The sequence below is a fragment of the Gavia stellata genome, chromosome 10, assembly GCF_030936135.1.
Source record: "Gavia stellata isolate bGavSte3 chromosome 10, bGavSte3.hap2, whole genome shotgun sequence".
Classification (NCBI taxonomy): domain Eukaryota; kingdom Metazoa; phylum Chordata; class Aves; order Gaviiformes; family Gaviidae; genus Gavia; species Gavia stellata.
Genome location: NC_082603.1, coordinates 35369050 through 35496092, shown reverse-complemented (window position 1 = coordinate 35496092; position 127043 = coordinate 35369050). Strand labels below are relative to the sequence as shown.

General features: G+C 39.5%; 1 protein-coding gene across 1 annotated transcript; it reads right to left on the bottom strand.

The window, feature by feature from the left end:
* Positions 1-8485: 8485 nt before the first annotated feature.
* On the bottom strand, positions 8486-112121 carry LRRC7 (leucine rich repeat containing 7). The gene is made up of 25 exons (XM_059821792.1): positions 111924-112121; positions 105956-106073; positions 104970-105048; positions 104136-104225; positions 101042-101098; positions 74847-74910; positions 70688-70762; positions 67782-67926; positions 65660-65732; positions 59781-59910; positions 59252-59367; positions 49769-49838; positions 47684-47783; positions 46819-46943; positions 41536-41736; positions 35182-35304; positions 33135-33246; positions 32725-32905; positions 30075-31752; positions 28136-28285; positions 23378-23497; positions 18109-18327; positions 16723-16815; positions 14032-14106; positions 8486-8593 (listed from the first exon to the last, which is right to left on the bottom strand). The coding sequence occupies exons 1-25, from the start codon at positions 112110-112112 to the stop codon at positions 8486-8488; spliced, it is 4491 nt and encodes a 1496-aa protein (XP_059677775.1). The 5' UTR covers positions 112113-112121.
* Positions 112122-127043: the final 14922 nt, after the last annotated feature.

Below are 127043 nucleotides of genomic sequence, written 5' to 3'. Positions count from 1 at the left end.
AGAGCCCGCAGCAGTGCCGTCGGCAGCACAGTATGCGTGGCCGGGCACGAGGCCAGGTCGCGGTAGCTGTGTTGCTGCTGGTGCTTGCGCAGTGTCATCTATTTCTTCCCAGTGCTGCCCTGTCCTCTCTTCCCAGCAAACACAACTTAATGCTGTCCCTGCATATGACTACTGCTTCTAACTGCAAACAAAAAATAACTAAAAATAACAAAAATAAAGGAAGAGCTTTCAAGTAAAAGACATCCTTGCTAAGCTTTAGGAACAGAAACATGCTTTATTCTTCCACGCGCCTCTTCGGTTCAGCCTCCGTATGAAGGCTGCTGGGCTGACATTAAATGGGTGACCTTCCTGGGGGTCTGTGCTCAGAAGGAAAAATAGGTGTTACAAGAGCCTGTGCCTTTCTCCACCTGTCCCTTCTGTAACACAGCAAAATTCAGTATGGTTCAAAGTTAAACTTCACAGGTTTCAAATGCATCCAGAATTAACGTAAACCACACTTACTCATCCTCAGGGCCTTCAGATGGAGCGAGAGCACCTTTCAGCAGGAGCAAGGATGTGTACCGCACCTTACGCACAGCTGCACTTGACCGTGAGCCCTGTTAGCGAAGGACCAGACCTGGCCAGCACGGCTGGAGACACCGGAGACCTGATGCCCGGTATTAACCTGCTCTGGAGAGAGAGAGGGACTGGGGGGGCGGTGGCAGAGAGGGAAGGGGAAGGGGCAAGGCATTCCCTCTTAGAAACACGCCGTAGCATCTTTGCGCAGAAGGAACGATGGCTTGTTTGAGCTTGAACCGGTCACGAGCTGTTCTGCAGTTACTCGGATGGTGGAACTGCTGCTGCTCTCAGCCCCTTGACCCCCTCTTTTGTTTTCCCGTTTTCCACACGGCGTTTGTACCCAAAAGGCAGCAAATGCTGAGCTTTTCTTCGCAAGCTTGCGGTTGCTCCAGCTCCGTATTTGGTGTCTCACCAGGAGCTACGGCTGAGCAAGGGGAGCTGCTCAATTTTCAGGCCTCTTTCTGACAGATCTGGTAATGAAAAGAAGTCTTTCCCTCCAGCACTGCTTCGTTTGCTGGTCGGTGCCGTGAACGTTTCTGGAGCTGTACGCTACGTGACTGATGAGAACAGTGTAGTTACAGATACCGGCACCGGTTCCAAAGGGGTGGGTCGGTAACAACTGTCGCGCTTCCTGTAACGCGCAGAACACCGTTTTTGGAAACCTCAGATCCTTCCCAATAGTAAAAGATGACAAAAATGAATTACAATAAGGTGACGTTTTTATTATTTATACAATAAAGAGACTTTTTAATGTTATTCAAAACACTTTTTTAAATACTGAAAAAGTTGGGTACACCAAAGCCGAAAAATGGCTCTGCTATACACTGCACAGCATTGTTTTAGTCCCTGTATTTGTTTTATGTACAGAAGCATCTGCAAAATGCATTCTAAACACAATATGCACCTTACGGGTAAGTGTCATACATGAAATAAAACTGGAAGGATACAACCGGCATGTGCAAAATATATAACAATATAATTGATTGCACTGAATCAATAGATTTAAAATGTAATTTTGAAGTACCTTTTTGCACATAAAATGAAGCAGCTTTCAAGTTCAGTAAGTCTTTATACTGCAAAAACCATTAAGTACATTCACAATCTATGTTAATAAAGTAGTAAATATTTCTTCATTCAGCTTTATTTACATTAATACTGTAATTAAACTGAAAAGTACAGTTAGTCATTTGTAATATAGCAATCTTTTAACACATACAAAAATGACCATTTTCTGTATATAATTTAAGCTCAAAATCACAATTATCTCAAAATATTAATTACAATACAGCCATCTCCATCATAATTAAACATGTCTTTTATAAAATGGTAAAATTTTTAATAAAGTAAGCTGTTGGTTCTGAACTGGATACAGTACTGACAAGTAGAAAACCGAACTGATGAGAGCGTCTGTTCTGCCCGGGGCTTCGGGGCAAAGCCACGCGTGCTGGCACAGAGACAGGGGAGGCCCCACTGACAGAGACGAAGCCTCTTGTGCTGCAGGGCTGTGGCTGAGTCGGTGGTGCTGCAGAAAACGCCTTACGAGGGCCGTGGAAATTCTTACGCAATGCAATGATGTCATTCACCTCCAGAATGTTTGCTGGAATTGTCCAGGAAGAGGATTGGCAAAAGGCTTTTTTTTTTTCTTTTCCTTTTTTTTTTAAGAGAAACTATTTAAACGCTATGATTCGCAAACACCGTCTTTTGAAATTTGCTTTTCCATGAACGCGGACGTTGGCCGCCCCGCACGCCCTCGGCGGGGCAGAGCGCGGGCCTCCCCGCCTGCCCTCTGGGTGCCACTGCTGTGCCGCACACGTGGCTTGGCGCCCTCCATCACACATACCCAAACCAAAGGTGTCCGAAACAAAACCGAACCACCAATTAATTCATATCCTATCCAAACTACTGGCCTGAAAGTTGTATCGGTACGTTGTATTCCACTCACGCTGGCAAGCCTGACAAGTGAAATAAACCCTTACAGCTGATTGCCTGAAAATGAAATGGTACGTCTTTGTGTTCTTACTTAAAACTAAATTTTTGAAGGCAGACGACTGGGGGAAGAGCGCCGAGGCAGGATGGGGCGTTGGCACACACTAGCTCATGGGTGGGGAGCTCAAACTTTGGATAAAATTTTCTTCTCATTTGGAAATTCTACATGTAAAATCCCACCAGTTAAAAATACCGCTAAGGTAGGTGGTGACTCCGTAGCCCACGACTGAGGCTCAGCACCTCCTGCGCCTGTTTACAAATGTTGGGAAATAGATGCTTGTGTCAGATCTTACTTCTGTTTTACAGGGCTGGCCTGGCTGCATGGGAGGGGGCAGCGCTACGGCAAAACACGGACCCCTGCCTGCTCATGAGCTTCCGCTGACGAGGCTGGGCAGCGCAGGCCCCAAGCGCCAACCCTCCTCCTGTTCGCGGTTAGTTCCCGGGGGTAAATACCCCGGTGGTACCCGGTCATCCTGGGATCGGCCCCTGGGTCTTCTCTTGAGACCAGAGCCTGCGCGTGAGCAGACTGAAATGTATGGTTTGTCACTTCATACTGTCTTTGCATTTACTGTTGCATATATCTCTATCGGATATATACATATATACACACATAGCTATAAATAAGCGTTTTTTTTCACTTGCATAAGGTAATTAAATGCTATATTACAAGCCAGAGAGGTTTAACCAAGGAACGGCTTTACATTCAAAGTGCTTACTAGCAACAGCAAACCAATCTCCTGAACGTTCCATACTGTAGTTTTTAGTCGGATTTCTGGCTCATGAAGATTAGTGGTGTTCTGCAACATAGTGAGTTCACTTTTCAGGTGTTCCTATATAAGCTAAAAATGTGGCTGTTACAGCAACATTTCCAAGGTCTTTTCATTCCTGGTCAGAAAAAAGGCCGCCCCATAAGAGCCTCAGCAGCCTTTCAGGCCAAGGGTTCCCAACGGAGCCCTGGAAACGGCTGCGTCCCGCAGAGGCACTGCACCCAGCATCGGGAATGACCCGGGCTCGGCACTCAGCTCTCACTCCCACACCCGGCTTCGCCCTGCCCAGGCGCCCGTGCTGGGACACTGCCCAGGCACGGCCGGCCCTGCCTGGCACGGCCAGTCCCCCCCCCAGGAGCTGGCCCAGTGCCATGAATGCAGACATGGACATGTTAAAAAATACCTTGGAAAACATGAAAACAGATTTGCAGATGTTCAACGACTGCTATTATGAACAACTGGCTTCTAACTATCGTAGTTTATCAACGCCCAGATAAAAACTGCGAGCTGTGAATGGGAACATGGGAAATTATTAAGACTGGAGAGTCCTGCAGGCTCCTGGGGTCAGGGCTGAACTTTGTTCTCAAATTAGAAAAGCATTTTGGAAGCAGGGTTTTTGCCCTGCCCCCCCCCCCCCCTTAAGAGCTGCCTTGTAACAAGACTGCAGAAAAGCAAACGAGTTCCTACCAGGCTGGCTGCTGGGTTTTCGGCACACTGTGGACTCGGCGGAGGAGGCCCCGCAGCCGGTCACCGGGTCACCACCAGGAATGGGAGCTCTGGCACCAACCCCTGAGCTCCTGAAAACTTGTTGCAAAACGAGGATAAGGGAATTACATCGCAGGCTTCCTTTTTTAATCTAGCCCCTCCCTGAGGATCGTTAGTTAAGTGATTATTGCATGGAAAATTCTAAAATTGCCGAACTGCGCGCTCCCAGCTAAGGGACCCATCGCCATGGGAAGGCGCGCTGCAGCACGCCAGCGAGGCCCTGGCGAGGGAGTGCTGCCGGCCTCCCGCTGGACTTCCCCGCGGCGTTTCTAACGCAGCCTGTTTCAGTCAGCGTGAGCCTTTCCGTTAGTAGCTTTAGGAAGCTTCTGAGCCTGAGTGCCTGTATAGTCAGGGCGGGAGCACGTACAGCGTATCTGGGCGTGCTGAATAGCCTACAGAACGGAAACCAGCTGCTCTTTGAGACTGTGCTTGCCTGGATCAAAATTCATTCACAGACAGGGAAGTGAACCCACACGTGGAATTCACCTTAGGGTGAACCATCACCTGCCTTCAGCACTTGCCATATAACCATATTTAGTAAAAAAAATAAAATAAAATATCATAATTATGTGCAAAGCTTATGCACATAACCCAGTACCCGACCTGCAAACCGGGTTGTAGGTGATTGTGTCTGTGAGGTTACAGGAGGCCTTCCAGGAAAGACAGACAGAAGGTGCCTGTTATTTTGAAGGACTAATGTAAAAATCCTAAGTAGTCCCATTAAAGTAAGTTTAATTGCTCATAATACTAGTGCTAGCTAAACACCCTTTCAGCCAATTTGAATAAAAGTAATGCCCAAAAGAAAGTATTAGGTATTTTTTGGGCAGTGAGGGGGGGGTGATGCTAAAGCTTTGCTGTTCTATGTTTCAGCTGGGAGTCCAAACTCTCCCCCCCAAGCCCCTTTCTAGGGTCGGTGGGAGTTTTGGCTAACTTAGGGACTTAAATGTGACATTCCCCTGCACTAACTTCATTTTATTGTAATACCTCCTTTTCATTATAAGCCATTAATGAAAGCACTCAGCAATCTTGAAATACACTTCTGCACGCAGCCCCGACTGATCATGCCACTGTGCTTTAGAGCTGGTAAACTCCACATGCAGAAAGCCAAATGAGCGCAAAATCTGGTATTAACAAGCACTAAAGCCCACTTGCTTTTTTCAGTTTACCAGTTTTCACCTGTAGGCTGCGATCTTGGTTCTAGGTCCTAAGGCAGAGCCCTCGTCATCCTTCCTGTACCTGCAGCTCCCCACCACGTTTTTGGTGCTACGTACGTAATATGTGTATTTAATGCTGCCACACCGTCTCGGGAGTCTGTCATGTCGTTTTGCTTGCGGGGGGGCGGGAGGGTGCATGGTGTTCTGTACGATGACATCAGACAGCATTACAGCAGGATTCCAAGCTGCCGTCGTCATTTACTCCATTTTCCTGCCCGAAGCAGAGTCCCAGGGAGGATTTCTGAGCTGGGGAGCTGTGCTGTTGTGAAATGCCTACGGGGTGTGTAACGGCAGAGCTGCTGGCATATGCTGCGTCGCCGTGTGGGTGCACGTGTGGTCACATTCGGAAGAGGGACTTTCTGCATGAAAAGGCAAAGGCAGCTCCACAGAGGAATTTAGGTGCGCAAGTGCCTATTAAGGGACCTAATTCCCATTCCCGTTTAACTAAAAGCTACATAGGTGTCTACAATTTTCTGAACATGATGTTGAATAAACCCTTATTTCTTTTTTTTAAAGGGCAATGAGGACTTAGGAATGGAAATTTTGGCCTCTGAAATGCCATGAATGTCAGAAAAGTTTTAGACGGTCTCTGCCAGAGCCTGTGTGATTTGATGGCACATTATGAAATTACATCCATGTGATAGAAAACTGAAAGCTGAAAAAATTGAGCAAATAATGATCCAAAACCAAATCGCATGAATTCAGCAAGCTTTTTCAGCTTGTGGTATCAAGAAGATTTTCATTTACTGACAAGTTTTAATTATTTAAATTTATGTTCTGAGTATCATAAAATCATTTCTTCAAACTGTAGATTTTTAGGATTAGCATCAGCTATGGCTCACTGTGGTATCTGGTGGTGTGTTGCCACTCCGGTGGTACAGAAGCTCTTCCAGTAGGAATGCTTGCATGGGCAACGTAAAATTCTTGTGCTGTGGGAACCTGCTCAGTCAGCTTGGAATTCGTGTTTCATTACTATTTATACTAATAAACCTAATTGTTCTTGTTGATTGAGAAGAAGAGGGATGCCAACAGTCAGAAAGTAGGGCACTTCCATGCAAATGCAGAGGTGTCACTTTCCAAATGATTGCTAAAGAAATCCCCTGGCGCAGCCGAGCCCGGGGCTGCAGCTCAGCACTGCCCCACACGCTGGCTTCAGTGCCGCGGCCCGGCCCGACTCTGCTGCTCAACAGTTGCCATGCATTTAAAAAAAAAAAGAAAACGGAAAAAAAATCCAAGCCATTAAGAAGCTGGTGCTTCCTAATAACATTAGGGGATAGTTCCTACTACTCTACTAGCTAATTTGTAGTTTGATATTTATGTATGGGGTACTTCACTCTCCTTTCCTACGTGCACAGGTGGTCTTCATAATGCCACCCTCTCCCAGCACCCCAACCCAAAGCGATCACTAGGCATTTCATAACCTCAGCAGATTTCTCTTCCGTGAATTTGCCCTGGTTTGCCTTGAGCCTGACATAAGCCCCTCGCACCAAACCGCCTGTGCAGGGACTCCGAGTACTGGTGTGTTTCAGCGATGTCGGGGGCACATCAGCTAAGAGGAATGCTGACAGCACCTTTTGTAGCTCAGGCCTTCCGCTTACGGTATACAGGACTGCAGCAGAACTCCACCGAGTGTATTTACACCTCTGTGGGAGCAATACGCGGTCCACATAGCAGACAGGGCTTTGTACGTAACGGCAGTATCGTCTTTTGAAGTTCAGTTTAATTTGAAGTATAATTACCTCGGTCTTGGCTCTTGCAGGCAGAAAAGGAAAACGTTCCTGGCCGTGCCCATGTGCTACAGCTACACTCCTCTGACGGGTTTTTCAGGGTGTTGCTAATCCAGCTGGAGAAGGTGCGAGCGAGCCTGGCCCTGCTGGAGCAGGTTCCGCCTCTCCCTGTGGTCCATTAGCATCGGTGTCACTCAGGTCAATGGAAACTGGATCCCCTGAAAAAATCTCGGGGGAGGTTTTCTTGGGATTTTCTGTCTTGCTGCCAGCTATAAACACGATGGACACCTGAACTGCTGAAGCAACAGCGGTTTTGCAAAGTCCTGTGCTGTCAGTATTCCCCATTGAGGACAGCACCAGGACTTTTACCTTAAGGGTTTTTGAACTGCATACTTCTGTGGGAAAGCTTTTCCCAGGCTCGCCCAGCGTCGTTCGCTGCTCCCCCTGTGATGGATCATACCTTAGATCAAATCTGCTTCCGTTCATTTTAAAGAGACTATTGCTCAAATAAAGGATTGTGTAAAGGTTAAAGACAGTGAATATAGCGAGCAGGGGCGAGCACAGCCTGGACCAGAGTCAAAATACAGAACAACGTCAGACTGGGGGAACAGGGAATGTAAGTAAAGGGCCTCTAGTTTTAAATTAAAAAGTTAAATAACAAAATCAGCAGCAACCAAAGAAGTTTTACTGCCACCCATCACAGCCTCCTTCCATTTATGAACCATACCTGTCTAAACTCACTGTTCGTCCATTTAGTGTGTTCAGATGGAATCAACTAAAAGTGTCAAACAAAAGGCAGTTAACCAATTTTCATGTAGGTTATTTATATCTAGGTCCCAGAGTTGACAGTATAATTTATTAAGTATCTCACCCTGTATAGTGACATTTTTACTAATTAATATGGAGCCAGCTATACACACTGCATATGTACAGGTATTTTCATAAGGCATATAATATCTTTGCATTGAAAATAAATGAACATTATTAAATTTAATTTAATATATACTTTCTTTGAGGTGTTTATGAAAATATTTTTTCTCTATATTTTCGTATGTGACATGATAGAAATATTTCATGGGAAGTACAGGTTAATATATTTTATCTTTATAAAGGCATATACAACTTTGAGGCAGTGTTTCTGATGGACAGCAGAATTCCTAAAGAATTTGTATGTGCTTCTGTGTTTTGAAATCATATGAAATTGACTTTAAGAAGTAACTTGATTAAAAAAACGCACCAATGCACAGCCAGAGGCTGACAATTAAAACTAATACATAGCCACATGAACAATATATTTATATCGTTAATATATTTTTTCCAAGATGATTGGTACTAACATATAGTATTATACATTTGGCACTACTGTTTGCCATTGGTCCAGCAATTGGCAAAAAAATTTGTTTCCTATGTATAAATCTGTTTGAACATTAGGTCTGGCTAGACATATTTACTATTTATAAAAAAATATTTAGACAGTAAGCTCACGCTGAATAACTAGGTCTACTGTATTCTGGAAACTCTTCAGTAGTAATACAGCTTTCTCATGTTCCATATGTACAAAGCTGTGTCCGTTTGCCTGTAACACAAAAACAAGAGAAGAGAAATCAAATGAGATTCTATTTAGTGTCTTCAGTTGAGGGGGCAAAGGGATATACGAGAATTAAAATCAAGGCTAAAACAAATAATAATCATATAATGATTTCCCGCAAACAGGAGTTTGCCTGTGCCACTGAGGGAACACATTAGGACAGATACCGCACGCCCTGCCTTCGAGCAGGGGCTGGACTGGATGACCTGGGGGGTCCTTTCCAACTTAAATTATTCTGGGACTCTGTGATACTCTGCATATTGGGTGAAGAAACAATAACCCTGGGATGTAAGAGTTTCAAATGCTGTGAAGCCCCAAGAAAGTTAATGCTGCCAGAATGCGTTGCCGACTACAACAGAGGCTCCGGCTCAGATCAGATGCAGACATGCTGCATATACAAAAAGGGAAAAATTTACTGAATAAACTGTTCCGCTTTGGTGGTAGCGAAATCCTTCTGTAACTTGTCTGTTACCACACTATTTAAAATAGTCAAATTTTAAACATAATTGCCAACAGTTTACTGACTGTGATCAATAAGTCAAAGTAGAAGCTCTGCCATTCTACAGAATAAAGGCAGCCCCTGAAGGTGATCAGGTACGGAACAAAGACAACGCTCGCTGCAGACGCCTGCCATTTAGCCATCCGTGAAAGCCTTGAGACGACTCCCGCGGTGCCAGGTAAGTCCTCAGACTCCCGTGGCCCTACTGCAGGGCTGGCACACAGCTGGGGAAATGCTCAGCTGGTTCAAAGCTCCCCCTTCCCTCCCCAAAGACACCAGCAGGAACCTCTGCCGTCCTTCATGCGTGGAGCCCACTGCTAAAGGCACAGCGAGAGCATGTCCGGGAATGCGCGGGTGTAGGGCTGGGGCTGGCGCTACGCAGTGGTTATGGAGGCTGCCGGGGCTGCGAAGGTGATCGAGAGACAGGCTATAGGGCTGTCCGTGGCAGAATCTGGTCTCTCTAGCCTATAGCAATTCTATAAACACACTGCAATTTAACTATATATATATTTTTGTTTGATTAACATTTAGAAATAGGTTAGTGAAGCCTTCATGCTCTGGTTAATAAACTACCGCTGCTGTGAAATTACAGCCCTTTAGAAGAACTACCAGACATCTGTTGCACATATCCAGACCATTCTACATCGCTATCGTCTTGGCCACAACAAAACCACGCTACGCCATATTATATATGGAAGGCAGACCTCAAGAGCCCCCCCCTTACCAGCAGTCAGCACAGCTGAGGTATTGGACGAGCAGCACAAAGGGGCTGCCAGAGCCCCCCAGGGTGCTCACATCTCCGCAGGGTGCCCACGTCCCCCCAGCTCACCCGTGCCCACTGCTGCCGTCTCCTCGCAGAAGTTAAGATCCTCTCCCTGGACCAGGGGCTTGCAGAAAGGATGCCCCATGCTCTCTCGCTGCACTAAAGGATGGCCAGCCCAGAATGCTAATTAACAGAAGTGCTGCGCGCACATCTCCAGAGGAACAGGAAGCCCATGAGCGTGGCGCTGTGCCCCTGGCACTTGAAGGTTTCTGTTCAAAGGTGGCAGCTGCTGCGAGCTCCAGCACTGACAACTGCACAGGAATGGCAACGGGCAGGCACAGAGCACCCGGAAAAGGCAGCATCCAAGCAATAGTGAGAAGTCGAGCACTTTTATTCAGCTTAATACAACAAAATGTATTTGCTCTGAGAAACAGGAATACAAATTTCAGGCAGGAAAAGTTTCAAAGACATTTCCTTATGTGCCAGAATTAGGCAGCCATCTGGCATTCGGTTTAGGTCAGCTCGGACTCTGATGTAATTCAGAGGGAAATGAAAGAAGTTTCAGTTTATTCACCAGGCAGCTCACTGGGATCTGTATTGCTCATTTGGGAAAAAAAAAAATAAAAGAACCTGCAAACAAACCTGAGAGCTGGGCAGCTCTGCCTACGCCCCTTCTCATTTTCAAGGTGCGCAGTGAGGGGTACAGGAAAAGGCTCAGCTCTAGCGAGCGCAGAAACCTCTTTTCTACATGAAAAGTTTCTCAGTGGAAGAGGGCTAAAGGAGATACACATCCAAAAATACCTAAGCAGGCCACACCCAGAGGGATTTGTTATTTAACATATAAATAAATGATAATCGGAATCTACTTCTTTCTTTCCTGCTGTGGTCTCACATTCCTCACAAAATATGCTATGAAATCTGCATATATATTTACACATTGAGTTATTATTTAGTTCAAATTATTAGACAGACAGAACGGTTTCTAGCTGAACCGTGGAGCCACCAAAACAAGATTTCTTAGAACTGAGGGGCAGCCTTTAACATAGGGTGGCAAAATTGTACGGCACGGCTGACAGAGCTGCTCCCTCCTTGCTGACAGACTTAGCAGCCGTACAACTGTGTTCCTCCCTAAAAGTCACCTACTAGAACTGCTGCTGGTTTTATAACAGAAAAATCATTCTTACTATCAAATAAATAACTTAAGAGCTTATGACACAGAAAGGAAAGATACAATTTTGCTCTCCCCAGGATCTCAGCAGGACCGTGGGCTCCCGGACTTGTAAGGACCAGAATTTGTTCACTGCAGAAGACACAGACACACTCTTCTATCAAAAACAGGCATCGTGCAAAACCGCGTTTAAGAATGACAGTCTCTCCGTGAGCTGGGTAAGTCCACCCAGGGAATGTCAAGCCTTTCAATTTTCAAAGCTTCCCTCCCTCTTTTACCAAAACTGCTTGGGGAGACACATAAATGCATGACAGGGACATTACTGCTTCTCCTGAAAACATCCTGCTAAGCAAATTCTTCCACGTAGATGTTTAAAAAAAGTCACCTTGGTCTGATAATACCTTCCTGTGCATCATCTCGAGTAAACTGAATTCACTGCATGGAGTGCAAAAGGTACCCAGACATGGAGGTTCTCCAGTAACGGTGACACTGGGATTCCCCGCCACGACAATACATAAAGGTGACAGCCAGTAACGCTGGGGGGAAAGGTGTCAGACAGACGTGACAGGAGGGAGAGTCTGCAGCACGAAGAATGGGATGATACTAAAAGCAGATCATGGGGCAGACAGCGTGAGGACAGAATGCGCTAGGACTGAGGACACAGGAAGATGGTTCCTCCCTCGGAGTCCCAGCAGAAACTGGTGTCACAACCAGCGCATCTGTGGAAGACAACAAGTGGCGCAGACAGCTACAGATGCTGAAGAAGAGAGATTATGGGTGAAGAGAAACCTCCTTCTACATGGTAACTGGTATTGCACAGCCCTAGTCTCTGGCAGGGGATTGTCTCATGAGATAAAAGCAAACAGAGGTGATGCTAAAAGTGGAAAATGGGGCTGGAGGTGAAGCGATGCCAGTGAGTATTAATAATTTCAAGTTCTTACTGCCTAGGGAACTGGACACTTTTAGCAAAAGGCATTGCTTATATTTGAGAAGTAAAATATCCTTCATCACAGTTACGTTTTTTTCTCGGTTAATTCCTTCATGAGATTAATGACCGCCCTTTTACTTGCCACAATATAAATCAACACCTGGTAATAGGTATTATGCATGGGTAGAAGTAATTGCAAATAAAAGGAAAATGTTCTTGCCAGAGGATTTGAAATGATGTACTGACAGTGACAAATGAGAAACTCTGCTGAGACTGATCCACAATCCTCCGAGAGTGACTGAGAGTGCAAAGTCAGACAAACTTCATCAACATAAGTGATGAATAAATAAGGAGACTGGACTTTGCTACCTAAAAGAAAAGCAGCAGTACCTTAAATGTATTATATAAATATACGTAAATGCCCCTATTTTAGGAACACATGCTGAAATGCGAGAAATTCCTGCTCCTGATAGCTTGTGCCCATCAGGAGACATCATTTGCCATAACAATAGCTATACAATAAATGCAGGTCAGAAGCGTACATCTTTGATGAAGACATGCTAGGCACACACACGCAGCAGACCTGTCCCTGCACAGAACAATACAGCCCTCGCACGACTCCGTGAAGACTACTCCCACGGCGTACAGCCCCCGCAGGCAACCTTCTCACCTTACTTTGCTGTTACTCTTTAACGTATTTTACTCTTACCTATTTTTGTTTCTGTTACTAAGCTCTAGCTAATTTTGTACTTCATTTAGCTTGGCTATTTTCTTTATTTCAGTGGTTTTTGAACATACTAGCAATTAAACATGAGTCGCCTATTGTAGACTTCAGAGCTGGTAACTACTGCAGTGCCCGTGCCAGGTAGGAGGGGCAGCGGGGAGTGAAGGAGAGAGGGAGGCAGGAGGAGGGAGGCTGCCCAAGACGTTTGAAACATCCTTAGTTTGCTGACTTCCTTCACAAAACCGATTAAAACACAGTTAACCTCTAACCCTTGAATGGCTTTAAAAACTCTTATAAGCCTTTCAGTCAACTATAATGACTCTCTTCCTTTTGTCAAAATTAATAATACTATTTGCTGCCAGTGGTAACACATTTTCCAGGCTTAACAAAAAAAAGAAACAACCTTGCAGGACATGGTAGAAAACCCTTTTCTACATGGACAGCTGTTATTTTCTGTGAATGAGGAATTTTTGAAAGGTATGTTCGGGAACAGCCTGTCTTTCTATTTAAAAAATTCATTGGAATACAGAAACAAAAAAGAAAACAAAAAGCTGAGATTTCTCTATGAACTATGCAGATGCTTCCATGATCCAGTAGTGGATCCAGTAGTGGCTGTTTTTCATGCGAGTGCATTCAAAAATGCCGAGGCAGTAGAAGAGAGGCAAAAATATTGCCAGTTACAATTCGGTCAACAAATGTGACTACATAGCTCCTTGCACCAGTGTCACATCAGCTGCCAAGGTGAAAATTATAAACAGGTCTTGCTGTATCACATACCTATGCTTGTGAAACTGCCTGTAAAGCTCCTTTCTTCCTGCACCTTCTTGCACTGTTAGTGCAGAAAAGCTGGATATGATGTAAGGATTATTTTTGAGTTTAAATTGTGTCACCCGGATCATTCCTGTGTCAGACTGTAAGCATTAACCCTTTCCTGCAGTGCCATGCCTTCCCGGAAGGCTGGTGCTTGCAGCCGTGTGCCTTATTCAGTATCCCTGGGGAGCAGAAACTGCCAGGCAAAATGAAGGCCAGTCCGGCCCCTGGCTGTGCCATGCTCCCTCTGCTCTCAGCATGCTCCCTGGGTTTAATTCAGCTCCCTGCTAGCGGCAGGGGGGCTGTTGGACAGCCCACCCCAGTGCCTCTTTTCCATGTCCACGCTTTGTTTTCAAATGGCTTTATTCCTTCTGAGACCAGCTTTCAAAAGTACTGCGAGTAACACTGTTCTAAATCAATACTGAAGTACCACAATAACAAAACTAGCAGTTAACTTCTACTGAAAACAATATCATTGTACTTGTGAGATGCAAAGACTGAGTTCCGTTACAAAGCAGTTTAATCCATCCATACCTGGAGGATCTTGTCGCCAGGCTGGAGCAGGCTGGATGCTGGTCCGTCAGGCTGAACCCTAGTAACAAAGATACCCTATAAGTCAGAAGTAACAGAGGTTAGGATGCTATCACCAAGAACTAGTTCCCAAAATACAGGTGTCTCCCTAACTGGTGTCTGGGGGCTTTATATACTCTGGCAATGGTCTAAACACTAAACTCTTTTTTTAACCTGTTTGTAATCAGCTCTCCATGACCTTCAGCTAGTTATCGCCTGGCACAAATATAATTGTGGCTCATTTGAAACTAAGATTCCACATCACAAAATAAGGTCCAATTTGAATAGGGCAAGAGGGTTATCAGGAGGATAATTAAAATGCAGCAAGCATTAATTTATTAGAATAAGGCGTACCATAATCTATAGAGTAATCTTTGTTTACTTCCTCTAGGGAAAAAAAAAGTTTAAAAAAATTTCTAAAAAGCAGTCTTGATATTCAGCCCTTGAGATATTCAGTACAATGGTCTGTAGGACTGTCACTTAATCCACTGTCTGAGGGGTGAATGACTTTGAAAGGGGAAAAATTCTTAAGTAATAAAGGACATTTTTAGATTTGTTTTCAGAATTCAGTAAAATCTCTTAATAAAACCCAAAATCAAAGATTGACTTCCTAGATGATGAACACATTTGAAACATTACCTATACAGCTCATGTACTTCTGCACTCTCCGCCTCACTTTCTCTGCTGTCCTTACCCTGCTGCCAAGGGCGAACACCTTTAAGCAGACTCTAAAACTGATCACAGGCTAAATTTTAGCCATTTACATTGCTCCCAGAGACACCAGAGAAATTCCCTGCTTGGTATCATCATGCAAATCATGTGCGTCCTTGAGGGATTTTATAGCCTTCTGGAGCAAGGTACTGTCCAGTATTTCTGTTAACCTTATAAAAACGTGAGCTCCTTGGGAGCAGAGCGATGGGCTGCTTGTATTTCATCCACGTGCCATTAACTTGTGACACGAGTCTGCCATTCCAAATGACTGATTGCTTCTGTGCTTTCTGCTGCTTTTCCTGTCCTTTCCTCTCACCACGGCACTGTCAGCGTGTCAGGACAAGGGTCTATCACTATGCAGAAGAGTGCTCACTGCCATCCCCACTGATTTCATCTTACAGACAGAATGGTACCATATGCATGACTTAAAACCATCACAAACGACTGGTATGTGTGATGAGAGACAGTATCACCCTCTTATCGCTTCTGTGACATTTAAAACACGATAAATCTGATTTAACGGTGTGGGAAGCAATGTTTCAGAGTAACTACACATAAAAAGACTTTCAACTATTAATTCCTTCAATATAACCACCCTATCACTCCCTTAGTACACAATTTTGCATTTCTGTTATTGGTAAAATTAAGTCTATCTACAGCTGTTACTGCTCTGTGAGCATTACTGGTACAGACACATTCATAGTGGGATACAGACTCCTCTCTAATAATTTCAGGCAAGTGTTAGACAGTGGAAGTACAGCTTAACTCTAACATCATACATTAAACTGGAAAAAAAAGACCATGATGTTATAAATTGTGTGTATAAATGTGTTATAAAAAGTGTAATTCCAGTGTGCAGTCTCAAAGAAGGACACCACAAATTAGTATGCCTTAAAGGATAGTCGTTAAAATGCCTGATGGTTTTGTACATTAAATGGAACTATTCTTGAAGCTCAAAACAGGGATTATCAATGCAAAAATTGAAAGGAATTAAGATGGTGTTAGATCGATATTTCCAAGTGTATTTTACATGTCCAATTAGCTTTCTGTTGTAATTCAGAGTGGTGGGGAAATTATTTTTTTAATTTGCACGCAGATCTCAAATTTTTGAGAAGAGATTAAAAGATGGGTTTAATTTCATCATTTGCCAGGTATTCTCAGTATTTGTGGAAGTTACGGCTGCCTCTTAGAACCGAAGCCAGTATTATCAAAGAATATCAATGTTAAGAATATGTTTAACTGAGAGGTACCCACAGTTGTTGTTTTTCAACAAGTTCCAGTCAGTTTTACTGCACAGAACAGATGAATTCACAGGTCTAAAGGTCCATTTCCTAACCCTAAAGCCTTGTGTAGCTGATAATCACTGGATGTTGTATTTTTACTAGGCTTCCTTTTACTGTAAAGATATTTATCAACCTCTTAACTGTGTAATTCCCAGAATGAATACTGAGCCTCCCTGACCATCATGTACCATAATGGTGTATTTTTTAATTAGCATTACAGAACAGAAGACTGCTTGCCATGGTGTGGCCAGGCTGATTTTATTCGATACAGCTGCTATAAACCCTGGTATTTCAGCTACCTAGTGATGCCATTACTGGTTTAGTATTCCCTCTAGTGACTGTAGTGAAAGTTTAAACAGGGCCTATATTTACTCTTAAAAGAAAAAGGTGAGAGAGGCGAATCTCCAGAAAACAGTCTTAAAAATTATCTTATACATGGAATATAAGGCAGATACCCACGTGATTTCTGTTTTGAGTCTCTCATCTTCATTAACCAGAAAAAAAAAGCAAGCAACACTTCCCTAACCAAACAAAGCCAAGTATGGCAAAAATTCTTTCAGTTATCACAACAGAAGCGCATAAAAATTTCACTCATGTTATCTATGTCTCCACTATACGGCACTCTAAATAAGGACCATTTAGAGAGAAATTTATAACTTACCTTATCAGAAGGTTTGAATGGGTTTCCTTGTCCACTTATTCCACCACTGATACTAAAACCAAGGCCAGGGTTCTTCTCTATTCTCACACAAAACTAGGTTAAAAAGACATGGCAAGATAAGTCAATGCCAACATTAAAGCCTATCTAAACAATGGCATCTTCTTCTCATATATCCCATTTCACCATTAACAAGATGAGTTGACCCTCTCAAAAGCTGTATTGCACAACACAGTAAGAGTCAGTAGAATACTGTTACAAACTGAAAGTATTTTCATGATGTTAGCATGCTGCAATGATACTGTAATATTCACAGTGCTGCATGTATTTCTGCATATATTTAAAAATGTTATCTTCAAGGAGAAAAAAAACCCTTCAGACTTGTGAAAGAGCAGTTCACATTGGCCAAATTTTTCTCTTAAACATTGGGATAAACCTGGCAGTGAGGCTTCATCTTGTGCACTTTTACTTTTCCAGCAGGTGTCACACGTGCAGCACCCCTGGGTGCTATGCTTGGGACAAACCCCAGGAATAAGCACTCCGAAGCTCAGAGATCTTCAGACCATTGCCAGTATCAGGGCTGCGGCCCCGACAGCCTGCACTGAGCCCCAACCACTCTTACAAGTGCCTTACTCCAGGAAGTAGTGCTGAATCTTATCTTTTAGTCAGGATGACTCTAAATGGCATGAGGTAATTGAATATAAAATAAAAATTACTTCAGTGTAGCTTAATGCCTACCTACTGAGCCAGCCTGAGCATGTACTCAAGCCACACAAGCAATTGCTTCTGAATCTCAATGCTATACTCAGAAACTTAACGCAGGCAGTTACTTGCATGGATTGTCCAATGCTTTACACAAGAGAAAGGTTTACTAATGATTCTGAACCTTATTCTGCAAGTCAGGTGCCTCAAACAGTTACTGCAACCATTAAGGCCAAATATACAGGGGATAGGACCACTTAATGAAGAAACTCATCAGCACCCATTTTGTTAGCCTGGGGACACTGGGGCTACAGCTGGCCTTCTGTAGGGCTAAACTGGAGCAGCCGATACAAATCTGAGAAGATCAGTGTCTTGCCAAACATGCTGCATTGTTAGCACTGAACTAGGTTACTGGGAATTGGCAGAAATTGCAAATTAATTCCGTATGACCCAGGGATGTCAGCTCTGTTCAGGAACTTCAACGCCAACTTGTGTTGCGTGGTCAATCCAAGATAAAAATGGTATCAGTCCCTGGTGCTGGGGAAGAGGACAGAGCTGCTCGCCTGCCTCCAGCTCAGCTGTGCTCCCCCATGCTCCCTGGCTCAGCTGCCCTCTATTATTGCCCTGGGGTCAAGGCAGAAAAAAACAGAAAGTTTTTGTCCAAGTGTTATAGACACACTTTCTCACCTGCTCCTGATACGCGTCCGTACTTCTCTGACCCTTGGTTTGGATTAAACATCGCCCTGTCTGAGGTGCTCGAGAGCTCTGCGAAGAGGGAATCTGAATAGGCAGTGGTGGCTGAAACTGCTGGATGGTGACTTTGTTCATGTTTCCTTCATACTGCTGCTCGCGGCTCCGATGCTGTAGGCTTTGTGATCCCATTAAAGTCTGGATATGGCTACCTGCCTGTGGGTAACGTAACCCGTTAGGCCAGAAATTCAGGAAGCTGAAAAGAAGCAATTATTACAACTTACAGAGTCAAGTAAAAGCAAACCTCTTAAATCATATCAGAGGTTTGCCTTTTGACCACAGTTGGAAACAACCGTGATTAAAAGCAGCAAGGATATGCCCATTGCATTTAGCGGCCCTAGGAGGTTTAAGGGAAATTAGCCCTACACAGAATATTTTATAAACAGAAAATATTTTCTTCCCTCATGTCATGATATATGCTTCTGCTCAGAATGTTTTGTGAACTGGAAACATTTAATAAATTGAAGTAGGGTGGATGGATTATTCATCACAGCACACTCTAAAGATACTGGAATGCATTTTTTTCTACGGATAGTTCGGAATAAGCTTTACACCACAAATACAGATATTGGCCAATATTGTGCATTGTGTATGGAAAGCATATATCAATGAAATTCTATGCCTTGTCCTAGTAACAAATGTGGCTTTTACAATATGTAAGTAATCAAATGATCAAATTTCTATGGTAACGTCTACTGATTTGAAGGTCTAATATTTTGTAAATATAAGTGAAATACTCCATTTACATTGACTTGGCCTTTTGGTATTTTCAGAAAAAAATGGATGACTGCTATCATGCTTCTATCCCATCCATCCCTGTGAAACGGCCTTTCACATTTGCAGCTGTGATCTGGCAGGTGAGGTTTGCTTTCTGTATTCTGTTCTTGACATGGTAAAGTTGCATACTTGCTTACTCTTCAATACACAGTCTCTATTTAGGCACATGAATTGCATAAACATTTGAGGCAAATCTTTGCAAAATGAATTAAGTTGAGACAATTTTATACTTTTCATATTTACAGGATTCAGATGTTATTGCTTATAAATAATCACATGCAACTTAGCCATAAGGGAAGGAGCCAAATTCATGCTCCGTTGTGTGATCAAATATTATCACCTCCATGAAATACCACACCGTTGCCACTGAGAGTTTTCAGATTATATGTACCCATCAACCAGTGCTATTATTTGAACAGCCTGAATGTGAAAGAGCATTACGACTGCACGTCTCAATATCTGCAAGTCTCTATGGATAAAACAGACCTACTTAAACTATGTTTCACATTAAATTTACACCAGCCAACACCACAACCACGTCTCATCATGAAGGTCTAATCCTCAGTACTACTGAAGATTTATGATCCTGCTGGAAGAGTCAACAATTGTGAGACTATATTTTAGACAAGATTAAATTTAATACAGCAAAAGATCAAAACATTTCTTACCCGTTGGCCAATCATCTGGCCTCGGAAGTTACAGCAGCCAGGGCATTAGAATTAATTGCTTGTTGCCGTAGCAAACATACATCTTAATGGATTTCCAAGATTTGTCTGCAGAACACATCATTAATACAGATGCAGTTGGAGCTACTGGTGTCACTGAGCACAGAATCCCAGGAACACACCAGTGACTGTGAGCAAAACTGATCTGCTCTGTCTTATTTTTTTGCTGACTACATTTGAAGAAAGGGACTAGGTAGAGTACATGTCTGACGGCTCTTCTTTTTAGTACAAGAGGGATAGTCTCAAAGTGAGCAATGACAGAGAAATATCTTACTCCTTCTGCCCAAATCTTCAATCCTCAAACTCTTCTTAAAAACCAGCTCACCTGTGGACAGGGAAGTGCTTAATAGACATTGACAAACTTACTCCAAGAATAGCCTGGTGAAGTCAGTCTGTACTGTGAACATCCCACTTTACAGGTCAGAGGGATCTTCAATTCATCCAAGATCAGAAGGGAAGGAAAATGCTCAAGACAGACTTTTTAGCTATTCATTAACTCCCTAGCGGCAGCAAGCTGTGCCCGCAATGAATTGCTGAATCCGTGTCACCCTGCACCGCAGAGATGCAAGGTGAGCCGGTGACTGTGTGCAGCACGGTTCTGTACTTCATATTCTGTCAGATACTCATCACAAGAGGATCCAAAAAAAGCAGAATCTCATAAATTCTGCTATTTGCCCCAGATATAATCCCATATCCACCACAGCAGTCCACAGCAGGTCCATTGTCTGCCTCGGAGGAAGATGTCTATTTCAAACACAAAAAAAATGTGCTTCTTCACTGAAAAACCTCAAATTTTCTTTATGAGGTTAAAAGACCTCTGGATTGAACGGCAGATGCTGGAAATGAAACAGAGCGAGCCTCCAGCCTCTCAGTCGCAGCTAACAGAAATACTCCCAAGTCAGAAAGGGAGAGAAATGGTGACTCAGACACTTTCATATATTCCAGTTTTGAGGCAGCTGCCTTGCTCCAGTTCCACAGCATATGCTCCTTCCATGTCCACCGAGACCATTACAGCCCACGCAGGCATCTCCAAGAGTTTGCATGGCTTCAGCCTTTGTGCGGGCTGCTGCGATCCTGCAGCAGAAGAGGCCAACTCAGAGAGTCCTGCACATCCCCAAATCTTTGTAGCTCATCCTCTTAGAGGGTCGTTACCCTGCACCCAGGTCGGCCGGCCTGATGTCTGTTCATTATCCACCTTCATTCTCACTCTTCAACCTCTCTTTTTCATAAGGAGTGATTTCCAGGTTCCCTTTTGGCGATGCCCTGCCACACTTCTACCCCTTCCCTTTTTATGGAAGAGCAGCTAACTCAGAATACAACTGATTCAATCAGGCATGTAGCTGACTTGTTGACATGACAGAAAAAGTCGTCTTCCAGGAAGAATAAATACTGTAGTCTTTGAATGAATCGGTGGATTATTCAATTTGAAGATTAAAATATCCAACTTTTCCATAAGAGAAATAGCCCGTAAATTATGGAATGATCACATAAATGATCATACTTAAAATGAAATTAGCATTTAATCTGTATTCTGAACAGCAAAAAGGACAGGAAAAAACACTCACACACATAATTATGCAGTGATTGCTGTGTAGTATTCCTGCCCTACCTAACACACATAAATAGCCATCACTACACGTATAGTAGCCCTCTATGTGTGGATAATTTAGGAACACCTATTACTGTGTCTATACACATATTACATTGGCCTGTGTATGCCGTCCATCCGTCTATAGTACACGCTCTTCCCCTTGGAAGAACAAGTCCCAACTCTTCTTCCAGTGGTTTCCCAAGTACAGCTCTACCATGTAGTGACTCTGCTTTGCAGGAGCCCATTCACTCTATTGTGTTAGTGGAAAAACAAAACATATACTACAGTTTATATTTACATGATTTAATTTTTTGCTATGTTGAAGTTTAATTCTGTAGAAGATTTTCTGAGTCTGACTTCAAGTAATTGCTGTATTTTAATCCCCAGATGCTGGGAAACCAAGACACTTGAGGTCACTTTCAGTGGAGAAGAGATTAGCATTGTCGTAACAGCACATTGCAAACCACCTCCTGAGGATGGTGGGTGAACAATTTTCAGAATTCATTTTCTCACTCCTGTTAATAGAATTTGAAGAGATTATATCACTACTTCTTGTGTATTCACACTGTGGCTCTTGCTGGAGGTGGATAAGCTGCCTTTCTTGGAAACGGGAATTATTTATTCTGCAGAAAAAATCGCTATTATGCAGACTGCTTCCCCAATTTCATTTGTACTCTTCACTTTATTTAACATCCACCACAAAAGTTAATTATTTTCAGCTCAGTGTCCAATATTTACAGTATAATTAAAGTAGCTGACAACAGATGTAACAATGGATTGCTCCACTGAGTTAAGCAGATTTCAGTATGGTTATGCAATGTTTGTACTTACCACATCTGAGCAGCGAGATACTGAAATATTCAGAACAAAACAGAATCTGCAGTTTCTTATTATAGTAACACTGATGATGCACAAATGCAAGACATAGACTGAGTTAGATTGTGTGAATGGATAAACGCAGGTTTTATCCCAATATGTCAGTGAAGATAAGCAGTGACTCCTCTTAAGTTTATCCTAGTTTCTTGCATATCAGAGGATAAAGAAACCCTTCGAATAACCTGGCTGTCAGAGCCAACTCCATCAAACAATGCCAGGGCACTCTCCTCCTGGCCCTCCGATGCCTGGGAAGGAGTCTCTGGGCTGCTCTAGGTACCACGGCTTTCGTCTCCCATCTTCAAGCAATTCTCTTGTACACGTGTATCTCTTGTCGCTACTTTTGTATGAAGGCAAGGGCTACTCCTTCTGAAACTGTCTTGGATAAAAAGACGTGAAGCCAGTAGGAGACATTTGCCTCATCAGTGCTGACAGTTAATTATGCTACAGAAGTTATTAGTGTGTGCGTTATGACTTTCACAGCAGTCTTATTCACTCATAAGACTTTACTTCAGGAATGAGCAGGACCGATCTCCATACAGATAACAATCGATGTAATTATCACTGCTCACATGTTCAGCTCCACCTTCTAAAGCTGACTGCAAACACAGTTTAGTTCGTCAGGATTCTCTATTCTCCAGCTTTATGATTAGAGCATGTAAAAATTGCAGTTTCTCAGTTGATGAGCAGAGCCAAGTCGGGGCTGGGAGAGAGCAGCAGAAACAGGCCAGATCCAAGCACTGTAATTTAATATCTACCGTGACAAGGTGCTAGAAATTAGAGCCCTTTCTCATGAGTTTATCAGCAAATGATGTGTGCCTAGGACGTCTCTGCCAAAATGTCTGTGATTGAGACACTGGGCTGGCCTTCATCTCAACACATTTATTTTTTTGTCGTGAACTGAAGAGTGCAATTGAAATGAAACATTTGAATGAAGACTTTTCAGGACAAGAGGGAGCTGACGGCTGTCTGCTATGTGCAGGAATACACCTGCCAAGCCCACTGTGCCCATTTCACACACTAGAGCTGTAACTACTAGCATCTGCATAAACAAATACAAAAATAGGTAGCAGGCATGAAAACATCATCCTTAATTCATAATGACCAGTGCTTTAAACTTCGAAACAAAAATATGCGTTCCCCAAACCTGTCCTCATTAACCTGTTCTCCTCCTTCCAGTGATTTGCTGGGAAAAGAAGACAACTGCAGCTACGTCAGCAGCTTTGCTCGTGCTGCTTACCTTCTTCGTGACGGTGTCCGGTGGCACGTCCCGCCGCCCCAGCGGGTAGGGGTTCCACTGGCTGCTCACAGACACCTCCTCCTGCCCGTTGTCCAGAATGCTGCTCTGCTGCGACGGGGTCTGTTGCAGAAACGGTAGGGCAGCCTTTAGTCACTGGACACACCACGACAGAAAATTCTCTCTTCATATTTATTTCAGTAATCAACCCAGATAAACTGCAACACGCTATTGCTAAAATGGAAATCCTCTTAAATTTTTACAATATTTTGTTAACGTGCAATCATATTGCTGTGGGACTCCCTGCAAGCAGGAGATCTTGAAAGATAGATAAGAGAAATAATGAGAATAATGAATGATGAGAGAAAAGAGAAAATTAACTTAACAAAACTCATTATTTTCAGAGAAATACATTTTGGCCAAGTTCCATATTTAAATGTGCAGTCTGCCATCAATCATTTGAGTTAAAACTTTCTTACTGGTTGTTAAAGCATCAAAAACTTTTTTATTAAGTATTTGCCACCATGAAAAATTATACGCTTATATTTTCTTCAGAAAATACTCCTTAATGGCAATATTGAACTTGTGACTATTCTTACCTCGCGCTATGCTCTGTGTATCACTCTGTGTGGTGTGCTTCTCGCAGACCTCTCTCTAGGCTGTGCCTGGTTTTGTTCTAAGTTAACAGGTTATCATATGTACAGTATTAACCAGTAATTAAATGCTCTCCTGAATATGAATGAACATAACACACATTTAAAGTTTCCTAAATGAGCCTGATTGATACCTTTGCTGTTATTTTCCATTTTTCTCTCCTTTTATACATGTTTCTCCTTTGTCACTTTTTCCCTGGTTATTTTACAGATCTTTTCAGTACTTTTGACGACATGTGTACTTTTTCTGTCCCATCCTGATTTTCTGTTATCTGTCTCTGTATTTCTTTACCCTAGCTGGAAATTTTGCTAACATGGGCATGGTTTTTCGTGTCAGACTTTCCAAAATGCCAACACTGTACTACCACTGACAGCACTTAGCATTATGTAGTGCTTATTCAGTTAAATGCTTATTCAGTTCTGATTCATGGTAATTTGCAAAGAAAAAAAAAAAGCCTAGTCTTCCCCTCTGTCATTCAAGTAATTTCTTCTTCAGCTTAGAATAAAAAAAAAATCATGAAACACTTCTTTAGATGACTGAAGAACAAATGAAACTGTTGCTTTGAAATATTAAAGCTGGTAACTGGTCAGTTAAGAACTTTTTTTATGCAAGCTTAAAAATCCTTTAGAAGTAAATAAAAGTAAATTGCGATTTAAATCATAGTCCTCAGAGGTTAAGTAAAAAAATTCAACACTAATTATTTAAAATCAAAGAAAACTTTCATTATAATTCTCTCACCATTCAAGAAGTCTGCCGGAAAAATCAGGAAAGATGTGATTGTATTAAAATTATTATTAAAATTATATTATCCTTGTATTAAAAACCACTAGAAAAACATCTCCCCTATTGAAAGTACAAGACCTCCCTGTAGAGCTTTCTTTATACACATTAAAAATGGAAAAATGAGACCAACCTCAGCACTTTTTCCATAGGTTATCCCTTACGGCTCAACAGACACTGGCCCCAGTGCCTGATGCAGCAGTGCTGCTGCTCCCTCAGCTAGCACAAGGCTCTCGAATGCTGGCAAATTTGGGCCCAGAGCTGTACACTGGCATACGGACATGCAGGAAACCTGATGATATGGCTCTGTGTCCCTCACACGCAGCTAAACCTTTATGTCTGGACAGGCGTCCAGGACTGTGAGCAGCGAGTCTGAACACGCTGCCAGGGGTCAGCCCCTGCCCAAGGCTTCCCAGCCCAGGACACACTGAGCCCTGGTTGTCCATAGAGCGGAATTTGGGTCCCTGTTTGGGCCCAGGTAGGGCTCTTTGTGCCTACGTAAACTCATGAATCAGCCATTCTGCCCTGTTTGCTGCACTTCCCCATCTAACCCTCATCCAAACGGGGGGTACATCATCCAAGACCAGGGCAGCAAACAACTTGTAAAACGAAAAAGTACAACTGCAAAAATTTCTGCTCTGAGTCATAGTAAAGAACAACAAAAAAGAAAGGCCATCATCTCTGTGACGTGAGTCGCCCCTTCCAGAGTCACCCACAGACCGAGGTGCCCCAGGCTGTGCTGGAAATCTGCTCACCTCCCTGTGAGATGAATTTATAAAAATACGCTATGTGCCCTCACCATGCAGAGACAGAGGGGATTAGTGAGGCAGCTTCCTAAGGGAACTTCTGTTTTTCCTCCTGTGACACACGTGAATATGCTGATTATTCCTAAAGCGAGGTGGTACTGTACACTTCTGCGAATGAAGTGCACCGAACCATAAACTTCTAAAGAATTGTCAGATGGATGCCAAAAATTGAAAGCATTCTTCTGAAAAGTGTTTCTTTTGTCACTGCAGACAATGCTGTACGATTTTTATAAGCGACTGCAGAGTTGAGTTCGCACTCAAAATGGAAGAAGAAAAAATACAGAGGGTGCTTTCTGCTTTCTCAATAAATAGGAAAATTCTGTGATAACAGGGTTTTCATTTTCTGCAGTAAAATGAATTTGCCTACTTGCAATATTGTTCATTTACAGAGCTTGGACAGACTGCAAACAAATTACGTATCTATTAAGTCTAGGCAAAAAATGAAAAGCAGCAGTTCAAACATTTTATGCATGGGGTAGAATCGATGTAATAAACCTTCTCAAAATAAGTAATTGCTATACTTGACTTCCTGATCTTCCACTGGACAATTAGAACTCACTCATTACTCTCTTGAATCTAGGCCACAAGAAAGAGGAAGAAGAAGAGGTAAATATTAAGCTGCTGTGGCCTGGATTCATTAAGAAATGCAAATACTTTAGAACATGTGAAGTAATAAAATTAAATAATATGAAAAATTCAAATTATTTGTTTCAACAATAATTTTTCACCACTGTCCAAGCAGTACAGTAAGAGAATACACCCCCTTCATGCAGTTCAGCATCACATTTTATATGGGTATGTAGCAATGAAATGCTGGTGAAATATAAAGCAGAACAATTCACATAAGACCACACCCCAAAACACATCACCCTAAACAGATTCATGAATTTCCTCAGATATCCATATATTAGTATCCGTATTCATCTACAGCCTAAAATTATTAAAGTGATAGATAATACCTTATTCTTAAATCTGTGCAGAAAACCAGTACCATTATTTGGAGCTGATGTCAAATGGACTTCTTTCAAGGACTAGTGACAAGAATTAGTATATACCCAAGTAGACAAACAAATTCTTTGAAAGAAAAAAACCAGTATGACCAACACTGGAAAGCTGTCTGCGTCCAAACACACACACATCAACGGTTAGGATTTGCCCTAGATGCCATCAACTGAACAACAGAGCAGCAGACACTAACATTAGGACTTGTTTAAATCCAGGGATGGCTGAATGGGAGGTGCCAATGAAGTTAACAGTGTATGGGAAGTAAGTTACGGCGGGGGAAACCTGACAATAACCTGTGGATGTGTGTGTGCGCGCGTGTGCTGCTAACCTATCACAGCTTGGCTTGGAAATCCAGTGCACGATGCATATGCCTGTATTAGTAAGCTGAGCAGTGCTAAGGCCTGTCCTCTGGCCAAGCAGCACAATCTGGTCATGTTGCTGCCATGAAGTTATCTTATTCTTCTAAACAGGCTTGGCTATAAACTCCTAAATCGGGCATTGAAACCCTCCTTTGGGAATTTCTGGCCAGTGCTGACTCCGGAGCCCTGGCCAGGGATTGCCTAGGAGGGTGCCAGCTGGCCTGGGCCAAACCACGCCTGAGGCCAGTCCAGCAATTAACAGCGCAGATGATCACATTTCAGCGCCTGGATCTGTGCACCGTTACCCTTTAATTACTCACAGAGATGTTGCTAATTTGTACCAACGGCTACTGATGCTAATGCAGTAAGACACTTAAGGATGCTCGTCACTTCTCGCACTGCAGCAGCCCGCTGCCATTATACACAGTCCCAACCGTGTGGCTGCTTGCAAGTGTCTGGCAGCTGGTTGCTGCTGTGACTCCAGTGCGGCCGTACATGACGCAGAGTAAGGTTACAGCATCTCCTCTCTGATACTCTGAAAATACTTCAGCAACGTCCCTTTCTGGCTTGTCATATGGGCTTTTCCCATCAAACATATGTTTGTATATAATTTTGTATGTATGTACTTATCAATAATACATTGTTAATAGCTGCAAAATAAACAGTAAAAGAAAGAGAAAATTATTTTCTTTCTATAGGCATTACTCAACGAAAGTTTAAAATTAGTTTAGGTGTGGTAGGCATGTACTCAAAACTCATCAACTACTACAGCATACCCAATTAATGTTCAAATACTAAAATCCCTGTCTCTTGGAGCCTATTTAAATGCATATTAAACATTTCTACATTCATTTTTCTAAGATCAAACAGTCACAAAAGCAAACACGTTCTCCATTTCTGTGCACAGATTAAGTCATTGAGAAAATGATTGCACCAGTCTGTAACACGAGAGCAGAAAGCAGTGATGACAGCCATGTGAGCTACTTAATCCAAAAAGCAAGATTATTGAGTAGGAAAAATGTATTACTATCATCTTTGCTTTTTGGATTCTGTATAGTGTAAGCATGAGTAATAGGCAAAAGCTAAACCAGGAAAAAGCAAGGAGTATTATTAATTTATTTTGTAATGCTGGTATATGCTGGCTATCCCATACTTACTTTCGGTAGAGGTAGCTCTTGAAGCATTTGGTTTTCAAATTTAGATTTAGTCTGCAAGTTTAAAGTCATGCTTCTGCCGGCATGCATTGCTGAAAAACCTCCAGAGTGCAGCATGCCAAGGCTAACTGTGTTGTGTTTGTAAGCAGCGGTCTGAGTAGAGGAAACAACCACGTGACAGGATATGAACACACATGCTCATTGAATTAAGTATCACACATACATGGTTAATTTCACAAAGTTTTAGTTTAAGCAAACAAACAGTACCAAGAAATCAATAGCTTCTGGATGCATGCACTGGGTCACATGGAAGCAAATACATTGCTAGTTATACATAAAATGGATACCATAAAAGACTTCAACGCTGACAGCAGATGAAATATGTTGTTATCTGTAGTTTGAAAACTGCAGTCTATAACATGGTACAAGTCTTCATTTTGCAACTACGGCCAAATTTTGGTATGCCTGCGCAACGTGGCTGGGCCAGAAAACACATATCTAGCATACAAGAGCATCAAGGGCAGAGGAAAAAACCCTGCACAAGGCTCTGCACCATCTCACGAGCATTGCGAGCGTTGCGACTCTCCCTGGCTAGCAGCTGCCCATGAGGGATAAGCTTTGGTTGGGCGCGGCACAGCGGCTACACCGGTCCTGCACAGACCGGCATCTCGCCGGCCACGGGCAGATGGGCAGCGTCTTCTCCTGGAGCAGCTGCTGCATTGCAGTGCCCAGGCGTACTCATCGGCACAATCTCCACCAGACAGCCCAGCTTCTTAGAGCTTTGCTTATCCTATGTTGCAAACAACCAGAAACTACCTCGCTGGCACCTGCAGGGATTACTGTGAGCCCAGTTTAACTAGATAAAATCACCAGTGTCAGCCTTCCAAGAGAGAAAGTATTTCTTAAGCAAATACACATTGTAAACTAAGTGTAAAGATATTTCTGAAACAAACAACATCTGGGAAGTGTTTATTTCCACCAGAAACGTCTCTACTTGGGGTGTGCTATTTTGCCTAGGTATTCTGTATTTTCCAATCACTTTTACACAACACAAGGAAAACAGCTGAAGTAAGGAAAAAGCTTCAGCCTTCAAGCCAGTTTTTAAAGTTAACCCATTTGATCCTTAGTGATATTTTAATATGCATCACATTCGAGCAACTGGAAGGTAATAAATATATTAACACCAAACTCTTGAGTATCTAGCATAAAATAGGTATATGGACACATTTTGAAACTAACTTACGCATTTCATGACAGTAATTTTTCACAACCACTTCAGATTATGAAGTAGATCCAATTCATGAAGAAGGTCATTAAATAGTCAAGATCATTATTGAAATCATGCACTATAGTACTTGTACTGTTTTGTATAGAAGGTAAATAAGCATAACTTCCTACTGCTAAAAGGAGTGATAATCATATTCCTTGTTAAAAACAGTGGCAGTGTATATCCAGTGATACTTTTCAGAGTTAAGAGATACCTTTAAATCCCCTCCACTAACAGTGATACGAAAGCTAAAAGACATTATTTTACTTTTTATCTATGATGTTTTTCTTTATGGCCTTTTACTGCAAAGATGTATCCAGCATCTTTTAATGCTCTCAAATCATTACTGAAGTGGTGGGCTTCAGCAGCATGTTCACATCTGTTGATAAGGAGAGATTTTTATGTTTTTTATTATTTCAGACAGCGCTGCAGCAGTTACTACATCAGTAACGTGCACCGTGGTGCATTACTTGTGCAGAGACACTTTGTCACTCATTTACCCCTCACTCCAGCTGCTTTTGAGCACCCCAGAACCCTTTGCGGGCCAGTTCCTCTGACACCAATGCAAGAATTTCATTACTGGGAATTCTGGTGATTACCACTGTACATGCAACTAGTTTGAAATACCGAAACACACAACTAAAGGCATTAATTGCAGAGAAATGCCAAACATACCCTGTCTAACCTTCTAGCTTCTATATGTCTAAGTAGCTGTTGTCTCCAGTCAGCGGGCATTTTAGCACAGCTCTCATTTCCCTTCACAGGGGTAGGCCTTGTCTTTATATCACTGTTATCGGAAGGCTTGTCGCCATAGTTACCCAAGTTATAGTCTGACGGTATCTTTTCCAGCAGAGCTGCCATTGTAGGCCTCGCTGAAACCGGCCTGGTTTGGGATGTGCCATAACTCTCTGTACTGTAGCTTCTTGCAGACAACGGCCTCCTTTGTGTAAGGTTTTTAACTGGAAAGCTTCCAGTCTGGGCTTTCACTTCTTGGTAGGAAGGATGCTCATCTTCGTACCTGCCGTTCCTCTTGAGGAACTGAGACTCGGAGACCGAGATACTGCTTTGCCGCTCCACAGCTCCCCGGTACGGAGGCCTGCCATACCTATCGCTCAGGGGCAGCTCATGGGGCTCACTGACTCTCCTGAACATGGACATCTCGGTGGAGCTGGCCAACGAATCCGCCCTCCTCAAGAACCCCGGCCGAGACCCCTGGCTCGCAAAGGGGGCACTGACCGCCTCCTCGTTCACCGAAGGCTGGGAGAAGGAGAACATGTGCTCCACGGGGGGGTAGCCGCGGTAGGCCCTTGGGCTGATCAGATCCTGGGGCAGGTTTTTACTCTGCTGGGGAATGTAATCAGGGTTGAGCTGGAATGGCGGCGGTAGCCTCTTCTCCGCTGTGACCTCCACTGCTCCCTGCGGGTTGAAGCTTTGGTCAAACTGGTAGACTTTCTTCGTGACGGACGACTTCTGCTGCGGCTGCACCTTGACGCTGCCGTAGGTCAGCAGCTCGTCGTCCAGCATGGGGACCGACTGGCTGCGAGACATGCTCAGCATGCCGTGCTCCGGGCCCAGGAGCTTGTCCACCCTCTCGTGCGTTCCTACAGTATCATTACCAGATGCATAGTTTTCTAAGGGTATATTATACACTTTGTATGTACCAATGTCTATCTCATCGATACTTTGCGACTTCTTAAATTTGTTCGTTTTTAAATCCCTCATCATCGGAGAAAGCCGCTCTGTACTCTTGCTGATTGAAATAACGCTTTTGGAAGGATCTGGGCGACAGTGGATATGGGAAAAGACGTTTGTAAGACTTCTGTTAGCATTTGAATCGTGATATTCCCATGCTATTCCTGGAGTGAAAGTGCTAGTCATTTCAGGAGACTCTTTGACATGATCTTTCCGCTCAGGCAACGGGCTGGTGGTGGGGGTGCTTTCCAGTTTGGAAGGAAAAGCTGTCCTGTCTTCAAAAGGACTAGGGGTTCTGGTCCAATTTTGCCAAGGATTGGGAGGAGGCACTTCAGAGTCATGTGTGTTTCTGAGCGTCGGCTGCTCCAGCTCCAGGGGAATGCCAACTATCCTGTCTTGTCTAATCAGTGGCCTGCGTCCGTGCGCAGATGTGCTTCTGGATTTCGTGCTCAGGAGGGGGTTAGCACTAGGATTCTCCACTGCGCTCTCCTCCGCAACGAACCCTGTGTTATCATAGTGCGAGCTGTCGTTCCAGCTGTCGGTGAAGGTCTCGCTCAGCGGGCGCCTGTCGGTGCGCTGGGGCAGGTTCCCTGCCACAGCCGATTCCCGCTGACTCAGCAATGGCTTTGTTTCAAGGGGCTGTGGAAACGACTGTGCCAGCCTGCAAAAGCAAAACAAAACGCAACAAGATAAAGTGCCCTCTATTAGAACACATAAGCAGTCATCAGAAAGACTCAATTATAAAGCAATTTAATATTCTCCCATCTATACTTTGGCTTTGGGATCGTACTATGAGACGTGGACCTTGTGCCACCGGTTGGGCATGAATGGCTGCAGCAGTTTTTTGCACTGGAGTACAGATGCAGTAAGTACATACACAGAGAGACTAAGAAGCCAGTCAAAAGTCTTGGGTGGCTCAATGCCATGTTCATATAAATCCAGCTGAACATATTTTCATGCTTTAAAAATAATCTTCTATGAGTGCAGGGGAAGAATTTTTACACTTACTCTTTTTTTAAACAAAAATACCAGATTCAGTTTGTGCATGTTCTCACCACCAAGATTTTATGCATCTCCAGTGAGCAGGCTCCAGCCCCTCTTTAGTGGGGAAGAGCCTGTGGATGGAACTACATTAGGTGATTTATGGCAGGAATCGTCAGGGCAGGGTGTTCCTGGTATGGTACGAGAGTGTTTTCAGGTTGCTGATGGCCAGTGCACATTACAGCTTTCAAAGAACTGCGTTGTTCTCAGAGGTCCAGGGCAGAGTGAAGCTCAGGACATCAATAACATGAGAGACGTACACTCTGCTATCTGTGCTAAACTACAGCCAGCTGCAGCTCAGGACCACACAGAGCAGAATAATTGCAGCTCAATTACCAGGCGCTTTTAATGCATGGTTATAGCACATAGTTGAAAAACCAGCTGTAGAATTACTGACATGTATAGAGCATGAGCGGATGGCCAACTCTGCACAGCCTGGGCTTTGAATAGCTATGTACACCTCTGCAAAACTGGGGTAAAAACGTTGTATTTTTTAATTGAATGCCTTAACAGATAGCATACGATCACCTTGAATGCATATGACAAAGTTAGGAAAGGCAACCAGAAGCTGTGATAAGAAAGATGATCACACCTGTTCCCCCACAAAGAGTTATTCACTGCTTCTTTAGCCGTTGTCTGCAAGGACCCCATTTTAACATGCGCATTGGAGGACCCTGAGGAAGCCTGGGAAGGGGAATAGTCTGAGTAAGTGCCTGAGGAAACGCTGTTATTCAGACAATGGATCTTATCTGCTTCAGACTCATCTGTCGATTCTGAAACAAAAGACAGCAAACGTTTTCAGGAGGTGGCATTTGAAAACTAAACTCCAGAAAAACACATTTTTAAATCGATACTATGTGTGTATATACATATACACATGTGCACAAGTACGCATGTTGTATGTTTTAAAATCAGAGCGAAGTGCAGAACACCTTAGGTAATGCGTCTATCTGTGTACATTACATACGCTTTCATCTAAAAGGCTGTAACTCAAGTTAGTACCTTTCTTCTCTTTACCCAGAAGAACAAGTTTGGGTGGGTACAACGGAGTCTCTGGCATGGAAGGACGAAGTTCCCCTATCCTCATCTCACTGGCAGGATGTCCAAAGGCATCCTGAGGAATATAATAATGTAGAGTAAACATAGGAAACAAAATCCACTTCAAACTGCAACGAACAAACATTTCACAGCCGTCTTTTTATGAATGTGACAACACACCAAAACCCCACCATACGGTAGTGTCTAATCGTGCTGATTTGTCAGCTGAAAATTCTAATTAGTCCTACATAAATACTTGTAAAAATTATGGTGATGTGTTCATTCTGAAAATGTGGACAAAACAGATGGAACTTGCAAGATACATCAAGGCCACGTAAACATTTTTGATGAAGTAAAGGTCACAAAAATGCAAGCTGCCAGTAGAAATAAATAAAAATTCAGAATAAACAATTACTTCTTATTTCAGGAGTAAGTCTTCCTCATTCATTTATTCGTGGCACAAGTCCTTCCATAGATTCCACTGTCCCTATAGCTATATTTAATTAAAATTTCTTTGTCTCTAAGGAGTTTTTTGCTAAATTAAAGTGATTTGGATTTCATAAACTTCTCATTGAGAGTTCAGCAAATCTCGACCTTCAAAGACTGCCCTGCACAACTGTTGTGCTGTTCTAGCTGGCAACAGGATATATACTGAAATAACATGAGTTAAAAAGTGGAAAGACAGTGAGATGTAGTCTTAGAAAGAGATATTTTAAATTAGGACATTTAAATTAGGCTCATAGGGCAGCTATAAGGGAATGAAGACACGAACAGGGAATCCATGGCATTTCTCATCCCTGGAATAAAGTTCAGAAATGAGGATGACGCTGACCTGAAGGTCGGTGTCTTGGGGAGACAGGGCAGGGGATGACACTTACTGGAGGAATGATACTGGTAACCCAGCCCTCGGGAGGGGACTCAAGGAAAGGGAGCTGGAAGAACAAGCAGTATTGGAAAGCCACTTTGCGGGTGTTGGTGTATGGGCTCAGGGACGTGTAATGGAAAGGGAACTAACTGATGGAGATGGGCATGGCAACACTGGCAAGTCCTGCCAACGCCAGTCCAGATCCTTGTGGGGAGGGGAACGAGAAACATGCATCATCTCAGAAGCGAGAGGATGAGCTGTGATTTCGTAGAGGAGGGAAGTTGGAGAAGAATAGTATCCAGTAAAAAAGAGGAAGTTTTGGAGAGATATTAGGAGAGAATCAATAATTAGTAGTATAAATGAGGAAGGAAATGGTTAGGAAATATATTTAGGAGGGAATTTATACTAATGGAGACACTATGAGGATCTCTGTACCCTGACATTTTGTTGTTAAAGGTACTCCAGTGATTTTGCAGAGTGAAGTCAATGAAGGAAGGAGATGTAATATTTAAAGAAACAATTTAAAATGGAGTACGAAACCCAAAACCACGTTATTAAAATGTAAAATGCTACATTATATTTAAAATTTACTTGCTTTTACTCATGAGGAGAAAACTTTCAGAGGTTTACTCTCCATCAACTACTTGTTTAGTAACAGTGGAAACAGAGATTTGTAGAACCATTTGCTATGTGATTTATCCTTGAAGAATATAATGATATTTACACAACAGATATTTTAATCCTTCTGCATTTGGTGCTCTACTGGGGGCAGTACCATACCAAAACAGCAAAGATCAGGTATCTCCACAGCCCATTTAATTAACCCCCTCAGTGCTAACATTTGAGCAAATATAGCTACATACTGATTCTTACATGGTGTAATATATTCAAGACTTTAAATTACTTTCACATGCAGAGATCCCTTGCTGTGTATGACATTTCTTACGTAACAGCAGTGATGTACATACAACTTAAAGCTAACAACAGTGCAACAGCATTTTTTCCAGTGCAGCACAATCATTTTCTAGTGCAGTGTAACAAACTTATGCAAACCAATTTTTTGAGAAATAAAAAAGTGCATAGCATTCACAGAGTGTGAAATTCTCCACCTTTGAGACATGGTGCGTGTTAAGTTTCTTGTTGTACCTCTGAGCTTTTTGTACGCTCTTCTTTCTCCTTCCTGTCTGGGATTTCCAGAGTCGATTTATGAGTGTTGTCTGTATCAGACAGGTGACTCTTTTGGGATTCTTTATTTTCTCTATCCTGAACCTAGAATCCCAATATTGTGCCATGAAACTTCCAAAAGTTATAAGTTTAAAGTAAAACTACTTGCTGTAAGATAGGAAGAACCAGCAGTTCCATTTTTGACGTAATGATGAACACAGGTTTTTATTTCAGGTGCATGATTTTATGAAATTTTCTATGTTATATTATTTTTTTCTTTTTAGCCCCTAGTCCAGCTATTCCAACAAAAATCAATACACTTTTGAAAGAACCAATCTGGCATTTGTGAATATGCCATGAAAGTGAAATATGTTCTAAGAAACCAAAATCATATTCCATTTAATTCTACTCTGTTTAAGAGGACCTTTTTTCTTACAAGCCCAAGAATAAAAAGGTCACTAATAGATAAAAAAGTATTATTAATAGGACCAATTGCAAGAACAAAGGGAAGACATAAATGCAATTGTGCTGTGTCAGAACTTATTCCTCAGGTCTAACCAGAGAAAGATACAGGTAGAGGACAGAAAAATGTGGTGAAACGTTTCCCAAGAGAAAATACATGGTAAAAACCATTAAAATAAGTGGGAAAGAGAAATATCACCAATTATTCACGCTGACAACACAAGAACATTAAATTATAATCTAGAGAGATGGAATTTTTAAAATAACCAAACTCTTAGAGTCTGCTTGCAGAGAATATAAAGCCTCCGAACAGAGCAGCCCAGGGGGCTGAGCAGACGCAGCACGCACTAGGCAGAGGAAAGCGGGACCATTAATGATGGATCTATTCCAGAGGAACAATTAAATATACGTAGAGGGCTGGCAGCACTTCTAAACTGGAGAAGGCTAGGTCAATCTGAAGAATGACAAGCTGGCTATAAGGAAATGGAGAAGCAAGGAAATAAACAGATTAAGGCAAATGTTACTCGGTCCAGATTTTGCTAAAACTTTAATGAAAGAATAAGGGAGATCACAGAAAGCATAGGAACAAATGCAACCAGACAGCTATCGGAATATCCCTAGATACAAGCAAGACTAACTGAGGCATAGGCATCTTCGCTGAGAATCACAGTTAGTGGTGCAGTTTTGTAAAAAAGCCTCACTGAGCCACTTACCCACGTTACAGTCTCTGCACAGAAAATGGCCGTACTTCTGCCTCGCAGCCCTGTATGTCAGTAGTTTCAAAGTCCCACTAAATAGTCTTCTCCTGACAAAACCACAAAACTAATTCTATCTGAAGCTCAGCATGTGAAAGGCAGACACAGTTCTGGATATTTTGCTGTCTAAGCCAGCAATTACCAGACTGATCTAAATAAAATTCAGTCACCAATCCAGGAATGCACTGAGAGGCACTCCAAAACATGGGATTATCCCAGAAGAAAGCAGAGTGGAGCCAGCTCCTAAATCTCTCCCACTCTTCTAGCTGCAGTGGCAGCTTCCAGAAAGGCCAGTTTCAGTAGCCACTAGATCTGAAGGCTGCCCAAACAGGATGTTAAGACAAGATCTAACCGAACCGGTGGAAGGAAAACTTCTGAATGGGGATATGGAATCTGAAAGTGGGAAAACGAAGGAACCCCGACACACTTCCTACCTGCAGAGGCAATACAGCAGCCAGCACAACATTATAGCACTGATGCAATGAGCTCTCACCTTTTCAGCTCCAGCAGGCAATCTCAGACATATGATAGAGCTTTAAAAGGAGACGTAAGTACATAAGGAACAGACTAGGGCAGAAGTAGCTTTTGGGAATCCACATGGAAAGACATAGTAGATCCTGGAAAAAAGTTGTCATCTGTAGGTAGAGCATGATGATAGTTTCTGCCATGCGTCTCTTTGCCTTGCAGTCCGGTGGACCGGCAAGCAGTTAGAGGAATTCATACACTAACCTTGCCTATTCAGGTGATCAGAAATACAGCCAAGGGGATGCATCGAAGAACTGACCAGATCTACCTATCACCAAAGAAATCAAAGTTAGAGATCCCCAATACAAAGATGTATTTTAGAATGAAAATTTCCAATCTCATATGGCTAAGCCTGTTAGCTGCCATGGTCTGGATTCTGCAAAGATAAACTGCAGATGCTTATCCGAGTCGTCAGTCAGGTACTGCAGCGGATGGGAGACCTTCTAACACCACCCTCAGTTATAAACCATGGAGAGGTTCTTGTCCAGCTCTGTATGTGGTCTTCAGCGTGAGGACGGAAGACTCAGCATTGCCCTGAATTACAACACCCTGATGTGTGAATTGCGCTCTCTGGGCTCTCCCATCTCTGGGGAAACAAGCTTCTGTTGCTCTCTATCTAGATGGACATGCACCCAATTGCATACAGCTCACCGAGGCTGCTGCCAATAGAGAGAGTCTCAGACCTTCTGCAAAAAAGCCACTTCACGGTCCATCAGACATACCCCAGGCCTACATGCCCTGTGTATAGGAGTTTGTACAGAATGCCATGCCCAGACACGCAATACTGCACCTCCCGAGTTCTCATGCAGGTGGGGACAGACAGAGCAGTAGCCTCAGGAGGTCAAGTGACGTCTTGGACCGATTTTATGGAAGGTAGGCTTTATCCTGGAGGCAGCCCTGAATAATGCCCCTCCAATCCAGACACTTCGATAAGGTCAGGCAGAAGTCAAGGTAACTCAAAGACATTTGACACCCTATCTGAAGAAAGGCCTCTTGTGAGTCAGACCTGCAGGTGAGTAAATCATTACCTCCTTTCTCCTTTGACAAGAAGGCACCAAGGTGCCTCAGTAAAGATCTTTTGTGCCATGGAGAAACCAAAAACTCTATAATGATGATATTTCTGACTCCTGGTAAAATATAGGTAATTCTGTTGCAAAGAGCTTATCAAGGTATGGGCTTAAAGCAGATAGAAACCAAAAATCTTTAGCGTATATTCCTCTCCCAATCAGGAGAGGACACATCAACTGAATGTTCCCACAACAGACACATCAACTGAATCAATTGAAGCCAGGCATCCTGGGGGAAATAAAAGTGCATAAGTCTTCCTGAAAAGGCAAGATGATCTTTTAAGACGGTCCCTGAAACTTTCACTGAAAACAAAACAAAAAGAACACTCTTCTCCACCTCCAGCCACCCCAAAAAAACCCCACAACCCAAACTTCTAACAAAGTCAGAATTTAAAAGGATTGAGGTCTTATTTTGACCGAGATGAGAGGAAGGTCTCAGAAGACCCAGTACAGCTGAGGTGGTATTTTTCTAGCTGTTAGCACTAGCATCTGCACTGGATCACTCAAAGAATAACAATCTCTCCTTTTTACACAGTATTAATAAACCCACTAGGAACTAACAGAAAGGATGGAATGCTGTAGGTTGGACTAGAAAAGACTTTTTTTTAATCCAAAGCTGAGAGTTATATAAGAAGTATTTCCAGTTTATTTGTCAATACGTACATATCAAGAATATTAACTATAAAGATCTTAATTGCTGATTTGTGGTATTTCTCATTGTTTCTCATGGAAAGGCTACACAATGCACTAAGTTATCTCAGACTTCTTTTTGTCCAAAATGCACATCTTTCAAAATGACTTAGGACAATGAAGATGTTTATTTTAATTGTTGATTAATTAAGAAAGTGTTTGCTTATTAAAACTGAAGGTGGAGGATGATACAGGGGATTTGAAATGTAGCTTGTTACTCATTTCAGATGCTCCCTTTAGTTATTTAGAAACAGTTTTGTGAAGAGACATGTGTAAATTAATTGCAAGAAAACCCAAAAGAGATCAGAAAAGAAACCAGCTTATCTGGCCTCTGCGGATGAAAAAGTGAGCATTGCACCTGAAATTAAATTACCTTGTTATTAGAAACTGTCTTCAGTCTAAATCTATATCAGAACACACCTGCATTTTCAAACTGTATTTTAACTTGAGGCTTGAGATCATGTCTCCTAATTATCTGAAAAGCAAATGGAGCTTAATTACGTTTTATTTAGTGTGTTACAACTGAAATCATGCTAATATTATTCACAAAATCATTCACACTTTTTCTACAGTTTCCCATATGTCTTCTTTATCTTCATGCAGGAAGCCAAAGAGAGGAAAATGTATACGTCGTCCTGCTTTACATCCATAAACCCTTCCCAGTGTCATTATTTGTATGAATGACAAGAACATTTTTTTTCCCTTCTTTAGTTGACGAGATAGTTGCGTTACTAGTCTTGACTAAATACTAGGGAAATTAAAATCTGAAAAAGTTCCACCATCTTCACTATTTTAATAATAGAAGATGAAAAATACATCTTCACTGATATGAATGGAACTAGTCATGCACTCACAGCAGTTGGTTGTGGTAGAAAATCAACTAGGAAATTGCAATCACATTATTTAATTGCACTTCAGGAATTACCGCAGGGTCTTCAGCAATTCAACTATTTTTATAGAATGCTTTTTGTGATACTCATGCGATTAACAGTTCATGTACGTTCATGGAAAAACTAGATACGATTATTTTACTGTTGCAAAAGTGAATGCATTTTTATCAAAGAATGTAATGTAAGAATTAAATTTGCCTTCACCTTTTTCTATGCTAGAACATAGTATGTAGTCACACAAGCATTTCAGAGTAACTGTAGTATTTTATGGTGTTGCTGCCATTTACTCTCTCCTTCCACCTCCATAACGGAGGCTTCAGTTGGCTCTGCATACACACAGGACCTTCTGCTGTGGCTCAGTTAACTGGGATGTTAACATTTTCGTTTAACAACTTAACATTTAATTTAACAGCAACTAAACCAGTACAGCCACCTATTTCTGAAGCCTGCATCATCAGACACAGCCACAAGACCAAACACCTAATGTCTTTGTCAGACAACATTGATTCAAATTCCAGGTAGATAATATGTGTGTGTTCACAGTAGGGATAATTAAAACCCACAGAAAGCTATTAACAATATTCAAGTTCAAAAGCTAGATGATACAAAATAAATTGTACGTTTAGCAACAACAGCAGAACATGTCAATCCTCGTGCCACAAGACATAAGTTGGTTCAAAGGCCAAAGTAAGAAAGAATTTAATGAGTAAAGAGGAATAATGGTGGAATTTAAGATTTCAGATTTAGATAAAAACATGAATCATTTAACTTAAATATTTTAGTTGGAAGTACTAATCAAAACTATGCCTAGATTTGAAGAAAGTCTTCTGACACCATCTGAAGAGAAAACTTCTGGTTTTTAAGACATGTTTAACTGTAAATAAAACACCCAGTACTGACAGAGCAGCTACAGTGACTGCTGAGTGTGTAAGAACAGCCAACCTGTGTCAAGGATATGGAAAACTGAAGAAGAAAAATTCATGCACACACGACTAGGCAGAGACAGGGATATTTCAAGGACAATGAATTTATCATAATGTTTAAATAACAAAGGAGTGAAAAGACAATGTGATGATTTTTTTTCCTCATTTCTTTTGAACATTAAGACTTCATAAAGATTTTCAGGAATGCTGGTATTCTTGTAGACCTGTCCAAGCTTATAAACTATCGGTGCATACTGCCAGGGTAAGAGATTGTCCTTATAAATTGTGCCTGCACAAAGTAAGTCATTAGTGTGAATGTTAATGAGTGGATGCCCTCTGAGATCAGGCTTCAGCTATTTGTAACAGCTTTGCACAAGACTCCAGAATTTGGGAATTTACCTTTCAGTGACTGTATTCATGTCAGAATAGAAGACTCTGTTACTATGCATAGTGATCTACTTCTGGCAAACACAGTAAGGGCTAGATTTTGCAATTTAGCGTAAGTCACTATTCAGGGCGTGCCTGATCTAAAGTTCCCTGCAGTCGAAGAAGCACTCCTGCTGACTTCATTAACTTTTGACAAGGTTAATTGCCTACCTACTACATGTAATGTGAATAGAAGAAGCAGAACCTAATGGCATAGTAGGGTCAGACAGAACAAATTGATTTGTCTTTAACATATTTGATGCAGAAATACACTTACTTAGTCTGAGATGTAAATCGTGATCAGGTCTATTCTCCTGCTAATATGCAAGTCTCTCATACCATTAAAATTTAGGAGAGTGCTTGTATATATCAATACCAAAATTCAAATCTAGGTAGATTTAAACCCCAAAATTCAGTCTGATAAGCTCAGTAGTACTGGGAAAAACAGCAACTCAATATAAAACTAAAGTAACTTTACGGAACGAAACTAGAAACTACTAGGTATGACATTCACAGCAGATGCAGAATATCATTTGATGGAGTTATGTTAAAACCCCGTCTTGAAGTCTTGAGAGGAACAACGATCCTTTTACATTACCTCCACTGAAATCTCCTTTGGTGCCATGGGCCACTTGTGCTCATACTTTTCTTTCACAGTTTGTTCACTGTTCGCAGTTGGTGTTGAGTTCTCAGGCCGTACTCCATGGCTTGTTTTGCCCACCAGATTTTGAACTGATTTTACCATATTCTTTAAATCCTCCGGGTATGGAGTGGGATAACGTTTTAGATTTATTTCAACCTGAACATTCATAAAAAGAATTAAAGCACAAATACAAAATGAAAACAGCATGCAAACTAAAACCATGGTTACAGTACTATGGCTAAGTGCAAATTCCTCAAATTTTTAATTAATCTGTTTGAGGTAGTGTGTTACATACAGCTATCTTCATGGATTTTTGGACTGAAATTGGCTCTCAGTTACACTATGTCAACCTATAATGGAATTTCAGTGACATAAAATAATGGATGAGAATGGCTTCCTATAAGCCTATCTTTTACCCTGTGAGAGTATTGTATTTTAATTCTACACTTTGCTTGAGAGTACTGACATATTAAATCACGCTTTTTCAAAACAATACTGGTGTAAATGCAGAGTTAATTTAGCTATGCTCAGTGTACTAAATTAATCTGAATTATCTATGGCAGCTGAGAACAGAATCTGATCTACTGGGAGCTATTTACTCTTTGGGATGTATAATGTACGTACATGCACTGAAGTGTATCTTACTCTTTTCTTATACAAAAAATATAGGAAAACAGACTCAAACCACTACAGAGAATTCACCCTAAGTCACACTGAATAGCACTTTAACTGACTGACAGACCTATAGATTTTCTAGAAAGTTCCACATTTTAAGTTTATAATTTTTATCACTCAGAAGTAGAGAAACATTGTATTTCCCAAGTCCAAAGCAATCCAAATTTGAAGACAATTCTACAAAATCTCAGGGTTGAGTGAAAGGAGAAGAGTGGCTGAGAAGGCTCATGGATGATATCACCCCCTGTCATCTGGCAAGTTATTACACTATCAGCAAATTGCTCTGAGGAGACGGTGCAGCAAATGACCACGTCAGGAATGACCCAAGCAGGAAAGATGACATACATGATGCTGACCTCTCCTTATACCTCCCCCACTATGTTACAGGCATATTTTGTCAGCTGAGCGTCACACCACATCACGAGAAGAGATGCTGAGGATACTGAAGCATGCAGCCAAACAAAGCACGAACTCGGCAAGGCTGCTTGGGCTGTGCAGAGTGTGGGCAGCTTGTAGCTCTGTCCCTTGAGCCTAGCCTGCGGCAGATGCTTCCCTCTCCTCCACAGAGCACGTCCTGCCCTCCCTGCTCCGTCCTTCATGCTGCAAACCTGCCCTGTCTCCACCGCCTTTGTCCGAGCTGTGAAAGACAGTTGTGGTTTAAGCACCAAACTTGGGATTCACAAGGCGAACCAGAGAGCACGCCCTACGAATCGGCAAGCCCACTGCTGAGTGCGCGTAACAGCCACCAAACCAGTCAGCTGAGATGCAGAAGGTGCTCTCTGAGCCTGCCACTCTCTCTGGGACTGAGTTTGGGGTGGAAATGCGATAAAATCCTTCAATGGAGTAAAATTACAGCTCCCAGTGCAAGCTGCGTGTGTCAGGATAACTCTTCCCGATTACGAGGCTGTGAAATTTGAAATTACTCCACATTTACCATGTGATAAGTATTTGGAAGCATTTACCACAAAGAAGCTTACGTGCATATGTGAGGTAAGCAAAGGGAGCTTACTTTTAATAGCTCACTATTACAGCTGTTGGATTTTAAATTCCTAACAAGTACGAAAAATGTCATTTTGGATTCAAATGAATATGTTTTGTTGATGGGAGTATTTTAGAAGTAAAAGCATGATCGATTTGGAAAATAAAACTATATGAAATACTAGCATACAATTCTGAACCACAATAGAATAAACATTACCGATAATAGATTCTGACATGACTTTAACATAAAACATTAAAATGTATGACTATGATGTCATATGTTAATAAAGAATTTCAACAGAAAAAATAAATTAAGTCTGTAAAGCATTACTAAAGCTCTGGTTGATTTACGGTTGAAAGAAATCATATTTAGGTGTGGCCTAATTAGGCAATCGCTTTTTCACAAAATTCAGACCATGATTTAAGTGTAAGGTCTACCGACAAACATAGGTAAAAGTCAAGTCATAGAGCAAATCCTCAATAAGTGCTGGTGAAGGAAAAATTAACTGGAAGACTTTCATGAGATAAGCAAGTCATAGACAGGGATTTCAGCAAGAGTCTTGTATCACTATGAGTATTAATACTAAAAGGTAAAAATACTGGCAGCTGTGGTAGGTGATACCCACTGGAATGCAGGTATTTTCATCACTGATTTAGACTTATCATTACAGAGGAAATTTGTGCTCCCTGTCGATACAATTCTTGTATGTTTAATGCTACATCAAAAGTAGCATGACCCTGAAAAGAGAATTTTCAAAGTTCAAAATTCTTGATGGAAGAAGTTATTGAAAAATTTCAATTACCAAATCGATTTTAACATATAGCTGCCTGACAGTTCAGTTTTAACTATGAAAGATAGAAAGTGAAAACTATGTATGCTTTTATAAAAAACTACCAATGTTCGTGGTTACCACCTATCGATAATCTAAGTTAACCTTCAAATTCATCCCATAAAGGTCTGATGGAACGGCTAAAACATGCATGTTAAAACCTCCCTCAGACCTACTGCAACACATGGATGGAGTGACACACAGAAAGTTCTCGAAAGGCTCCGGCAATTAGCTTTTGGTTCATGTGCATCCATCTAAACACAGGCCAGTGAACAGGTCAGTCAAATAACTCTACAACACTTTTATGGGCATTCATATATGGAGATGAATTGGCATTACTGGGAAAGAGCACGGACAGACCAGAAGGATGCAAATAAGCACTTCTATCTTCTTAATAGTAATTGAATTTGAGCCCGTTTTTTCATGGCTTGGGAAAAAAACCTGTTTTCTATGATAGGAAAAAAAACCCCACACACCTTCGGTGGGAAATCTTTTCCTTTCACAGCCTGGCAAGATTTCCCAGGTTTGAACAGTATTATTTCTCTACTTTCAGTTTGTACAAACTACAGGTATTTCTGGGTGTCGTGTACAGACAGTGAGATATGAGAGAGGAGAGATGCTCTCTCCAAGGTACACAGACGGGAGGAAATGTCTGATCTAGCTCCCTGCTTAGCTTTTCACTTAATAATTCTTCTCTATATAAGCAATAACTATAGCATCAGCTGCAAAATTTAGTGTTTTGGTCTGATGAGAAGACGTTAGGATCATTATGGGTGAAAGGAACATTGGATTGTATATGGGAATAGAGGAATCTCATGCAGAAACAGACTCATGTACTATACAACCTTGGTTTATACCCACTCTCTATGGATGAGAGGGAGAACAGATGAGTAAGAACTCCAGGAAATGTATTTTAGTGTTGGACTCTTCCCCAGCTAAGGAGCAGTGATACAAAGGATAAAGACTGCCATGACCTTTGGATGGCCAAGCCGAAGTGTTATGGAGAGGTGCAGCCCTGTGGGACACGGATCACCCACATGGTACCAACGGCTCCTTCCGCTGGCAGCGTGACTGGCCGCAGGCTGCCCTTCTCGTGTTCTGCTGCAACAGGGCTGAGACTGCCGCTGACCTGAGCACCCCCTGGGAACGCAACCTCTGCGCCACAGACCACGGCTTTGGCAGCAGCTGCCAGGGATGAGCACCCAGCCCAGGTAAGAAGCACTGCAACCAGAGCATCCGCTGCATCCCGAACAGCTCTGGGATCACACCGCGCAGAGACATCTGCTCACAGCACGGGCACAGGCCAGCTATTTTTGTTAAGTGCTGTTTCTAGGAAACCTGAAAATGTGGGACTGTGTCTCAGCTGTCTTTGCCTCCCCGTTTTCCATACAGAAGATGGCAGTGTTTGAACTGAAGCACAGGAAGAGCATTCAGTGGATGAAGGATATATTTTTTCTACAAGAACAGTTTACTCAAAGGGAACATTTGTTTCAGTCATTCATAGTGTTCTGAAATACATTAAAACAAAATGGCTATCTAAGTGATATAGTTCATATATTACATTTCAATATATAACAGAATGCTTGCAAATAACATACAATACAATTAAATTCTTCTATGATCTTAGAAATTTATATCTATTTCTCTGTTAATATTTCAATTGTTTTGCACATGTGGACAGCCATACTACCCACAGTTAAAATTCTGGTAAGAAGTGGTGGAACAATATAAAACTCTCCCAGATGCTCTGTTTTCCATATATGACCCATAAACCTGCAATTCATCTGGGGTAAAATTTCAGTTTAATCTATCTATTGTGAGGCAAAGGTTGCTTTTTTGACTTCATTTTCTGTTTCACTAAAGCAGCAGAGTCCATTATCTCTGGTTACAAGTGTTAGATGAAAATTCTTAATTGGGAAAAATATTAAAAAGAAAAATCCAAAAATTTCCAAGATGATCTAAATGGAATGTTAAATAGCTGTTAATAAAAGTAATGTTAATTTTAAAAGTAAAATATTATTTAAATCTCCTCATATGATTTTTGTCTCTGGTAATACATTTTATGTTGGTTATCCTACCGCAGTTGAACATTTGCAGTGTTTAAGTGTTTGATCCTTTATATCATTCAAGAAATAGAACTTTTCATGCCACATAAATGTAGATGGTCCTGACAATATCCTTCTAACAATGTAACTGATTAAGGGCTCAACTGAAAACTCTGGAATTATATTAATTTAAGATAACTGAGGGGGAATATTCACATTTTGATCTTCTTTTTTGGTAGGTTACAAAACTGATGAGAGATACCCTCTCCACTGCACATTCCTGTGTAACTCCATGAAGTTGCAAAGCTCTCATTGACTTCCACTTTGAGAGAAAAATGGAATCCCCTATGTGATCTAAATATTTCTAAAGAACCAGGTGGTTGGACATTAATTCTAAGTCTCCCAACATTTGGTATTAATCTTTTAATTTTGTGACAAAACAGCTGTCACAGCAGGAATCTGACATTAGGATTATGGGCCTGAAGTGACGTGAAATCAGTTTTGCTGTCTAGACAGCAATAGCAAAAGCAGAAATCGGTAATGTGTACTTCAGGGAGAACAGGTTATTCTTCCTCAACTGCTGTACTTGAAACATGGTGACGAGTACTTTCTGGGTATTTAGAACAGGAAAATAGTTCAATTCAAGCTCTGCAAATTGGACCCTGTCCATAATACATGAATACCAGAACAAATCAAATAGAACTTACCTTAACTTTCCCCGCATTTTCTTCCTCTTCCTTTTTTTCTTCAAATTCAAAGGCAACAGTCATACGTTGCTGTCTTTGCTCCTCCCATAAAGTAGGGTTAAAACTATCACTGTCTGACTGGAAATCTACAGTTAAATTGCAAACAGCAATGCACAAGAACAAGTAATTAGTGCACCCAGCAGAAGACTGGAAATTATCTAAAAAGACACATTCTTAGTTGATCCTGTAATCTTGGGTTACTGTTTTGAAACTGTTGAGGGGGGCAGTGAGAGCAGCAACTGACAAACCATTACAAACAGAGTTTAATATTAAAACTGAAATGAGAGTGATGAGAAGCAACAAGGTTTCAGGGCAGATCTGGAGCGGAGGGGGAGTATGAAAACTAGCTATGTGAGGAGCCAAACCCTCAATTCTGTCAGGCTCAGAGCTCTGAACCCCCTGTGTCTGGGAGCTGCCCATCCCCAGCTCTCTCAGACGGTCCAGTGCCTCTGCAGGTTGAGCTGGCTCTGGCCAACAGCGTGTCCGCACAGCAGCAAGGCATATCCTAGAATTTCTGTGCCATGCACGCTCAGTTAGTTCCCAGGTTCAAATTGTTTCTACAAAGCCATTCTTCTGAAAATAAAAAAGTGTTTAAGAAAATGCAAATCTGATGGCCTGAGAATAATGGATTTGCAAACAGGATTCCTCTGTGTATGACAAAATAGAGACTGTTACGTGCGCACCCCTGGCTGCACGTGTCCGAAGAGACGCTCACACGCAGAACCACGCCTGAAACCCCTTCCTCTCCCTCCCTCTGTTTTTTTTCTCCACTATCTAAACTAGTGCTGTTCCTGCATTTGTATATGAACTGCTGATGGCGTTTTACCTTCATCACTGCGGGGTTGCTGGGGAAACATGTAGTTAGTCAGTACTCTCTGCTTTGTTTCTGGGTGAGCCTCAGTTTGCAGTGGAATGAGAGCCTTGGACTGCACAGAAAAGGCAAAACAAAGAACTGTTAACTCAGAGCATGTGTGTTAACTGAGATGGGATTTTAGCATTTGATAAATAGAAAATGCAAGATTATTTTCATAGAGAATTTTAGTTAAACTTCTCTATGGACTAAAACAAGTATTAGTCTGGTGGAAATGCCTCCTTTTCCATTCCTGACTTCTGTAATTCTTGTAATTCCTACCAGGATCAACAGAAGAACACTAAATATCAGAAATACTGACTGCTTGTTCAGAGTCATACCTGTGAGGAAGCTAAAGGATCAATGGAACAGAACTGCAACTACACAGTTAAAACACCCACACTATGGCTGTGATCTATTTTAAGCTAGGGCTAACGAGGAGTAAATTCGCTATAGTTATTAGATCATCTGAGGGTAAACCTGGTGCAAGATACTGGAGAATTTACGTGGAGGCACTCTGGATATTCAGGTGTTATTGTTGTGTTTTATTTCAATTGATTGTTTTTTATTATTGCTTTGCTGTAATGTAGCATCTAGGAGTGACTGTCATAGTTCATAGAATAGAAATTAATCTATGCTATACCACAGAAAAGTCAAAACACTAAAAAAATGTTGTATAATTAAAAGGAAGTGTATGGTCTGTGGCTGGGCTGAGTAGTCATGCAATGTTATTTTTTTAATGGAAATTAGAGGGAAAAAAATGAGAATCCCAATTTAACACATTAAAATTTACTCATAATTTTCTATTATCCCTCCCACTTAGTCTCCCCTCCCTTCAGCTTTAAATTTTTTTGCTTAGCTATGCAAGTAAAATGTACATTTAAGGAGCAGTGCAATAAGCATGTACCAATGTAAATCTATTGACTGCATTGCATTTGGCTTTGCTATGATTTGAGGGCGCTGCTGAATGGAAATTCATCTGACATCTTGATAAAGAAACAACCCCGTCCGCTGGGCCGTGCCCCGTGGACAGGCACGGGCTCTGCTCTGAGCGGTTCTGCAACCAGCAGTGCTCAGCTCAGTCATACGCACACCGTCTCCTGCAACCAGGCAGCTGCAGTCCCTGTGGCTTTTTCATACGGATAAAAGGATGGATTAATTTTGAGTAGTATGATAATTGGCCCCTGAAGAATGATCCTCATCAACTTCAGTTGAAGAGGTATATTATCTGACCGTGGGCATTATTGCAAAGTGAGAAAGATGAGATTATGCGAATTTATTGAGATTCTTAAGAACTGTTAGGTATGTCGAACATTTGTAACGTTGTACAAATTGAGTTTTTCTCCGTTTAGACTTAAATTATGGAAGTGCAAAATTATTCAGTCCACCAATCCTGGAAAGGATCGAGACTTATTTTAGTGCTCAGATGCTGGTTGAACTGTTACATTTCTCAGTGTTCATGTTACATAATTTGTTTTAAAATAGAATCCTAAAGAATATATAGTGGTGAAACCAAACCCCTTGGAACAAAGAAAGGCATACTTAAATTTAAAAAGAACTTAAATTGAAAGTTTTCTCCAAAACAAGACTAAGAGTTCTTGTGCACCTTTTACATGTTTAAACTCCCGCTGGCTTTAATGGAGTTTAAAATGTGCAGGAATGGAAGCATGGACAGGAAAAGGGAAAAGGAAGAGGACAGGAATGGAGGCACAGATGGAGTAAAGGATGGGACAAACTAATAACAAGTTTGATAACAAAGTCTTACCTCTTGAATTTCTATTTACAAACTATTCTCTTGATACTTTTGGCCTTTATTTACTACTTTTGTAAGGACACAGACGCTTAGCTAGATGCAAGTAATAAATCCTGCAAAGGTGATCTTTCCAAGTTAATAAATGACAGCCGGAAGAATCTATACCTTGATATGGAAGTCTAAAGCTGGACTGGGAGCAAACACTTCCAAAATTCTACTACAATCATTTATTAAATTATAGGTTTCATTTACGGCCCTTGCTAAGACCCCTAGTTACTAAAGAAAATATGAATATTGAAAGTCATTACCTGGTTGTCAGAAAGCCACAAAGCTGCAAGTTCTTTAAGTTTAGTAAAAGTGAATGGTAAATTCTTCAGTCTGTAAATGATAACATTGGAACAACATGAATCCTTCATTTTCAGAATAGTTTCTTTTAAAGATTTGTATGCAGCATGTTTATCTTGATCATACTGAAATTGCTACAATTTCATATGTTTATTTTCTCTTGCTCTTTACTAAAATATAATACTTTATTAAGGGCATTCCACATTAAGAGTGACATTTGGAATCTAAAACTACTGATGTCATGCCCTAAAGGTACAAAGGAGATACCCATATTTTGCCTTGGCTATAATGTAACCAAAGCTAGAGCTTGTAACAGAGAAAACAGAAAAAACCTTGGTCCCAGGGAGGCTTATAGGAAATACCCAACAGTTTTCAGTGTAGCTAACAGAAATATCTTTATTTGACATTTAAGTTTTGGAATAGAAATACTCTAAGATTATTGAAAATTCATTTTTGTAGAAATGGTAGGAGAAAGATTAAAATTATATAACTATTCATAGTGAACCTAAATGACAAAATTAAATGAAACAGTAAAAAAATTAGCATTTTAATTATACATGTAAACCCATTTCCTAAAAGTGATCTGAATGTGCGAATGGGGAAATGACAACTAGACACCTGGGGAAACTTCATTCCTGTGTTTCCCACTAACTAGTCCTGAACATACTACTTTTACTTTTCAGTCCTCACCAACCCGAGAGGGCTTTCCTAACCCCATACTGAAATCCTCCCATCTCTGTGTTACAGAGGGTTAAGGAGCTGGAGAACTGTAGGAAGAAATGGACAGACCAAAGGACTGTCTACAAAGACAAAAGCTAAATGTGATTTAACAAAAAGAAAAGAGGAAAAGCCCTTTTCTGAGAGAGTCAGACAATACCCTCCTGTGGAAAGAAAGGCTCTAACAGATACGTTCACTCACACCTCAGATAACGGCAGGCAACCCACTGTCAGGTACTCCACCTGCACGGCACCCTCAGGAGAATCCTTCGTCCCTCTACCAGCAAATAACCAACAATACTCCTACAGTCTTCTTCATATTCAAGGTCTATCTGTATTTCTGGGAGATAAGCACCTCACAAGCTTTTGTACCACTGCCTCTATGCAGTGCTTTGAAAGTGTGTCCATTAGGGAATTACTTCAGATGTATTTTTGCCACAAAGTCATTACCATTTAAAATCGTGTTATTTCAGAAAGCAGTGTGTACTTACTACAAGTAACACATTTTAAAGATTTCAGTAAGAATAACTTACACTAAAAATGACTTATCTATAAAAGCAAAATAAATTGACATGAAGGTATACACATGCATAGTGTGCTATGACATAATCTCCAATTAAATGCCTGTATGGATTAGAGCGGTTTTACATGTGTGTGTATGTTTAAACCTAGAATTAACACCAGAAGAAAGTAAGGAGTGCCTAAACTACCTGAAATTTAGTTTTCATTCCTGTCTTATCATAAAACGAATACTGCAGTATGGAACAGTGCAGTATGTAACATTCTTTATAAATTAAGGTTACAAGTTTAAGCTTTAAGAGTTAACATAAAGATTCTTAAATAGCGTTTATCCACTATTTTTATTCAGAGCTTTTTTTCTGTATAAAAAGAGAAGAACAACTGCTTTTCAAGTGGTACCTTTATTTCTTTACACTTTAGGATTCTGTAACATAAGGAAACTGTAACTTAAGTTTCAAAACTACACAGAAACCTTTGGCTGCAGAGGCTTACTGGTGATGCTTCCAACGCACTCAAGTTGAGAAGTGTGTATCAAAGGGAGAAGCAAAATTGGTAAGCATGCTTCAGAAATGACGTGTGGCAAGGGGATCTCCAAGCTGGTTTTCCATTTCCATATTCAAACAAAACACAGAATTCTTTACTTCTAATTCTTCTTTGCCAGTAAGCCTGGATACCTGTTTTTAAACATCTGAAAAGTTCCCATTTTAAGGAGTGTTTAAAAGAAAAAATCTCAAATTAGAGATCGAAGAATGGAGGCACCCAAAATCATTACTGTTTTTTGAAAATTTTCAGCCAAGATAAGCCTCAGCCTCTTTTTCTAATTGCAATTTGTTTTTGCGAGTTTAAGACTGCTTTTTAAATTCTGTACTGTAGGAACATTTCTCCTCCATCTGCACTAACAATGCACAGGCAAACACTCCGACTTCCGTGAACAACTGAATTACCAAGTGACTCTGCGTTATACCCACGTTCAAAACAAGGCCCATGGTAATTGTCACTTACGCTGTATTTGTTTAACCATGAAAGGTAAATACATAAACGTTTTTCTAGCTTCATCAGTCAAAATAAGGGTATACTACAGCTACAAAGGATCTCAAATACTAGTTATGCACGGATGTAGGTTGATTACTTTCTATATACTATAGGTCAGATCCTATTTGGTATAAATCAGCATAACTCTGCTGATTTCAAAGAATTAACTCACATCATCCACAGTAAAGGACTTGGCCTCCTCTGACAAGAAAACTGTTCATCAGTAATTGAAAGCAGTGATTAATCTGCACTGCTTCCTTTGATCTAACACATAACTGCAGTCAGGTATCAGGACAAAGAAATGTAAAGTCGATGGCTGTGCTAGTCAACAGAGAGCTTTTCTTTTACACTTAAATGCTGAAACTTCTCATCAGACAGTTTGCAAAATTACATATGTAATTGTTTTTATAAATCTAAGGGAAAATAGATTCACAACACTAGATGAAACTTTAATTGGGGCATAGATAGTTAATTAAGAAGATGGCCAAATTAAATTAACTTACAATTCACAGGCAAACTATGCTGTACCAAAATGACTTATTCTTACTACGGATGGTATTTTACTCAGCCTGAATAAATAACCTTTGCCTGAGGCCATTTCTCTCCTGGAAGGTGCTGTTTGACTGTTTCAGAGCAACTGTAGCCCAGCAGTCAGGACTGGGGACAGGACCAATAGAAATACAGCCATAGACCCTGCACCCACTCCTTCAGGCATCACCTGAACAGCATCCAGAGAGGTGACGTCTGCAGGAAAGCACTATCTCTGAATCTTCAGAACAATTACACCCGTTCTAACATTTGGCAGCCACCCGCTGTGCATGCTTTCTTGCACCAGCAACAGTTTCATTCCTGTGCAATTTTTTAATCACCAATAACTTCAATTTGCAATCTCTCCAACTGATTTGTAAAACGAGCTGAAAATGCGATAGCCAAATTAAAGAAACCTCTTACTGCTATAGAGATTATCTGTATTCATATTAATTAGATTAAATTACAGGTAAAATCATGTATGCCATTGGTAAATGTAAAAGTTTAAAAGTTATTAATAAAATCTTTTCTTTTAAGGTAAATCCTGAAGCACCAACAGATTTTTCAGGAAAACAACTATCTGCAGTAATAGTTTGGAAAAGCACGACATGCATATGTTCTTTTTATAGTGCTTAATTTTCACATAGAAAACGTTTTCTTATGAGAAAAAGGGAGAAGACATTTCCCCTGAAGTCCCTCAGGTGAATAAAAACAAACTAAACCAAAACCAGCACACTTTTTGAAATGACACCCCTAAATATTAAACCGCTTTACCATATGACTTCACAACCTTAAAGAAGCGGCATGTCAGTGTGTTACACCATTCTGGAATGAGGACTTCAGAATAATTCCTTCCACTATTAATCCTAGATTACATCTTCCACATAAATTGTTAAGTTCTTAAGGGCTAAATACTTCAAGAGTAAGATAATAAACATTATTCATGGAACACAAGAAAAGCAAAGAAAATGTCATCGATACTGTTTAAATATCAAAAATATCAAATGTCGATATTTGAGGGGTCTTATGGGGAAAAGGTAGTCTTTGTTTTTATTGTAAGCCTACTGACAGACACAATTTTAACTTTTCTTTCTTGATAATAATTGTTTTTCTCATAGTTTTGTAAAATAACCCACTACATATTTGCACCAGGTACTAAATTTTGGTTTTGTTATGCCCTAAGTAAGCAAGCTCGGAGTATGGGAAGAGTTTCCACTGATTATTAGTTTGAGTAATACAATGTATGAAGAGCTTACCAAACACCTAGGGGAATACTTTCTAGATTCCTCAGTGCATGTATCATACTTTGGTGACAGTTGGGAAGAATTTTCAAATAATAACCCAAACACGAAAAATTCGTGTCAAAACATGTTGAAAGTTACTCATAACAAGCAGCATTACCAGTCAGTTGGTCAAGCCCCGAGATAGTTGCTATTTGTGACAGTTCTCCAAGGTCACTCTCAGCAAATTGATAATAATAGGGGTTTCAGAGTGTGAAAGTTTAAAAGAACATGATTCATATTAACCCATCAACATACTGTTCACAAAACCACTTATGGATATACATGGCCAGAAGTAATTACCTCTTTGGCAACGAGGAGTATTGCATGATTAAATAAGTAAACAGAAAAAGAAAAGGTACACCAGGGAACAGTCTTTTTTTTGAATGGATCATGTCATCTTAGGACCTTTTTTCATCTAACTTCTGTGGGTGAGATTCAGAGCAGTAATTGAGTCCTGACCCCAGGACAGAAGCAGAAGCAGTGCAAATACAAAAAGTTGATGATTCTTTCAGCTCTTCTTTAAGAACAATCTAAAACTAAAAGAAAGGTTACTTACCAGTAACCGATGCTCTTTGAGAAGTGTAGCCCAAATGTACATTCTAACAATTCTACCTCTCAATCACAGGACTCATACCTGGAAGGACTCTGAGGAGAGAGGAGAAGCAGATGGAAGACAAATGTATATGTGGACTACACATTGTGAAGAACACCGGTTACTGGTAAGACATCTTTTTTTCTTTGAATGAATCCCATGTGCACTCTTAACAGTGACTGAATCCAAGCAGCTACCCCCAGTGACTCGTTACGTGGTGGAGGTCTCGATATCTTTCATGCAGGTAGTAATTGCACAACTATTTTATCAAATGCTGCATTGGTCCTGGAAGCACTGGAGACAGTGTTATGCCTGGCAAAGGCAAGGATGAATCTCCAGGTAGCTGCATTGCAAGTATCTGGAATCAAAATTTTCCTGACTGCAGAGGGTGAAGCCAACTAAGCTCTGGTCAGATGCACACTAGCCCTTGTTAGACTTCACCTTTGCAATCTGATAGCAAGTCAGGATTTAACCCATCATTGCCTTTTATTGTGTAGAGACAACCAAATACTGCATTTCCCAGGGATGAAGAGCCTGTAAGAGGGTTGAAAAGGTTCGGACCTGTAAAGATAAAAGGAGAGAGGACTCCCAACTATGGAGATGAGAAGCATATAGTCTTAGAGTATATGGCATGGGAAAGAAAAGCTGGAGTCTAATTCCCTGGTTAAAATGGAATTCTAACAGGAATATTTGAAGAAAGTCCGGGAACTAAACCACCTTCTGGTCAATTAAGATCAGCAAGGTCCATCTCACAGTGATGAGGGCCTTCAGGAGACATGGAACAAGAGCGAAAGCCTGTAGTAGCTGACGCCATAGTATTAAAAACACACCAGAGAGGGACTCCAAACACTGACCCACCTTTGAGCAAAATATGTCAACTCACAAAAAATTGAGATTCCCATTAGCCTGAGTGGCAAAGAGGTCTATCTCAGGTTTGCCTCCTTCCTGAAAGACATCCAATCAGGATTTTAGACCAAATCTCCCAAAACGTTTCTGACTTTCACACCCAGACAAGCTCCAGATAATGCAAAGAGGGAGAGCTCCTCTTTTCCTCTTTACATGCCACATCACAGTTGTCCATCACTCTATGTGTGCGTGACCATTCAGAGAGTAGGCTGCAAATTTTCCGTGCGCTCCGGCAAGGCAAGTTCAAAGCCACCAATATCCCTGCACTCTACATGCCTTGAGCCAGAGTGCACTTGCGTGCTATGAGGAACATGTCCAGAATGAACATGTTTGGTGGCAAAAGGGCATCTCCCAATAAACAGCTGAGTAGCCCAGGTACTGGCAGAGAAAGTCACTGGGATAAAGGCAATGACCTAAGAGGCTAATGGATGCACAAGTGCACCATTTACAGTCACTGTAGACACTGGAGGTGAAATCTGGCATGTGACAAAGTGGAAGGAGATAACCCCAAGGCATCATTCACTGGGATGAACCTGCAGTGGACAGATCCCCAGTGGAAGACTGTGTTCCCTTTGTAAAACTATACATCCATGATGATCAACATGGATTGACAGTCATGGTGATGGAGTCTGTTCCCTCTGCAAGGAAAACAACATGCAAAGATGCATGAGCAACAGGACACCTGATGGAATGGACATGGAATCCTCTCCGGTGTCAGGAGGAGAAAGTCATCAAGGACTGACCAGATAAACTCTGAAAGCATATGCAATCACATGCACAGTCCATCCCCATTTCTTATACAGAACAGGGAGTAACAGCTGCTCTTCAGAAGCTTTGTGCAAAGGTTGGAGCCTTCATGCTAAAAAGGCTGCATCAGCAGTGTTTGGTGTGAATGGGTCTGCCTTAGCAGCAGAGCCCACAGAGGCCAGGGCTCAGCAGGTCTCACAACAGGCTGACAGGGAAAAGGCTGACCCCCATCCCAGGACACAGGAGCCCACCACCGTAGGGTGAAGCATGTGCACTGACTCCTTGGCTCTAGAATTGCCTTTCTGCTCTGCTTGCGTGTCTGCGTCTCTTCTTCCAATGTCTTGAAAGGGTATCCAGGAAAAGAGCTGGTGTGCTCTACCTTCTCTGTCATATCTGAAGCAGGAAGAGTAGAGGGGCAAAACTGTCGTGGTAACATGGAAAGGTTCCTAGCAACAAGCAGAGCCCAAGTACACTCCTTATTAACATGTACATGTGGTCTCATTCAAAGAAAGAATGGATATTGCCTTAATGTTAGTATGAATGTGAAAATGGGACAACAGAAAAGTAAAAAATGTAATAATAAATTCAACATTAAGATGGTATCTGAACTTTGTCCAAACTCTTTGGTGCCAAAACATTGAAACTGTTTAGTTTCATTAAGGTGGGAAGTTCCATAACAAAAGCATTATCACATTGTCTCAGCAGGGCAACATTTTAACCTCAGCCGGAATTGGTATCAACAAAGAAAGAAAAATTTACTCCCCAAACCCCTCAAGAAAAGTACATGAGACAATTCAACCAGGTTTAAAGGTTGAAGGTCTACGGTCTGAGTCAGTTCCTATCTCTCCTAGTCTAGACTGGACTCTCCCACTAGTCCCACAATGCTTACAACTCGCTGTACAGTTTCTCAGGTGGACTCGAGAGAACAGCTTCCTAACCCGGCAGGCAAAGGTCCCGATCTCCTGCCCTCCTCACACCTGCCTTGGTGCACAGACACTGTTTACCTTCAGCCGGCTTTGGTGTTTGCCAGACTCCACGGTGAGCAAATGGACCGTGAGGCATGTCATAAAATGAACACAACAAGAAGAACGATAGCTTTTTCCATTTTCAGTGAGACGAATCAGCTCAGTGACTTGTCCAGTGAGCCCTGAGCAAGCATAAGGGCAGATGCAGGGCTACCAGTCAGCACTGAAGGGGGAGTGGGAAGGACAGCAACTGAACCCCAAGGAACATTACATCATTGGGATACTGGTCCCGCAGATACCTTCCTCCCCAGTGGAAATCCCAATCCTCTCTTATATACCTGGGCAGCTGGGGAAAAAGGAAGGTGGGGCAGGACTGCTGTTCTGGTGGCATCCAGCCGTCGGTCAGCTTGGTCGGGAAACCTTGCCTGCTCTTACCACCTCCTCTGCCTCCTCCCAGCAGTGAGCCACCTCCTCCCTCTCTCACCCCAGCAATAGCACTCAAATCAGTAATTACACATGAAGTCACGTGCCTGAAATCAGCAGCTGACCTGGCTGAAAAGCAACTTGGCAAAAAAAAGGAAAAAAAAAAAGGCTGTTTTTCTGCTTCCTCAACGCAAACTCATGGCACAATTACAGGTTTGAAAAGGGGGCAAACAGAGTGATCCAGCTCGGATCGGTTTGATGTGCCAGGGAAGGCCCCCTGCGGTTGCAGCTCCTTGGACTCGCAAGAGGCCCCGAACCAGCACTGTCCTGTGCCCACTCTGTGCCTCCTCCTGCGTGCCACCACAGCTGGCTGTGCAGCAACAGGGTAGACCAGCCACTGGAAACATCCATCTGAAAATTCACCACACTTCTGACAGGCTACTTTCATCTATATCACGTACGTATTCGAGATCACCGTATGCCCGGACAAAATCGCACCAGGACAGGACAGGGTATATGGATGCAGGAACAGTGAGGGGAAGCCGGGCTGCCTTTGCTGGCAAGAATGCCAGCCTGAGGGAGTTTAAAGTCTTGCCTGAAATATAGTTTCAGATTCTAGCTGTACAGATAAAGCGCAAACGTAGACTGCTGCAGTGACATACTGATGGGAGAGCACTCACTGTCCCTGGAAAAGCCCTGGAATCTGAAACCCAAAATCAAGAGACCCAAGATTTGATTCTGGGACTTGGACAGTTTCAACACAAACTAGAGTTAAGTTTAACTTTATGTTCTGGTCCATACATAATGTATTTTATGATACACAACTGCAATGCAGAAAATCATCTCACAGAATGAGGCGAATAATTTTAAACAAATTACAGGGATTTCTACATTACTTTGTTTTATATTTTATGGTCAACCTTAATTCCAACGATGAAACTGCTGACAGGAAATCAGACACAGATGTGGAAAGTTCTTTCTCTAATTTTTACTGAGTATGGATAACTACTAGAAACAAAATGGTATTCACACATCGTTTGTTGCACTACTGAGCAAACTTCTATTTCTGTGGTTATACTGAAAAGTAACATATCCTTGGAACATACATATGTATAGATTTCAAGGAAAAGTCAGTCTTTTCTGATGGCTATGGCAGCACGGGATAGGTATCAAGAAAGGCTCATTTTAAGCATTCCATTTCTCAGAGGAATAGTCATGTGCAGAAGAACAGAAGAATCTGCGGTTTTGACAAAACCTTTGCTCTACTGAAGGAAACAATAGAAAATTTTCTTTTGATTTCAGTGGAGTCAGGATAACATGCCAGTGTGCTTGCATTTAATGATTTCCTACATATCAGCTTGTCACAATTTTTTAATCATTAAAAATTACAAGTTTATATACAATTTTAAAGCCAAATATCACAATTCCACACAGAAACACCAGGAGATAAAAGAAGTAAACTGGTTTTCATCTATTAAAACACACTGAGACCCAGATCTTGACCCCATTCAAGTTTTTCTTTGGCTGTCAGTGGAACCAAGACCGGACCATAAAGATTAAAAAAAATAAAGATTTTTTTCCTGATAGTTTAAATAAAGTAATTCTAAATATGTTTATATTTTAAAATATATTTTATATAAATGTGTTTTTTCAAATACCTAAACAGAATCGTTTTTAAATTTTTTTTAAAAAATAAATTCTTAGAATGGGTTAGAAAAAGTATGTGAACTATACCTGTTATCGCTTAGATTTAACACTCTTAGCTTCTGCATCTGCCCAATTTCATCAGGAAGGAATTCTAGCTTGTTAGAGCGCAGAGACATCACTGTTACATTTTTACAGCTTCCAATCTATAGGAAGGAAAACCACAAAGATGTTAGGATACCTACTTTGATAAAATTTATTATCACTAACTTTTTATCTCAGGAGGTGGCCAAATTGTGTTTTTACTGTAACTGACAAAAAGCAGAAAATACAGAATCTGAAGTCAGAAAATAACGCCCTCCCTTTGGCAGTAACATCAGGGAAATGCATAGGGTTACTTGCACCACTCTTCTGAGTGATACTCTCACCTTTACATGAATTTACTAATTTACTGGGTTTACTATTTTACTATTGAGTAGGTAAGAAAGATTTGGTCTTCCACATCCACATCGTGCAGAAACAATTGGTTTAACACGTATTTTGGCTGAGTAGGCATGAAATCTTGGGCCTACTACAAAACATTTCAATCTGTAATTTAAAAACAGAATCAGCTTCTCACTTCTCTGGGCAGTTCAGGAAGGAAATTCTCATCCACAGCCAACGTCCTCAGGTTGTGAAGGTAGCCTATGGTAGAAGGTAAAGACTCCAACTCGTTACAGCTGCAGTCAAATTCTTCTAATAAAGATAAACTGAAATTATAAACACACTTGTTAGATGCTATACAAGGGCTAGACAACAAAAATTAACAATCTAAAACCTTTGCAAGTTTTAAAGCATCACACTACTACAGACATCACGCCCTGAAGAGGGAAACTTTATTGCAGATTTCCTAGAAGAAGTCTATAATAATGTGATTTTAGGAACTATTAGGGGCACTGTTAATCAATCTTACCCAGTAAGGCAGTTTAAGACAGACCACTTAGTTTCCCCACATTATCATTCTTACTTTTTGTAGTGAGGAAGTATTCCACATACTTCAAACAGACAGTGATTAGGGCAGTTCATACTAAGCTGAAGAATCAAATCAAGAAGTTTATAATCTTAACATACAAAGACAGACAACAGGTAAAGAAATACTGCTGCTGAGAGCAAAGGGAAGGGAAGCAGAAATTGCCTCCAGGGTACATTCCAACTGATGCACCTGACATCATTTCTAATACAGATCAGTAGTGACAAAAGAGGAACTTGGATCCAAACTCAACAAAGTAGTCTCAGCCTGTTGTAGTCAGACACAGCTTTTGTAGAAGCGCTTATCTTTCACACATTGAGAAAGCTGGCTAAAAAGGGATCTTGAAAAGGTATCTGTATGGCAAGGACCAAAACAAAGCAGACCAAAGTAAGTAATCTCCTGACACTCAAGTTCTCCCTGTAAAAAAAATGAAATAATCTCCATTTCTGTCTTGTACCCCTTTTCCTAGATTGTTGTATTCTGTCAAATCGTGAAAAGAAAGAGACCTGACCTTTCCGCTACGTAATCATGTTTTCAGGAAAGAGGGTGAGATAGAGACAGCTGATAGAAACTCCCCTGTTGAACTGAAGTCTGGGTTAGCCATAGGCCACAGTACCAGAGAGCAGTACATATAGAGAAAGCACAGCTTCCTAGTGCACAGAACTGGCATTCAGCATACTCCTGCGTGTTATTATCCATGAAGAGGTTGTGAAATGAGTTGGAGGTTTTGTACTGAGCCCTAAACGAAAGGGGCCCACGTCATGAAAGCCACCGCCTTCTCTGATAGCAGCTGACACCTACGCAGAATGAAAGCCAAGGGAACGTCAAGAGAGCTGACCCAAGGCAGAACGCTGACAGTCAGCACCTGAACCGCCCCACCCACCACCGCTCCGGTGAGTGCGAAATGGCCTTCAGAGGCATTGTTCTGCTCTTCGGGACCCTGTCTTGCCAGCCACACAACCCTCGGCACTCTTCTGAGTGTCTGCTTTTCCCTGAGGACAGCAGGTGGTATCAGGCAACACGTAAACATCAATCTTCCTATGGTGATTAAGAATCAACAATTTGACCTTTGCTAATGCAAAAAACACAAACAGGAATATATATGTAATACATGTTTTATATATAGATATATTAAAATATATACATATAACATATATATTATGCATACACACACACATATATAAAAATATTCTGAAGAAATATCTACTGAATCTCTTAAAAAATTAGGCTGGATATACAAATTCTTGAAATGAATGCTGTACTGCACCGCCCATTGAGCTCACAGAATAAAAGTTTTGTTACCCATTACAAATGCCATTGTTCCCTGCTTCTGCTGCCCCTTTTTTGCTCCACATGTACTACCTTCTTCTCTCAAATGCTTTAATTAATACTAAGGTTAAATGGCAAGCAATTATTTCTTCCTCAATGTTTGTCATCTCCCTGTCCACTGACAAAGAACTAGGTGACCCGAAGATTGTCTGGTTTTTTTCCAAATATTTTGGTAGATCTGATAAAAAAAGTTTACCTCTGCTACAAATCTTGCTCCTTAGTATTTATATGAGGCACAGCTGCAGGACTGGACCTTCACTGTACGTCTAACTTACCTTTACTCCAGTTTCTTAATTAAAAAAGGTCTTTCAGCCTTCAAATTTTATGAAACATGAAACCAGAAATAGCTATTCCCAACATGGAATTCTCAGAACTTTCCTCTAATTGCTGTATTTCAGTAGACTGAAAAGCCAAAGTGAGTCATACAGTGATTAGTGAAAGCGATGCACGAATACATCCAAAAGCTCTTCCAGGCTTGGTTATAGCTTTTCTTTAATACAAGTTTTGTATCCACCACAATTTATTTCAAAATAGATACAAAACAATTTCAGTAAAGGCAAAATTCAGTAATGTTTACCTACTTCATACAGAATACATGCTTGACAGAGCGAAGTCCAACTGAAAGCTTGTTAAATTGCCAGATGCACACATTCTTCCTTTTACTGATGGTAACACAACCAGAAAAGCTTGAAAATAGATAAGCTAATTGAGAATTACTGTGTTTCCAACGGCAATCGGAAAATCTGATACTCTCAACTGTAACTGTGGAAGTTTTCCTGACAGTGAAGATTGATTTTATCAGACAACAGGATTTTATTTGAAAGGTATTGTCTGGCACAGACATTCTCAGGTTCTTTCCTCCCTGATGACATCATCAGCAGACAAATGAAGATGGCCACAATAAAAACAACAAAGTCAGTGTGAAACTATATTTTATCTCTGTAAGTACCATGGTTAAAAAAATGTGCACTTCAGAAAGTGACCTTTCATTCACCATGGATGTGCATGAAAGTAACAGCTATCATTCCGACAGTGCTAATTTAGCTAAAATATCATTAACCTTACTGTCTTCTTGGGCTAAATTCAGATCATTCTTGATAGGTTTAAAGACAGGCAGACAAAAATCAGATATGCACCTGCTGTACTGTTCGGCACTCACTGAAGTGAGGCAGTTCACAGTACATGCCCTAAGGTAGATGAGGAATATTTTAGACAGATTAGTAGGGAACGATTCATGGAGAATGAGGACTGCCATGAATAAAAGAGTAGTTCCAACGCACCTCAGCCCCATTTCATGCAGTTGCAGCCCTTTTCTCCCAACAGCTACAGCACCCAGGTAACTGCCAAAGCAGCCTAAGTCCTAAGAGTTAGCTACACCCCCTATTTGTCACACATCAGGCAAAAGCAGTTTTGCAGAGCCAGGAATACAAGTTCACACTTTCATTTGCAGTATCTGGTCCTGTCAGGTATGGTATAGACTAGACACATGCACAAAACGCTCATCTAACACAATACACTGGCTCTGGAGCAACTGCACCATTACCTACATATGGGTCACTTCCCTCCTGACACCTTCCTACCCACAAAGTGGGAGCATGGGCATTCACTCAGGTCCTACAGGTAAAATCTCCAGTCTTTGGGTCCAATTTGGTACTTAATCAATGCGAATCCACTGATTTTTTCAGTGGTGCCCAGTGACAGGACGAGAGGTGACGGGCACAAACTGGATCATAGGAAGTTCCACCTAAACATGAGGAGGAACTTCTTTCCTTTGAGGGTGGCAGAGCACTGGAACAGGCTGCCCAGAGAGGCTGTGGAATCTCCTTCTCTGGAGATACTCAAAACTCGCCTGGACACATTCCTGTGCAACCTGCTCCAGGTGAACCTGCTCTGGCGGGGGGTTGGACTAGATGATCCCCTTCCAACCCCTGTCAGTCCGTGATTCTGTGATTCTGCGATTTTATGAGGAATGTTTTATTAAGCTGGGTCTACTGTGCATAGTACCCTGCAGGGTCAAACTCTAAATGCCACTTGCAGTCTTGCCCTTTGAACAAGCCTGCCAAAAATGAGGGTGGCAGTTCACTAATAGCAACATTGACTCAGACTGCGTTGAAGTGCTCTGTGTCTCATCATGAAATTGGTCCCTGGAGGGAGAGTTCCCTCCTCCACATTGCTAATCTTTGTGTGACAATAACATACTCTGCAGTGGGTACTACAACTATCATTTAGGAGAAAGAGACCCAGTAGGAAACTATCCAAGTGGATGAGTCAGAGAAAGGAAGTTCATTTTGATGTGGGAGACACTGTCCTCATTAAATGAGAGAAAGCACTTCATTTAAAAAGCACAACCAATCACTCAAAAATAATGTGATAATATTAGGTGATTAGCCTACTGCTCTCCATATACACCATTTAGAGCAGCAGTACATCTTTAAAAATGTAATTAAGGCTCCATGGCAAACAATACTGGACAGATATTAGGTTAAAAAAAAAAAAGAGGGGTTCCCCTTCAATTTGAACAATTCAATAAGTAAGAAAGCACCTTCATACCAGTTTTCAAAAATTCACCGCCAAAATTCTTAAAGATAACGTTGGACATTATCTCAACCTTTTTGCAGAGTGTCCAGTACAGCTTTGAGCCTTACGAGCTTTCACTGCCTATCAGAATTTATTGCTAAACAATGTTTAGAAGATTTCCCCTTTTGTGATTCGTATAACCAACTTTTAATACTCTCCATGAATATCACATATATCTAAAGATACTGCAAGAAGTACAGCATGAAAAGCCAAACCTGAGCTTTCAGTTGCTACAGTCATAATAGTTCACAAATTTGGACTTTTTTTCCCTGACTGGCATACCAACAACTAAATTATTATTGAAATTGTTACTATAAAATGGGTGCAGGAGTAGTAAAGCACTGACTGTGCAGGTTAGAGGTTATTTCTATTCTAGAGACCTCACTCACATATTTGTGGACAAGTCTAAATGAAGCCTTCTAGGCTTTAATTTTGGAAGCCTCAGAACAGCTCTGGCTTAAGAAAACTACTTCTAATGAAATAATTTGCTGAGCTACAGCCTGCTGAAGAGAGAACGGTTTTCGCACTGAGAGCAAAGGTACAGAGTCTGAGTGCAGCTCTGCTCGCAGATGCCCCGTTCCCAATGTTTCATGCTGACAGCACAGAAGTGGTACAAACAGTATAACCACGTGTTCAGTCACACCAGACAGACAGCCACTACTTAGACTGCAGTCTGTTTCTTCTGCATGAATACTACTGCTGGTGCAAGGAGGACGATGAAAACACTAGAGCTGTAGCTGTAGAAGGCGGCCAGGGACGATGCATTCTGAAATTTTTTCCCAATATCAGTTTATATAGCATTTCAGAAGTGAAATATGTAGAGTAAGAGGCATCCTACAAAAATACCAACATATCAAAAAGATATGTTCTGCTAGAACGGGATATGTGTAGTGTGAAACAATAGAAAGAATCACCTGTTTCCATACTTGGAGACAGCCTTGCACCCACCTTGAATTTTACCATGAATTGCAGATTTCATTTAGCAATAAGCTCAAGACCCACAGCAGTACAAGACAGAATTTTGTACCAGTGATCATGTAACAGCTGACAACATGATAGCTAAAGGGCATCATTAGTGCTTTTCATAATAAGATTACTTATATGATACTTTCATATTTTGATGTATGCACCTATGAAATTGTCATGACTTTTTCACTTATGCTACTTCAATATTTTAAGAAATCTTCATACATATGAGGTTTACAGCCATTTTCTTCTCAGCATCAAGTATGGCTGTTGCCATGGAAACAGACGTATTCCCCCAAATACTTCTATTTCTTCTACTTTCGCTGCTCTAATCATCTAAATTGCAAGTGATTCATACAGAAAAATATCTTTGTTCTTTTTCTTGGAAAATGTGATACATTTCATCTTCTTATCATTTACGCCAGTATCAGTCCACAGAAGTAATAGCGTTGCTCCAAATTTAAATGTTATAAGCTGGGTGTTAGGCACACAATTTGAAATTATTTTATAATTCAGTACACCTTTGTCTTATTTTTCATTTTAAAAAGCCCACATTCCACAAGCAGAAGAGAAACCACATTTTACTTGATGTTGAAAATCATGAGACTTATACTCACTTTCCAATTGCATTTGGCAGAATTGTAAGCTGATTGTCATCTACTTTTAAAGTTGTAAGCCTTTTCAACAGTCCTACAAAACAGGTAAGGAAGAAGTAATAGAAAAAGATTTCACATTAATCTTTTTTACTTTCTGTAATCTCCCATATCCTTAAACAAACAATGATTTCTAACACTGAATAACTTTGATCTAGATTTTAGAAAACATCTGTATATAGGACAGTACACAGACACATTCTTGTCCCATTGAAAATATGTTTCATCAAAATGAAGCACTGATTAAATGTTAAGCTGAACTGCAAGTAAAATAGTCAGTGTATTTCTGGAGTCTGGAAAAAAACTGTAAAAATAAAAGAATAGTACCCTATCTGTGTAGGAAGACCAGTATTTCTACTTATTTACTAACATTTCAATTGAATTCAAATCCTGTTGCCTTGATTAAAAGGTACTCAGGTTGTAACATGACATGAGGTGAATTACCTAAAGTAAATGCTGCATGTGCATGTAGCTTCATAATATGTAGGTATAGCCAGAAAACCAGAATCAGACTGAAAACCAGAATCAATCCTGAATGCATTTGTATACGTGGTTAATTCTTATTATTACAAGAATTACTATATATCTAAGTGTAAGCAGATGCATAACTGGGTAACGTTTACCAAGAAGGGAATGAAACTTCGGCTTTACCAATGCGTAACAGCCAAAACCAATAAAAAAGTAAAGACAGAAAAAATGGGAAAAATACTGCATTACAGTGCTAGAAAGAGAGCCTGAAACAGATTTCCACCTTCTGCAAGTTATTAACATTTCAAAATCCGTTTTTTCCTTGACAGAACTCTGGATATATTGAAATAGCATTTTTTTAAATGATTATTTGTAATGCTGGGAATAATATAAATTAATCACTAATACAGAGGCCAATGTTAAATTGAATGTGCCATAATATGAAAGCTGAAGCAAATGGAAAGTGTAATTAAAAGGGATACTAGAATCACTACTCGTTTCATTGGAGAACATTTTTGTTGAAAACTTTTTCAAAATCAACATGTTCCAAGAAACATCTAAGTTTCAACAAAACTTTCTTTTAAGAGGAAAAAGTTCCACCAAAATGAATTATAGCAAGCTCTCATCTGAAAATGCAGTATTAAAATGAATCTTTTTGCTTTGCTTCTGTTAAATCTATTACCATTCAGTAATAGGAATTTGGAAATGAGAACTGAATATATCTAATTGCAAGAAAGTATAATTCAAAATGTAAATATTTATTCCTTTTGTACAGGAGCTGAATGCCCTCTAAAAATCAATCTGCATATGCATATCAGAAAACCACATAAAGCAAAAATTCTAGAATTTATGGTGAGATGTAGAAGACCAAAATGGAAACTAGCTGTAAGAGACATCTAGTAACATTCATGTAGCACAGCATTATTAGCAATACATTTTGGACTGTTGACTGAACTGATTTAAAATTGGGGAATTTAGCAGTTCCACATTCAAAGGGACGCACTTAGGAAAGTGAAAAAGATGATGATGATATAGTGGGGTCATTGTCTGGAAATACTAGAAGAGAGGGAAGACCTCAAGTGTGCCCCAAGAAAATATAAGGGATCAAGACTGAAATGAATTGTCCAGATGTATAGAGCGATATACCTATAACCACTTAGCTTACAGAATTTCTGTATATTCTAAATAATTCAGAAATCCTATGCATGCAATATAGCCAAAAAAGAAAACAATAGTTTGAACTATTTCTTTGTTTAATGCGCTTATATGGAATTGCACTACTGTAACTAAAAGTAGCAATTTCCTTGAAGAGTTTAACACTCTTAATGTAATCACTATTATACTTATTTTCAAATTTAGATCAGATCAACTGTATCTTTCTTTGCTTATTTTCTTTAAAATAGCAAATCAGAATAATCAATACTTTCTAAGCACCGATTTTTTTCCTGGCTTCACAAAATGGTCTTCATGGACTGTCCAGACACAGATCTTTCAAACTCCTTTGGAATTTAATGGCAGTTCTTGTTCCAGCTATTATAAAGTCTCATCATTACCAAAAAAAGATATATATGAAATCCTCAGCTGTAAAAGATTACAAGAAATCCTGAGCTTTTCTCACCTATGGAGTCTGGCAGTTGCTGCAACATATTGGATGACAACAGGAGATCTTCCAGTCCTTCACATCCTGATATGTCCAAATCAACAGTTTCTATCCTGTTTTTTGACACATCCAGGTACACGAGCTGTTTTAACTTCCCTATAGACTTAATAGCATGTTACAAAGTGTTATTTGAACTGATATACACTGCATGCCAGTTTCTAAGTTTAATTAAAGACAAACAATAGTAATACAGGCTTATATTCAGTTATCTCAGCATCCTTTTTATAAGGTTGATTTCACTGAAGCAGTATCAGTGGTGGTCTAACAGCCTTCCTGTTCAGATAACTGCAAAAGGAACTGTACCAAACTAAATGACACATACCGACCTAATGAATGTGTTCTAGATTCACTAAATCTGCTGAAAGTGTGAGTTCTCAGTCATGCATCTGTATTATTCCTTCAGTTGGACACAGATCCAAGGGACACTTACAGTTCACATCTACTCCTAACGGCAGTCCTTAAGGCCACTGAGGCTAGACATGCAGGTAAAGCTTTTCTGTGTCAAACTGATTCTCTGAATTTTATAGAATCTAGAATTAGACTGTAGATATTCATAGTTCAATTATAACGGGTTAATCCCAATAGTACACCTTTGTGATTACAGTGTTTAACTGCAGCTATAATATCAATGAGCAACATGACAGGCATTGGTCCCTAATTTCTTGGAAAGTCTGTGTAGCGTGTAAGAGTTTGAAGCCTGTAGAAGCAACCTGCTTCTTGATCCATTATCACAAGATGGTCACTTCATTCCAGACGTGAAACTTCACCAAGAAAATCAACAAATATGACTCTGTTATGAAAAACCTGCAAGTGGAACAGCAAGGAAGCATCACTGCTGGGCCTGGAGTACATGAGCTGGATCTATGGCCCAGTGGCAGAGCTTCGCTGGGAGGATTACACAGCAGGAGTGAGACACGGCAGCACGATACTGCTACAGAGAGCTCCCGTGTGGGTGCAGTACCATGCATCCACAGTAGCACTGTTTCAAACCAGATGAATAAACATTCCTGGCCTATGCAGGAACGTCCTTTATAGATTTTGGGAAAGCCATGGGAATTGCTGGTGAAGTGTATGGATTCTATAAAAGTTGATGGGAGGGGGTTTTTTAGTTATTTACGCATACTTTTAATAATTATTTACTGTACACATGAAAAAGGAAAATAGTTTTAGACAGCTTCATCTACAGGTAGTTTCAAAACAATATGAATATAGCTTGCTTTTCATCTCTTACCTTGCTGAAATCTGCTCTCTGCTTCTAAGGAGGCAGTTTCATGTTATCTTTAATCATATCTGAGTTCTTGCATAAAGGGAAAATCTCCCTTTCACCCCAACCTTTGCCATTCTACCCATATTAATAGTTGAATACAATCTTTGTTTCTAGCACAGACTACTTTTTTAAAAACGGAATTATTAACATTGGAAACGTGGCAAATCTCTAAATCTTAATATCAATTACCAGTTGGTATTTCCTCTCTATTTTTAAAAGTCAAAATTTAAAGCTAATATTAATTGTTTTAAACCTCTTGTTTTCAAGAAGGCTTTCATAAAACATCATCTAGTGTCTACTAGAATCAGATTCAGGAAACATGAATTATTCACTGAAAATAATTATGCTCCTTGGGATTCAGTTCCACGATCTACTGAACAACTTCAACTCTGAATACCCTCTCCAGGGATCACGAGCAGGACTGTGTTTGGAACACATTTTAGCACTGGATATATTAACCAATTTCATTGTGAACAGAGAAGAAACAGAATAATGGTTAAAATGTTTGTGCCCACGCTCTCTTATATATCTGATATTTCTCCTACTCGGTTACTCTGCAGCAAGAATACTGCAATATTTCTGTTCTTGATCTCCAGATGGGTTTCAGTATCAGAAGTGGTTTCAACACCAGCTTTTCTTTTCACTAGCAAAGCACTCGAAAAGTGGATATTTGGACAGTGACTGAAAATTATCATTTTCTGTGCAAACATCCTGCTTAACACAAAATAAAAAATGAATGTAATCTATTTAAGACAAAAAACAGTCACTGCTCAATGCAAAAAATTGAATGTTGATTAATAAATGTTCAAAGCTGAAAGAGGAAGTACTACTTCTTCTTCCAACACCTAGATATGTCTGTGCTAGATCTAGTTCTAAATTAGCCTTGCAGCAACAAAGAGCATTATTGTGTGAAACATATGATCTGTCACCTGTGTGATAAAATGCTAATGACGGGGATCCCTTTCTCCAGTGACAATCAGTGTAGGTATTATAGAGTGATAATCTCAAATAATTTATGGCAATAAAAATTGAAAATCAAAGTTCTGCCATGGGGTAGCAACAACTCAGAAACAGCAGTAATACATAACCATGACCTTAATGTTTAGATGTTAAAATATTCTTTGTTCCGTTCCTAAATGGAGTGCTTTCTAGAGGAATATATCTTCATTCCGCTGCCTCAGAATTGCTTTTAATACAGTTGAATCTGTACATACCATCTGTTATTTTTAAGTGTATTTAGGTTACTTAATATTTCCTCTTCCTTTTTAAAACCCATGTGGGTTTTTATAAAACTGCTAGTTAATGCATGGTGACTGAGAAGACAATAGGAAATAATTTCCCCTCACAATGGAAACTACACAACGCTTAAATAAAACAAGCACATCCCCATTTAGACATCATCATGTAATAACACAACATTTAAAAGGGCTTCATATGAATGGCTATGCTGAGACTCTTATTTCTTGATAATAATTAATGACTATATGAACTAGGAATAGGTACCCATTCAAGAAAATGCACATACATTTATTTACTGCAAGGTAAATAGTTCACTATATCATACAGTAATTTGATTACATAAAATAAATGTTCATACCCCAGGCAGTATTTGCAAAGAATTATTGTCCATCCACAATTCCTTTAGATTTTGTATTTGTTCGAGAACCTCAGGCTGAGGAAAAGAATATAGTATTATGGACAGTTAAATAAATCAGTATTTTTTTTCAGTTAAATATAAATCAATATTTTCTTAAAAAAAAGATGCCCTCTTCACCTTCCTTTTTTTTTCTTTTTATATCCCACATCAGACTTTCAGATAGTTAATGACATGAATAGTATGTTCATTTCATTTAATTTAACCACTGTTGCTCTTTTTCAAAACTTGAGGAATTTAAGAACCCCTTTGGAAAAGAAATTAATACAAAGAAGAACTCTTTCGAAGTTATTGTTCTAAACAGTCTACTGGCAGTATGCAATTTATGAACAAGGCAAATAGAAGAAGTGAGAATTGTGGAGCTTCAGAAACAATGAATTGAAGAGAAAGACCAAATCCCATCTTGCAGCACATGCTAAACTCTGCCTTTTGCGTGATGTACAGTCTTAAAAATAGCTTACCAGAGGCACGTTGCTGAACACTTTCCTGGCTATGCCGCATTTATGTACGACTTAATGTCTGCACTTCTCATATTCAGTATGCATTCAGGATGGTGGTATGCAATGATCAAACCTTAAAATTACAATATCAAGCTTTCATCTAAGATGTTCTATTCTTTTCAACACTATAGGATACTAGTGAAACTGAAAAAGGCAGTTCCCCAAATCATTTCTCACTCATTACAGCTGTGAATATCAGGAATTATCAGGTCACAAATATTTCCGTATTTCAACCTAAGCAGTATTTTTCATGAAACACTATTTTCACAGGTAAAACAAGACTTTCAATTTGCCTTAGCTCTGTAAAGTTTGAGATTTTTTTCCCCAAAGTCGGCCAGAAACTGATATTAAGTATTTCATTTGATTCTGACTAAATCCGATTCTAGCATTTTAAAAGTCTGTAGTATTATTTCACTGGAATTATTTCAACACAGCTAGAAACAAATGTATCTGTCTAGCAACACAGGACCATAAAAGAGAGCTCTAATCATCTCCTGTGGTCTAAGTTCCTTGGAACGTTGTAATTCCCATAAGAAATATGATTTTCCAGTTGCCCAGGTCACCTCGTACATTATGGGAGAAGCTCCCGACACATCATGGGATAAGAAAGAACCTGCTCATCTGGAGAGCTCAGTCCCTCAGTTTTCCACGTTTTCACATACAGTGCTTCTATTAAAAAATGGTTAGTCAACATTTTGAAGATAATTTATTTTGCCTTGGCTAATTCTATTGAAATTTTGCTGTCCTTAAATGGTTAAAACCACTTCTAATTTCCAGGCTAAATTAATTAACGGTCATTTTATACTATTTGTTCTTGTGATGATTAATGGTTCTTCATTCCTCCAGAGTGTTCACTGACTAAGGTTATTATAGATAATCATAATTTCCCCTCTCAACTTTAATTTTCTTTTAAATTCCTCTCATTAGGCAGACGCCCTTCTCAAAGGCAACAGCCTACTCCTATGTTGTACATATTACAATTTGATTTGAAATTTGTTGAGTATGGATTATAGCATACCATAATTCAGATGAGATCTCACTAATGTTTTGGTAAGTGGTATTAAAAAATTCCTATTTGTCTCTGTTAGAAATGCTTCTGCTGACGCATTTTTGGAGAATATTTTCATTTTCCATGTAGATTGCCACAGTCAGAATAGAATAGAATAGAACAGAACAGAACAGAACAGTTCAGTTCAGTTCAGTTCAGTTGGAAGGGACCTACAACCATCATCCAGTCCAACTGCCTGACCACTTCAGGGCTGACCAGAACTTGAACAATATTATAAAGGGCATTGTCCAAACGCCTCTTAAACACTGCCGAGCTTGGGGCATCGACCACCTCTCTAGGAAGCCTGGTCCAGGGTTTGACCATCCTCTCGGTAAAGAAAGGTTTCCTAGTATCAAGTCTGAATTGAAGACTGACATTAATCTTCGGTAAAAGTATATTACGTTTTATCCTCTTTCCTTCTCCTTTTCCTTTTCTCCCTAACTATTTTCTTTCAAAATTTCTTCTAAATCCTTGCTGCTGACACCAGACTCCTGAAACCCTGGCAAGAGCTACTGTTTTAATCATTTGTCCCATGCCGTTTTTGACACTTCAGAGATTGAGAGATTTCAAATCCTTGACCCATACCTCGTGATTTAATGCTCCAGTTTTCCTGGAGACCTGTGACACAGATTACCTATTCCCTTCCTTGATTACATTAAGCCACTTGACTATGGCTGCTATTTAGGAAGTGACAATTTCTATTTTAGGAACACATGCTTATCTCATGATTTGTATAATGTTGTTTCCAGAAAATGAATGAAGATACTTACTTCATTTTTGCAACTACCTTTATTCTGAACCCCATGCCTGTTGCTCCAGATTGTCTGTATGAAGAGCACAGAGTCTCCCAGTGCAAAGGGAGGGACTTCAATAGTCCAGGAATGGACTGTCAAAGAAACTAAGCTCTTCCACGCCACCACAGTTCTAGGCAGTATTTTTCTCCAGTAAGAAGGAATCCAAATCAGATTTTCAGAATCCATGAAAACAGGACCTTTCAATCCTTTTTTCCAGGTGATCTTGATTTAAACTAGTACCACTTTTCCTATGACAGTTCTGCAGATTCATGCTGTTCCCTTGCCTTCTGGCCTGTTTTGCTTCTGGTATTTGATTCTAGTTCAGACACTTTTGGACCAGCTTCCTGAAAAATGAGCCAACTCGGGGAGTCTAGTCCTAATAGCAGTATGGGGCCACTGCACTCCTAATTTATCATTATTAGGGGACAGTGTGCTACAATGCAAAAATGTAGAATGATGTTGAAGTCATTTAAAACGAAGACTACAACCCCAACCCACCACCAAAAAAGACACACTGAATTCAGGAAGCATATATAAATTTCTGCTGATCAGAATTCCAAATACCACTTCTGAAAATTTTATTCTATTTATCTATGCAAAAGGTTTCCAGTTTTAATTAAAAATCTGAGTTAAAATCATCTGTTTTCCCCTACACAGCAGTATAAATTAGTAAACATTAACAGGGTTATAACCATAATGGTAGAAGATAGTGCACTGTCTATAAACCAGATGTAGACTCTTAGCTACAGCTTTCTACTACTAGATGACGTGTCAAGATTTGTTTAAAGTGTAATTATCTTAATTTTAATTAAAGCTACAGGAAATATCACCCTCATAAAATTGTAAGCCCTGATTCATCAGCACTGTTTTTACAGATTGCTCTTCTAGGACTGTGGAGGAAAGTCGGCTCAGCTCACAGGGTTTCACAGTCACGGGGCAGGCTGTTGGTGGGTAAAGCACAGGCAGACATTTATTTCGCCATCAGTGCAATAGTGAGTGTCACAGTATGAAATTGTTATCCCACGAAAGCACAGGCCCTCTCGAGTAGCCCTAGCAGTGATAGGTCTCAAAAAGGATGAAGCAGCAGTTTTTCTAAGTTTTGCTTCTCTTAACATATTTACAGTTCCTGCAGGATGAAGTCAGTGAGCTCTCCTTAAAAATAGACCCATTTTAAAACACAGTTTGAACACCCTCAGACTGTTTCTGAGAAGTGTCAGTTCCTATAGATGCAGTAGAAACATACCTAAAGGGAACAGCAACTTGACTATTTTCTATACTGATACTAGAGAAAATTCCCAAAAGCTATTAAATCACAGGGAACCTAATTCTCATCTTAGAGGTGAGTTACGGACAGAAACTGCTTTTGGAGTCCAAAATTTACTTCTGCTAATAGCAATTGCTAATATTTGTAGGATATAATGACAATGACAGATATTAAGAAATTAATACATAACTGACACAAGTATTTATACTGAGATCAACAATTCATCCCACATTGAAGTATTCCAGCAGTAGCACCCAGCTCAGAGTGAGAATCACCTGTGACCTTGATCTGAACTGCAGAAGCCTGATGTAGATGAAGCATATGGTATTATCAACACTCACCTCAGGAACTATGATCAACCTTCTATTCTACAAGGAAATGTGACCATAGCTTGTGGCCACAATACAACAATGCCATTTAAGTAAAAGTTTAATGCCCCGTACACAGAGCATCCAAACCACACAGGCTTTCTATTAAAAAATGGTGCATGTCTTACCAGCTCAGAGAATTCATTATTGCCCAGATCAAGTCTCTCCAGTTGAGTCAGTTTGTGCATTGACCTGTAACAGATTAGGAGATATCTAAGATGAAATTTTTACTTGTAAAATGTCGGTCAGATTTTTTTCAGATAAAAATAAAGCTCAAATGATGCTGTTATTGCAAAAAAGAATTACATCAGACCGATGCTGATGCAAATGAGTACAATATACTCCATCTTTAAGACAAGAGCTGAAGTTCTTGAACTAAAAAGCTAGCAACAATTACTTTAGTAATCTTGGCATAATTTTGCATAGTTGCTCAAGGAAAATGACCTGTGTTATATTTATAAGCATTTGAAAGTAATAGAAAGTGTGACATTTTTGAAACAGATTTATAAATTTGTTATCAGCTTCTTTATAAACCACTAGAAAGTGTTTTGGCTTTTCACAGCAAAAGTACAAAGTATGCTTGTCACCTCCCTAAAACTGTGCCTAACCACAGTCACGATGCAAAAGCACTTTTGTGTCAAGGATCAGCATGCTAAATGAATTAAACATAGATGAGGCTTGTTTTGAGGACTTGTGTTGGTTTAACAGAATGCACTGAGCTGATGGGGTCCCCTCCTCTTTGGGTTGTAGTATGGGTGACCTGAAACATGGCTGCCACTTCAGCAATAAGCAAACTGTCACGCCCATAAGCAGTGGTATTTAGTGACACTTGCTGTCTGCCAGTAGCTTATGAAAACTCTATCATGGTAAGCAGATAAACAACTGAATAGAGTTTTAATTAAAAGTGACCAATCTGAGATTCAAGCCTTTGATCTGCTGCAAAGCACATCTAGGCAAGCGTTCCTCCCCCTGTGCAGTTCATGGCACAGGCGCATGGCAGGGAGACGGTGCAAGCCACGACACCGCGTGTGGATGGGAGCAAGGTGTCGTACTTCGCTGGTGGGGGTCTCCCTGAGAGCCCCTTTTGGGGCAGCAGCTCCTCTGAGGGCAGGAAAGGCTCCACACAGCCTCTGTTGCAAAAGACCACGTGCAAATGACAGCAAAATCAACCAAAGCAGCTTACCCTTCTTCACAGCATTATAAAAGAAAGAGTCAAATAAGAACATATCATAAGAAAGTGAACCAAACGTTAGTATCAACATGCTTTATGCAGTAAAGGGCTTTAAATGAGGAATAATCTGGATTTACATCTGTGACTGATCCCTACGTAACACCAAAAAAGGCACTTTCACAGCTCGGGCTCAGGTGACTGAAACAGGGAAATAAGAGGAAAAGTGAGAAATTGCTAAAAATTACGTGATTTCAAGTCTTCATTTACTTAAGTCAATGGGATAAATCTCCCAGGTTTATCTCTGAATTTGTGCTGTGAGAAAAACTGGTTATCTCAAGCATAGCTTAAACTGACAAAGGCACAGATCACAGCATATGTGGACTGACTGTTAAAAACGATGCTTAGAATACGTGACAGCAGAAGCACTGGCTCAAAGAAGTTATCCCAAAGCAGCAAAGATCTTTTCAAAACGAGAGGAACATTACTGAGCAACTTGTGAACAGGAGCTGAAGGACTGAGCATGCGAGAAGGATGGCAGGACTGCCACTTCCTTCACTGGAATGGACCTTCTGCAGCTGTGTACTGTACAACTTTGCTCATGTTGGAAAAAAATAAGCTTTTTCTAGAGCTAGTTTACTACACGACACGTGTACTATGTGCTACTTCAGGCCTTTCGAAAATGATAGAATTTCTTGTTTGTATGAAATTAAGATTAAGAAGTTGTATTCAAAATGGCTATGACACGAGAATAAGAACGATTTCATCACTTGAATATATCAATCTTGATTTTTTGTAACGGTTGACATTTAAAAGTTAGTAAATTATTTCAAATAGTGCACTCAATACCCTTATTTTATATTTTAAAAGGTTATTAAATTTAAACCAAATGGCTTTATAAATATTCTGTAAAGATTTCATTCATTTTGCAGAAATGGAATAATTATAATTTTATTCTTCCAGGCCTTTCAATGATGATTCTGCACTACACAAGGCATTTTAGCTAGCAAGTCTTCCAAGGACCTAAGACCTAGGGCTATGCAAGTGGTGTAACACGCCAGAGCGATGCTGGATGCTGGCCCTCCGCCGGCCCTACTGCTGTCTAAACCTGAAGCGGTTCCTGCCAGAGTCTTGGCTGCTGCTCGTTAGCTCTACCCCAAGCAATTCCTGGGCAGATCTGGGAGACAGCCTGAGCCAGGACTCCTTCCAAAAGGCAGTGTGGCTACCCTATTCTGGATCAAGTTCAAATTTAATAAATTAATTGCTGCCTTTGCTTCTGTGAACAGAATTGGAACGGATATTACCTCTACTGTAGAATTTTTCTTTAAGCTCTGGTAGACCAATATGCTCTGAATACCATACTGGATTTTGGTGGTGGTAGTGGTAAAAAAAGGGGATAAAAATAATTAAGTAATTTACTGTTAATGGCAACAGTCAGTTCGGAGGCCTTCTAATGTAATCAGAATTGATCCTAATCCAAAAATTAGCATAGTCTTAATTGATGGAATCTAAAATATCAACCATTTTGTCTCTGCAATTTGTATCAGAAGTAAAACTGATTAATAAGATGCTAGGGCTAAGAACGACAGACCTGTCTTAACTATTAAATTACGGAAAAATGAGGTTGTGACGGGGCTAGATAGAGAATACTGTGCATATTTATTACAAGCAAACTTTACTTCTAGTTTTCTAAATAGGAAAAAAAATCACAGAAATATAACTGCCATTCTTCAGTAGCAGAGTGAAGCATTTTCTGCTAGATGTACATTAGCAAAATCAAAAAATATGTAGATAAATATTTCGCTCTCAAGTTTAAGACGTTATGTACTTTCTTAGATTTCTTTAATTAAACAGACACTTTGACTGACCTACTGTATTTCTTCACCATTCAGCATAACTTCAAGGAATGAATCTTACAGTCACAAACTAAGATCAGGCATCAGGTGTGCTTCTGTACTTTACAGAAATTAATGTTCCGTACAGGAAGTTGTTAAAATATACCCAGGCCTCTTAGGCAAATAGTTCACCGCTGAACCAAATGAGTAATTCCTTTTGAAAGAACCTGCTGTCTTTCATATTTAGGCTGTTACCTTGCATCTAACATGATCTGCAGTATTTTCAAACACAGAAAATTTAAGCCAGATAATGTAATAAACACCAATGCATTTACACAACAATTTTGGGAAGTGCAATGCCACGCCCTAAAGTCCTTTGAAACAGATGTTACCAGTACTGTGAAACCACCAGTAATACCACTGCGGGACGTATTGCTATATTATTGATTTCTTCAGTGCCTTCTGTGTTACCCTACGTCTATTTTAACCTTTGTAGCTTTCTAAAATGTTCTTCTAATTGTTCATGTTTCTACTTGTTCATTACTATTCCTTTTTTGTCCAGTTTTGCACAATCTCAGTTTCCTAACAAGTCTGAAACATAGCAAATATGTTATTTCTGCTGATCTTTCGGTGTTTTGGAAATACCTAGAAACAGCCACAGTTTACTTTAAGAATCATTTCATCTTTCTATGCTGACAGCCACCCTAACGCAGATTAATTCAGGATAACTTTTCTTTTTAATGCTTTCTGATAGTTCACCTATTTCATACTCACTCAAGTTCACTGTTGTTCATGGTTTCTTTGTATTTTTCTTTTTCCTGTCGCACAACTATTCCACGTCTCTTTTCCAATACATTTTCCAACCTATTTGATCAATGTTCACAAATATCTCTGAGACAGGAAAGCGACAGATACTTTTTGTGTGTTTGCTAAAACGAATGGCAGCTGCCCACACAGCTCCAAAGGGTTTAGCACCTAAACTAAAACTAAGTAAAAAAGTGAAAACAGATTTTTGACTACAAGGCACAAAACAAGAGGTTGTAGTTTAAGCCTATAGCATGGAGGAGTTAAATCTGACGCTGTTCGAAACCAGTATTTATCAATATAGCTATGGTCAGTCTAGATTGAGCACACAGGTTCTTAAATTGACTTTCTAAATACTCTACACAGACCCCCATTTTAGTAATACAAATCTTGATTCATGCTCCCCAATCTCCAACTTGCTTATTACTTTGAAGTATTCACTACTTTGAATTATTATTGCTATAAGACCAGAAGGAATAATGAAAATATTTTATCTTCTAACAGTAAGTCCTTAGTATGGAAGTGTCAGGAAGGCTGGGAGCCATTCCAGCAGTAAGCGTTCCGCCAGCACAACAGACGAGGACGCTGAAGGAAGATACTGAAGTCACCTGGCCAAAGTGAATGGTTCACACTCCCCCCAAAAGGAGTCCATTTTGTGGTATAGTCTACAATAAAATAATAGTGAAAAATGTTTTTAACCCCTCTGGTGCTCCAACTGCACCGAACTTCTCTTTGGAAACGTCTTGCAAAAGCTGACTGAAATTTTACCCATCTAGACAAAAGCTAAGTTTATTAAACAAAGCTGCAACACACCCAAGTCAGCTCATCTATACTCCCTTTCGCTGTAAATAACACAGACACCCCTAAAAATCTTTATGTTTTGTCTAACTTACTCTTCCTAAAACTTTCACCATGGTGTCTTAATTGATTTGGTACTCTAGTTTAGACTCTGGATATTTAGATACAAGTTGTAAATATCATACACAAATTTTTAAATTAATTGAACTCAATGCAATAAATAATTACATTTGTAATTGCAAACCTGATGACTATGGACACTCTTATTACCACACAGAATCTCATTAACTTCATGAGAAGTCTTTACACTAATGTGTGCACTCGCCGCCAGTAAGTGTTTGCAAGCTGGACTCAGAGTTTCTAAAAATGATGACACTTACTTACCCACAATTTACCAGTTGCTGTTTTGGAAATCAAAGTATTTTTGCTTAAAACAAATCAGTTGGGCCCCTCTGAAGACCAGCCACTCGTTAAACAGTCAGGTTGTGCACACACTCAGCCTGAGTGATTAAGTCCAGAAAAGCATTTAAACATTACCAAAGTTCCTTTAACAAATCCTGACGGCAGGTTTCACTCCCTAGTACCACACAGAAGTTTTACAACACGGGCAACACATTTCAGTGTGTGAGCATTGCAAGTTCATCGTTCTTTACGCTGCAGATGTTACAAGTTTTTCAGCTATAACATTAACTGTATACAACGACAAGCATTACATAGTACAATGCCTTCACATGGAAAAAACCCAGGAAACTTGACATACATTTTTAATAGCATGTACAAAGTTTTCTCTCACAGGCAATATTACTTCCAACTTTATCATTCTGCACTGCAGTCGATAAAAGCTTCTAGTGGTTATACTCCCCATGCCCACGTCAAAGCGCTCAAAAAGCCCAGCCGCAAGACTGAAAATACCTGCTGGGCTGCTCAAAAAGCCCAGACTGAAAATACCTGCTAACTGGAACTGGGAACCGAACAGCGCTATTTCTCTGTTATTTACATGTATAATTACTGTTTATACACATACAGAATTATATATTTTGAAATGTGAAACTCTGAAACTCTTCAAAGATGAAATGGATAGTAATCTAAGTTACAATCGAGTTAGTAAAAATTGTGTATTTCATACTGTATTCTACCTTTGAACAAAACTTTAAGGGTTTGGTTTGTACTACTGTAAATTTACCATAAAAGGCAACTTTTAAACATTACTTTGTGTACTTTCTAAAGGCAGTCTGATACATACTTTCAGAAACTGTAACATTTATACGGGGGCAGATTAATTTCAGTTAGCTGGTACTATATCAAAAGATAAAGCACACTGCCAAATGTACCCAATGGAATAATATATGAGATTTTTCATTAGCTTGCGATATTTTTATCTCTTTCATGTAATTACTTATATTTTTCTTATGAAAAGATTCATTATATTTTTTATGTGGGGTCATTTTATAAAGGTGGAACAGGAAAGGTGCAATTATGAGTAATGCTCAGTTAAATATTCATTGGTTAAATGATATAATGTAATATAATTAATGTGCTAATAAAACTTGCAGCCAAAAATTTCACATAAATCTTTATCCATATCGCATTTGGATCTATTCTTCCATTCATAAGTAACTGCAGGAGTTATATGGAGAAGATATGATGCTCAGCTATGGAAGTGGACCTCACAGTAGGTTCACAGTGAGGTGAATCTTTTCTTTAATTATTTTTAAACACAGTAATGGAACATGGTTCTCAAAAGACTGCAAATGCATGAAAACCAGCATAAAGAGTAGCGTAGAGAGATTACTGAATACTTGTGAAAAATTAACATTGCTCACAATAGTTTTAAAACATTCACACTCCATAAATTATAACTCACATTATACAATTCAGTGGTATTAATTGTAATTCATGGTAATCACATATATCACCTTAATATAACTTTCTCATGTTCTTGCACATTTGTTTCTGCTGCCTTATTCAGAAGATACTTATCTACACATTGTAAACACTCCAAATAACCAGGGAAATGCCTTGCATTTACAGTTTCTGGCAAAACAAGTGAGTCAACTGCCACAAATTGTTTTCATGAAATCATGGTATTCTCATCAAAATCCTGGGCAGCTTTCTGACAGACAGGAGATGGTGACTACAAGAAGGTTTATTCAAACCTTCAATCACAAACTTCTAATCACATCTGAATTATTCCCACATATGAAGAACTGTAGTCATAAGTAACAAAAGTAGCTCTAGTAGGTAAAAATTCATGAGTGAAAAGCAATTGTGTCAGAGACACAACTAGATTTACACAACAATAAATACAATGAAAGAGGCAATGTAATATTGCTATACAACTAAGGCGTGCTACTTCTATGTCATACTTCTACAAAGATAGGGCTGAGAAAGTTGCAACCGTTACATACTCTATTCCTCATGCAACAACATACAGAATTATATTTGTAATTGAGTTTATGATAAATGGATAGCATTATTTTCTGAAGAAATAAAAAGCAAATAAAGGCAAATATGTTGCCATTACTGTATTATCTGCTGTATTCATTTCAAATAATATTTTCTCACGCTTTTGTTGTCCACAGTAACCTTTATTTCAAACCTGTTAAAATGTCACATTCAGGAGTCTTTTCCAGTGGTACTATTTTAAACCTTGCAACGTAATTTTAAATTCATTAATGAATCAGTTTGGAACTTACAATGTACAATTAATACTTAATAGTTCACCTGTTGCAGAGTAGTTAACTCTTAACCAGGGCTAAAGCATTACATGATACAACCACAAAGAGCTACTTACTTACACATCACCTAACGGCTCACAAAGAAAACTCAAGTCTTAGCTTTCAGTGAATCTCAAGATAATTTATATCATTTCTAGAATATAAAACACGTATGGTGTAAAGCAGAGGACCAAAAGTATAAATTAATCTGTCATGAAGTATTGAATCTCTATATTATTCAGGCTTCAAAATAAGAGAGTACGTTTAAAACCCGATTTTGAGGATACAAAATATTGTTACACATGGACTGAAATATATAACAGAGAAAATATCTAAAATAATGTACATAATATCTGAAATAATGTCTATTTCATCTTTAACTATCACAAATAATATCCATTTCAACTTTTAATGATATTGAAGAACTTAAGGATTTTACAATCTGCAGTATCAGTCCACAAATCAGAGAATATAGCAGAGACCATGGGATGATGCCTAAAGCAATTAAGTCTCTGAAGACTAACTCCAGAAACTCTCAGTCAGTCATGGCAGTGTTCTTTGTTACTTCTGTATGGTCTCGTTATTATCACAAAGAGAAGCCGGGAGCAGACAATCCACAAAGCAGACGGTTGCCTTGGTTGCATGGCTATCGGAAATACTGCTGTGCAAAATGCAGGGCTGTACACAATGTTACTTGGGTTGAGCACAGGGGAAACCACCCAACATATTCATCCAGATTAAATGTTCTGGAGTAAGAGGCAGCCTCCATCAGCCTTTGTACAGCAGAATTGTTTGGTTTCATAATACAGTTTGGGAGAACTACCTCAACACAGTCTACTCGTGCTGATGCTCCTGATGCTGCCATTTCTGGTGCCCGAAAATCTGCTGATTCCACATCCTCTGCTGTTCGAGCCACTGTACACTCTCAGGCGATGGGCAAGGGCACTCTCCATCTTCAAATGCTAAGATGAGAAAAATCAATTTCAATGCCCAAAAGATGGAACTGCTGGTGCAGAAGGTGTCTAAACACAACCAATGCATCTATGGCACTGAAGACTTGTGAGACTTTACCTAACTCAGTATCAAGGACCTAAAATAAAAAGCACCATGAAGACAAAAGTCCTACATACAGAAACTGGAAATCAAGCTCTTTCATGATTCAGTCATAATAAAAAGACATGGACACCCAATTTTAGGAAAAATGTTTGCCTGCAAAAGGTACAGATTGTAAAAACACACTACTGGCTCAAAATATTGCCTTCCACATAGGATCCTAAATTCCCATCAGTTTTGTTTATGGTGGAAATGGATCAGATCTCTAAAATTAATCCTTTAGTTCAGGAGCCTGTTATGAATCACTCTGCAACAGGAAAGGTTTGCTCAACTCATTGTAGAGAAAGGTGACATCTTCACAGTTTTGACCCTCAGTCACACATCAATTTCTTTCCCAACAAAGCTCTCAAATTGTTGGGGAAGGGCATTCTAAATTTCAGTTCAGATCCACTTCTGCTTAACTGATTTCATAAACAAACAGAATACAGAGAAAATCTCATTAGCCAGTGCAAAGCTCCTGGCAATATCAAGACTTTATGAATAAATTTTTTATCCTTTTTTTTCCAAACACCTTTTTTCTCTTTTTATTTTGCATCTGCTTTCTGGATTCCTCTACCATTTTCCTGATAACTGGTTTTCATGGTTAAAAACAAGGTTAATGTATGTTTCCATTTTCTGGACTAAATTACATGAAAGTCAGCCTTACCCGGTGCACAAATTTTCTTACGATATGCCCTATGGCACGTAATTAGATATTCTTTGTAGATCCCTGTTTGTGGGTTCTTGCTCACCACACTCTGGGAACACGCTGCATTCTGGAGCAGCAGCTGCTCTGTCAGCATAGGCGGCTGAACAGGACTCACCTGCAGAGTACACAACTATCACCTACTGTTCTGTAACCGCAGGGAAACAGGCTGGGATGGGCTCAGCGGTTTGACTACGAGGAAAGGATACGTCTGGTACTTCTAAAAGTATCTTAAGAGTGCTTTCCTGAACGTTGGAGCCAAGTAATCCCAAATGTACACATTCACAGCATGACCCTGAAATGTCCCATTTTGCTTACAAATCACTGCTTGAAGGATTCTTTGATATAGAAAACTGAAAATTACCGCTTATCATTTGGTATTTTCTACTTCATGCCGTTTATCTCAGAAAAATCTGGAGGGATGCTATCCGGAAGATAGAAGAAAATATGTGCCCACTTGCAAGACTGAATTCCCTCAAGTAAACCATCGTCCCTTTTCCAGAAAGCAACGTGTATTTCTTAACCTCATATCTATCTTAAAATGCTGATTTCAATGGGCAACTTGAACACGGGAAATTCACGTTTGCAAAATTTCAAAGTATATCCAGCTTCAAAGTATATCTAGTTAAAAACATCCGAAATACATGTAACAGCAAACATACAGCTATTCTGTCAGTGAATTTCAGAATTAATATTCCTTGAGGGAAGTATGAGCTTTGGCACATTAGAGTCACAGGGTAAATACACCCTAACAGTCACTGAACCTTGGAGCCAAATTCACATCTAGTAAACTGTATGTAGGTCTGATGAGATCAATGATCTTGCTATAAGATGTCTGCATTTGGACAAAGAAACACAATATATCAGTAAAACAGGTCACATAACGACAATAAAAACTGTTCCATGTTCTGGGACAAATACAGCTTTCCAACAATTATGAACCCAGGACCCGCTGCAGTTCTCTAAATTCAGAACCACAGAAACTGAGCAAGTGTCATTCACTGCCACAAAGGTCACCTCACTGGTTTTGCTTAAAAGATTCGGTATTTGGTAAATAAGGTATTTGACAACTTGCATTTTGTTTACAGTGTAATAATACAGTGGAAAGTAAACAACTGATTTGAAGACACTGCAGTACTGATCAACTTGAACATATTTTTATATTAATATAAAATGACTAGTACTTGGGATCTGGGTCTCCACCATCTCGAAGGCAGAGAAACAGGCTCTAGGTTTCCCACTACTAAAAGACAACTAAAAAAGAACCTGTATCTCTTAAGAATTCAGCACATGCTTTATACTCTCATGTACTGATTTTGCATGGAATGAATGAACATAAATAAAAGAGAGACCTAGTTTTAGCCTGCAAGACTGAAAATGCAGTTTTGGCCCTGTTTTCCCATTTACTTTGCCAGAGAGCAGGAAGAAGACCTAACTTAAGATGCTGCATAATTAACAGGGATGAACCAAGTTCAAAGGGCATTAATGAATATCTGACGACTAAAAGTTAACTGAATCAGCTAACCCAAAAAACAAGAGTAAAAGAATTTTACTCTCAGCACAGGTTTCTTATTTAGCCATCCTTTTGATTCCTGATTCTACGGAAATACGGCTGAAAGACAGTGTGAACACGAACAAAACCCAGGATTATTTCTAATGCGAAAGCCAGAGAAATGAAATGGGGATGTGCTAGAAAAAGACAAGGATGAATCTCAGATGAAAAATGTCATGACTCAGTAACTGTCTACATATTAACTGAGGAAGAAGGATGGAAGTAGTCAGAGATGGCAAGGAGCACCTCAGAAAATGAAAAAGCAGAAGGACAACCCTTGCTGTCGCACACGAAATACCTGTATATAGTTACAGTTATGCTCCCTCAGAAGAATGGTTGATTTCTTCATAGGTGATCTCCAGTAGTTTCAACTGAAGAAGTATGGTTTATAAGATCTGGAAGATCTCTACTGACCGGCTCTCCAAGATAGTTACTTTACCACACCATTGATACGGTGTTTGCCTGCAGTGCCTGTTTGCCAAGTGGGCTAAGAGAACATCACAAGCAAATTAACCCCACCCGACACACACTGCACTCTGGGGAACGGCTGCCAAAGAGGAGGCCAATGTAAGACTTCTATCTAAGAGGCATAGCTTGAAAAGGGAAAAACCACAGCAACTGCGGGCCAGAATGCGATCTTCTCATTCCGTTATTAGAGAACGGTTAAAGATGATATTCCATTACGAAGTATGGCAAATATGGGCAAGATTTGTTTCATAATCCAATGGCAGGAAGCAAGCTGCAACACAGAGCTCGTGAGCTTTAACTGAACCAGTCCTTTGGAGACACTGAAGTGGGAGAAGCATGGAAAAGCCATACGTGCTGAAAAGACAGCTACAAGGCACAAGTACTGGGTATAACTGGTGAATATGATCTACAAATGTATTTCAACAGGAAATACAAATATTAATAGTTCATAAAAGAACTCACTGGCCAGCTACAGGGAAATGTAATTGCGATAAAGAGCTAATGACCATTGTAATTTATTCAGACATATGTATTCCACAGTTTTTCAGAAGTAATTGTCAACCATGTTTTATATGTGTTAGAATATAAGCAGTTGAGAGTCATCCAGTTTTGCATTATTGTTTTCATTTTCCTGATTATATAAATAAAATGCCTTGCAGTGCAGTGAATTTTTCAAGGCTTGAGGGAAACGGCAGCACAAGGTAACCTTCTGCACACCACAGAGCTGATCACAGGTTAGGCGCTGTCTGCTTGCTGGCCTTGAGGGACCTTCCGATGCACTGCGAGAACACAGGTCACAGGATATCCCTTCCCTCTCAGGTGAAGGGCCATACGGCCACTGCTGAAGTTCACAGCCCACAGCATCTGCAGGTACAGTTTCTACGCTTCGATACGGCTAAGGATGGCAACAACTAAAAACATCATTCTACATACGTTTAGCTCAGAACCATCCATCCTTAACCCAAGAACCTATTAAATGACAGAAACACACTGTCCCAGGGCATCAGGTGGAGCTATTACTCAAAGAGAACACAGGGGAGCGACACACAGTGCCACACATACCGATACTCAGAGGAGGTGCGTGTTACCTGCAAGTCAACGCTGCAGCAGTACTGCAGCTGGGAAACATCTGTTTCTAGCAGTCTCCTATTCCAGCTGGGAAAAAGAAAAGGTCTCCGATGGTCATGGCAGGTAAAAACCCCATCCTGTTCTCAATGCATTCCAGCAGTCATCTTCTCTCTATTTAATTCCTCTTGCAGTCTGAATTGTGTGCAGGCGTTTTTACTCTGTAGATTTTATTTTTCATCAAGTAAAATTAAAAGGATACTGACTTAAGGTGTTCTGAATATAATGAGCAATTTCCTCGCATGCCATAAAACAACCATACCTGAGAAAGCAGAGCACAGAGTCTAAGCATAACCAAATTAGATCTCATTAATAACAGTCAGAGTGAACTCTGTGTGTGTTTAGCTCCTGGTTGTTCTGGGAGGAGCTCAGGGTTCTGGTATAATTAAGAACAAATTAGTGTAAGGTGGGCTAGGGTGATTCTCTACAGTTATAAATGTTCTCCCCTCCTACCACTTTGTGCCATGAAGTCTTTATCTGAAACTTAGCCCTACTAATCAGATATAAACTCTTCTGAAAAAAGAAATCACTTTTGCATCTTTTAAATGGAAGTTTTAAAGAAGCAAATAAGTGATAAATAAATTTAAAAAATGTGGTGCATGAAACGGGCCTACACACAAAGCTCTAATTTCTGCTCTGCCTTTCCTTTGCCCATTTGACACATGAAAATTATACAGCATGAACACCTCCCGATGAGAACCACTAATCACAGTTAAAGTGATAATCTAGGATTATCCTAGATGGCAGAAGCAGTACTGGTGTATGTTCAATGCCGTACAAGAAGTTCTAGCTGTATCTTCACCCAGAGTGTCCCTTACAGGAGATACGCCAAAAAACCTGCCACTAATGCCTTCAGACAGGAATAATTAATGCCATTTTTCAGACAAATTTGACCCACTATATATGGTGGAAAAGCATTCTTAAAATAAGAAAACAATATAATACATTTTTCTGCATCTTCTCTTAGCAGTAAATATATTCAGTTTAAAATAGCCTAAAGGGAAGATAGGTAGTAGCAGTTGGTTATTAAAATATTGGCAATATTTTAATAACGTAGTGCCAAAGTAGTAAGTCTTCTGAATATGATTTATTAAACTCAGCCAGACTTACTATTTGAAGAAAACAGGTCACCATGAATGATGAAAATACTTGTAATCTCAAAGTGTGGGAAACAGCTTACATCTTTATAATAAACTAGAAGGAAGTGGAACAGCATTTCAAAAAATAGCAGTCTAAAGCTAAGCTTTTAAACCTATATTTAGGTGCCACTGGACAGATTCTCAGCTGATATAAATTGTCTGTTCTACTGACTTCAACACACTTAAGACAACCTGTGATTTTTGCAAATCTACTTCCGAAAACGGGACTTTGGAAGTGATAAGGACGTTAGGAATATAAATGTTATTGAAGTCAATGGGACTAATGGTCTTAAGTCACAAGAATGCTTTTTCCAACTCCATTTTCAGGTAAATGGAAATAATAATCACTATTATTCAGGAAATTTCACATCTGAAAAAAGGTAACACATTGTGATGTTTTCAATGTCTGAGTATCTTTCTGAATCTTTATTGCCTCATTCCTGCTGAGATGAAACTAAAGAAACAAGCAAGGCCATATCTACAGACTTTCAACACTGCAAAAGCTGAGAAATGTTTGTGCTTACCTTTAAAAGTCAAAGCAAAGTGGTATTGAAATAGGGAACAAGAACAAAATAACTTTACCTGACAGTGTTTCAAACAATATTTTGATAAATCACCAGAGATGCTTCTAAGTGATATATGCCAGCTTTTATACTAAAATGATTACTTAAGGGGAATGTCAGCATTCAATACACCCGCTGTATCTATACAAGTGATTCATCTGTATTATTCTGCGTACTCCTCAGTTTGGAATAAAGTCTTAGCTACAGAAGGGCATAAGACTGTAACTCTCTACAGGTTTTGATACTTCCAATTTGCAAACTTGACCTCTGCAAAACACCTGCTATTATTTTATATGTATTTTGCCAAGGAAAAATCTAGTCTACTTCACTTTGTATTGTTTTAAAAACAAATTACTATGTGCTTTTTATACAGTTTTTATGATGCGGCTTAGAAACCTTGATCTTTTGAGTCTCCTTAAACACAGTCTCACCACTTTTAAGAAATAACCAGCATAAACAAGAGTTACAAGTAATTTCAACAAATATGTATTTATGATCATTACAACAGGAACAGGACAACCTTCGCCACTTTGCCTTGTTTCTGCCTGATTTCTTTGCTAGACGTTTTGTAGTTGCAGATAACTGGCACATTAATTTGGTGCAGATCAGCATGGCAGCTTGGTAGTGGAATTAATTAAAAGTTTGGCATTCCCAGTGCAGCATTTAATATTCTGGCTTATTTTTCAGGTGTGAAAGAGTTATAGCATTGCTAGGTGATTGGCCAGGGAATAAAAGAAATAACAACCCATGACTCATAAAATTTTTTATTTAATCAGTTTGTAAAAGATAATTAATTAATTAATTACTTCCCACCACCACTTTATAGAGCTCCTTCTTTCTATGTTTCTATGGTTCTATGTTTCTATCTGGGGGAATGAAAGAAATGGAAAGAAAGAATGTTAGAGAAAAATGTCAGTTTTTCACATTATATTTACAGAAAAAATAAAAATACACTTGGAATTCAATAGAAGAAAAAAATTCCATTTTATGAAATTTCCTAAGAGTGAATTCTTCTGGGTGAAAAATGGGATTCTCTGCCCCCCCCTTAAGTCTTTGTTACAATATATATTTAACTGTGAAGCCGCAACAGATACTTTCATTACATATGCACAAAAAGATTTTTTTCACACCTTCACTCCTTAGCCATAAGGAAAAACTTAATAGATGGCATCGTTCTTATTTACATTTCTCTTTGAAATATTTTTCGTGGAAAACTTTAGATGAGACTGACCTTCTGTGCTTTCGAATTATTGGAAGAAAACATATCCATTGCCCTTTATCAAGGAAGATACTCAAGCATTGATAGTAAAATATTATACAAAAATAAGAAGGTTTATTTTTCATGGAATTTTTGAGAACCACTCTTTTGTGGAACTAGAATGCACAGAAGTACTGTTGTAATGCAAATAGTGGCAGTTAAAACCCAGAGATTCTTTACAACTTGAGACATGTGCAAAAAAAAGCAAACCAGAAGATTACCAACTTTATATTGCCTACAATAGGTAAGTCTAAACAATGATTTTTCAAGTAGAGTCTGAATTTTGACAACAAACATACTTATTAGCAGCAATGCTCAGAGATAAGACTGTATGGCCAAAACATATTGCCTGTATTTTCACGGTTATATTTTATTACAATCAAAGCCTAAAACTGTGCAATCAAGAATAAAAACCAGTTGTTTACATTTTAAGACTGAAAACACATCAAAATAAAATGGCTAATTTTAACAAAAGGAAAAAACCCAAACCCTATCATCATCATCACATCCATAAAGTCCTTTTATTCCTGACTCAAACTGGGAGTAAAATTACAGGTATGAAGTACCTTGGCAATGCAGGAAGATTACGCTAAAACAATTGCAAACCGAGGGGACAGAGGTAATTGGAAAATAAGTATCTTTCAGAAATGTACTGATTTAAAAGAACAAAGAACAACGCACGCAAACATCTTCAAAGGAATATCAAAGTGCTGATCAACACGAAGAATCTTACAATGCAGTTACATCATTTGTGGTAAAAACTTACCATTTCTGTTGATTTCAGCCAGTTTACTTAACAACCACCAAAAATTGCCTTATGCGGAGAGCAGATTTGATGTTGCAATACACCACCGAGTTCAAATCGTTGGGACTGCAACATAGGCCATTTAAGTTTAATCTTTCCACAATTTTCTGGTGAAAACTCGAAGGCTGTGACAGGACGAGGTCGGACTGGCCAGCCAGGGCAGACTGAATGCACATCCCAGCGTGTCCTGCCTGGCAGGACACCCGCAGCCGGTTCCTCCGGCAGCTGTGGTACAGGGCCCAGCCGGCGCTTCCCCCACCGCCTACCTCCACTCGTCTGCACTGAGGAGACCCACCCCCAGGCCAAAAATGCTTCTTGTGTCTCTCAGCAAAACACAGAGTGATGTTTTTCAATCTTAAAAGGAGGAGGGAGAAGGTACTGACGATTCTGATACTTTGGCAACTTCTCATTCCTACCTCTCATGGCCAGTTTATCCTTACTTGTTACTCTGCTAACCACACACAGCTCCGTCCCTTGTCCAGGCAGAAGAAAGAGTTCTCTTCCCAGTTGCCTACCTTGACTCTGTGTGTAGAGACAAACACTAACTTCTCTCCCCTCAACTTCTGTTTTCTTAGATTAAGTAACACATTAGTTTTAGGGCCCTTCCATATAATACACTCTCCATTCATTATTTTTCCTATCATCTGATTTATACATCTGATTTAGCTCTTCCTCACTTCACTCATTTCCAGATGAGGCCTCCCTCTTTTTTTATACAATGTCATAAACACCTCTTTGTCTCTAGTGAAAATACTTTGACAAAGAACATTTGGCATTGTCATGGCTCTATTAGATCGATGACTCATAGACATTTTACATCCTTCTAATACACTCGTGTCTTTTTTTTTCCCAATATGATTTCTGATTGAAGAACTCCTAATTTATAACATAAATTCCTATTAGTCCCTCTGTACATGACCTTGCACACTGTACTATTAAATTTGATCCAGTTCTTAATTGCTCTCATCTTCAGAATTACATAGTTCTTCCAATTTTAGAGGCTGTACTTGAGAACTTGGATCTACAAATTTTACTCTTCACAAAGCAGATTAATTCTGAACAACAGCCGAAGACCAAGAGAAATCCCGTTTTTCCCTAACATTAGCTGCTAGGGACCCACCCCTCTGGTAATGTCACCATTGTACATTATTTCCTAATGGCACGGCATTGCAGAAAAACAATAGCTGTAATACCTACCATCAAGAAAACCAAAGAAGACATGAGAAGCTACAGCTTCAGTTGGGAACCGGTGAGTCATTAGGATGAATACAACAAATACAAGTATTTTCTCATCAATTACCAGCACCTACAGTTTCTCAGACACTAGTGACTCACCATTTACAAATGCGGTCTCTACAATTTTTCAATTTTACAAACCTGTACTGAAAGAAATCCCACAAAACTCTGAAAAGGTGTTTTCCTCAGCCCAAACAGCTCTAAGAGCAACGATCATATTAACTACTTTAATTTACTCAAAGATTTTTGAAAAAATATAGGCAGGCTGCCTGGCTGCTTAGTGCAAGCAACAGCACGGGTATAGTTTCCAGATTCTTTACTGAGATACAAAATATTCTTGATCGCTCTCAGGAATTCAACAGGATGTTGAAGTCCCAAAACATTCAGTTTAGGAGTGGCAGGTCTGCCGACATTTGTTGCTATGAAGAGCAATGAATATTTATGACACAGCCTAATCAGAAAATATAAAATTCAATGCAAATTAATGAGCTTCCATTGGAGTAGTAACCAGGCCAGGCTTAAATACGGCTGTTAGATAAATTAAAAGCTTTTGTTGATACATTTGAAATGTGCTCAGAACACTGCTTTCCTAACTAAGTTGTAAATTTAGCTACTAGATTTGTTTGAAGAATTGGTGATTTACTTCAATTACTGTAACAACTCTGTGCTGTCCTGACACAACCACAGATCCTCAGCATGCAAACAAGCAAAGTGATGAACATTAGTGAACCATCTCTGAGCTTCGTGTATGTGCCACGGCTCCTAGAATGCTTGGCCAAAAAATTAGGAACGTTGGCCTTTTAGTTTTGGGGTTGGGTTAAATTGTGGACTAGCTAGTCTAGGCCAGACTATTTTTTAAGAGCAGAAAGGCAGCATGCACTTTTCCTAGGGCAGGCCAAGCAAGGCTTTCTGACAGCAGCAGCCACATTGCTCACGGGGTGTAAATCCTCAGCAGCCAATATAATCTAAACCGTGATCCTAATGCCCCCTCACTTTCCTGTCCCCCTGATACTCTGCACCTTCCCCATCTTCTCTCCTAGCACTGACACTCAGGCCACCCTACTACCTACTGCTCCTTCTTTGGTTTGTTTTTGCTAGGCTGGTTCCCACTCTATGAAATGACTGACTATAGATACAGATACAGTGTGTATATGTATATAGCATATATATGTGTAAGTACATATAAGTGTACATACACACACATATTTATTATATATCTATATCTGTCTGCCTACAAAAATACACACACACCTAAAATGCATAGTTATATATAGCCTTTACATAGCTCTGCTTCCTAAGTATGCTGATGTAATTATGCTAGAAGATATTTTGGGCTCTACCGATTCTCTCTTCTCTCCTGTGAGGGTTCTTCCATTAGCCTGAATATCCTTGTTCCTTTGAGCACCAGTGCAATGGCTCAGGTCTTTATTACTAACACACAAACCAAGTTATACTCAAACTCCTGGAAAACAGTCAAGATGGAAATGAAAATACAGTCTGTACTAATGTGAAGTCTGCCTAATATAACTGCCTTATCACTTACAAGGGGTAAAAAAATGAATGGGAAAACAATGCTAGCATTTAACCAGCTGCCCTTTGGTAGAAGGGCAATAACAATATATCCTTTTCAATATTCTGGATTTACATCCAATTTGAATATAAACTTCTGGTTTTCACTTATTTTGGGAGAATATCAGACTGTATTTGGAAGATCTACTGCCTAACAGTACATTTATTACAACTGAACATCCAGAAAAAGGGCACCAGGCCTTGAACTGCAGTCAGAACTGAAGCAATCAAAGCCAAAGGCTGACTGCAGAACACGGCTGCTGCTGCATGATTTAAGGTTGACTCATCATAATGTAAAAGTTGTTTCCTACAGCGTAGGCAGCACAAACATGACTTCTGTATTTGTATCCACTTTGAATTTTCATTCAGCTAGTCTGAAGTAACTTTCCAGAAACAACTAATGCTTGGAAAAGGTTTACTTTCTATACCAATATATGTTAATACAAACAGAAGTGCTTAGTGCCTCTCACACATTCAGTAAAATCCACTTACCAAACAGTGGGAAAACATAGTGGTACTTTGTATCATTTACATAACTCCTCAAAGAAAATTATTAAATATCCTGTGCATCAGAGGGCTTGGATTAATCACACAAATTAGAAAGTCACTGTCAGACCATTCTGTGGTTCTTACAGGAGTGTCCAATATCCATAGCGATTCATAAAGGGCAGCCTTATAATGAAGCATAGGCCTTGGAGTTCGCAGCTCCAACACAAAAAGTGTTTGGTAAATGGCTTCAAAAACATCAACACAGACACTGCTAGCCTAATAATTATTTAACTGCTAGGTAAAAAAATGCCTCATTGTGCAATCATACAGGAAAACAGCACTCAGATTTGTTTGTATCAGAGGTGAGACAAAGCCATACAAGCTGAAGCTACAATTAAGAGAGTGGGAGACAGAGAAGGTGGTAACAGTGGTATGGAAGCTGATTATCTGGACTGAAATGGGAATACCAAGACAATAATGTGAACACCTAATTCGCCAAGCCAGGTGCATACACACACACGTGCACACACACTCACACACTTCAGAACATTTATGAGAAAACTCAGTAACTCCTGGTTCACCATCACGATTTTAAAATAGCAAAATATGTTTGGTAAGTAGCTATGCTCTCAATAACAGCCTCCTCCCTGTTGTGAAATTTTAGGCCTGTGACTGTTTGAGGAACGAGAACAGTGCAGCGGAAACGCTAGCTCCCGACAGCAGCCATGTGCTGGGCAGAGGCACTTTGGGGGCATCCCCACGCGGTGCCGGGGAACAGCACAAGCACTTCCACACAGCTACCAGTGCCCTGGTCGGTGTGGGTGCCTCCAAATCGGTGGGGACAGAAAAGGATCGTTGCACGGGGAGATATGCACGCTAACCCTTCTATTGCAAGCTGGTACAGACACAGCACCTCCAGAGACCCGGTGTGTTATTATATCTCTTCACTAACCATTTGTACGTAGACATACATACGTGTGTGTATGCATCGATGTATGTATGTATGGAAATACATATGTGCTCTGATACACAACTGAAATGTGCAACTAACTTAAATGTATTCTTTCTTATAAATGAGAAAAATCTTTAAGTAAGGTGTTTTCTGTTTCCCTAGACACAACAGATGAAAAGCGCAGCTGTAATCACAGGTTGTTACAGCGCTGAACCCAGGGATGCTGACATATTCCCTGACACTGATTGACAACACCTACACAGATAATACTAACCAACCCACCTGGATAACACTGAACAACTCTGACAAACAAGCAGAGCTTGTACTGTTGGGGCAGAGGAAGGAAAGGTGGAGGTGCTCACTGGGTGCATCTGCCTTCCAGATTTCATGCTCAGGACAATTTCTTTTTCGTGCAAGTTTGCCTTGTGCCATCTATACACATGCACACTCAGGTGTGTCACTGGTTACAGTGGAACTGTCACACTGTTCACTTTTCACAGCTTCACCGTGAAACTGTCACAGCAGTTTCCTTCCTGGTGAAGCCACGGTAGGCGTTGCACCGTGCTCCTCAGTGGTCAGCCTCCTACACGTGCTTGGCACATGTCGAGGCCACCAAGCAGCACAGACTTCACTGTCATTAAAGGTGCAATGTGGACGTACAGTCCTGCGACTGCAATATGCTGTGGCAGACAGTCTGTCAGTCTGTCCTCTCTGCATCAAACAGCAAGTAACAGACCCACACAGGGAGAAAGGTCAGTACCCACATGAGGAGACCTTCAGGAGTAACGTCTGGCTTCTGACCTTAGTAGCAACAGCCTTTCTCAGGATGGCTCTGGGCACGTACAAGGAAAATAATCACAGTGAGATGTCCTCCACATCAGCTAAGCAAGCTAAATCGCTGCTGGGAGAAGATCAAGACACTTAAAGCAATACAAAATCACCTGCTGAAAGGACTTGAGAAAATCCAAAGCCAACATGGCAAAGAAGAAAATATGGGAGACTTAGAAGACATCCTTTAAAAAGATGAAAACACGTCCAAATAAGGAAAATAGAACAGAATGGTTAACTATAGAAGGCCAGAAAATGTCTTCAGAAACATTTGAAAAAAGGCATAAAAACTAATAATAAATCTTTCCTCAGGCCCCTCAGGAGCACGAAGCCTGCCAGAGTCTATCGAAAAGATATAAAAGGAATGTTCAGAAAAAAAGAAGGTCAGAGCAGAAAAACGAAATTAATTTTCTGTGTTTGTATTCAGAGTTTGGGCAGGCTCCCATGCTGCGACGCTTACCCACAGTTAAGAGCTCTGACAACATGTGTGTATGACACACAAAACCTCTTGCACAGTGCTTCAGCGCTGGATGACTGGGAAGTGTGTAACTAATGTCACACCAATTTTTAGATCATTCCAGGATAAGCCTAGGAAACTACAGACCAGTGACTTTGACAACCGTAGGCAGGCAAATTAACAGAAACTTTTTAAAGCAATAAAATAAGGGGATATGCAGACAAATATGACACACTGGGGAAATCCAGCATAATTTTTGTGATGAGTACGGATGACTCAAAATGCTTCTGGAGTCTTTTGAAAGAGTCAAGAGTACAAAAGAGCTGGGTAATAAAGTCTACCCTCATTTCCAAGAGATATGTGCAAAGGTCCTTCACTGACTGTTCTTAACCTATGCAGCTGTGTGAGCAGAGAGGGTCTTCACATGGATAAATGAATGATCAAAGATTGCAAAAAAATACCAATTTTCAAGGAGTGGGTGGAGGAGGAGGAGCTGCCAATAGTCAGGCTCCGGGCTAGGGCACGTGCTGGTTAGTTTATAAACGACACGGAAAAGGATGTTGAAGAGAAGAGGTTTACAGTCACCAGGTTACTCAGATCCTGCCAGGTAAGTGTTGATCACTGCCACAAACAGGACTGAGGGCAAGACAGGCCCTTGGTGGGACCTGTGGGACTTGTCGGTCTCCTACCACAGTTCTCTAAGTGGTTCCTCCCTTGGCAGGCTCCTCTTTTCCCGCATCTTCCCATCCAGGTTGAATTACAGCCTTATCCAGCAGGATAGAAAGCTGGGAATTACATCTCTCCACTCTGAGAAATGACTCAAACACAGAATAATTAAACACTGAAGCACAAACTGCCTCATTCAAAACCCATTGAAGGTAGTGGGAATCTGGCCACTGATTTTAATTGCTTCAGTTTGGGTGCAAAATGACTGAAAACATCCCTGGCAATTGGAAAGCCTCACCTGTAGCTTCAAATACATATTCAGTAGGGTTGTATTACAGAACGGAACGCCACGGTGCTATCAGGAGCCGCAGTCTCTAAAACACCATCCCGAGCTATTACACAGTAATATTAATGTTTTTACAGTGAGTAAAGATCAAGTACAGTTTTACCCAAACAGAATAATAAAAATTATCTTGGTTCTTCACGCCAACAGACAACCTTGTGATCTAGGTGGCAAAATTGTTCAAACATAAGAAACTTGGTCAGAATCTCACAAATGCTCTGAAACGTTTAACAGAAATTCAAGAGAAAAAACACAGATCTTTCTATTTTTGTTGCACAAATTAAAGCTATAATAAAATATTAGAAATTATTTGCAATATTGGCCAGAGTTTTCCAAATATTTCTAAATGCTCAAAAGATCCTGGAAACTGGTATCAATAATAATCTTTGATCAAACCATGTAAGAGAGAAAACAAATTACTGAATTTATAAAACAGTATTGTGAAGATCTATAGACTCAACATACAAATATTTCCAGTATGTTAAAAATATTTGCAAGCCTAGTAGTATTTTCTGAAGAGAAAGTACTGCTGACAGAAAATAGGAACATCCTGCAACATTTTCATTTGAAGAGCAACATATGTCTCCAGCCCTGTATGATACGCCAAGACAGTGTTACTTTAAATGTTTGGTATGCCTGTCAGAAGAAATCAGAAGAATCTTCAAAGCATTTTATGAACAATGCTTCACTAATTTTCTATCAGGAAAGTGTCTGGGAATACAGTGGTATGTTTGGACATGTTTTAGATGCCGTAAAATTACGTCAACAAATTCAGCAAAGGGAAGCTCTCATTTTTTAATGCAAGATGTATTAAAGAGGGACACTTTGGAGATCTATGCTCTGGTTAGAGAGCTACTTTTCAGCCACCTGTTGTTAGTATTTACTTAACCTCATGTTGTTGTAAATAATTTTAGAACATTTTGCATTCAGTTACTATGGATACATTTTACAACAATCTTGATTGTTGAGTTAGTATGAAATATAGCAAAATTAGAGCTATGGTAAACACAAAGCACATTTAATTCCTGTTTATGTCAAAATGCTAAATGTTTCCTTTCAAAATTCTTTATACATATATTTTATAGCTCAGAACAGGTGAAAGAATATGATCTGCTTTTTGATAACATCTTTTAAGTTGCACTTCACATGGTAATAGTACTGAGCAGAAGTTACTTAAAACAGTCTTACAGTACATTTCACATCTATTTAAAAGCCAAATTACAATATTGAAATTATTTATTTGCCTTCCTTTTCATGTCTTTTCTTACGTTAGAACTACTGGACAAGCTGCCAACATAATGAGGTTATCTTATTCATGGTATATCTAATAAATTGTAGGACAAGAAAGCAAGCCTTTAGTATATATCGGAAAGACCTGCCTCATCTGTTTTGCAACTAGATTGTAAAATATATTCTGATTTATATTACTGCATTTGTTTTCCTAACTGCAGATGGTTCTACTGTAGACACAGTTTCTTGTCACAATTTTCCTTCTCTTATTGGCTGAGAAAATAAAACAGTCTGGCATTTAATGCTTTCCTCTTTCCCTGTAAAGCCTCAACGACATACCGATACTGCTTTAGCTCCACCTGCCACACTACCCTGCCTGCGTTCGCCCACGGCCTCACCGCTCTCCTCCTCCGACCTCCCACACCCAGCCCCGATCTTCCCAGGCCCACTCCAGGATGCAAAGAGACGCTGCTTTAGCTGAGTAGCTACTGTCTTTTTATAAGAGGTCAAATTCACTCTCACTAGGAAGCAGGACACGTATCCTCTAAACTAACACTCTGTCATACATGTTCACTCCTGCCCATCCATTATTCCGTGCACCTTTTTTTTGCTTGCAGAGAAAACTGCTCTACAGGACAAAAGAAGCCCAGGAATGCGTAGATCTCCCACTTTTGTCCCAGTTGATGCAAAAATGACCTTGTCAACTTTCTTCCTCTTCCTTTATTTCATAACATAGGTGTCCCTCTTACCTAGCAGTTTTAAGGATAGCATTTGCATAAGCAAAACCTTTTATTTCCAGTTCATCTCAGTAGTATATAGCAAAGCCTTCTGCCACAGCAGAGAACAAACACGCCTACAAATAACGTTTCCCTTGGTTACGGGAATCAAAGAACTTCCTTACTTTCAGAATCATACAGTGGGAAAAGTCACGCTCAGCTACCTTAACACACTTAGCGCTACTGAAACCAAGATGCTACTACGCTTAGGTATGAATCTTCCAAACACTTGCCAAACTTGACAAAATTTGCCTGTTAAATACCATCTACCACAGAAGAAAAAAAAAACATTTTTATGAGTAACAATGGCACACACAATCCCAATCTTGCTCCCACTGAATTCAGTAACAAGTCTGTTATAATCTTCAGTGGGATTAGAATTAGGCCAGAAATACAAAAATGCTCCATTTGATCAAAATTATTCTGTTTTGGAATTGCGATTCTTCAGTCATAGCACGCACACATCCATTTATTCTGACAAGCACCTTCTGCATGCAAAGACTATGCAATTCCCTTCTAAAGAGACTGATGTTTAAGAGGCAGTTAGATAACATGAATATACTACAGCATGTATATACATTTCAGATGATAAAGACCTCAAAGGCTGCAAATCTGCTGTCCTGAACAGGTCTCAGTTTTAAATGCAGATCAACACTTTGGTAGCAGATTGAAGCTTTTTTTGGTTTTTCAAAATAGCAAATGTAACTCAGAACAGAGGAAATAGAAAGCTTATACAAAAAAGTTGTTTCAACTGATATAAAGAATATTGCCTTTAACATAAAAAATAGCTTTCCTTTAAGAAAGAAAAGTGCTGTGGACAAAAGCCCCCAGGAAGTGGTAAAAATGTCACTATATCCCATTACAGGCAAAATACCTGTGCAGCAGATTTTGATAAATGCATGCTTGCTAAAAAGGGTGCCCTTTTAAAATGAGCTAAGTAATAGGCACGTCAGTATTAGCAACGTTTCATAAACACAGTCTCTTGCCACCACTATAAGTCTCACTTATAATGGGGACATACAACCCCCGTTTATAACAATCCCCACATCCATGGATATTTTTTCATTGGTTAGGATCCTTGTTACAGAAAACAATTATATAATGCTGGTCTCAATACAAAAACATATTCCTTGCTTTATGCAGTGCAACTTCCTATATTTAGCATGGGAAATGTATAAATTTATTTTTCATTTCTTCACTGTTTCCTTTTCAAAATACCATTTAAATGTTGGTGAAATTATAACAACTTTCTTTTTTGGTAAATAGTACCAAGAAACACTACCAAATTGACATTTCTTCAATATTCTGATGATACAGTTTTCTAAATGGTATTGTAAACCACCAAATACATTTAACTTCTGTACAGATCATATGGGGAGATTGTTCTACTGAGGTTACACGGAGTATGCTTTCAGTACATCAGATTACTTCTTGACGAGGAAAATACCGTCAAATAATCACTGACCAGGGTTCTCTCATATGTTGTTTTCCAATTTTTTTTTACATCTTGTATCTCAAAATGTCACGTTATAGATTTTGGATATTGAGTTACAGTCAGCTAATGTACCAGTCTCCATCTTCCATTATACGTTCACTTTTTGCTAAAAACCTTCAGTAAAATTTCTTTAAACCAAGGAAAAAAGAACTCTTAACAGAAATGACACCATTGCATTGCTAACAATAAAAATACTTTGCACTTTTGGAAATTTCAGGTGAAAGAGACTTATGTAAATATCCAATCACTTACTTTGGTAGAGTTTTCAAGTGATTTTCTCTTAACTCCAAAATTCGCAATTTGACAAGTCTAGAAATATGATAGAAAATAGTTAGTTCATTCAATGAATTAGTTCAGGAATTCAGAAGAATTATTTGAAACTACTTATTTCAACAAAAAAAGAGGCTGCCTAATGCACAATAGTAAGATGCCCAGTTATTGTGGGGCTGAATATGATACAAAATGTATTCAGAACCACATAGCTTCACGTAAGGACAGATAGCTTCAGATAAGGACGTATCTGTCCTTACCTGAACTCTTCTGAAAAACTTTGACATCTCTCAGTTTTTCACAGTAATTCTAAACTATTTTTATTAATTAATCAAACAAGGCAAACACAGTAAAAGTTAATTTATCTCAAACATTTCCAGACCTATTAGAGGATTAAAAGCAACTGCTATTTAGTTCACAACTTCCTTTTGCTTTTTTTGAGCACTGAGTTCTACAACTCCACACAGGCAGACCAATACTACAGAACAGATCTCCATTGACTTTACTGTATTTTAAACAGAAGTAGGAGATATGCTTAAGTGTTGGCATAAATTAGAACCTATACACAACAGTATTTCATAATTCCACATCATTGTGCAAACTCTAACTGGCAATATTATTTAAGCCATAGCAATAAATTTCATGAAGTAGCATAATGGGGAGGAAGGAGGACACATCAGGTAAAGGATGAAGAAACTAATGTATTAGAGTTCCAGAATTTGGGGCAGTATTGTCTAATTACGCATATTGTCTAGGAAGATGATCTGATAAACATGAAAGGATTTTGATTCACGTCACCCTTTTGCCGGTTCTTTAATCCCAAATTATAATCAATGTGGGGAGGAAAAGAAAGAGGATATAAACCCAAAAGGACGAACAAGGTCCTTTCCTCTTAATCTCAAATTGTACAACTCCACTCACACAAAATCTGCAGTATCAAATGAACTATTTTTTGGAGGTACATTCAATGCATGAGCTGACCATGCCTAGGATTGCTCAAAGCCTACGTGAAACTGAGCAGTTCTGCATATCTGATTTGTAATTGTATCATTTCTGAAGAGAGATGTCAGCCAGAGTCATATTATTAAAGCTTTTAGGCTGAGATCATAGTTTCTGAATGTGAAGGAATTTTATTGAGGAACTTTATGGTGAGTTCGAACGATTTCATTAATACTTCTTTTCATATTACTCTGTCTCTACAGTCCAGGTCCTTTAGTTCCAGAAGTCTAAATATGTGAGAAAAGTTGAAAAAAAATACAACAAAGCTGTAAATAGTTCTCTGTCCAGCATAACACCAGTTTTCTGTTTCATGGAACCTCAGGCTTCCCAATGTTATGCTCTTCTAGAAAACTATGATTTTATCTTTTTCCTACCAAATAAAGCAGAAAACATTTCAAGTCCTATAGTTGTGTGTAACCAGGACTAAAAAGAACAACTTTAAATGAGAAATGTGTAGAGACGTTTACGTGATGCTCAGGTAGACTCCACTCCTGAGTTTATTCATATGGCTTAATGAGACTATGACAGACTAACTGAATATTACAGTACCAGAAGATATAAAAAAACACTAAAATTTGGAGAAGAACAATAAGGGAGATACAGTTAAAGAGCTACGTGTGGCTAGTAAAAACAGAAAAAAGAGCAATGTCTATACGCTGATGTGGGAAGTTTTGGAAACATGACAAGGATTTGTAAATGCAAGACACCAAATAGATAATACAGGAGCAGAATAATAATAAAGGAGTAACAACCGCAACTGGAACTATGTAATTTCATTTAGATAAAATATACATTTGTAAAAGAAAAAAGAAAAAGGTTAGTGCTTTCTGCTAAAAGATTTAGAATACTAGATGTGTCCTTAAGCAACAAAGATTATTAGACAAAGTACCAGCAAGGCTTTAGAAGAGCCTAATGAATATAAACACTACACATCTGATAAATTGCAGGGTATTTAACATATTTATTTTTCCTTGACATTTGAACACAATCTCTGATTCCAAACCGCAGAAGCAGGCTGTCTTAGGATTTACTCTGATATTTCAAACTTGTCAAATGCAAACAATGACAATTTTTCTTCCTCTTTCTTCAACCAGGCATTTTCGAAAAAGTATTCCAGCGTAAAGCCCAGACTCAGCTCTGCGTCAGTGACAGGCCCCTCAAGTGAATGCTGATAAAGCAGCACTTTCTATTTCTCAATGCCTGAGCATACCAATGTCATTTCCAACGCAAATTATGTCACCTCAGTATTAATTTTGGAGTGCTGAGTTGATGTTCCCAGTTGAACGATAAAACATACAGGTAGCTGAATGGACCAGGAGGAAAATAATACTAGGTGAATTCTGTAACACCACCATATATTTTCTCTGCTAATCCTTCGAGCTGTTTGCTCAACTGGACAATCCGAGGGCAGAAAGGCTGACCATGCCCTCACCAGTGTAAACGGGACATTTCTGCCAGACCTGTGCAGTGTAAGGATCCATTGGCTTCTACTGCCCTCTTAAATGGCTATGGCAATTTGTGTCAACTTTAGTTTCTCCCCCTCCTCTGCTTTGTCCTTATCTAACACGTTTTGGCTCAGTTTCTTCTGCATTTATTTTTACTCTCATTCTACATCCTTTCTGCTCTGCTGTCTTTTGAATCTTCTCTCTTGTTCTTGCTTTCACATTTTCCCTATGGCTACTCCACCACTCTCAGTCATTTCTTTCTTCCTTTCTGACTCACAACACTTTTTCTTTCTGTTCATTTTTCAGTAGGCACAGACCACATTGTTATTTTTTGCCCTTGCCACAATATAATAACACATTTGATCACAGACAGGTCTCTTCTTCAATTTCTGTTTCTTCTCACCTTTTCCCTAAACCACCAAACTGCATCACTTCATCATAAAATTCTTGCTGACATAGCATTCTCTCTAATAACAATCATTCATCAAAATAGGGCTGAAAAGCCAAAATCTCTTTGTTCTTTTTGTTTTGCTTTGTTTTGTTTTTAAAAAGAATACAGCTTTAAAATGGTCCCTTAAAGCCCAAACTGGGTTCATATGAAAGAGCGATGTGCTTTGATGACTAATTCTTACCTTCCAAAGTTAGCTGGAAGAAACTCCAAAAAGGCATCATTTAGATAGAGCTGGGTCAAATTTAGAAGTTGTGTGAAGCCATCTGGCAGCCTAAAAAAAAACAGTTAAAAGCTTAATGCTCACACCGAAGTTGCTATGGAAATAATAACAATGTATATTTAGAAAGAGAAAGATGACTTTCTTTCTCACCTTCTTTTTCTACCCAAATTCTCAAGAAAAACTTACTTGTTACAGACAACGTATTTGCCTGTTCTCATCTTTTCCACGTTGCTATAACCACAGGAAATTCAAATGCCTGGCACATTCAAGTTACATCAGCCTTTTTTCCCTTCCTAGCTGAGGGTTTTAAGCCAAAGGTGTTTTCTTTCTTTCTATCTATCTCTCCTTGTTTTTTTAAACTGAAATAATAAAATTTCATCCTTTCATCTCCTTAACTCCGTTTTATAAATCATGGGATTACAACACAGATTTTTTGTGACTATTATCACAATTTTTTGGAGGGAGTAAGGGTTGCCGAAGTCCCAAGAGATTACAGCATGTGAGGATGCAGCATGGCTTACTTCCCAAATACATACAGCACCAGCCCCCTGTGTTTAAAAGGCTGCATCACATGGACTGCTTGGCCAGCACTTTCTTTACTATGTGGAAAGACGCCACATTTGTTACACAGTACACAGATCTTTTCACGGATACATCAACCCTGGATTTCAAACAATTAAAAAGAAATTTAGATTAATCCTGCAAATAAACATGATACAATGCCTTTAAGTTTTAGTTCACTTTGCGTAAATTTTCTGCACTTGGAGTAAACAAACACAAGCTACTGATACTCACTTAGACACTGGATTGACACTGGCTTCAATAATTGTTAAACACTTACAACATTTAATATTTTCAGGAAAATCTTGAATTCCTAAAAAAATATTGAAAGAAATATTATACACACATAAAAAACTGTTCAACTCATTTTGTTCATAAATGAGTTCATTTGGCATTTTCAGATCAGACTTAAGCTATAACAGGAAGAATACATAGATTTTAGTACTATAGTCTAAATGATGATACTTAAGCACTAAATAAATACACCAGAACAGATAACATACCTTGTACTAAACCTATTACACTAATGCTTGATTTATACAATCTTCTAGAGTTAAATAGTGACATCATTTGTACTGATATTTGTGTCCGTCATTTCTCTCTGAACTGCTTATCTTTTTCTTCTTTGCCTCCTTCTCTTCTTGGGAGAACATACATATAATCCTGAGAGTCTCTAGGCCTATACTGATAATAAATTTTTAAAAATTTTCAAGAGTGCCTAAGCCTCGTTTTCAAAACAAAGACACTTAAGTTCAGACATGCAAAGGTTTTTAGGCACATAAATATGTAAACGCATAATTTGGGAATGCACATCAGCAAATTTGTTACTGGCTATATAAGTCCTCGTAGTTGTTTACCTGCACCCCTATATGCTTAAATACATTACACAAGAGCCCAGTAAGTATTAAGCCGCTTTGGAAAGCGGAATGGTTCTTAAGTGCACTGAAAAATGATCTCCCACTCCTATTTCTAACACTTCTCGGTCACAAGTCATCACGGGATACTATGCTAAAGCAAGCTCTATGGTTTTTTTAGAGAAAAGTAAATGAGGTCGATATCTGCCCAGACTTCTTGAAAGTGCCAGACAGGAAAACAGTACATAAACTATAAAAAGAGCAAGTGTTCTAGAAGACAAGTTTGTTAATCATTAGGAATTAAAAATTCATTTTTGTTCATATTCATCACAATTCTTTAAAATACTTATACTTTTGATCTCTTACCATTTTTACTGATATCAAGTTCTTTGAGATTAACTAAGCTAGCAATAGTGGTTGGCAGACTTGAAAGGTCATTGTCTGGTATACTCAGTTTGCGTAAAGCTTGACAGTTGAACAGTTGCTGTAACATAAAAAGATACTTTACAGTGTTTTAGGAAAAAGATCAGTTTGAAATCATTATTTATACACAAAAGCAACAAATACCACAAAAATGCATTTGTTACATTAGAATTCAATAATAAAAAAATATTTTGAAAAGCCCTTATTTGAGAAGACATTCTTCCAGGCTGCTCAGTATCATAAACACAGCTTATACACAGTTGACAAGAACAACCAGAACAGTTGATTGGTAGCAGGAACGTTCAAAAAGAGCTTTCTGTCAAAAGCTGCATACTCATTGCAATCAACATTTGGTAGGTACATGGTATTTCACCTGTGTCATATCAATTGAAATTTTTTTGTGGCTTGTGGTAAATTAAAGTATTTGATTTTATAATTTAATTTCATAATAGATTTTAAAATATCTTGACTGCATGCAGGAGAAATTTGCTATCTTCAAGAAACAAAACGCTTTGAAATTATCAAAATGTTAAGTTCTTTAAATCTCCCCCAAAATTCAGGACTTGATTCTAATTTTTAATTCAAATTCTATAAAATGTCAGAATTACCATGCAAAAACAAATCCTCCTTTCAACCTGAAGTAATCAATAAATCATGTTGAAAGCACCTATTTAACATCGCTGTTTTCCTCAAGAAATACCACTGTCACATACAACACCATACACATGTAAAAATTAGTAAAACAACCATATAGGAGAAAGCAGTCATGAAAAACAATTTCACGTTTAGGTACATTGCATTGCAAGGTTAGAGGTGCCGTATATGAAGAACAAGCAGGTGTATTTTTTAGATAGAGTAGCTTACAGCTTCTTCAAGCCCAGCGTGCTAGCAGGTGTAAGAGGAGAATGCAATAGAATTGCTTGGCTCATTTACTGCCATGCTCCACATTCCCCAGCGACAGTACTGTGGAAAATGGACGGTTAGGAGGAACAGGGAAGGGTCAGGCATGGCTGCCTGCCACAGTGGTACGAACCCTGGGTTGCGCGCCCAGCACAGCATCATTGCAGCCGGCCTCCAACCCCCGGTACCAACGACTCCTGCTCTACCCACCACACCGGACAGTAGGGAAGACCTGCTTCACGTTACCCACTTTGTGGCTGCAGGCTCTAAAACCAGCACTCTTTTCAAGAGTTAAAAGTTACCAAACCCCGCAGGACGTTCTGCGAATATGAATTCATCAACTGGAACCAGAAAATTCAGTGGGTTCCAAAGAACAACTTCTCTTTGCAGGCATCTCAAAAGTGTTCTTCAAAGATTAGTGCTATGTTTACAAAAGATTTAGTCTTTTATTCTGATAAGGAAGTCTATATAGTCATCTACAGGCTATTTGAGAACGCGTAATAATTTGATTGCCTAGATGAAAAACTCAGCCAAGTATCCAGAGAGGAGAAAATTAACACACTAATGGCGTGCAAACGTCAACCTGGTACTTCACTTGAAGTAAATTTTAGGTCATTTTGAAACTGCATTTTTCTGCCGTAACTCATAATCCTTTAGAAAAATCCTTCTTTTTCTTCATGATAATTTGGTCTCAGAAAACTGAGAGGGAACCACATGAATTAAAAAAATACTAGGAATGAGAAGCACCACACCGCAATCACTATCAATTGGCACCAAATATGAAAAGGGTCTTTTTACTGAAAGACAACTTTTCAAAATGCCTTTGCAGCGACAGTTTTTTCAGATTTCCTCTTACATGAAACATACTTGTTAGTTCTCAAAATTGTGCCACAGCCGCCTCCCCACCACGCACCGGCTACCGCCAACGGTGGGCAGAGACATACAATGCGCTGCTACAGCCCAGCAGCCCCGCAGGAGTAACAAAGAGAACCGTCCCCGTGCTGGGCCCTGCGGTTCCCAACCTCATTTATAGGAAGAGCCAGAACATTTACTATACACCCGAGAAGCCAAACTGGGTTACACACCTCTGCTTGCAGACAAAGTTAAGAAAGGGAAATATCTCTCCAGAGAATGAGGAATTCCTTTGCAATGCATCTGAGAGCACCTACTTTTTCTCCTTTTTTAAGGAAGCACATCATTTTGGACAAGACTGGAAAGTAATGAAATTAATAGGCTTGAGGGTTTGCCCTTGAAATTTCTAGCCACATTACTGTGTGAGAACAGCTGTAGACATTAGTAATGTTCAGCATAGGGAACCTGCAGAATTTTGGTACATACACAGAATATACCATGCTATTATACTTGGAAAATTAAATTCACAGTGCATGTTCCCAGCCATTCCCCTGGAGAATTCTTCTTTTAAAAGCCTTGGAAGGCTTGGAACTTAAAATTTGGACAATATCTGAACAGATAACAAGGCTTTTGAACTGGTGAACGAAGAAATGTAATAAAAAATATTCCCTCTGGAGTAATTTTATAATGTACTGTTGTATCAGAAATAGCACCAGAGTGTGAATACAGGTATGTAGGTCCAAAATTGCCCACTTTTTTACCCGCTGGATTTTCAAACGGTGTCCTTTTCAATTTCTAGTGCTTTATGGCCTTGCCATCATGATCTTGATGTAATCACCATACTGTATGTCCATATACTACTTTTATTCCTTTCAGACTGGAAACCAAGTGGTGCTAATAGTGCTGTGATTTGAGTTGTAACAACGGGCTATTATTCTGCATATCTCAAGTTCTTGACTACACAGCAATAGAGGTTGTTGGCTTCCAGGGCCATTAGAGAACAATATGAAATCTCTGCTCTTTACTTGCCATAGGCATAACAGTGAACTAGATTGGCTAACATATCGGGGGGATCTGATGTCAGGATTACAAAGGAATCAGATTTCCTAGCTTTGCAGAACAGAAACATGATTGCTTATTGGCAGAACTAGAAAAAGTATTCAATGACTTTAGTGGGAACTATAACTTATATAGCAAATGCAACGCAAAAGAAAAATATAGTTAATTTATAATACCTACCCATCTAGGCGAGCTATACATTAGTGATCAGCTCAACACCGTTTGTATATTGGTTGTATTGTTTGTTCTCAGTGAGACAATTAAGCATTAAGATGTAGCCTCTAACTTCAGCAGCATATTAAGCATTACTGGTATCTATCTTACCAACACGTGAGATGGCGAAACACAGTGGCAGCTATTTCTAGAATTTGTTGTTAGAGATAGATTAATTTATCCGAAGTCATTAACAAGTAAACTAATTTTGTCCACTGCAAATTAGTCCATATTTTACTTTATATTTATAAGGGAAAGCTGCTGGGGATAATTTTCATCTCATTCATGTTTTTCTGGATACTGATTCCCAGTGACTCCACCTTCATTAAAATCAATATTCTTTTTTATTAGTCATTGATTCATTTGACTCATACAAATAGGGACATACTTGCAGCAGCACCTCATGATAACAGAGTCAAAGGCAAATAAAATAAAAGACTTGGCTAGATTTAGGGGAAAATAGAGAATAAGAATTATACAACAATCCTATAAATCCTTGAAAGAAAAGAAAAATATTATGAATTAGGAACCAGAAATCCATTTCCAATGAAGACAGCAGCAAAAAAGCATAACTACGATGCATAAAATGTAAGGTAAAATTTTTTTTAAAAACAGGCAGAATGAGTTTAATACATCAGTTTAATACAAAGTAATTTATTGGTTTCTAGTGTATCATATATCTAGGTAGATAAGGACTTAAGAGTTTTTACCCATGCTTTTTTCATTAAATTTTTAAACATGATAAAGTGTTCTGATGAGAGAAAATTTCAAAAGAGTATTGTAACTTCAGAGGCACATTTGGTAAATAACAGAAAATTGACAAAACAGATTTTCTCTGGAAGAAGTTATTTGAATTCGCATTTACAGAGAGAGGAAAGTTCTGCCTATGGTAGATCATAACGTGTAATACAAAAGTTAATGTTAAGTAATATGGTGCCATTTTAAGAAAAAAAATGGCATTTTTCTCTCCTAGAATATTAATTCAGTAGCGAAAAAAAGTTCAGACACATGCAGCAAAAAATATTTGAAGCAGAAAATTTGATAAAGAAATTATTTGGACTGTTTAATTTATGGTAATGATTAATAAAGGCTTAAGACAAAACATTATGAATGGTATAAAGAAAGCAAATTTACACCCCCATTAATCTTCTCTTATACAAGGCCAAGACTATGTTAAATGATGCATTTACCCAAACTTAAGACCGATTAAAAGGATTTCTTCAATACATAGTATTTGCTTCAAAATACTATTTATAACAAAGAAAAATGAGAGAAAAAGAGGTGCAAAAATAGAGTCCTATACATTTAAATCTCTCCAAGGCATGTATTTATCTGTTTTGTTTCACAAATAACAAATACAAACTAGGCAATACCACAAGGCAATGCAAAGGTTTCAGTAGCATGCACATTTCCGTTGTGACTGACACAACTATCACCTTCATCAATTGCATCATTTTGGATGCCTTACCTTTGGCCCTCAGTTTTTCCATATAAAATGCTGGCATATTGCTCTTGTTCTATGCCCTGATATATTTGTCTTCCATTACACACTGCAATTTAGTTTGAATACCATGGTGATGCATACTTTCAAGAGACACAAAACAAATATTCCAAAAAATCCCTAGCTGAATTAGACACTTCATATGTTCTTCAGTCTGATTCTTCAGTAGCGTAATTAAAATAGGCAAGGCTAACCATATATTATCATTTAAAGGGAAACAGTCCTGAAGGTATTAATTAGCAGTAAAATAGCCTCCACCACAATCCACTTCATATTTATGGGGACAGAAAAAATACCTGGTTCTCTGCTGTCCTTTCTAGTAGCAGGAGAGATAAGGCAGTTCTCCAGATCGTTTTTCTGTGACACTTAAAAGATTGTAGCTACCCTGTCTTACCATCTGTAAAGAATTTCTTGATGGAGTGAGCAATCGTAAGCAATGAACCATCATATCCGACTAAAGGAACTCCATGTAATGGAAAAAGTACGTTTTCTACATTTGTAAATACAATTTATATAGAGTCTCTATGCGGTGGAAGTAAGAAATATGTTGAGAGATGATGAAGAATGGATTGCAGTGGAACAATGTTTAATTAAAGACGTGTAAGCATCTTTCATTATTGTTGAGAAAAATTCAATTAAGGAATGGATTACATTACTTCATGCTTCATTATGTAGCTAGCACCTACTATTAATTGGTTTTTCCACTACCTTGCCCTCTTTTGTTTCCAGAACGTTTAAGTTACAGTAACTTTTAATTCTCTATAGTAAACATTAATCAACAGAAGAACAGATTTAAAGATTCGACAAAAGAAGTTTTACACAGGAAGGATAACTTAAGTAATCTTATTGCCGGACCTCATTTGCAGTTATAAAAATATTACTCAGATTGTACTGGCATTTCTCCCACAGGATAAACGGCTTATCCTGACAAAGAGCCTGTTTTTAAAAGCAGTGCAACAGAGGGTCCAAACGTGAGATCATCTACCCCATGAATTAGCGTACTCCTGGTCAAGGCATCAAGTGCCATATTAATTACTTGTTGTGCAAGAAGTACCTCTTTTGAACAATTGTTAATTTCCCAGCGTAAGACTTTGCTGGCTGCCCCCTCTTCTTGTGCTGTGAAGCAAGGAGAAGTAGGCGGCCCTACTCCTCCCCACGCAGTACCATCTGCAAGAACAGTGTCTCAGCTGTTCGGGCCCTTCAGAGAGGGCAGAAAAAAAAATGTAAAAATGTAATTGAATCTCTAGAGTTAATCGCCATGACTCTTCAAACAGCAAGCAGCTCTCCTGGTCAAGAGCAAGCCCTACTTCAGAGTTGAAGCACATGCTGAATACACATTTCAGAACAGAACTTTGACATCTGTATTACAGGGAGAACACTGATTACCTTAGGTAGCTCTTCAATTTGATTGGCATCTAGGTAAAGCTCCTCTAATGTCCGTTCAAAGTTAAAAACCTCCTTTGGCACCTGCTGTAGGCCACAGTGAGAGTAATCTAACACTGAGACGATTTCTTCTTCACCACGAAAACACCGGCAGGGCACCAAGCGGCCGATAATTTTCCTTTTGGTTGTCATCTCCAAACAGCATACTGAAGGAAAAGGGGAAAAAACAGTTTTCTGAAACTATCAACATTTTGGGGACTATTCCTTTAGAATTATTATCAAGATTGCAGTCCATTAAATACAGTTTTTCCCGAGGGATATCTGTAGTCTGCATTCTGCACTTCTTATTCTACCTTTCTACAAAACATGAAAAAGTGAGATTTGCCAGCGGAATCACAAAATCCATCTCAATACATCATCTGTTCCCCTACACTGGTACAGAAGACAACATGCCAAGACCATCCACAACTGCTGCTTTCCTTAACGATGAAGATTAGCTGTGTAAATCCTACACATATGAACACGTTCCTCAGGCAAAGGACAAAATGACAATGTTTGTACTCCATGTTCTGGTGCCTTGCTCATTTTGGACTGGGAGTCCATTGAAGTGAACCATTTGGTTCTGAGTTGCCCTGACAAATGCCCCGCTGTATTGCACCTGATTTCTCTGCAATCGATAGAGTTCCTCAGCTTTCCACAGTTACTGCTGGAGTATATTCCCTGCGTTTTCAACCGTATGAATAAAGAAAAGGATATGTAAACTTAATTGGTTACAAAACTAGAACAAAAGTAACCCAAACCCAGAGAGTCTGTTCACCTGTTGTTCCTGCTTCTCTTATATTATCTTACTCTGTTGAAAACTCAGATAAGGGACTTAGCAGAAATACCATTAATTTTTCTGCAGTAAAATAAACGTCTGGGAAATTTCACCACAGTCTGTTCCCTAAATTCTTCTAATCTAGATGCCAAGTTCTGCAGATCTTCCTTGCATACACAGTTTGTATGAGCGCCTCTAACTCATGAGTAACAGTTTACACAATTCTATCTTACTATTTTTCAGTGCAATAAAAATACTTTAACTCACTACTCTTGAATTGAGAGAACACTCAATAAGCAGGTTTTATACATGTCAAGCAGTCTCTAAATCTGGAATAGATATTGACACTTTTAGAAGTTATTTTAACATGATTATAGATAAAGCAGGCTGTTCTGAAACATAGTACCACAAAGCCAAGAAGGGGTAAATCTTCAACTCTCATTTTCTAAACCACTTACAAGGTTTTGAGTTACACTTATGAAAAACACACACAAAATTAGTCCAAGTAAAGCAAAATAAAGCTCATCAGGATTCTCTTTCACAGGATGCCAGTGAAAACACAACTGTATATTCATGCAAAATATCAGTGGAGATAATTCATATTGCTTAAGCTATTATTTATCCAAAATGTAAGATTAAAAACAATAAATTAATTGGCCAGATAATGCTCCATTCATGGATCTCTGTGACTTTTTTTATCATGTAATACATTGATGTTTCGGAGGTAAATAAAATACCCAAATATTTTCTTTCCTTGTTTAAATTTTATTAGCACCTAATCTGCCTCTAGCAATCCCAATGAGATGAGCACACAAATACTGGCAGAACAAATACTGTTTTTTCATGTTCTGAAGAAGACTGAGATGTTGAAAGCAGAGTGCAGCTGTTACTCACTTGGCAGTGCCAATGACAGGCTTTCTGTTGGCTGATTTTGGCTTAAGGCTAAAGCTTAAAACCGGGAGAAGGGTATAGTAATTTTGTAATTCAGCTCGACCAGACGCCGAGTTTGTGGGTATAATATAAAAGCATCTTAATTACAGTCAGCTGATGCAATGAAAACATCTGCATAATACAGTGTACATAAATTTCTGAAAACGTAAAAATAGAACACTTACAGGTATGAAAAAAGGAGCGATTCATTTACAAGCTAATGAATCAGAAAATCTAAAAGCTTTATTTCAGTTCAACGGTACAGTCCACTGCAGAACACAAACAGCCACACAGCTAAAATTTAAGGATGCCACACGCCACTCAAATTTACTCTGTGAACTTTGATTTTACACGTTCTTCATCTAAATTCCTTACACCAGGAACACTAGATCCCCAGTCAGATTTCATACAGAACACTGTGGCTGGACCTGGATTCTTGGTTGGCACTCAGAAATTCCTGTGATAAGAAATGCTTATTTTGACATTGCCCCCAATTTCCCTTTGGCAATAAGGCTACTGCCTTTGCAGCTTCAAATCCGTTGGTCAGTTCCAAACACGTTTGTGAGGAAATTACTTTCATGGTCTTCTCAACTACAAAAAATTTTGCCTTTGTCACTTTTTATTTAAGGCAGGAAAAGTCCCAAAGCTCTGCTCCAAAGCCAGTCCAGGAGGAGAATGGCCCATCACACCAGAAGTGCTCCCAGTTCTCTCTCAAATCAGGGTTTTTTCTGATTACCGTGTTACCTGCTCTCTCCAAATCTTGTTCACTCTATCTGCTCTCACCACCACAGCCCATCACATGCAATCGGCTCGTCTGCTCTCGGAAAGTCTGTATTTGGATGCTGAAAGTGGCTTTGGCCATCGCTACTTAAAGTTGGTCACCCTGCACCGTGTTCTACCTGACTTTAGGATCATCTGCAGTTGCAGCAACTGCTGACTTCAGCAAACCTTCACACCTGGGAAGCAGCAAGGAAAAGAGGCAGAGCAATGATGAGAGGGAAAGCCGTCAACATCAGCAGGGCTGCAGAAGGTGTCACAGGGAGCGGATGGGAAGCACACAGGGGCAGGCAGCCTCCAGCCGTGCTCCTCTGCCTGGGATGCTCAGCTGAGGCATCCGGTCCTCTCCCTCCCCTCCTGAAGGAGCACCCCGTGTGCAGCAGAGCCGATGTCCTGCTGGAAAGGAGCCAGCTGCAGGACGCAGCCCCAGGGAAGGCAGCATAAACAACTCGCGGCCTCCCAACCTCTCTGCCTTGCCAGTACTTCCAGAATCCGAGCGCAGGCTAGAGCACGGCCATGGACACCAACCTGCACTGCATCTTTAGTTCCAGGGATCTGCCCAAATAGCTCATTTGAGCATGCAAGATCGAAACAGACAAAAACTCTAAAAGCATTGGTCACAGAATACGTACTTCGCAAGAAAAATGAAACTAGCGATCAAGCTGCACAGCCTCTTTGTATTCAAGCACAAGAAGCAGCATTTGCAACTCCGTATTTCAAACCTTGACACAAAAGAAATAAATGCCCTTGGAATATCAAATTATTTGTAGCTTTTGAAGCCATTTGAAGATAATGAACAATTGAACAGTGACATGTACTTCAAAAACCACTCAGAAAAACATTCTTCCCATAGGCATTACAAAGCACTTAGCTTTGCATTGTTCTCCTCTACTGTAGGCACCCACATAAAACAAACCCCGCGTTTCACTTTAATAGAAACCCAGAACAGTAACAGTATAATAAAACAGCTAGAAAGTGTACAAATAGTAAAGTGACAGAACTGTACTAAAAATAGCAGTTAAAAGAGTAAAAACATTTTTTGGAAGTTTTTTCTTTTGCTTATGTAAACAAAAGTGTTTCCATTATTGCAGTTCATAAAATTATCTATAATTTCTTATTCAACAGGAAATTGTTTTAAAAATTAGAAAGAAAAAAATGCAGAGGACAAACAGAAGTGATTTAATTACTTTGCCTTCCTTATAAGCTATGGTAAGACCCGATTGTCATGACCAATTAGGTTGGTGGGAGTAATTGGTTTTCTACTGGAATCGTCCTCTTCATGAAAAAAACCCCAAACCAAACCAGAATGTGATTTGGATAGGTGAGCAATCTGTATTTAAGAAAAGATCAATACTGGAATAAGAAAGTTACTTGAACCTGAATTATGGTGCATTGTTAAGATTTTGTGAGAAGAGTTGGAATGAAGTAGCTCCACTACAGAAACTGATGCTTATAGAATATTTGCTGGAAGGATGGCCATGGGAAACTATGAACTTAAACGTATCTTGGTAAGAAGTGGGTTTGCACGTGTCCATAGTTTGCTCCATTATTTAACCTTTGTCATTAAAAAGAAAACAAAGAAAGATGCTGAAAAACCTGTAAGAAAAATCCCTGGGATTTACATGGTTCTTTGCAATCATTTCAGAAAGCACCAGTACAGAACTAAAGGGCTGGTGGTACAACTGAAAGGAGTAAAATTTCATGGCCTGTGGACTAATGGTAATTCAAGCCGTTATTAATTTTGGTATTATTAATTCCTACCCTGGACTAATTCCAGCTTTGGTAATTATACTTTTCTTACCCACATTTTATTCCTGCACCACTTTCATAGAGCTTGTCTTTTGTTCTGATGGTTACTTACTGTAAGAGGATTGCTACTTGAGATCCTTGGGAACAAAATTTAAGTCAAATAGAGTCAACAGAAAGCCAGCCTCCCAGCTTTGGGAGGCTGAGTAACCACACGCATTGCTGTCTTATAAAATACCTTAATCCCTGTAAGTGACAGAGAAAGTCTTCCTCTTCCTCAGAGGAACACCAGTGCTTAGTACTTTTCCCCATTTAAACTAGGGAAAGAAATATAATTCACCATAGCTGAGTATTAGAGGTTATTACTCACCATATGTCACATGCTATACATTAAAGACTATACACTCTAGAAGATTTATATCACAGTCAAAAAAATCAAGGAATTTCAGGTTGTCAATTCAGTCTCACATCTAAGAGCACTAAATTTTCAAAATTCATCAGACCACACATAGAAATGCTCAGCAAGGCAGACAGCTATAAAGACCGTCCTGCAAAGGCACTGGGAACAGGGGGATTTTTTTCGAACGCAAAGAACTAGGATGAAATGTACCTGCTTTTTTTTTTGCGAATCTGCTTAAGGAAATTTATTAATGTCTTAACTAATAATTAATTCTATACAATTGCATTCATAAACTGTAATGTACCATTTTTCAACAATTCAGAAAACCAAAATGAAACACAAACACATTTTTCCCCACAGAAGCTTAAAAATGTTATGAACCGTTTTCTGCACACTTTTGAAAAATATACTCTTTCCTGAATTAGGTTAAAGAAACTATGAAAGAAGCCTTAATATAAATGCTATTTATCAGCTTCATGCAAGCATCTCATTATCATTGTCTGCAGTTTATTCTCTTGCAAAGAATATACTTAATCTAAGAAAAACAGTAGCTTTATGGAAATGAATTACAATAAAATCTAATCTCTTCTCAATTAATGGATCTTTTGTGCAGTAAACCCACTAATTCCTGTTTCTCAGTCATCACAAGAGAAGATGTTCTCCTCACCTATTTAAAAGACAGAAGCAAAGAAAATTGCTGTATGGCTCACAAAACTCTGATTTAAAGATGGAACAAAATAGCTCGACGAAGTTCAAAACTTCAGGTATCTTGAAAGAATGGGAGAGGCAACCATTTTCCTTTTGTCCCCTCACAAAGTAATTAAAAATTTGCTTAAAGAAAACACAACTAAAAAAAGCCATATTTCCCTGGAAATATTTTCATCTATTCAGTTTAGTTTTATCCTAAAATACGCAAAGTATTATCTTCAATGTGCTTTACTTTTCCATTAACAGTGTGAAATAACCAGTAAGAACATGCAGTAAGTGGCATTATTGGGCAAGCAATCTGAAGGAGTTGTAACATAAAAACTAGTTTCAAATTGCCTTTGGAATCCACTCAATTTCTTGTCAACAGTGCTTTTAAAATAAGAATTCCCAAATACTGTATTTGAAAGATCTGACTATAATTATGAAGTCAACTCTCGATGATCTTGGACCTGCAAAACTTCGAATGCCTATATTTATACACATGCTAAAAAAAAAAAACAACAAAAAAACAAAACTGAAAAAACAAACACCGAAAAACCAGGGTAGAAAGCACCGGTAAGACTTTGAGAACAAGCTCTGTGATTCATAGAAGCTTTGATTTACATCAGGCCAGCTGGCTTGCATCAAGCATGACAAGAACCACTGTTTCCATAAGGAAACCAGCTCCTAAAGTTATGGGTACTACTGAATTCCATGCAGCTCATTCTTTAAATGAATGCTATATAACCCTTCATTTAAATAACAGTCTGGACTTTACAATAATCAAATCAACCATAATTTTTAAAAACGGTTGCCTGTAGAAGACAGAGATTTGCCCTGACAAAGATGTAGCAGGTGTAATTTTTCCAGCATATTCTGCTGAAAGAACAATCTGAGTGAAAACAGATGAGAAATAATGGTGACACGGACATTATACATTTTTATTCCACTACACAGCCAGGCCTGATTACCTTCACGCAGCCTTAAGCCTGCTCTCCTGTTACAAGTTCCACAGGAGTGCTGTGTCTGAACGTGACTAGCGCTACAGAGCAGCTGCCCCATATATACGTGTTCTTCAAGCCCTCGGAAGTCTTCCCTAACAACAATTTTAAATCACTCCAGGCAATTTTAACTTTTTGAAGCAATCAATAGTTTTCTGACATCTTTTTCTGAAGTGTCAAGCAGATATATGAAGAAAAGAGGTAATTAAAATACCACTGTAAAAAACTCCAAAATTTGCCTCTGTATAGTTGGTAGTACAAATCAGCTTTTCATTTTCTGCTTTTCAGTATAGATTAATTATGGATATAATTTTTCTACCAAACAAGTTTTCGATGTAACGCTTCATTTAAGTATTCTTATCTCAGGGAGGTCTTAGTCCTCCGGTGCACTGACATAGTCAATGGCCTGAGTCAAAATTCGAACAGGAAGAAAAACAACAGGTAGTGAGTACTGGAGGAACCAGCCTGGGTTGTCTGACAAGGTATCAAACCTGAAATTGTTCATACTCTTGAAATTTCATTCAGAAAACTGCAAGAAATTGCAAAGTTTAAGTGATCTGGTAGTGCTAGAAAGTTACTGAGAAATCCTGAAAATAAAGAACTTAGAAGACTGAATGAGAGCATTACAAGGCTGAAATGAGCAATAATGGTAGTATTTGCCAGAGGGTTCAGAAAATATTAATTATATCCAAAGCAGCAAGCAATTCGCTTCACTGATTTCTTTGTCATACATCACAGATAAGTGATGATTTTTCTGTTCCTTTTTTCTTTCTCTTATTATCAGCATAATCAACAACATTAATATGCTAATATGTTGTCTCTTTGCAGTGTATTATGCTATCAGGCTCAGAAATCACAAATATATCAATCACTGAGCCAGTCACAGTTTCCACCATCCCCTTCTGGTTCTCCCAGAGGTCTTTCATCGCTCCGGAAGCGATGAAGGTGAGAGCAGTTCCTTGAGAGACCCAGCCAGGCAGCCCCAGTCCCCAGAGACCCACCCCACTCTCAGCCGCCGCAGTGGACACCCTCAAGCCGCCCCCGCCCCCCAGCCACAGCCCCTCATCACTGATGACTCCCCGTGCTGTGATCCGGCTCTCTCTGGCTGGAGACCAAACTCTTCAGCTACTATTTCTTTTCCTTTTTCTTTTTAAACCACATCTTGTTGACGGTAGTACTGCTTTTTTCTTCAAACCCCATAAAACACTTGTTCTGTGAAACAGGAGCCTCTTCTGAAGCATTTGGCATGATTTGTGATTGTACAAGTGCTGAAGGTGCTGAAGGTACAGAAGGTACCCCTCCTCTGACCTGAGGAAGGCACTGGGAGTTTTCCCGTTTGTTCCAACAGGCCAGAATTTACCTTATATTTTCTCTGCTAAAGAGATTTGATAATAGGGACTACGCATATGAAATGGAACAAAGCTGCACATAAGGTTGGAATTTAAAAAAAACCAACCATGAAACAACCCTCAAACTTCCTTCAGCCAAAACCCTTTTCCTCACTGATGTTCTCCTAGCACTGGCCAGACATCCACTTTTGGTTTTTTTTTTCCTTCTGTTTTAATTAATTACGTGTGCTGTTTGGATGATTTACATTGTGTTCATTTTCAGTCTGGGTCACTGAAATAATTAGGGAACTTCAAAGCTCTCAGTCATCTAAATTTTCAGTACAACTTTTCAATTAGAAACACAGCACTATTAATAATTTAGATTTTTTTTTTAAATGTAGAAAGATTATATCTGCATATACGAGCTGTGCCCCCTTCATCTAGCTTTTAGTGTTTAAATATGCTGCTCACCCTTCTGTTATATGCATCTTTGTGGGCATCACCTTAGCGCTGTCTTGTATGAAACTCTGTGTGAGTTTTTACTCATTTATTTCTTTGCTTAGTCAGATGTATAACTCTTAATACCTCCATTTTTTATTTTTTATTCCAGTCAAGACTTTTTGTCTATAGCCATAATACTATACTTGTGACATGAGAATTATGGTTACGTAAGCTCTTACATCAGCAGTCACTGCTATTTTTCATATTCTCACAATTTCCCAAATCAAAAAGAAGTTCTGATGAATGTAATCTGCTTATTCTTTGCCTGAAAACCAGCATCCCTCTTCCTTACAACTGTATGTCACCTATAAAATTTGCTTTTTTTCCCCTGAAGATATCCAAAGGGGTAGGTGTATTAATGCCTCTGCAGAAGACATTACAATACTTCACTGGAAACAAATACAGAACTTTGCTTATCCATGTCTAGAAAAAATTAACTTACACTGGAAGAGACACAAGGAAGGACTAGAACAAATATAAGGAGAGTAAGACAGCAGGGAACAGACAGGCCATTCACACGGCCCACTGCCAAGCAGGCTGCAAAGGGGCAGCGAGGGGCCGTGGGCCACAGCTAGCAGGAGCCACGGCTGGCAGGAGCCACCACCGCGGCTGGAGCTTTGGGCACCTCTGCTTACCGAACCCCTCGCTGGGACTGGACTGCTCCTGTTACCCAGCTGCCAAAGTTGGGGATGTCTCTAGCAATGTAATGCGGACACATCGGTCCTATTCAGCCTCCCTTATGGAAGGGCGCAGTGCTTTCCCCATACGCTCCAGCAAATGAGAGCCACGTACGTTTAAGGAAGGTGCTTGCACAGTAACGAGTGTGCTTGAATTGGTCTTGAAGGCTGGAGACTGGAAAGTATTTGAGAGGCAAAGCAATGAGTGTCTTGCCACTCTGCTTTCAGTGAGAGTATGTTTCTAAAACAAAACCAGTCCATTTCTGACTGTAGCTATATGTATGACACCTGCACGGCACTGTATGACACGGATGTCTGATGGATGGGATCGGACTTCACAGCGGTGGAGTCCCAGCCACGTACGTTTTCATCCATTCACCAAGACAAGTTCAGGAGGCAGGGCAGGGAATGGCCGTGAACAGGTTGGTCATGTCGTCCACAGCCAAGGCCTGGTTGACCAGCCATCTTCCCCGCCATGTTCAAAAACATCCACCAGTTTGTTTGAATATACTCTTCTGAATACAGGATGAGACTTCAAATCCATCTTTGCTCTTAGTTATTCTGAGCTGCTAAAGAGAAACCAAATGGAACTCCATGGGTGATTCGTTTTCCAACATTTCTGCTAAAGTAAATACAATTGTGGACTGAAAGTATCTTTCCATGTAGGGAAAGAAAAAAGAAAGAAAAAGGAAAAAAAGGCAATTTAACCTCTGTATTGTAATAAATCAGTACTAAGACCTATGCAGAAAGGTAAGGAAAAACAAGGGCAATATTAGAAGACGTACAAGAGGAAATAGCTGCAACCAAGGCTCTGAGGGAGCGTGCTATGGAATTTCAGAGAAAGGCTCCGCTCTGCAGACATTTGACCCTGATTGTGGCTGGTCAGGGAGAACACAATTTCAGAAAAACAGTGTAAAACTTCAGTGCCTTCTAATTAAGGTCAAATTGTTTGCAAGGTTCCAACTAGTATATTTTAAAAAGGAGAAAGCACACTGCTTGGTTTGACCAGATCTCGCTCCTTTTTACCTCATTTTCTCCATTGGAAGTCACTATATATTTTTTTTAAGTTACAGTTTTACATATCCTGTTTAGAAGCAAGAAATTTCACACTTGAGCCAGGCCTGTCGCTTTTATGTTCTAATTGGTAACTCAGATTTAGGAATTTGGGTATTCGGTTTGTATAAGCCATTTGCAAGAGTTTTCATTAACCTTCCTGAAAAGATTAAGCAACTATGGTTCCAAAGGTGAAGTCACAATAGCAGAATTATTAGAATGCTTCCAAAGGGGAATTTGTCTTATAAAAAAGAAGGGTGTGAAATATTATCTGAATTGTTTTCTTGCACAGAAATACCACGATAACCAGCATATCTTACCCAGAAATGCCATTTAATGCATGACAATTGAATTCTCTTTATTATATTATTTCCATCATAATATTCTGCATTCAAGTTCGTATTTAGATTTTGTTAATCCTAAAATAAAATAACCAAGCATGAATTATCAGATTTCAACGTTAGCTTTTTGTCTCCCGAGAATATTAATGACAGAACGTTTCTCTGTATTTGCTACAATATCTACGATATCGCTTATGATTTGACCATCATAAGATCTGGGAAATTCGCAAAAAGAGTAAAGTAAAATTTAAGACAGAATTGTTTCTACAAAATTTCAGTCAGTTTTGAATCACCAGACCTTTAAACCCCACCCTGCGACATAAGACCCAATCTTTACCTTTTCTGATAAAATATTCATTTACTTCACTTACAGTTTACTATTGGTATTGCCTTGAAATTCCTAAGTGAGATTTTCTGAGTAAATGTTTTTTGGATAATCTTAATTACAGACGATGATGACTCCAAGAACAAAGACAGTTTAGTGACAGCAAAAAAAGTTGCTGGGGTTGGTTTTTTTTTTAAAAAAGTCTGTATCCTATTGTCCCTAAAGACAGTTTTTGCATAACCGTAAGGAAAACTCCAGTTTTGTTCCGTTTCTTTTTATACAAGAACTGACAGAATTTCAATAACTTGTTGCATATTAGTTGCACATGCTGAAAATGAATAATTATGCTCTTAATTGCTAGAAATTACAATCAGTTTGATGGCTTACCCTGCAGACATTAAGTAGGAGAGAATCACAATAAACTAAGACAAGAAATAGCCTTCTTTGGAAAGTGTGCTTTCTGCAAACTGGGAAATTTACATTCAAACTTAGAACTTTGATGCGTTTCAGTTTTTACTTGAAGTAATCCTTTAGTTTAAAAGATTATCTGGTACGAAATTTAGTATGAAAAATGCTTTTTTTCTTGCTTTATGGTGTAATGGATTTTGCTGCCCGTACGATGGCGAGAACTGCTATCCAAAGGAACAGTACAGAAAACATAATTTACCTGCTAAATACATCAACTAAGCAAACTGGTATTTAAATGTGAGCTATATAACTTTCATTAAGTCTGGGTTTCTACCTCATAGAGGAAAAGGATCATACAGAATACCCAATTACTTTTCAGCGGTTTACATCACAATCCGTCTGCATTATTCCTGACATATTAATCAGCTTAGCAGGAGCTTACTACAGGAAAACTGTATGTATTTTGCTGAGTTTGCAGAACAGAAGTTCCAGAGATAATAATGTGCAACTACAAACTGCAGCTAGAAAAGAAAGTTTTAATTAGAAGTGACAACTATGACTCACAATGAAAGCTGATCTTCTGAAAGAAGCCAGGCAGAGATGTGCTGGGACAAGGGACTTTTCTCTTCCTTCTCATTACTGCTACTTTGCTCAGCATGTGTATGATACAGTCACATTGGAGTAGGTATGACTGGAGGCCAAAGCAGAAGGAGATTAAGTTCATTTTCTACATGCCATAACACCTATTTGTTTAGACATGTGGATTTCCAAAACACAGTTACATTTGAAATACGTATAATGAACTGCCTAGTTGCTCGCTCACCATGGTAAATGTTGACATCCAGTCACAGAACTTTTTCAAAAACCTTTTCCGTTTGGAAAAATAGAAATTTTGTAATCATTAAAAAATACAGTTCTGATTCCATGTGAGGTTTTTGCCAACCTTCTCCACCACTCGAACTCTACCTTGAGACAAGTTTCTATCCCTTAAGGTCACCACTCCTGTGAACTATGTCCTAGTTCCACACCAGAATGAAATCTGCTTGTGAACCACTCCACTCCTCCTCATCTGCAGCTTCTTTGCTTGCACCAAAGAAAACTGGGCTATGCAGGCCAGACAGAAACTGAGTGATTTGGCAGTGCCACAATAACGTAGATCCCTTCACTTAAGCAGTCCCTGATGGTTGGTACAGGGACCACCAGTTCAGGACGCGCTCCATGCCGCATTACAGCACTGGCAGGCAGCTCTGGGCTTCTCCCTTCCTGTTCGTGATGCTCCCAGCCACCTCCTCTTGACCTTTTATCAAACTTCCTCTTGGAACAGCCCTTTTCTTTTCCTTCCATCTTCCACATTATTGCCAGGTATAGTCCATCCAAGCCTTTTTGATCCCTGACTGTCTTCTTCACCACACTCTCCTTGTATAGGAAGTCTTTTGACTTCTCCTCGCCATCACCTAGTTCAACTCTTCCACTTTCCAAGTGACTGAAGTGTCAGAAGTACTGCTTACTCTCTGATCTCTGCCACTTATCTTCTCTCTTCTCTCAACATCTCCTGGTATCCTCCTATATTTTCCATAACCTATTCCCCAGCAGTTACCTGCCTTCTTTAGCCTTTTCTGGTCTTCCAATCATCCATCAGCAATAACTTCTTCATCTGCCTCGTCCTCCCCTTCCTTCCCGATCTTAATACAGTTCTTGATTCACTTTCCTTCATACATCCCCTTTGGCCCTTCACATCCCAACCTCCAGACCCCTCTTCTGGCTCACGTCCTCTTTCCTTCGCTTCCCCAGCCTACTGCATCTGGCTTTTAAGTTAGGCACTACTGCAACTATTTCCAATAATCAGGCCAGCTTTCTTTACTACGTAATTATTCTCTCTTCTGTGAGTTTCTACACAAACATTCAAATTCTCCAACTGAATTGCACAATCACATAAATTAGTTCTTACCATTGTTCACTCGCAACCAAAAACTCCCCCCCCCCGATTATTCTCCCATCTCTCTATAGAAGATTTTACATTTCGCCAAGAAAAATAGAAAACCTTTTATTGTCCATCAGTTCCTCTTTCTTCTGTTATTCTATCCTCCTTCCTGGCTACAGATGCAACTTTTTTTCAGTGCTCCCCATTTATTTCACCATACCCATTAATGCTCTGCATTCCTGCTGTAATATGCTTGCATGTACGTTCATAAATCAGATGATCAAAATGCAAAAGCCTATGTCTGCATACCAAAATGTCAGCACAAGTACAATCTTAAACACATAATTCCCACAAGTACCCATGAAAATTGGTTGCTTGAATATGAGAATATGATTTTACATTTAAACAGCCATTTATCTCTATAAATACCTTGCTACCCATGAATACCCGAGTACATCTCCTCTGTATTTCAATGTATATAGCAGCTGCCATGTTTCTCTCTTGCATATTTTTAGCCAGAATCAAGTAATAAAATCTGAATTTTGCCCTCTCCCCTCAACACCAACTGGTCCCATCACTAGCCTTGAGCTGTGAAGTATTAAGCACACAGACACTCTTGATTAAAACCCTGCAGAACTCAGGGGGATTGCGTATCTCATCTTCAGAGTTTAAAATATATTTATACTAGAAAAAGTTAATATCATTTCAATAAAGACTATATTACATAATTGCAGAACTATGAATCTTTTACATGAATTCACAGGGAAGATCTGCACAGAGTATTCTCTTTCTGTCCAACCATTCTGACTTCTTAAAATCTTGTAAGGTTCAAATTCTATGGCAGGAGGCAATCTTGGGAAACTAAAGGCAGGCATAACAAGAAATATCGTAAGAGAAGAAAAGATGCGGACCAATGCAAAAATTATATATGACTCCTGGAAAAAGTTAATTATGACATGGCAAATGAGCCTAGCTCTTTACTGATTTTTCATGAGTAAATATCACAGTCTATTAAACACATACAAAGAATCCTGAAGACTCGGAAAGGACACCACTAGTAACTGGAAGAGGGATACTTCCAGCATTATGGTTGTCTACACGGCTGTCAGAGATCATGCAAATGATCTTTTTGTTAACATTATCATCATATAATGTTGTACTGGTAAATGGTTTCTTAAAACTTGATTTCACTTCCCTAAGGAAATTTGTGGGTGGTGTATTCTCACTTTCTTTCAGTAGCCCAGTTTTTTACCCTTAAATGCATTTTGCAGTTTTCTCCATTTGTGGTTTAAACACATTTTGCCAGTGTCAATTGCCCCATCATCTTCAGATGAATTCAGAACAGCCTTACTGGCAGAAACGAAATCATCATCTTCCTTTGTGGGAAGTGGAGGGGCCTTTCTCTGCCAATACTGCAGTCACCAAGCCGCTGCAGAACCAGCACAGCCAGCCCAGCCCACCGTGCTGTCCGCTTCAGCCCCGGAGCAAAGCCGCAGATCTGCCGCAGTCCATAGCTGTGCCCTGCTCCGGCTGTACCTGTTTGGAAAGGCTGAGAGTAACTACCACTTGTACAAGAAAAAGGCAGATTTAAGGGCAACTTCAGGACAGCTCCTCTCTTTTCCAAGCAAACAATTGTGCCAGAAGGCCTTGGCTTTATATTTCTGAAAAAAGCCCTACCAGACCTCTTTTTGCTTCAAATGTTCTCAAAGAACAAGAAACAAGGCCTTTGATTGCCTGTCACAAATCCAGCTCCTGTTTTTAACAACACATTTTTAAAAAATTAAAATAATCAATTCAACAGTTTGTGGATGTAAACTCCATATCGAAGTCCAGGGAGTCTTATCTGCTTAGATCAGTCATTCTCAAAATGCTGCAGACAATGGTCAGTCTAAAATTTTAGATACTGGAACACCTAAAAAATCAGGTTTACTATGCCGTAGGGATAATAACAAATATATTTAGGGGCATCATGGAAAATAAAGATGTCTACTTGGTTTGTTCCATCCTCCTATATAGCCACTAAAACTGCTCCAGGCAACAGGCATGCTGTGCTAGAAGGGGCTCATGTTTAACAATAATGTTGAAAAACAAAAAAAGAAAGGCAGGCTTCAAAACACTGCTTCAATGTATGTGGGGAAGGTATAAGCTGTTAGTATATACTGTCTGCTGGTTAATTTTCTAGCTCATGTCTATTATCTCTACTCTTCCAAT

Bases quoted from the DNA above. Each gene is read 5' to 3' on its own strand.
- LRRC7 (XM_059821792.1), bottom strand. From the start codon at position 112,112: ATGACAACCAAAAGGAAAATTATCGGCCGCTTGGTGCCCTGCCGGTGT. The intron at 14,107-16,722 runs GTAAGTTATAAA...TCTGACTTATAG, and splicing joins CATTCAAACCTTCTGATAAG to GGTATCTTTGTTACTAGGGT. The intron at 8,594-14,031 runs GTATGGATGGAT...TTTGTGTTACAG, and splicing joins CTGGCGACAAGATCCTCCAG to GCAAACGGACACAGCTTTGT.